The 137,017-nt window shown below is 49.3% G+C and overlaps 7 protein-coding genes, 1 long non-coding RNA gene and 19 other non-coding genes across 28 annotated transcripts in view; 14 read left to right on the top strand and 13 right to left on the bottom strand.

Moving 5' to 3' along the window:
* The window catches only part of COL6A1 (collagen type VI alpha 1 chain), a 23,220-nt gene extending 16,175 nt beyond the window's left edge, over window positions 1-7,045 (top strand). Inside the window, 9 exon segments of the mRNA XM_030952849.1 lie at window positions 1-27; window positions 119-155; window positions 914-922; window positions 1,733-1,866; window positions 2,944-3,053; window positions 3,319-3,502; window positions 3,687-3,861; window positions 4,186-4,215; window positions 4,970-7,045. The exon segment at window positions 1-27 is cut by the window's left edge and continues 9 nt beyond it. Coding sequence (XP_030808709.1) covers window positions 1-27; window positions 119-155; window positions 914-922; window positions 1,733-1,866; window positions 2,944-3,053; window positions 3,319-3,502; window positions 3,687-3,861; window positions 4,186-4,215; window positions 4,970-5,580 — 1,317 coding nt within the window. The 3' untranslated portion in view covers window positions 5,581-7,045.
* Window positions 7,046-30,796: 23,751 nt separating this feature from the next.
* On the top strand, window positions 30,797-56,053 carry COL6A2 (collagen type VI alpha 2 chain). The gene is made up of 28 exons (XM_030952502.1): window positions 30,797-31,063; window positions 35,110-35,247; window positions 35,930-36,528; window positions 37,002-37,022; window positions 37,664-37,729; window positions 38,150-38,203; window positions 38,285-38,329; window positions 38,506-38,532; window positions 38,851-38,877; window positions 38,979-39,023; window positions 40,332-40,385; window positions 40,792-40,854; window positions 41,106-41,168; window positions 41,612-41,701; window positions 42,497-42,559; window positions 42,940-43,002; window positions 43,127-43,189; window positions 43,655-43,717; window positions 44,122-44,172; window positions 45,127-45,162; window positions 45,564-45,626; window positions 45,870-45,932; window positions 46,136-46,171; window positions 46,393-46,438; window positions 46,564-46,716; window positions 46,888-47,340; window positions 47,618-47,656; window positions 54,673-56,053. The coding sequence occupies exons 2-28, from the start codon at window positions 35,139-35,141 to the stop codon at window positions 55,278-55,280; spliced, it is 3,063 nt and encodes a 1,020-aa protein (XP_030808362.1). The 5' UTR covers window positions 30,797-31,063; window positions 35,110-35,138; the 3' UTR covers window positions 55,281-56,053.
* A 4,560-nt stretch (window positions 56,054-60,613) lies between these two features.
* On the bottom strand, window positions 60,614-66,352 carry FTCD (formimidoyltransferase cyclodeaminase). The gene is made up of 14 exons (XM_030952599.1): window positions 66,299-66,352; window positions 65,358-65,541; window positions 64,901-65,029; window positions 64,701-64,789; window positions 64,305-64,484; window positions 64,068-64,205; window positions 63,644-63,775; window positions 62,938-62,999; window positions 62,150-62,279; window positions 61,878-62,039; window positions 61,452-61,495; window positions 61,233-61,371; window positions 60,858-60,953; window positions 60,614-60,700 (listed from the first exon to the last, which is right to left on the bottom strand). Exons 1-14 carry the CDS (start codon window positions 66,350-66,352, stop codon window positions 60,614-60,616), a joined length of 1,626 nt encoding a protein of 541 aa, XP_030808459.1.
* Window positions 66,353-66,787: 435 nt separating this feature from the next.
* On the bottom strand, window positions 66,788-66,869 carry TRNAS-CGA. The gene has a single exon. It is a non-coding gene; the product is annotated as a tRNA-Ser (tRNA).
* Window positions 66,870-66,982: 113 nt separating this feature from the next.
* Window positions 66,983-67,054, top strand: TRNAP-AGG. The gene has a single exon. It is a non-coding gene; the product is annotated as a tRNA-Pro (tRNA).
* Window positions 67,055-67,391: 337 nt separating this feature from the next.
* TRNAA-UGC lies at window positions 67,392-67,463 on the top strand. Its single transcript has one exon. It is a non-coding gene; the product is annotated as a tRNA-Ala (tRNA).
* A 292-nt stretch (window positions 67,464-67,755) lies between these two features.
* TRNAP-AGG lies at window positions 67,756-67,827 on the bottom strand. Its single transcript has one exon. It is a non-coding gene; the product is annotated as a tRNA-Pro (tRNA).
* A 1,534-nt stretch (window positions 67,828-69,361) lies between these two features.
* TRNAP-AGG lies at window positions 69,362-69,433 on the top strand. Its single transcript has one exon. It is a non-coding gene; the product is annotated as a tRNA-Pro (tRNA).
* A 306-nt stretch (window positions 69,434-69,739) lies between these two features.
* TRNAA-CGC lies at window positions 69,740-69,811 on the bottom strand. Its single transcript has one exon. It is a non-coding gene; the product is annotated as a tRNA-Ala (tRNA).
* Window positions 69,812-70,357: 546 nt separating this feature from the next.
* TRNAA-UGC lies at window positions 70,358-70,429 on the bottom strand. Its single transcript has one exon. It is a non-coding gene; the product is annotated as a tRNA-Ala (tRNA).
* Window positions 70,430-74,736: 4,307 nt separating this feature from the next.
* Window positions 74,737-77,887, bottom strand: LOC115906023 (feather beta keratin-like). Its single transcript, XM_030952878.1, has 2 exons — window positions 77,831-77,887; window positions 74,737-75,044 (listed from the first exon to the last, which is right to left on the bottom strand). Exon 2 carries the CDS (start codon window positions 75,022-75,024, stop codon window positions 74,737-74,739), a length of 288 nt encoding a protein of 95 aa, XP_030808738.1. The 5' UTR covers window positions 75,025-75,044; window positions 77,831-77,887.
* A 1,871-nt stretch (window positions 77,888-79,758) lies between these two features.
* Window positions 79,759-79,840, bottom strand: TRNAS-GCU. Its single transcript has one exon. It is a non-coding gene; the product is annotated as a tRNA-Ser (tRNA).
* A 1,270-nt stretch (window positions 79,841-81,110) lies between these two features.
* On the bottom strand, window positions 81,111-81,182 carry TRNAA-UGC. The gene has a single exon. It is a non-coding gene; the product is annotated as a tRNA-Ala (tRNA).
* Window positions 81,183-81,519: 337 nt separating this feature from the next.
* Window positions 81,520-81,591, bottom strand: TRNAP-AGG. The gene has a single exon. It is a non-coding gene; the product is annotated as a tRNA-Pro (tRNA).
* Window positions 81,592-83,012: 1,421 nt separating this feature from the next.
* On the top strand, window positions 83,013-83,084 carry TRNAA-UGC. Its single transcript has one exon. It is a non-coding gene; the product is annotated as a tRNA-Ala (tRNA).
* A 255-nt stretch (window positions 83,085-83,339) lies between these two features.
* Window positions 83,340-83,421, top strand: TRNAS-UGA. The gene has a single exon. It is a non-coding gene; the product is annotated as a tRNA-Ser (tRNA).
* A 526-nt stretch (window positions 83,422-83,947) lies between these two features.
* On the bottom strand, window positions 83,948-84,019 carry TRNAA-CGC. The gene has a single exon. It is a non-coding gene; the product is annotated as a tRNA-Ala (tRNA).
* Window positions 84,020-85,159: 1,140 nt separating this feature from the next.
* On the top strand, window positions 85,160-85,231 carry TRNAP-CGG. Its single transcript has one exon. It is a non-coding gene; the product is annotated as a tRNA-Pro (tRNA).
* A 568-nt stretch (window positions 85,232-85,799) lies between these two features.
* Window positions 85,800-85,871, bottom strand: TRNAP-AGG. Its single transcript has one exon. It is a non-coding gene; the product is annotated as a tRNA-Pro (tRNA).
* A 1,534-nt stretch (window positions 85,872-87,405) lies between these two features.
* TRNAP-AGG lies at window positions 87,406-87,477 on the top strand. Its single transcript has one exon. It is a non-coding gene; the product is annotated as a tRNA-Pro (tRNA).
* Window positions 87,478-88,876: 1,399 nt separating this feature from the next.
* TRNAS-GCU lies at window positions 88,877-88,958 on the bottom strand. The gene has a single exon. It is a non-coding gene; the product is annotated as a tRNA-Ser (tRNA).
* Window positions 88,959-89,092: 134 nt separating this feature from the next.
* Window positions 89,093-89,165, top strand: TRNAM-CAU. Its single transcript has one exon. It is a non-coding gene; the product is annotated as a tRNA-Met (tRNA).
* Window positions 89,166-89,384: 219 nt separating this feature from the next.
* TRNAS-GCU lies at window positions 89,385-89,466 on the top strand. The gene has a single exon. It is a non-coding gene; the product is annotated as a tRNA-Ser (tRNA).
* A 186-nt stretch (window positions 89,467-89,652) lies between these two features.
* On the bottom strand, window positions 89,653-111,365 carry MCM3AP (minichromosome maintenance complex component 3 associated protein). The gene is made up of 28 exons (XM_030952476.1): window positions 110,548-111,365; window positions 110,239-110,462; window positions 109,525-109,603; window positions 108,102-108,249; window positions 106,924-107,120; window positions 105,817-105,956; window positions 105,235-105,432; window positions 104,752-105,020; window positions 104,423-104,585; window positions 103,705-103,865; window positions 102,995-103,239; window positions 102,027-102,217; window positions 101,277-101,377; window positions 100,334-100,465; window positions 99,610-99,723; window positions 99,309-99,461; window positions 98,694-98,891; window positions 98,307-98,375; window positions 97,448-97,582; window positions 96,889-97,042; window positions 95,462-95,720; window positions 95,040-95,137; window positions 93,868-94,258; window positions 93,492-93,749; window positions 92,868-92,997; window positions 92,028-92,222; window positions 91,247-91,397; window positions 89,653-91,128 (listed from the first exon to the last, which is right to left on the bottom strand). The coding sequence occupies exons 1-28, from the start codon at window positions 111,314-111,316 to the stop codon at window positions 90,970-90,972; spliced, it is 5,481 nt and encodes a 1,826-aa protein (XP_030808336.1). The 5' UTR covers window positions 111,317-111,365; the 3' UTR covers window positions 89,653-90,969.
* Window positions 111,366-111,668: 303 nt separating this feature from the next.
* On the top strand, window positions 111,669-112,447 carry YBEY (ybeY metalloendoribonuclease). 2 transcript variants are annotated; one of them, XM_030952634.1, is made up of 3 exons: window positions 111,669-112,041; window positions 112,125-112,193; window positions 112,308-112,447. In XM_030952634.1, the coding sequence occupies exons 1-3, from the start codon at window positions 111,703-111,705 to the stop codon at window positions 112,392-112,394; spliced, it is 495 nt and encodes a 164-aa protein (XP_030808494.1). In that variant the 5' UTR covers window positions 111,669-111,702; the 3' UTR covers window positions 112,395-112,447. The 2 variants fall into 2 exon arrangements, with proteins under 2 accessions (XP_030808494.1, XP_030808495.1); XM_030952635.1 differs by lacking the exon at window positions 112,125-112,193 and having other exon boundaries at window positions 112,308-112,444.
* Window positions 112,448-121,664, top strand: POFUT2 (protein O-fucosyltransferase 2). Its single transcript, XM_030952633.1, has 9 exons — window positions 112,448-112,623; window positions 113,242-113,492; window positions 114,546-114,690; window positions 114,984-115,094; window positions 117,278-117,344; window positions 118,764-118,889; window positions 119,447-119,627; window positions 119,873-119,996; window positions 120,277-121,664. Exons 1-9 carry the CDS (start codon window positions 112,448-112,450, stop codon window positions 120,428-120,430), a joined length of 1,335 nt encoding a protein of 444 aa, XP_030808493.1. The 3' UTR covers window positions 120,431-121,664.
* A 3,371-nt stretch (window positions 121,665-125,035) lies between these two features.
* Window positions 125,036-128,424, top strand: LOC115905915. Its single transcript, XR_004060891.1, has 4 exons — window positions 125,036-125,099; window positions 125,637-126,041; window positions 127,306-127,390; window positions 128,113-128,424. It is a non-coding gene; the product is annotated as an uncharacterized LOC115905915 (long non-coding RNA).
* The last annotated feature ends 8,593 nt before the right edge of the window (window positions 128,425-137,017 follow it).

The following is a 137,017-nucleotide window of genomic DNA, read 5'->3' as shown; positions in this document are numbered from 1 at the left end:
GGACCTGTGGGGCCTCCAGGACCAGATGTGAGTGGGACAGGATTGGGGTGCTGCCTGCTGGCCTGCTCTATGCATTGCTTCTGCTGTTAATCAAACATTTCTTTTCCTCTGTTTTCAGGAATGTGAAATCTTGGACATCATCATGAAGATGTGCTGTGAGTATCCCTGTACCTCTCCTCCCACCCTGCTCAGTGCCTTGCTAAGCAAGAGGCAGCTGCTTTTCCCTGTCCTCAGGCAGTGGAATGCCATCCATGGGCATCTCTCCGCTTTCATGGGCCACAATTAAGTGTCCTTGATCCACAGACCTCCAACTCCATCTCTAGAGTAGCTCATACAAATGTGTCTCACTTGTATGTGGCATAGACTGGTTTGTCTGTGGTTCTGTACAGGGAAAACATGAGCAAAGTTGTATAGAAGTCTTTGAGTGGCCCATTTTGCAATGCTTTTTTTTTTCTAAATATCATGGTCTAATATTCCCCCCTGGGAATGGGGGGGCCTGGTTTGGGGTGTCCTGCCATGGGGAGAAGCAGCACATATTTCCTGCAGAGGACTTCTGGCCCATGGCCAGTAATGAAGTGCTGGAAGGACACAGGGTACATGGAGAACTGACTTTAAGCTCTATATTCTGGTGATTTACTTAGCTTTTAATTTTGTTTAAATAAGAATGCATCAGCATGTGCCAACACAGAGCTCTGTGTGTGTGTGTGTGTGGTGCTCCAGGTCAGGGCATCACAATCTGAAATGGGGAAGAATCTGGGTATTTCAAGTGAGAGAGAAACCTCCATGAGCTTGGATTGTTCAGGCCAGGTGTCTGTGGGTTTGCAGAGACGCAAACCCGCAGTCTGCATTAGGGTCTGAAAAATCCTTTTGTCAAGAATTTTAATGTTGTCTCTTTCTCTCCCTTTTCCTCTAGCTTGCTGCGGTGAGTGTTACTTGGCAAAGCTGCTCTGCAAACACCTGCTAGTCCTTCTCCTTCCTTGCACCCCTCCCCTCCCTGCTCTCACTACATGGAGATGTAGCGAGAGCCTTTGAGGGAGAACCAGGTATGAGGTGGGCAAGGGAGGCCAGGAAGCAATCTCTGAGAGTGCCACACAGATTAGAGGCTGATGTGGCTGGGTTCTGCAACTGGAAAACAGCTGTCAAGGTGCCCTGTGTACCAGCAGGCTGGATTTCCTCTGCCCATTTTACAGTTGGGATGTCTCTTCTGGGCACACTGTGGATCTAGTTCTGTTCTCTTCCTTCCAAATCTTGTGCTGGTCAGCAGAAGAATGTGCTGGGCTTTATTCTGTGATGCTGACCTGATAGGTTGGGTTTGCAGTCCAAAAGCTTGAAGGGAGAGCCAAGGGCACATTATATTCTTAAATAATGAGGAAGAGGGGAGCAAACTGAGTCAGCCTCCTCCAGACCACCAGTGCCACCTCTGTCCTGCTGGGCTGGGTGAATGGAAGACGTGAGAAGGCTTATGAGGGAATGGGTTATGGAATAATTACTGGGTGGTTTGAGGGTACTCACAGCCTGAAAATGCCGCATGTCTTATTAAGGAGCAAATGCACATGGAAAAAATCATAAACTGGCTCTCAAGTCTCCTATGCAGCTAATTTTCCTGCATTGTTTTACACTGTGCTTTGGGGCACAGGCACCCAGCTGGGCAGGCCTGCAGCAGGCATCAGCTACTTCCTTTAGAAATGCTTCCCTGAAAAACATGTCCTTCCGCTCCTGTGCCTTGCTCCAGAGTGCACCTGTGGTCCCGTCGACCTCCTGTTTGTGTTGGACAGCTCAGAGAGCATTGGCCTGCAGAACTTCCAGATTGCCAAGGACTTTATCATCAAAGTCATCGACCGCCTGAGCAAAGACGAGCGGGTCAAGGTGAGATTTCCACTGAGTAGCTGTGAAATCCTTGTGCGTACTCACTTATTTTTCACTGCAAGCAGGAAAATGGGGAGGTGCCCCCACTCCAAAAAGCCTCCACCAGGCTTGGCTTCAATCTGGGGGTGGGTCTTCCCAAATTCATAAAGTGATAGAGATTAGACAGCAGATTGTTGTCCCAAAATAGACATTTCACTCTATTTGGGCAAAGAGACTCTGTTTCCTCCATGTCCCAGAGCAGATGGTGCATTGAGCATTCAATCAGCCTGATCAATCAGTGTCTCAGTCTCTCCCTTGTTCTGATGAGCATTTCAGGTGTCTGGAGTATGTTGGAAGTTTCTGATGTCCAGCTCCCAAGCTTGGATTTAGGTCACCCAGTTAAGCAGTCTACTAAAAATGACCCTTGCAGCCCAAACCCAGCAGTACTGTCCCCATAGTGAGTCTCTCAGTCTGAAGAAGGACACAAGTGCTCTTCTTCCTGCCTCCTCTCTGGTAACCTGCTGTATGCTTTATTTGCCTCTGTGATTTGAAGGGCTGTTGGGAATCCAGACTTTCCTGAAGGTATAACCAGCCACATCTAAAGCACATAATGTGCTGTTGAATACTAGTGTGGTGGGCATACATGGGGCTTTTTGGATGGCAAAGAGACAGTAATAAGCAGAAAAGGTAGAGCTGGGTAGCAAAACCACTGTGTTGGAAGAAAACCAGGAGTCTTGAAAACATATCTTCTCATGGAACCATAGAATCCCCTGAGTTAGAAGGGACCCAAGGATCAAATCTGGCTCCTGACTCATCACACAGGACAATCCCAAGAATTCTACCATGTGCCTGAGAGTCCAGTGGCTGCTGTTGAGACCAGTGAGCTGTGAGATCTAGGTTTGGGTCTCCTTTTCATTTACTCTCACCAAATTGGTCCCAATGTGCATCCACTCCTGGTGGGGCTCTGCCTGTCCAGAATAAGGCAGAAGAGAAACATCAGAGCCTGCCATGAAGGCAGGAGAAACCATCAGCAGGATTCTGAGCCTCTGGGTTCCCCTGAGGTATGTGCCCCTGACTGGTTTCTGTTCTGTCCCACAGTTTGAAGCTGGGGAGTCCCGTGTGGGTGTTGTGCAGTACAGCCATGACAACACACAGGAGCTGGTGGCCATGGGGGATGCCAACATCGACAACATCGGAGCGCTCAAGCAGTGAGTCTGTGGGGTCTGGCCCAGGGGAACCTACTCACCCCATATCCTCCATATCCAAGCCAGCAGCTCCTGCAGCTGCAATGATCTAGATGTCCTTTAGTGGAAAGTGGTGGCTGGTGGCATCATAAAATAAGGAGCTTGCCAGTTTTCCACCCAAATCCTCGTGCAGACACTCCAGGGGTGTCTGCCTGGTCACAAGCCATGTTCTTACTCCTCCAGTTCCCATGGGCAGGGCTGGCAGGCTCACTGGTGTCTGTCCTTGCAGGGCAGTCAAGAACCTGCAGTGGATTGCTGGGGGCACCTACACTGGGGAGGCCCTGCAGTTCACCAAGGACAACCTGCTGCGGAGGTTCACATCCGACAAGCGCGTGGCCATCGTCATCACGGACGGGCGCTCCGACACCCTGCGGGACCCCACCCCGCTCAACTCCCTGTGCGATGTCACCCCGGTAAGGGCACGGGGGACCTGCCATGCGGCAGCTGTGTGGCACAGGGCAGGCTCTCTGGGCGTCTCCATGTCCTTGCTACACAAGGCTAGGGCAGGGGCACAGGTGTCACTAGAAGCACTTTCACAAAGTGGCAGGCATACAGAGTTATGAATGCATCCAGTGATGGACTCAAACTTCCCCACAGGTTGTTTCCCTTGGGATTGGTGACATTTTCCGGAACCCTCCAAATCCAGATCACCTGAATGACATTGCTTGTTTAAGCAGACCAACCAGGCCAGGACTGTCCATTCAAAGGGACAACTATGCTGAGCTCCTGGATGACACCTTCTTGCAGAACATCACCTCATACATCTGCCAAGGTGGATGAAAGGCAGTGGCTGGAGGCAATGGGAAAGGTGGTGAGGGATGCAGGATGCCCTCCCTTGTGTCCCCTCAGTCATGCTCTTAAGCAGGGACAAGGGTATCTTTTGTGTCAGAATACTTTGTGGTCAGGTCCCCACCCTCACCTGCTGCAGGACATGTCTGTCCACACCATTTTTCATGCATGTTTATAGCCTTTGCGCAGGTGGCAAAGGTGAGTGTTCACCTTCTGGAGGGGAACATCTGTCCCTTCTGTGGATCTGTGGGACAAGTGGTTTTTCTGGGCCAGCTGGTGACATTAATCTCTCTTATATTCTTAACAGAGAAAAAATGTCCTGACTACACCTGCCCAAGTGAGTATTGACTCCTCATGCCATGCTTGAGGGTCTGTGGGTGGTGTGATGGGGGAAGTGGGAGCTTTTGTTTGTGGGGATGCACAGCTTGGACACCTCTTGCAATGGGGATGCTCCTGATCTGGAGAGGTAAGCAAGATCTGTCAGACGCTCTCAGGGTCTCTCACACACACACACACCAGCCCAAAGCAGCCGGAGAAGAGCGTAGATGGTTGTTTCTCTGGCATCTCAAACCTAGAGAGGAGGCTGTGAAAGATCGCAACCCTCCCAGGTTTTAGCAACTGACCTCATTACCTGCTCCTACTATCTAGTAGTGGAAGCATGAGCAAAATTAGTTCTGTGGCAGGGATATTGGAGAAAGGTGCTTGAAAAGTGAGAACAGGGAGGGTTTTAATGGAGTATACCTCCAAGTCAGAAGCATAATCAGTCCTCAGAATTTCCATGGAAAGAAGGGAAGTGAGGAGGATGAAGTGGTTCCCCAGACACACAAGGAGAGCCACTGTGTTTAAACAAGAGTCACTAGATTATCTCAGCCAAGTAAACATCTACAGCCTATCCTAAACCAAATAAAAGAAGGAATGAATGGGTGAAAGGACAAGTGTAGGACACCACTGGGGCAGGGGAAAGAAAGCTAGCACGAATGGAGATTTCCCAAGTCTGACAAGACAGGAAGCCTGTGAGACAAGCCAGTGACTTCACTGGCTTTCCATGGAAGAGCCAAAGTGTAACAAGCCCTGTACCTTTCCCCTTGCAGTCACCTTCACCGGGCCAGCCGACATCACGCTGCTGGTGGACAGCTCCACCAGCGTGGGGAGCAAGAACTTTGAGACCACCAAGAAGTTCGTGAAGCGGCTGGCAGGGCGCTTTCTGGAGGCCAGCAAGCCCACTGACGACTCCGTGCGCATCTCGGTGGTGCAGTACAGCGGCCGGAACCAGCAGAAAGTGGAAACTCAGTTCCAGTACAACTACACGGTCATTGCCAAGGCCATTGACAACATGGAGTTCATGAATGACGCCACGGACGTGAACTCTGCTCTGCAGTTCATCACAGAGATGTACCGGCGCTCGGCCCGCACTGCGGCCAAGAAGAGGGTGCTGGTGTTTTCTGACGGACACTCCCAAGGGATCACCGCCAGGGCCATTGAGAGGGCTGTGCAGGACGCACAGAAGGCTGACATTGAGATCTATGTGCTGGCAGTGGGAAGCCAAGCCAATGAGCCCAACATTCGTGTCCTGGTCACAGGGAAGAGCGCAGATTACGATGTGGTTTACGGGGAGCGGCACCTTTTCCGTGTGCCTGACTACACCTCTCTGCTGCGTGGTGTCTTCTACCAAACTGTGTCCAGGAAGATAGCTGTTGACTGAGCATCTGGGTGGGTTTCTGCCAAGGCCATAGCTGCTTCTGTCTCACCTAAAAAGGAAAACCAACAAAGCAAAAAAAAAAATTTAACTTTATTCTTGACCAACCTGAGGAATTTACATCTATGCAGATAACCATAGTGCCATAGCCTGGCTGTACATAGTCCCTTCCCTTCTCTCTCTGCTTCATCATCTGTGTCTCTACTCTGTTAACCTCAAATTCCCTTGCTGCCCATGACTGCCTTCCCTCCCCACAGCAGGAAAAGACAAGCACACCTAGCAATAAGCCTTCAGAACACAAACACCAACCTCATCCCACTGTGTTTTTGCCAAGAATCAGGATGAGGGCTTTTGTACCACTAAGATCTAGCCTCGTCTCTTAAGGCTGATTATTCTCTTTTTAGCTACCTTTTTTTTTTTTTCCATTTCCTTCTCTCTTTCACATATCAGTTGAGCACTTGCCCAGCTCATCATGATCCTAACCTAATGCTGTGCTTTGAGTGAAATATTCACACTTCAGCAAGCTTTGAGAGGGGATCATTGTCACAGCTGGCAAGTTTGGTTCATATTTCCCATGCCTGGGGAGGAGGGAGGGCTGGCCTGCACTACCCAAGCTGTGTGCAAGCATGTCTGGCCTCCAGAGCCAGGGCATGGGACACTCACTTCCCAGGGCTGGGATAGAGGTGGGTGGTGGAGCATCCCTCAGAACTGATGCTCCCATTCAAGGCAGGGAGGCTACACACCAACCAAAGGAAAGATGGGCAGCAGCCTTTCAGGAGGGGGGAAACCCTTAAAAGAAGCAACATAACTGCAATCTTTCACTTACTGATCTCATGGTCCTACAGTGAAACCAGGAACCTCATCAATAACCTGATAACTTGTTTTATGGGTCAAGCTCCATTCTGGAAAATCTCTCTGAGCCCAGTTAGTGGGATTTTTTTTTAATTTTTATTTTTTTTTTTTTAATTTTAAAAGAGTGAAGCTGACTTATTCCCAGGAAGCTCTCTTGGAGTACTGTTTCTATAGGACCACCTAGGAGTTAGGAACCTGGGCCCTAGGGAAACCCACTAACTGCACTATATATTGAATTAAGGCCTCATCCTCAGCCCAGAGAAGTCAAGTGAAAGGCTGCCATCATCTCCCAGGGTCTTTGACTCACACTCTAAGATATATTGACAAAGGTGCTATCACTTATGTGGGTGATGTGGACCCTTGGTGTTTACACAGTTGTTTCTGGGACCACACGGAAAATGTGGTTTGGCTGGGTGAGATTTTGTTTCAGCGCTTCCACTGGTGCTCTTGCTATGAATTCATGCACTTCAGAGAAACCAACAGCGACTGCCAGGTGTCGGGACCCCAAACTCTTTACTTTGTATCCAAAACCCCATTGTACCAGTTAGTTTTATTTTATGCCTGTGTTTTACTAAAATTGTCCACTTTGGAAATTTGTCAAATAAATTGTTTTCCACAATCTCTTTGGGTGTTTGTCTGACTTGACTTCCTCCCTCCCCGATCTTGATTTTACATCCTAAGAGATGTCTAAAAGTTCCTTGGGACCCCACACCTCTGTGTCCCAGGGCTTGTCACAGCTTTTCACTGAGGATTCCTGCAAAGTGAGTTGTTCCCCAGGCAGTGGGGACATTCAACAGGACATTGTCTCATGTCCTCCTCTTAGTCATGCTGCCTCCTGGAGTGCTGGTGACGCCTCACTCGCAGCTGGAAAGTCTGAGGAGCAGCTCTGGGGTGGCTCTGTGGGTGGCAGCTGTTGTTGTCAGATGTCCTGCTCTCCTCTTCATGGAAAGTCAGGAAAAAATGCCTTCACATTTGCCCTAAGAAAGGCAGGTTTTGTTACAGCTCAAAAAGTACCTATTAATGGCTTGCCACAGTCCTTGGCATGAGTCAGGCGTGGAGGAACATGATAGGGACAAGCCCTTAGGCTACACATTTGTGGTTAGGGATGCCCAGCCGGCAGGATGGGCTGCTGCCAGCAGGAAGGGGTGGGAAAATGCAGCTTCTGCCCACCCCCTGCTGTATGTTCCCACTCACATCCCACCTGGGCCATATCCAAAGCAGGGATGAACAAAGCACCTGAGGAAACATCTCCCTGTCTTTGTGCTGGTTTACAGCTTTTTGCTAAAAAAGGTTGGTGGCAGGAGGGACCTTTCCTTTTTCTGTTCATTTTCCCCCCTCCACTCCTAACCCTGCCCTAGCATTTTCTCTCTGCAAAAAGGAAAAGAAGATCCCAAACCAGCGAAGAATGCCAGATTCTGAGCCTCAGTTCTTGAGTGTTTGTCAGATTTACCCACCATTTCACCATGTCATCCAGAGAAAAATCGAAATGTTCCCTTTAAATTCCAATTTGCCCAGAAGAATCACAATTTTAACCAGAACCAGGTGACAAGTTGGCTTTCCCAGGAGACAGGGACCAGCAGGAATTTTTCATAAGTGCCCAGCACCTTGTGTGTAGCAGTGTTGCCTTGTCTCTCCCCACTGTTGTGCACTGCTCAGGTAGGACTGTGGAAGCCCTGTCAGGTGTCTGGGACAAAGCTGGCCCCGATATGCTGGACTAAATTTGTCTTCCATTTCTGGTGATATCCACTCCCCTCTTTTCAGTCTCAATTTCTGTGCCTCCATTACAGGGAAGGTCAAAATGCCTCTGTCTGCAGGCCTGCTTTATTAAGCTTCAGATGTTCTCCAGATGTTCTGCGAGGGGGTTTATGTAACAACAACAGAATTTGGGCCACATTTCTCTGTTTTCCTCTGACTAAATGCTCCTCATTTGAGGCAATGCTGATTCATGGCCCTTCATGGGAAGGTGATGGCTGGGGAAGGACTGGATTGCTGAGACCACTTTACCAGTGTGCTAGGACTCCTAAAACACACATCCAGCTGCTCTGGGATGATTTTGAACTGTATATTTAAGAGCCTTTCCTGTGCCTACGACTTTCCCAAGGAGCAGAGATCTGTTGCCTTGCCTCTCCTAGCTGTGACAGCCAAATAACTGAGTGTTCAAATGCCTCCTGCTCCTCTGTGGTTTGGGGCTTGCTTTAGCTCATATTCCCAAGCATGCTTTAGTTTAAGGTACGCATTATTTAGTCCAATTGCATGGGTTTTCCCCTTAAAATAAGTAACATTTTATAAGAAAGAATCGTGGACAAACAGTAAAGACTGTAACCTATTAAGAAATACGGAAATACGATGTTGACACACAGAATTCATTCTCAGCAAACTCAAGGCCATGGAGGAAGACCATTCCCTCCCTGCCCCCAGCACACACTACCATCATCATCACCCTCCCTCTCCAGGTAAAGGATTTAGGAAGCTGATGGCCTCCCACAATGTTGCACAGGATGAAAGAGTATCACCAAAGCATGGCGTAGCTGTGGGAGACTTGCATGTAACAATTTTAGGTTTTTGCTAATTCCCATCCATAATTAGGTCACTTAGATTTTAGAGACCAATGTAATAATGGGACTAAATAAGTTGTTATGATCTGGCTAGGCTGAGAAGACTTTAATTTGACAAACAATTATTTTTTATAACTACACTTAACAGTGCCTTCCCTGGTTGTCCCTAGCTATGCCCACAGGCAAACATAGATGCTCTACCAGGGTCTTGCCCCTCAAAATTTCTTCTCATTTTTTTTTAGGGAATTCAGGCTGGATCCACAGTGTCCATTTTCTGTGCTTTTACACAGAAAATGTATATTGCATTAGCAGAGATTCTGGAGGATGTATGGCAGGAGGGGGACTGCAGCCAGGTGGGTCTCATGAGAAAGGTGAGATGTACTTCTGAACACAGTAAGGGGCCCTGTTTAATTTCTGTTTCCTGATTTTTCTTGTTTCTTTTAGTTTCTTACAGGTGTGGGCATCCCTGTCACACACGGAAAGTACAGAGGTGCTCCCAGGAGCACGCTGTGGCAGTGACACAGCCCTCCCACCGGGGGTTGGGAATGCATGGAATGACTTTTTCCCCCGAAGTATTGCTCAGCCCTTCCACCTGCTCATGGCCTCAGCAGAGCAGTGCTCCTGGTCCCATCCATCTCTGCAGACACCAGCAGGAAACACTTCTCAGCTTTATCATCCCTGTGAAAATGTTGGCGTTTAACATCCAAGCTGCTGAACTAGACAAGAATGTAGCTGGGGTGCCTCATCTTGGTGGTAATATTTTTAAAAGGGAAAACTGAAAGAAATAGCAGAAGCTAGAGGCAAAGCAGACCCTTCCTACCCTTTACCACATACATCTGGAGAAATTTTTTTCTTTTTTCTTCACTTTTGGTTATGGCACTTTACAGAATCATAGAATCATAGGACAGTTTTGGTTGGAAGGGACTCTGGAAATTATTTTGTTCCAAACCCCTGCTGTGGGCAAGGACACCTCCTACTAGACCAGGTTGCTCCGAGCCCTGTCCAACACTTCCAAGGATGGGGTGTAAATAACTCTTCTTCTTTGCTCTGGATGCCTCTAAAGGTCTTGGGAGATAAACTGCTTCTGGACACGAATTTCCTAGAGGGGAAAAACCATGCAAGAAATTTTGAGGGCCATCTATTGTTACAACATAATCTGACTTGACTGCACAAAGCTATAGCAGTCTTAGTACAGCCACAACTTCATCCTCTAATAACTTTTTTTTTTCCATAATCCAGTGGCCACATAAAAGATGCTGCCTCATCAAACTCAGGTTTCTTTAGTCACCAAGAATAAGGCATAAGGAGGTCATTAAGCCCATTTTCTACCGTTATGGTGTGTTTTACCCCACACAGAGGTCATGTTCCTCCTTCCCTTCTGAAGTTATTTATCACCTGAGGTCCCTTACTTGTGCTTTTTTTTTCTCTCATGACCTGACACTCTGTTCTTGTTTTAGGTGTCGGAAGCCTGCAGGAGCGCACCAAGATTGGGCTATGGCAGAAAGTCCAAAGGCTTGTTCCTTGATATTGAGACCTCTACCCGTCATAAAGTTGGTGCTGGGACATGGCAAAGCCATTCCATGGAGCAGATAAAAAACCCAAACTAGACTTCTGGCAAGAAAAACCTAGAGACAATTTGTTTTGCACAGTTGTCCTGGAGACTGGGAAGGGATTAAGTCACAAATTGTCTGTGCACAGGCACCTTGGAGGAAGGCAACCTCCGTTTTATATGTGGATTGGTAGAACTCAGCTGGAATTATCCTCAAGCTTCTGCCAGCTGGCAGCAAATAATTTTTTAAGCTGAAATTTGATCCATTATCCTAGAAAATATGAGACTCAGAGAGAGCTCCCAGTCACAGAGGTGAGCCTGGGAGAGGCTTGACAAGAGGAAATAAATGGCATCCTTCTGCAGAATCAAGCTGAGGAGGAGAGACAGCCTGCCAGACCTCATGGTGCCCACATCCCTCACATGTGCCCTTCCTGGAAGAGGTTGGATGGGGCTTGAAGAAACCTGGTCTAGTGGAAGGTGTCCCTGCTTAAGTCACAGGGGGTTGGAACAAGATGAGCTTTAAGGTCCCTTCCAATCCAAACCTTGGAGCTGGACCTTTCTCAGGATCATCCCTGCATATGCTTCATTTTTTCCTTTCATTGAGGATGCTCCCTGCTGTCTGCCATGCCAAAAATCACTAGAAATTGGTAGTTTAATTGCTAATCTCTCCTTGCCCTTTGCATGAGGGGTGATGCTCTTTGATGTCCTTCCTGCTTTCCAGAAACAAGCTTTTCTCGGGTTAGGAGTGGGGGGATTAACTCCTACTGGCACATTAAACCTCAGGTGCTGCTGCTCACCAGAAGGGGAATTCTGCCATGTCAGAATTGCCTCTCCTGCAGTCAGACCAAACCAAGCCAGCTCACCTGCATGACTCATGCTGCAATCTAGGCATCTCACAGCCAGCCCTGGCAGCCAAAGTTTTTGCCACAGAGGTAAGCCAAGGTTTCAAGATATGTCCCGCATATTAAAACATATTTGCCTTCTATAGATACTCCCCTCACCTCTGCTGCTGCTGCCCTGGGCCTGGCCTGAGGCAGGGGCAGCACAGGCCACAGACAGTGTGGGCCTGAGGACACCATTTTAGAAGCAGGCTTCTCATGGCACAGGCCTGGTGTAACAAGACCCTAAAGATCCTTAAATGTGATTCTAAGGTTGCCCCCTTCTGCTTTTCTCTTTCTTTTCATCTGTCCTCACTACCAAATCCCATTCCCCTCAACCAGCATTTTTCATGGCTTAGGAGAAAGCAAGCAGGGCAGGAATCAGCAGGAATAACCTAGGCCCCCACAGTTTGCAGTCCCCAAAGCAGGGGGAAGGCATATGTGTCAGAGCCTGGTTGTTGTTTAATTCCTGGCTTGGCTTTAGAAAGCAGTTTGAACCTTCATAAACATGGAAGTGCTTGTCTATAACTTCTGAAATCCCTGCAAATCCCTCTCTTGCTCCCAAAGAATCCAAACCCTCAGGAGCCACAACATGTTTGCTCTTTCACCTGAGTCTTGCTTACTTCTGCATAAATGGGAAGTTCGGCCTGGATTACCTCTCTGTATTTCTGATAGCACCACCAGTAGTAAAGTTATCCCTGCACACAGCCTTATGTTTTGGTTAACATGGGAGCTGAACACAGTTACACAGGGTATTTTCCACGGGGCTTGAAGTCCTTGAGATTTTTCAAGGCTGCTTGTAAACCCAGCATGCTGCTTTACTGAGGCAAGCCTATCCCAGTTAAATCCTGGGCCATGAGCTGCACGCTACAGTTTTTCCTGGCTGCAAGAGCCAGAAGCATTGGGCACGTACTGAACAGGACACAGCCGAGGGCGGCTGGATGAGCCCCATCTGGAGCTCCACAGCTCTTTTGAAAAGTGTGTCAAAAGGGGTCTGGCATGCAGGGGAAATGAGAACATGTGGCAGATTACTGTGCCTGAAACCAGCCGTCCCACAGCAGCCTGGGATGTGCCTTGAGGCGCCGCAGGGTGCTGCTGGAAGTACCATTTACTGCTAGGCAGGAACAGGCTGGCCTTGCACAGGGTTCCCTCTGCAGCAGCCCGGGGCCTCACAGCTGCTGGGGAATGTTCAAAGGGACTCCAACATGCAAAAGGGGAAGCTGACTGAGGAGAACCTGAGGTCACTTGGTTTGTTCAGCTGGAGAAGAGGAGACTGAGGGGTCACCTTGCTGGGATCTGCAGCATCCTCATCAGGGGCAGTGGAGGGGCAGCACCCATCTCTGTGGTTAGTGACAGGACTGAGGGAACAGCTAGACCTGTGTCTGCAAAGGTTTAGCTTGGATATCAGGAAAAGGTTCTTCTCCCAGAGGGTCCTGGGGCACTGACCAGGCTCCCTGGGGAATGATCACAGCCCCAAGACTGAAAGACCCCAAGGAGTGTTTGGACAATTCTCTCAGGCACACGGTAGGATTGTTGGAGTGTCTGTGCAGGGCCAGGGGTTGAACTCAATGATCCTTGTGGGTCCCTTCCATTCAGGATATTCTGTGGTTCTGTGACTCTGTGATTCTATCAAACACAAGTGGTTCCACTCCTCATAGTCACAAGGAGATTTGGGATTTCCTGTGAATTCAGGGTTCCTTGGTTTTACATTGTATGGTTTTTTTGCAGGGCCTGGGAAGGCCCTTATTGATGTGGCAAGACATGGCCAAAAATGACTCTGATGGTAGAGCTCCATGACTGAATGGTGAGTCAGCCATGGCATAATCTAGCCCTTGCCACATCCCAGGACCTGTCTCACATATTTTAAGCAAGGTAGTTGACAAAGATATTTGAGTAATACTTTTTGTGATGTCTGGTAGATTATTAGGTAAAGACAAGAGCTGGAAAAATATTTTGGGAGATATTTTGTTGGTGGGATGCTGCAAACCAAAGAAATTAGCAGCTTGCCCAAGACCAAGACTGTGGGAGACATGGGAACAGAACCCATCTCCTTTGATTCCTGTATGCAACAGATTTTGTAAAAGCAGGGCCAAGAAGTAAACATGTCGAGAGTAAAATTGTCCAGAGCTGTATCAGACAGGTCAGAGGGTGACAAACTGGTCCATGCAAGTCACCAGTTGTAAAGCAGGTCCTGGTGGCTGTTTCTGAAGCGAATGGTTCCTTAGGATCCCAAAAGTTCACACCACCCTTCAACTCTTGCAGAGTGTTATGTATTAGGAAAAAATATTAGGAAGAAGTTCTTTACTCAGGGGGTGGAGAGGCCCTGGCACAGGGTGTCCTGGGAATCTGTGGATGCCTCTGGATCCCTGAAGTGTTCAGGGCCAGGCTGGATGAGTCTTGGAGCAACCTGGGATAGTGGAAGTTGTCTCTCCCTGTGGCAGGAGGTGGGAATGAGATGAGTTTTAAAGTCCCTCCCAACACAAACCATTCTAAGATTCTCTGATTCTATGATTTTTATGCTATTTTTTATAAGCTTGCATAGTTGAATCAAGCCTGTGACCATTTTGTCTCCAGCTTGTTTTCAGTCCCATGACTTTGATAGCCAGATTAGAAACACGTGTTGACTGTGCAGTTGTGAAATTGAAACAGAAGTGCTCAGCTGACCCCCAAACACCCTTTTTGTTGCATTAAAGTTAATGACTGCTTGTTCAACACTAGATAGGACACATGTGCTGCATCAGTAAAAATAGATTTACGGCAGTGCACATTTTTTCCCAGGAAATTTACATCAAAATCCTCCAAAAAGACCCTTGAGTTATATTAAAATGTTTGAAATGTAGTCTTAAATGCTAATCATTCAATGAATCAGTGGCCTTAAGAGAAATTTAATAATAAAGCAATTTTAACAGGACCAGAAGTAACAGGCACAAACTGAAACACAAGAAATTCAACCTGAACACAAGTAAACACTGTTTTTTTTAGAGTAAGGGTGGTCAGACACTGGATCTGATTGCCCAAAGATGCTGCATGCTCTCCATCTGTGGAGATGCTCAAAACCCTGGACACTGTTCTGGACATCCTGCTCTGGCTGACCCTGCTCAAGCCAGGGCTTTGGATTGAATGGTGCCTGCCAACCTCAACCATTTAGCTGTGACTCTGCTGGTCCCCATTGTCACCAGAGGCAACAGAAAGTCCTCCCTGCAGAGTCCTGGCTTAGTCAGGGTTTCAGAGGGTTTCACTCTGCAGTCCCAAAGCATTACACAAGGCAAAGGAAAATTATAGAGGGATCTTCTCCCCTCTTGAGTGCATCACCTTGACTCAGAAAGGACTTGGAAAGTATGGGTTAATCGTTGTAAACTTAGAAATGGTTCCTGACTTCTTATCTCAAGGTAATCCTGCTGGATTTGGGACCACCTCTGCTTCAGAGGACTCAGAGCCAGGCTTCAGGAGCTCGTGGCCCCCTTACTTACTATTTCTCTGTGTCTTTGTGTTTCTGGTCATCAAGCTCTATCTGGGAATAGTGGAGGAGTAGCAGGGAGCATCTGCATGGTTTTTGTCTGTGTGAAAGAGCAGCAGTTACAGAAAGTGCAGGATCTTGCGCTGACTTTGCTGCTTAGTCATCCCGCAGTAACTGGCAGCTGGTCTGACCCTGTCCCTTACAAACGTTTCCATTTATGGCTGGGATTTTTTATTCCCCTTTGCCTCTAATGGCTACACAACTGGAAAGCCTCCAAAGGGAGAAGCTGTGGGTTTACATCAGGAGAAACCAGCTGTGTATATTCATACCTTAAATTTGAAGCCTCTCTTACAGAAATACACCACCTAGGATGCTCCAGGGGTTCCTTAAGGGATCGTTTCGGCCAGAAGCGGGTGCTGTGCCTGTCTGGTGGCAAGAGCAGAGATGTCATTGTGGTTGTCAATATTTTCCTTGCCCAGGGCTCAGATAAGCTGGGAAGGAGAAAGCTGCAACCATGTGACCTGGTTGTCCCTGTGAGCATCTGGGTGCCGTGCCTGGTCCTGCCAGGGGCCCAGGAGAAGGGATGGCCATGAGAGCAGATGCTGGAGACCCTCGGGGCTGTGCCCATCCTGAATAGCTCCTGAGTGCTCCTTGCTGGCTTCTGGGAAGGGAGGATGTGGTCACAGGGACTCAACATGTGGGATCCAGGTTCCCCCCAGGCGTTACAGATGTGCAGGTTTACGCTGCACTCTGCTCCCATGGAAAAAAGCATTCCTGGCTTATGAAGAGCTTTAGGACAGATGAAGCAGAGTCATGACCTGAGCTGGAAAAGGGATGTGCCTGCTGTGAGCTTATTGCCATGTCTAGAGCTGAAGCCTCTGGGGGAACAGCACTGGGATGCTGCACCCCATCTTGTGACTTGTCTTGGTGCCAACTCCCCACATCCTGCCCACATGGAGAACATGGACGTCTTATAACAACTGAGAAAAAAAATCCAAGTAATTTTCCTCACCCAGGGCACCAGATTGGAAAAATAACTTATTTTTCATTTAAGGACAGATTCCACCTAGACACTGAAAATCCTGTACTTTTTGCTCCTGCTCCATGTATTTTTATGGAAATTTAGTGTGTGAAAGAGATGGCTGCAGGTGGGGGGACTCTCCTCCCAGCCCTTCTTGCTTAACAGAAAGAGTGCGAAGATGGGAGAACTGACCTGACAGCCTCCTCAGGTTACAGTTAACATCGCCATGTCTGAATTGTTTCCTTTCAAACCTTTGGCTGGGTTTGGGATATTCTGCAGAAACACGGGAATTCTGGAGAAATCTGCAAACAGAGCATCAATTTTTGCAGCCAAAAAGGCCTAATCTCTGCCAGAGCTGATTCCTCCACAATCAAAGCATTCAGCTCTTCTGAACAGGGAGTTGTGAGAAATAGTAACGGCAAGATGATTTTCAGAAAGCTGGAAATGTAGGCCTTAGAAACAGAAAGAGCAGAAAAAATTAGAACTAGCTGCAGCTGCAAAGTCTGAAGGTAGAAAAAGTAACAATATTATAGTAAGCAAGGACATGAAACAATAGCGAGGGAGGGGAAGGGTAAGCTTTCCAAATGAGAGAAGCTCATTGTTCTTACTCCACAAAAACTTTTCTTCCTTGCAGTTTTAGGGAAAAAAAAATTACAACTTTATGGTTTCATTTTTCAGTGAGACCCTTCTAAAAGAGATCCTTTGTTAATAATGGAATAGGTTTTTCTTTCTTACGAGTCCCCAAAGACAATTTTTACAACTATGGGGATGACAACAAAAATCGTAATTAAACCCACAACAAGACTGCTAACTTTAACAGGTCAAGACTTTACAGTTATCTATTTACCCCTGAAAAAAGACTATACTGGTTGGGCATTACAAAATTCAGATGATTTACTAAATACATTGTTACATTTTTCAGGTGTTTGTTCTATTCATTATCCAGCCCACAAATTGCTACAAGAAAAATTGAGTTTTAAAGAAAAACCCATGCTAAATGAAGAACCTTTGCAAGCTATAACTGTCTTCACTAATGGGTCAGGGAAGACACATAAATCAGTAATAAAATGGTTAAATCAAACAACTAAAACATGGGAATCAGACATTCAAACAATAGAAGGCTCTGCTCAGATTGGCAAGTTAGCTACTGTGGTTAGGGCTTTTCAACTCTTTCCACAACCTTTTAATTTGATTACAGATTCTGCTTATGTTACTAATATAGTTAAAAGAATAAAAGGATCCGTTTTAAAGATGATAGTAATAATACCCTATATCATTGGCTTTCATGTCTTTTTACAATTTTACAACACCAAACTCACCAATATATTGTTTCTCACATTAAGGCTCATTCCTCGCTTCCAGGATTTATAGCAGAAGGAAATGCAAGAACAGATAAACTGACAATAGTTGTTTCAAACACTTTACCATACATTTTTAAACAAACAAAACTGAGTTATATCTTTTTTCACCAAAATGCACAAGCACTTGTACAGATGTTTCACATTTCCAAAAGTCAGACTAAAACTATCATTAGTACTTACCCTAATTGTCAACTTGTACAACCCCCTGTTTCTACAGGAGTGGTCAACCCACAAGGTTTACAAAACCTACAATTATAACAAACAGACATCGCTAAGTACCCTTCCTTAATGTCAGTGGACACATTCTCAGATACAGTCTTTGCTTCTGTCCACACAAGAGAAATGAGTAATCATACCTATCAACATTTTTTACAAACATTTGCTTCACTGAGTATGCCCCAAGAAGTAAAAACAGACAATAGCCCCACATATATATATCCCAAAAAGTGGCCACATTTTTAATAGATTGGAGTGTTCATCACACCTTTGGTATTCCTCTCTCCCCCACAAGTCAAACAATTATTGAAAGACACATCACATGATAAAACACATTCTAAATCAACAGAAGGGGGGAGTAGAGGTGACACCACAGATGAGACTGAGCAAAGCTTTATATGTTTTTTTGAACAGCTCTTTTACAGAAACCCAATCCACCAATTTTGTGGCATTTTTCAAATAACACACAGGTGAAACTGAAAGAAAATCTCCCTGTTTCAATTGGAAACATTGAGACAGGACAAATGGAAGGTCCTTTCCAACTACTAACATGGGGCAAAGGGTATGCCTGTGTCTCTACAGGTGCGGGACCTAAGTGGGTTCCAGTGAAGAACATCAAACCATATCAGACACAAGAACACAGTGATGAGCCCAAAAGCAGAGAAACAGAGATGTGAGCTGAACAGAGGGACTACAGGTCATGCCTGATGTACCTGTGGAACCTGCAAACCTTTATTTTATGTCAATGATAAAAGTGAATTGTTGGTTTCCTAAAGCACTTTCAGCAAAAGTGTGGTTTCCGTTGTGTTATGTTATAGAAACAGAGAAAGTGAATCCCCTCACTGGATTTTTAAAGGTGAAATTACCCCATTTTTAACACAGTCATTTACTCCCTAGGCAACTTTGGGAAGGAACAAAAGTAGAATTTGTGAGTTGAAATATATGGGGAAGTCTTTTGTCAAAAAATAGCTCACGAAATATATGGAGCAAAATTGAGTGGTGGCTAGCTTTACTTGCTTCTTGCAGTGCAGATTTGCTTGTGGAACAGCCAAAAACAAATGTTTGTGTGACCTTAGCCAAGGCAGCAGGCTCAGACGCCATATGTCTGTCCAATTCAAACCCGGAAAAGCCTTTTTCAACCTGTCTCATCAGCGTGCCAGTAAAAGATTGGCCAATACCTATGTATTTTGATCCCTTGACCAAAAAGCAACTTAATAGTAAATCAGGTGAGGTTGCAACAGGAGCAATTCTGTGGCTGACTGGGACATTTGGACCAAAGAACTTCCTAAAGCACCTTCTGAGCCCCAAGAATTGGAGATTCTTGGCTCCTTAACAATGGATTTGTGTCTTACGTTTTCAGATAGCAATTGGTGAGAGAATGATCTTTCAAAATACAATGTCACTCCCAATTACCCTGCTTACAGAAACTCAAGTGTTTGGTGTAATTACTCAGATAGCTGGAGTGGACTTTCCGAGGTCGATCAATATCCACGACAATTACCAAAAGGATATTGGTTCATTTGTGGAGATAGAGCTTGGCAAGGCATTCCATCAAGCCTTGAAGGTGGTCCATGCAGGATTGGACAACTTACTGTGCTAGCACTTAGTGCTAAGACAGTCATTAAGTAAAAACATAGAGGAAAAAGATTAGCCCATCAATATGAAGAAAGTTGTAATGTGATTTTAGGCCCTGGAAAGCTGCGAAAAGAGTTTCAGCAGGTTTACTTCTACCTCAGCTTGCTTCTGCCATGATGACACTGAAACAGTTAGATCGAGTTAGATGTTGGCTAAGTAAACAAACCAATGCCACATCCATTGCTATCAGTGATATGCTGACAGATGTCAGCAGTGTTAGACATGCTACCCTTCAAAATAGAGCAGCAATTGATTTTCTTTTACTGGCACATGGACATAGTTGTGAGAAATTTGAAGGATTGTGTTGCATGAAATTGTCTGACCATTCTGAATCCACCCACAGAAGTATACAAAGGCTGAAAGATTTAACAGCTCAAATCAAAGAAGATGGTGGATCATGGTTAGACAATTTGTTCAAAGGATGGAGCTTTACAACCTTGCTTGAGAGGACTTTGCAAAACAGGTTTATATGTGTTGGTTGTTTTAGTAGTAATACTGGTAGTAGTACCTTGTATACTTCAGTGTGTGTGACAAATGATGGACAAAACTACCAAAGAAATCTTTCTCATACTAGAGAGAGATGTTGGAAATGGAATCACAGAAAGTTCTCAAGATCTTACAGAGATAGCGGATGCAAGTATAGACATAGATGAAGGCTTTGAATCAAGACCTTGGAATGGACAAGACTTATTAGAACAATAAATAGTAACTACTGCCAGATTTGACTTATATCCTTTGAACAGACCAGATATTTTACAGCATTAAAATTCTGTGGTGAAAAAAAAAACAATGCTTAAAGCAAGCAAGAGACGTGATTCAAACAAGCAAAAAGAAATTATAGTAGAGCTATGTAATGCAAGGTAGTTAATAAGCGACAAAGTTAAGAAGGTTTCTTTTTGGTTGTACTGAGAGGGGGAAATGTGGGAAATAGTAAAGGTAGGATGATTTTCAGAAAGCTGGAAATGCAGGCCTCAAAAACAGAAAGAGCAGAGAAAATTAGACCTAGCTGTGGTTGCAAAGACTGAAGGTAGAAAAAGCTACAATAGTATAGCAAGCAAGGACATGAAACAGCAGCCTCAGTTTTAGGCTTGTCCAAGACAGACCTTAAGACTGCAGGAAAATAAGCTTAGCAAAATAGTAGAAGGTTTTAAGCTTAATAATGGTGTATTGTGTATTGTTAATAGAAAGCACACAAGCAAACATTTTGTGAAACAGGTATATGTATACTTTTAGTAGCTGGCTGGAACAACTGTCTGTAAGTTTTAGCAATATGCTATTGACTAGAAAGTTTTTGAAATGTCCTGTTACAAAGAAATCTTTGGCTGCTGCTGGCTGTACGCGAGCTTTATCCATCTATCTATTGTCTCAACCATGTAATGAGGCTGATGCTACAATAAGAGCTCAAGAAATGTACCCCAGCAGTCCTGTCCATGAAGAAACCTCCCCAGCACAGGAGTCACCGTGGGAAGAACAAACGCAGTGTTATTGCTGGAACCTGCTGAGGGAAGTCCTGTCTACAGCTCTAGTTATGACAAGGATTCAATAAAAGAAAATCAGAGCTACTTAAAACCATCCCGTCACAGCATAGAATCCCTCACTCTCATCCCTAGTCACCAAGTTATCCTTTTCCCAAGATCTTGAGTCTGACCCAGTCCTTTCTCCATCCAAACAGGGAGAAGAACAGGAGAGAATCTCAGAAAGGAGTGAGACCCCAGAGCACTCCCTGCAGATCAGAAGCTGCTCTGGCATGGGTCCTGTGCCAAGTGCTTTCCTGATGGCCTGGATCTAGGACCTTCACCTGACAGCGGTGGAAAGTCCAACTGGAGATTTAGGGGGTCCAAGGAGCTGCTGATGCGGTAATAGTGAGGTTGGAAGGCAGCACTGAAAATGCCCCCAGAGAGAGAAGAGTGACCACACCACCATCCAGAGGGGAACCCCAGCACTTAGCACAGGGAAATGGGGAGCTACAATGGAGCTGGGACAAAGGAGTGGGTGGATGCAGCCGATGGCTTGTGAAAACAAGCTGCTAGGACACAGAGTGTCCTGTGCAGGGCAAAAAATCTTTTTTAGGGACAAGTGGAGGGATATGTGGAGCAGTGGGTCAATTCTGCTTTTCTATGGGGCAGCCCCATGGAGTGACAGGGCATGGAGGCTGCAGTAGGTGAATATTCAGGTGGTGGATGTGTTTTGGGATGTCTGTTCTGCACGGGGAAAGGATGGAGGTTATTATAGGACCCCCACAGGTGCACAGAGTGGAGATTGTCTCCTATGTGTATTTAAACTTGTAACGCCTTCTTAATATTTGGTGTTTTGAAGGGTGAGGGTGTTACCATGTAGGTGAGGGAGTTTGAGTCCCATTCAAACTGTCCATGAGGAAAGGTAGCACCTGTAGCCTGTATCTGTTAAGGGTATGATGATGATAAATGACTTTGTCATGTAGGAATGAAACAAACACATACCCGAATGGCAGCTCTTAAATACATATTCTCCGGAAAGGCGGACTTTGAGCTGCACGAAAGCAGCTTCCAGTTCTAGCAAAGGACCCTTAAGTCACACAATGCTGTTGAAACTGTGGCTGGGGCTGCTCATGGGTGTCAGCAGCTCCAAGGCAGCAAACCCAGGTTGTAATCTTTGCTGGAACTTCTGGTGTGCCCCAGCCATGGATTTTCTTGGTGGCCGCAGCATCTAATCCCAAAGCTGCTGAGGGACAAAGATCACTTAGCATGTCCTGTGCTCCCGCACCTCTTCCCAAAGATTTCAAGAGCAAAACCCTGGAGTGAAGGCAAGCTTGCTGTTTGCTCCCAGAGGCAAATCAGGACAGAGGCTTTGCCAAACCCAGCTGCTGTGTCTTGCTGCCAGCCCTCAGTCCTCCTCCAAGGAGGTGTCTGTCCACTGTGGTCTCTCAATGGGATCCATGTGTTCTTGATGAGAGGCCTGGAGAGCTTAATCATCCCTGGTCTGGGGTTTTCTGTCAAGCACTCCTACAGCCTTCAATTATCTGGATTCCCCAGAAGGGATATGAGAGACTGATTTCCCCACAGGGCTTCCAATGGCTCCTGCAAGTCCATCCTTCCCACATCCCTGCTCCAGCATCCTGCCTCACTGTGCTTGTCCTCGCGCCTCCCCGAGGGTGGAGTCTACTGGATAGTACCTCATCACAGACTCGCCTTTTCTCTCTGTGTGTCTGACAGAGATGTGCTGAGCAGACATGTCCCAGGCTCTGCCTTGGAGGCAGTGAGGTGTGCAAAGGCGAATCTGGGCTGCTCCTGGGGATACTCACATTGGCCTGAGCTCACACAAGTTCAGCTGTTAAACCTTGAAGCTTCTCCTGTGAGCAGGTGAACCTGCCACAACCACTACCACAGGTCTAGGAGAGGCACAAATTATTTACTTCATGACTTCATGGCAGAGCACATTGTTAATTCATTGACAGTAGTTTTGCTGCTGTCTGAAGAGGCACTCAGGTGGATAATGCCAACCCTTTTGGGACTCCTTAGAGTGATGCAAGGGAAATCTCAATGTAAAATGAAATGCTGGCTTCTATGCCCAAGAAGGCAATTATTTTAAAAATGAGTAATGCATTATTTCTTCCTCATTTCTGTGTGTCTCTTTGCATTTTCATATTTGTAGATAGAGGCTGCCAGAGCCTGGATGGAGAAGGGACAGAAGGGAGGGTGAAGAAGTGTAGGTAGAAGAACTCTAGGTAAAAAGAAGAGCTGCAGATAAAAGAACAGTAGGTAAAAGAAGGACTGTTTGTAAAAAATTGTGTGCAAAGGAAGCGTATGTAGAAGCCAGTGAGTACAAGCCTGCACTTTCCCCTCCTTGCTCTTCATTCTGTTTATCACACACTGAAGCTGGAAAATCTCAAGCCTCTTTGGACTGCAGATAAGCATTCCAGTTCCACTGGCAGCCTTAAGTAAAACAAGTATAAACATAAGATGTTATTTATGGTGTGTGTGATCAAAATTATTTCATTTGATGTTGGAGATTGAGCTCACATTTATGCTCCAATTAAGTGCACAGAATTTCAGTTATCCCGGTAAAAGGCAATGTTGCATCTCCAGCAAAAATATTTTAACTTCCTTGTGACCCTGATCTCTTGGCTTGATTTAAGGTACCATCAGAAAGGAATCCAAAGAAGGATGGAATATAGCTCTCCTAACTCACTCTGCAGAGTACTTGCTTTGTCTCAGGGGAATACCTATTTCATAATGAACCTTTTTTGTTTTGTTTTGCTTTGGGGTTTTTGCTGGTGGTTTTGTTTGTTTGTTGGTTTTTTGCTGTTACTTTGTAGTAACACCTTTGAAACCAGCTCAGATAGGAATCTTTGTCTTAACACTGATTATGTATCTAATTATATGACATTTCTTACCTGTCTGAAACTCCTGTTCAAACTTTTAAGACATTTGGTGCAAATACTGTTTTCCTTCCCAGTTCACGTGATGGTAGAGGGGAATTTTTTATTGCCATGTTGTATTTGGCCAGAAGGACAATTCATTACAGAATTCTAAATTTCTTTAGCATAAAGAAAGCCACAAATGGGAAGAGAACCTTGTTTTGTGTTAGAGCAAGAATTCCAGCATGTGTGTAAGGGAAGGGGAGGTGTTAAACGTTGTGCCAAAAGCACAAGCAACACCCTGCTGTACGTGACTCGGGAGCTGAGCAGAAGAGCTGCATAGGGTTCCCTGGATCAACATCAAATACGTGAGGAGCAGCCATGGAGCAGTGGAAAAGCTCAGCAAGCCCAGGAACAGCAGCTGGGAGGCTGCCCACCACCCTCCCCAAACAGGGATGTCTGCAGAGTGAGGCAGCTTCCCACAGCCTCCACCTTGGTGGAGAGAAGCAAGTCCTGAAGGGCTCAGCACATAAAGCCAGGCCAAGGAGGGCTGGAGACAAGCTGGGATTTTGCTTCCTGAGTGGATGGTTGAGGTGGACGCAGATTTCAGGGGTCTCACTACAGTTCTGTATGGGTGCACCTCTGTATGTGTGCCTGTGGCACACACTGTTAGCAAGACTTGAATCAGCTGCAAAATTTTGGGATTTCAAGTTATTTTGCAAATTATTATGATTGCAAATTTAACCTTGAAAACTTAGGCCCCATACTGAGGTCATGAAAGGGGTAACAATGGAATCCGTTGTTCCAGGATTGCACTGGTCTTCCAGAGAGTTTGGGGGAATGGAAGCGAGTAGCCGGACAAAGATCCCTACCACTGCAGGAGCTCACTCCTCAGCCTCCCAGAGGATTCTGGGTTTTCAAAACCCTCAGTTTAATGCTTTCTCTTGATGAACATCTTTGGTAGCAAGTTGCAAGCTTGAAGTCACAGATTTTCTTTTAGGATCTAAATAACAGGTCCCTAAAGCCAACAAAACCTCTCTCGTTGGTTTAAGTGATAGATTTTTTTTTTCCACATTTCCTTTCTAATTCCTCTTTACAAGTCCCATTGAAATGGGAACTAGACATAATCTGCCTCAAGGATTCAGCTGGTACAAAGGCTAATGTTGGAAACACTTTTTTGTTTAAGACCCGAGGGCAGAATATCCAGAATATCGTGGTAGCAGAGACAAAGCTGGGATTAAAGACACGATTAGCATTTCAAATAAATCAGCTCAATTACAGACCCCCCCCCAAGAGGCCTTGCCAGGCCACCCGGCCTCCTGAGGGAAATCACTGAAACCAAGGCCAGCCCCCTTCCAGCGCATCAGCCCACACTGATATAACCTCCAGATTCAGAAAAAAAAAAGCCTTTTTACCCCTATCTGCTCCATTTCAGCCCCCTCTTTTCCCAGGATAAGGCAATAATTAATTCCTTTCCTTTCTATTTATACCCATTAGTCATTGCAAAAGTGTCCCCCATAGATTTATGGTTCAATATAATGAGTATGTCTTGAGGGAATATTATTCATGCAGTTAGCTGAAATCTAAAAGAGAAAATCTCTATTTTAGTTGTAACCTTAGCCAGAGTAGTCATTTCATGGTGAAAGTGGTGGGGCGGGGGGGAGCGGAGGTGGGGGGCTGTAGTCTGCACCTCCAGGCTCCAGCAAATGTTTAGATAGGAAGAAAAATGAAATTTCTTTCCTAGGTCTGTACATGGCGTTAAGGACTGTGGGCGGAGTGGGGTGGGATGGGATGTGACTAAGTTTAAAAAATGTACTTTTTTTTGAAACATCACCAGTAAAAGGCTAGGGAGGGGGATGAGGTTTCCTCTATAAACTATGTGGGATTTTTTCCCTTAATTTCATGGAAACACCACTGCAATTTTTCCTTCTCGTTTCTCTGGTGACAAGAAAACAAAACAAATGCAGCTGGATCCTTCTGCTCTTGCTGTATTGCACCATGAAGCCCCAAAGACACATACTGTGTGTTTTAACTCTTTTCCCTCCCCACCCAGGGCTGCAAAACTACAGATGGCCTGAAATCTCCACAGAGATATCTTGGGATTATCCAGCATGTGCTCCAGGCCACGGAGGCATCAGCCATCACTCTAAGGTCCTGCCCTGCCAAGGAGCAGGAATGCAGTTGCTTCACTATGCAAAGGTTGTTCTCAGTGAGTCAACAAGTTTTGGGACTCAACCATCCAGACTGGCTGCCTGGAAAAAATGTGCTGCAAGAGGGGAAAGCATCAAAAAGCACAGATTGGGAAACTGGTAAAAGGGGAAGTATTCTGGGAGAAAGGGTTTAATTTCATCCTTTTCCCCCTCTCTCTGCTCTCTGTCCACCCATTTTTCACAGAGTTGAAGAATGCCCTGAGCAGGAAGGGCCCCCCCCAGTTCAGCTCCTGGCCCTGCCCAGGACACCCCAACAGTCCCATCCTGTGCATCCCTGAGAGCCTTGTCTAAACACTCCTGGAGCTCTGGCAGCCTTGGCACCACTTCCCTGGGGAGCCTGGGCAGTGCCCCAGCACCCTCTGAGGGTAGAACCTTTTCCTGATATCCAGCCTAAACCGAAGTGATTTGCTTGTTGTATTCACATAATGATCTTGTGTTGCTGCTGCCTGGCACTTCTGGGAGAGCCCTGAGCACCCTCTCTTTCCCTGGCATTGAAATGCCTGGAATGGCACTGCCGCCTCCTTCATGATAGTGACTAGACCCAGAAATACTCTGGGACTTCGCCCTTCCAGAAGGGATCAGCTCCAGAAGATGCTGAGCCACCATGAAAAAGCTGGCTCCAGACAATAAGCTTGGAATGAGGAACTGAAGGTACAATATTTTATAAGTTCATAATTATGGCCTTAATTACTCCAAAGAGCAAAATAAATTGTGCACCTTGGCAAAGGAGCATCCCTGCTGCTTCTTCAGGCTGGTGTCCTCCAATGCATTCTGAGAAGGGAAATCTTAAGCAGACAGGAGATAAATATTGGAGCAAGGGCCTCCACACTAATGGCGTGTAAACAACCATTTCAGGAAAATTATTAGAACTCATAGAGAATCAGGCTTTCTCACCACTATATCTACACAGTGCAGAGACCCTGGGATATCTTCATCCCCCTAAGGATCTTGAGCTCTAGCTTAATCTAACCTAGAAAAAACACAAGACTACAGATATCGACCTGTGCCTGGCAGAGCTTCAAAAGTGCTGTAGGTTGGGAAAACCTTGGGGTTGTTTAAAATAAAATTCTAGAAACTCCAAACAGTCCTTCCTTATGTCAAGCAACAATTTGCAAGCACACAAAGCTGTATATAAAAACTGGGTGCAAAGTAAATAAGGGCTGCAAGAGCACAGGAGACTGAAAAGTTAACACTGGGATATTAAAATAGGAAAAATTATGCAAAGCCTCAGATTGTACTGGTGTGTTCATGAGCACTCTCTAAACATCCTGGGGCAGTTGGCTTTAACGGCCTAAATCCCAGGAAATGCTGCTAAAATATGGTATAAAATGAATATTGCCTTTTTTCTTCAGAAATATTCTCCTTTGTGCCTTGTCTTACCACAGTTTGAAAATGTCAGGCTCAGTGGGGGCTGTTGATCAAATGCATGAACTGGGTTAATCCAGAAAAATAAGTTTCTTTTCTTTTCTTTTCTTTTCTTTTCTTTTCTTTTCTTTTCTTTTCTTTTCTTTTCTTTTCTTTTCTTTTCTTTTCTTTTCTTTTCTTTTCTTTTCCTTTTCCTTTCCTTTCCTTTCCTTTCCCTTTCCTTTCCTTTCCTTTCCTTTCCTTTCCTTTCCTTTCCTTTCCTTTCCTTTCCTTTCCTTTCCTTTCCTTTCCTTTCCTTTCCTTTCCTTTCCTTTCCTTTCCTTTCCTTTCCTTTCCTTTCCTTTCCTTTCCTTTCCTTTCTTTTCTTTTCTTTTCTTTTCTTTTCTTTTCTTTTCTTTTCTTTTCTTTTCTTTTCTTTTCTTTTCTTTTCTTTTCTTTTCTTTTCTTTTCTTTTCTTTTCTTTTCTTTTCTTTTCTTTTCTTTTCTTTTCTTTTCTTTTCTTTTCTTTTTTTCTTTTTATATATATATATTCCCCTAATAGATGTCTTCTCCTGGGCAAGATCTGTCAGAGATGCCTTGGAGTCAGCCAAGTCTGTTTTGGAAAGATGGTCCAGCAGGGATGTAGTAGTAGGATTCTGCTGGAGACCGCCTGATGAAGAAGAGCAGGTGGATGAGGTGTACTTCAGGCTTTTGGAGAAATCCTTAGAGCCACAGGATGGGCGCAAGCACCACAATATTTCTGGAATGGTTTGAAGGCAGGTTCCTGATGGAGCTGATGAATGAACCAATCAGGAGAGACATCTTTTGGACCCACTACACAGACACAGGGAAGAACTGGCTAAAATTGACAGGGCTGGAGGTAGCCCTGTCTGAAGGGGGTGAGAGAGGTCAGCAAGGCAAAGAGCAGAATTACAGCCCTGAGACTCAGAGGGGCAGGGGTTTGCTTGTTGGGGTGAAGGAATACTAACACATTGCATGCATTGAGCTCGAAAGTCACAACCCTGGAAGCATCCAAGGCCAGGCTGGACAAGGCTTGCAGTGACTTTGTCTAATGGGAGGTGTCCCTGGCCAAGGCTGGGGTGGAACTGGATGAGCTTTAAGATCCCTTCCAACCCAAAGCATTCTTTGGTTCTGTGAATAGGAAGCAAGAATTTCAGAAAGTGGCAACTGCAAAAGAGCAAAAAATGCATCCTTCTGTTTGTCATCAGTGAAACTGCTGAGAATATCAGCTGCATACTTATGAAGAGTTGGAAACCAGCATGCATTGTTCTCAGTAAGCACTTAACAATTTTGGCCTAGTTTTCTGTTCTCTGCTCCCAGTTAGAAAACAAGACCCTTGGAGACCATTGCATAACATCAGAATGGCGTGAGGAGTGGTTGTAATTGCAGACAGACACAAAGGCACTACAGTAGCTGCTTTCCAGAGAACCATGTGTACACACGTGTTTGAAATGGGGTGTTCACATGTTATTGGAGGCTACAAGTCAGATAAAAAGGAAAAAAAAAAAGGAGCAGATACACAGTTTATAAAGGAACAACTAAACAAACCATAAAACACATTTCAGTCTACAAGGGGTTGTAAATGAAATAGTAGCCATCTGTGCCTCACTTCCAATTCTATAGAGTCAGTTGTAGATGAGAGCAGATAAGCAAGTTTTGTCTTTCTTTCTACCCTTCATCTTCCTCAATTTCCTCTCTCTCCATTTTAAATATAGTGGAATACTCAGTATCTGTTCAGTTCAGTGTGTTCTGTGAGGTGCAATAATAATTTGCAAGTCAGATAGAATCATAGAATCATTAAGACTGGAAAAGAATTCCAAGGTCACCAAGTCCAACACAGAATGTAACTGATCCATATCCATGCACATTCTCTGCAAAATATCTTTCCATGAAATCTGCAGTTCCACTAAAAGAGGAAAAAAGAAGGGAAATTTATTTGAGGATTAGGAAAAGGAGCTAAAGAGACCACACCCATTTCCCTTCAGAGCTTCCTATGTCCTCAGCCCATTCTTAAGGAAAAAACCCTCAATTACAGAAAACTAGCCCAGGCCTTTAACATCAGTTCCAAAAGAACTAATGTTCTCTAAAAAAAACCGCAAAACCAAACAAACAAAAAAATCACCCCACAAACAAAAAACCAAACCAACAAACAAACAAAAAAAAAACCCCACAAAACCCACACACAAACCCCCCCTCCCACACACAAAAAAAGGCAGCAGGATGTTTTGAGGTTATTTTGTCCCATTTTCCACCACTTCAATGTGCCTGTGTGTCAGACTGCCCCAACTTAAGACAAGAACTTGCCAGGTGTGCCCATCTATGACAGAGCTGTGAAAATGACAATATTCCTACAAATGTCATGCAAATGAATATATAGGCAGGTGAAAAATACCAAGATTGCCTTTTTATTGAGGGAAGGTGTACAGCAGGGAACTGTTTTGTAAAATATACAGGAATCCTCTCAGGGACAAGGCATTTTGTCATATCAAGTTGCAAGGAAAGGTATTGATTTGACGTGAGAAAGTTCAAGACGCACACATAGAAAATTAAAGGTAGGTCCTTTGGTCAAGAAATTTCAGTAAAAAGTCAAGACTTGCCAGTCTGGGAGGAGGAAGTGAAGATGTGGAGGTGTGGGTCTGTGGTCTGCTCCTCTCCAAGCACTCACCAGCACTGCAAGGGACAGATGTGCTGTCCAGCTGTTTGTGATAAGGCCTCTTGCTGAAGAAACAGTTTCTGCAGGGGCAGGTTCACTTAGAAACAGCTGCATTGAATGGATTAGAAGCAGCATTGACAGGTACCCATGGACATAACAGAGTTTGGACACAGCAGCAAAGCAGGAAAAACAAATGGCCTGGAATGTGACATATGCACTGGATCACTGGCAGGTGGATGGTTTGCTCAGACATCTCAGGTGCTGTCTGGTAAATCACTGTCAGCAAAAGCTGGACCCCTCCTCTCCACTAAAGAAGCTCCAGAAGAAAAGGGACAAACCCATTCAGAGCTTCAGGAGGGTCCCTGGAAAGCAACAGCCTCGCAAAATCCTTCCTTTGCTCTTCAAAACAACATTATAGGTCAAGGAACAAGAGGCTGTGTTCCTGAAAGTCATTGCTGTTCTCCATATTTTTGTTCAAACATTTGCTCTTATTTTTCATTTAGCAGAGCTAAAAATGTGAATTTAAAAGTAATTAAAAAAATACTACATCAACAAAGTCCTTGAGCTCAAGGAGTGTTTGGACAATGCTTTCAGGCACATGGTGTGATTTTTGGTGCTGTTCTGTGTAGGGCCAGGTTCTGGACTCAATGATCCTCGTGAGTCTCTTCCAACTCAGGATACTCCCTGATTCCATGATTCTATGAACCCAAATCCAGAACTTAATTAATAGAAACTGGTAATACTTGGTCTTGGCTGGCTCTGAGGAAGACTTGCATATTTGCAAGGGCAACGATTCCACGATTCTGGGCAAGCTGCTCTTTTTTGAAATGTTCTTGTTTTCATTTGTTCCACTCAGGACACGTTACAAGGATGGAAAGAGGAGCAGGACAGCAGGGGGGAAGAAAGAGAAAGACTATTTGATGGTATAAATAAAGATGTGGGGCAGCAATGCCAACCCCGAAAAGGGGCCTCTCATCATGGAAAAACGAGACTTCTTCCAGTTCGCGTCAAACAAAGATGCCTTCAGCTCCAGAAGGGACAACCTCGACCCAGCCCACCCCGAGCCGCGTGGGAGCGGAGGGGAGGGGACCCTGCCAGGTCTCGGTAGACCCACAGTGACTCTCCGTGGATGTCCGGAGCTACTGCAAACGAGAGTGCCGATTCTGGAGGAGGAGGAACTCGGAGGGCAGTTCCAGGCGGCCGGGGAATAGCGCGACTGGGCTGGAGACGCCTCCGCTGCTCCTCCCGGTCACTCATCCCGCACATCCCAGCGCCCAGAGCCCGGAGCCACCCTCAGCCGGGGATGCGGGAGCCCTCCTGACACCGGCCACTCCACAGAGCCCTTTTTCCTTACGTTGCAGAGGGATTTGGGGGCGAAGTGTTGATGACCTAATTTTCCAGGTAGGCAGACTTTTTCATTCCGAGTCCAGGGGTTCTGTGGCTCCTTACTGGCGGAGCTCCAGCCGGGAATAACATAAATCCGTCTGAAATTTCAGCCTGTGCCTGCTGCTGCTCACTGGCTTTCCAGCAAGGTGCCTATTTCACATTTAGACAGTAACTGCTATAAGAGAATATAAATTTTTCCTTTACTTTCAGGCCTTGGCTAGTTTGGGTGTTTTCCCAAGGTTTTGGGGTTTTTTTCCAGGTGTGAGTAGTGTGGGCCACAAACTGCCAGGGCTACAGGTCTAGAAAATCCCTCAGTTGAAGGGGGTGGATTAGTTCAGCAGTAACAGTGAAGTGATAGGAGCAGGGCAGAGAACTGCTCTGCTATGTGATTTCCACTTCAGTTTTGGGATTTTGGAAGATGTGATTTAGACTCACCTGTGGTCCCTGTCTCCTATTTTTGCTGAATTACATCAGCACAAGCTCGTCTGTTTTGGGAGGTGGCAGCACATTTAGGAATTCATTGCACTTGGTGGCAGGGGTTTGCTCCCCTCAGCCTTCCTGCAGACCAGGCTTTCCCTGGCTGATATCTCTGGATAATTATATGGAATACCTGGAGAAGATCTGAAGTCTGTAGCTGAAACCTCTCCCCTGGGTGCTCTGCCCAGGGATGAAAATTACAAGGCGAGTTTTTGTAGTGGCTGCAACCAGCACTGAAATTCCCTCCTTGTGCAGCATGTAAACCACAGGCACACAAATGGGAAGGAAGAGGAGGTGCATTTAAAAGAGTTTTGTTCCAAATGGGACATATTTTTCTTTTCTAGTTTCATTTATCAAACATCTGAGTGGAGAAAATGCTGCATGCACAAGCAAGTGACACCACAGGCACTGCATGCTGGGCATGGCCATGGAAAATGCTGGGACTGAGCAGCAGGGAGGCTTCAAACTTTATTCTGAATATTTTAGCACAGCCAGCATAACTCTCCTTTCTTGAGAGGAATGCAGTATGTGTGGCTTTAAATTTATGTGGCTTTAGATAAGTTCCTTGAAGGCAGTGTTAATTTAGACAGCAGAGCATCTCGATTTTTGGGAATTTGGGGAACAGTTTGGTCAGTTACAATGGGTGTTCTGGTGTTGGAGGAGACATACACAGTGCACCAGGGGGACCTTCAGGAATATCAATGTATAGGATAAAGCAGACCATGGCTCTGCCTGGCCAGGTGCATGAGGTGACATTTCCACTGCACTGGGATCTGCTCAAAGTAGTACCTGGGATTTGCACTAAGATATGTGAGCAAAAATAACCAGATATAATTTGCACATTTGAGCCACTGCAAGTGAATTCTTTGCCATAATATCACTTTTGGTTCAGTTGCTCATGTTGGAAGAGAAGCAAGCAGAGAACTTGGGTCCTCCTGTGAGGCCCCTCTTTTGCAGGTCTCTGTCTAGATAAATCCATATATTTTCAGTTATGTGCGTAACAGCCAGGTCAGCTGGAATCTCCGTGTGGGACCAGCAAAGACTATGCATTTCTCTGCACCTGAGGTAGGAGCACAGACCCTCATTCAGGGAGAATGGTGCAAGACAGTGCCCTCAAAAAATTTTCAGAGGATCCACTGCTTGAGATTCCCTATTGTTTTTCCCTTGTGTGCAGGGCGAAGGAGGTGATACACTCAAAAATACAAATACTGAGAGAAGGCCTCATATGAACAAAGGTCCTGCTCTGGCACAGAGATAAGTCAAGGAAGAACAGGATGGGCAGACCCAAGTGTTCAGGCATTATGAGTCAGCTCCCAATTTGCTCTTTGCATTAGTTTTTTGAACTGTGTTCAAAAATTGCATTCAACATACAGAAAACAGTTAGTCTGAAATACCGGTGAAATCTGAGGTTTCCATCTCAGCATCTTTCAGTGGCAGGTGGGACTTTAAGTCAAATATCAAATGTTATGGGGTTTGCAAGAGCGTCACAACAGCTGGTGGTGCTCTGAGGATGACAAAATGGGCAGCATCACCCACCCCAGCCCCTGAGGTGGGCACTGGAGCTCCCAACAGCCTCCCACCGTGTATCCAGGGGGGTTAATATGGGATGGGAAGCTGGGAGAGCAGGAGACTAAGAGAGCTCAAGGTGCAGAGTGGGGTAGAGGAGACGGTGCAAGAGGACCCCAGGGAAGTGAGTTGTGTCTTGTGTTTTCAGGAGTCACTTCCCTGCCTCGTTGTTCTGCCTATGGAGAGTCCAAGGCTGTGGTGCTTCACTGACCCAGTCCCAGGCCCCAGGGGCTCTGGGCAGGAGCTGTCCTGTGCCAGAGCTGGTCCTGGTCGCCTGTGCAGGCCAACTGCTCTGCTCTACAGTGCCTTTCCACCCACACACGCTGAGGGAAAGAAGGAGGGAGAGAGGGAGGTGGTTAAACTCAGCATGCAGTGATGAGTCAGACACTTGGCCAAAACCCTCAGTGCTCCCAGCCTCTCCAAAAGTTGTCTCCATCTTCCTCAGCTAAAGGCTGGCTTCAAAATGGTGCTGTCTGAAGGCTCAAAGCTGTTGTGTCCTACAAAAGATCAGGATCTCCTGCAGCTCTGTTTTATGAAGGGCAAACAAAACAAGGAAAGACTGCAGTAGGCTTAGAGAGGGAGAATCTTGATCTTAACTAAAACGCCCGTTTAGCATGAAAGTGTTTTATCCCTGCCATACCCCTTTTATTCTCTGCAGCACAATGGAAGTTTAGCCACACTGACTCATGCGGGACGTCATAGAATCGTAGAATGGTTTGGGTTGGAAGGGACCTGAAATACCATCCCATCCCATCCCATTCCCTGCCATGGGCAGGGGCACCTTCCACTAAACCAGGTTTCCCCAAGCCCCATCCAATCTGGCCTTTGACACTTTCAGGGATGGGGCAGCCACAGCTTCTCTTGGCAACCTGTGCCAGGGCCTCCCCACCCTCACAGGGAACAATTTCTTCCCAACACACCACATAACCCTGCCCTCTGGCAATGGGAAGCCATTCCCCCTTGTCCTGTCACTCCGGGCTCTTGTCCAAAGTCCCTCTCCAGCTCTCTTGTTGACCCTTTTGGTACCAGCCAGTGCTGTAAGGTCACCCCAGAGCCTTTCCTTTTCTAGACGGAAGAACCCAAATTCTTTCATAAGCACAAGCCCTAGTGTGGAGGAGGGCTGTCACTGCTGCGGGGTCTCAGCAGCACTGACACCTACGTTTCCAGCATAAACCAGTTTGCAGAAGCCTGAGGTGTGCTGCAGCTGGCACTATAAACTGGGAGGGGACATGTCCCACCAGGCAAGAGCTAGGGCACCATGTGGAGAGAGGTCTCAAGGGAAGCCAGGGAGGGCTGAGTTGCCTGTGTTCTTCAGTAATGCTGTTCCTCAGTCAGCTGTGGCAGAACTCAGCTGCATTGCTCACTTGCCCTCCCCCTGAATTGCCATTGCCACCAAATGCATGCTCAGTGTCCCTTCAAGCCTTGGACTCTTCCAAAAGTTACCCAAAAAAACCCCCAAAACATTCAAGAAAGAAACTGTCTTTTTGGACTGGATTCAGGCCTTTTTTTCATAACAGACATCCCACATGCCCCTTACTGGTTAGTGTTGAGTTGGCTACCATGCAGAGAAGCATCTCTGGGCCAGCACAGGGCCATGTTGGTTGGTTCTGGGGTCCTCTAGAAGCAAAGGTGAGCATCTCCCCTTCCTCCATATTCCACGATGATGACAAGTGTTGCTTGAATGTTGCCTGAGAATATCCTTTTCGAATCCCATGCACCTTTCAACACTTCCATACATTCCTAAGAACTTTTCAGACCAGATCTCTAACTCTTCTGATGCTTTAAGTTGTCATAACCCTACATGAAATAAACTCCCACATGCAGCTGGGCCTTGGAGGCATGGTGATGGGTTGAGCACTGAAGATGTGCATTTCTTCAAGAGATTTTTTTATTTGTCCTTTCACTCCGTGGGGAGTGAAAGGGAGCATTTACAGGGAGCATAGGCTGGCTTTGTGTCATGCCAGCAGAGTCAGGAGATTGTGCATCATGTTTGACATGTAACCTGTGTTTTTCCACAGGCATCTGAATATCCTGAGGGGCTCCTGAGATGTTTAGACAAGCCTTGTTTCCCACTCTCCTTTGTGTGGCTCTAGTTCCTCTCCATGCCGCTCAGCTTGATGTGGATGGTGGAGATGTCAGTCCTACCTCCTGTGCAGGTATTAACCAAATAATTTGGGTCACCTTAGTGGGCAGCAATTTTAACAAAAACAATGCTCAGTTGTAGAACCTGCTTGCCAGGAATTGATACTGGGACATTCCACCTCCCCTGGCCCTCTGCACTCCTGTGGTAACAATCCATCTGTGGGGAACACCGTCCTCCACCCAAAATCATGTTTCCATGTTTGCTTTGGTGTGCCGAGGGCTAGAGATGGAAAGAGCTGGGGTCTGCCAGTGGTGGTCTCTCCCAGCAGATGCAGTAACAATCACCGGTCAGTCGCCAGCAGTCAGCTCTCTATCTGATGCCAGAAAATTGTTCGCTTTAAATCTGGTGATTTCCTCATTTTTCAGTTACTGCAGAGGTGATTTACAGGTCCAGCCGGACTCTTACCAAAAAAAGCAGGATTTTCAAGATTGATTTAGTACTGAGCAGTGCTGGATTAATGGTTGGACTTGATAATCTTAGATGTCTTTTCCAACCTTAATTATTCTGTGATTCTATAGCAGGTCTTAGAAGTCCTGGTCACTGGGGAACCATCTGACCCAAACACAAGTGTCACTTCTAGAGCTAGGTGGGACTTGTGCATTTCCGGGCATCACACTTGGTCCAAGTGTCTGGGGGACAGCAAAGGGGGTGCATGAAGTGCTCTGACATGGGTCTGAATAAATGTTCCCATGCAGAAAAGAGGAACTGCCCCATCAATGTCTACTTCATCATTGACACCTCGGAGAGCGTGGCTCTGCAGACTGTGCCCATCCAGAGCCTCGTGGACCAAATAAAGCGCTTCATCCCCATGTTCATCGATAAGCTGGAGAGCGAGCTCTACCAGAATCAAGTCTACATCACCTGGCAGTTTGGTGGGCTCCATTACTCAGACGTGGTAGAAATTTACAGCCCCTTGACAAGCAGCAAAGACATTTACCTGCCCAGGCTGTCTGCCATTAATTACCTGGGCCGGGGCACCTTCACGGACTGTGCAATCTCCAACATGACCCAGCAGATCCAGACCCAGATGGCCAACGGCGTGAACTTCGCGGTGGTCATCACCGATGGCCATGTAACGGGCAGCCCCTGTGGGGGGATGAAGATGCAGGCTGAGAGGGCACGAGACATGGGCATCAAGCTGTTCGCGGTGGCCCCCAGCGAGAAGGTGTACGAGCAGGGTCTGCGGGAGATCGCCAACCTGCCGCACGAACTGTACCGCAACAACTACGCCATCACCCAGAGGGACACCCTGGAGATCGATGTCAACACCATCGACAGGATCATCCAGGCTATGGTAGGTGCAAGGAGGGGAACAGGGGGCACAAGAGGAGCAGTTCACAGATGGGAGATGCTTTCCCTTCTGTTGGCTTTTGGAGATAACCTTTTGTAGGGAAAGTGCAGCTTTTTTCTGGTAGTTAGCCAGGATGCCTTGGTTTGTGTCTCCGTTTCCCAGCATGTCTGGGTAGGCTGCCACCCTAGTCCTGGCTCTTGCTGAAGACCAGGCCATACCCCAGCCTGCTCCCCATCCAGAGGCATGTGGAAGAGTGTGCCACACTGAGACACGTGCTCACCATCAGCATCATCCTTGAGACTTCAGCTGTGAGGCGCTATTAATCAGGGGCTCTCCAGAGGGCATCTTTACAGCCAGGGGACCTTTACCACCTCCTCTCCCTTACCACCACACTCCCCTCCAAGGGTGAGCTGCTGTCTCCCCCTTGGGACTAAGCACCTTAACTGATCTTCTTCCTCCTGTTCTCTCCTTTGCAGAAACACGAAGCCTACGGCGAGGTGAGTGAGCAGCATCTCTGTGTCTTTGCCACATGACAGGTTTAATTTGCCCCAATTGGAGCAGACCAGCTCACACCCCAGAACAGCATGGACCTGCATGGGATGGGTCCCTGCCCACCTGCAGAGTCTAGAGACACATTCCCTTATCCAGGTGTTGTAATGGCACACTGGACTCACTCCCTGCCTCCCCCTCACCTGCAGTGGGTTCTGGTCTATGGAATAAACTCATTTCTCCATTTTGGAGACATATTACATAAATGGTGCCCCTGCTGAAGCTCCTGCCCTGCTGGTACCACAGGGGCAGGGTTTGGCACACAGAGGTTGTGCAGGGGATGCTCCAAAGAACATGCCCGTCCCGTGATGACCGCAGATGAGCAAGCCCCCACAACCTCTAACACTTGGCAGTCTTGTTCCTCCAGTCTGGGCCCAGAGCCAAGCTATAATGAACACGCTCATAGCAACTTTCCACTCTTAATTTACGCGCAGCACTTCTTTGTGTGCTTGTTGCTGCTTCAGCCCTGATCCAATAGATTTTAGCCCTGAGTTGATGGGGAGAGGAATGTGGAGAGCTGTGGGTGCAGAGCTGAGCTGAGTTTGGGATGCACACTATCAGTACCTCAGTTTAATTTCTTGTATTTCAGTGCTACAAGATGAGCTGCCTGGAGATTGCAGGGCCACCTGGTCCCAAGGGATACAGAGGGCAGAAGGTAAGTGGGAAAGGCACTTAGCTGTGGGAAAGGTAATAATACCCCTGCCTGCCGCAACCACTGCAGGATGCCCTAGACCTCACCTCACATCACCTCAGCTGCCTTCTTAGGTAGCACCCAGCTGGGAAATATCCCCCAGCATCTATCTTGGCCCTTGAAGACACAGCCAACACTGGTGTGCCCGTGTCTGTGCCAAGGCTGATGCACTGCCAGCCTTGCAGAGAGACACTGGAGCACCTGAGGACACCAGGACTGAGGCAGCAGTTGTCACTGAGTTCCCCACTCTCAGAGCAGGGCTCTCACATGCACAAGGGTGTCCCACTCTCCTGCTCCAGCTCTATGTGCTCTGACCTCCTAGAAACTGCCATTTTCTCAGTCAGCACCAAGCCTGGACTTATGCTGGGTTTTTCCTTTCCTTAGGGTGCAAAGGGGAACATGGGTGAGCCAGGTTCCCCGGGGCTGAAGGGACGACAGGTGAGTTGTGGAAAATCCTCCCCTCAGTTTGCTACATCTCTGATGACCTCAATCTAACTCTCCGTGCCTTCCTCCCCGAAGGGCGACCCAGGTATTGAAGGTCCGATCGGATACCCCGGTCCCAAGGTAAGAATCACATAGCTGATGGCTGAGCTCTTTGCATTCCCTGGTTTTTGGTAAAGCAAGGGAAACTTTGCTTCTCCCTCACACCTGCCCATTTCCCACCCCACACCGCTGTGCTCAGCTCCTGCTGACTGCCCAGGCACTAACACAGGGTTTTGTATTTTTTTCCCTTTGTCCAGGGTGTCCCAGGGCTGAAAGGAGAGAAGGTGAGAAAGAAGAGTTGGAATGGCTGTCTGGCACTTGACAGGGACCACACTCCTTTCTGATGCACAGAGAGTTTAGCTGTGATGGGGAAGGATAGCAACTCTATTAAGGTGTAATTGTGGGCCTGGGGAGGAATTTCCAAGGGCATCGCAAAGCCTATCTCCTCCTTCAGGCTTTGATCACGGTCTGGTGAAGTGGGAATGGGTTTAGGATGTAAATGGAGGGCGAGAGGCAGGTGGTGGGGATGGCGACTGAAGGGGGAGGTAGGGGTGGTGGGGGATGCAGGCAGTGTCTGACTTCCTGTCCTCTTCTTCTCCCAGGGAGAAATTGGATCTGACGGACGGAGGGTAAGAAAGAGCATTTTCTAACTTGCACTTATTTCCAGCTCCCAAACCCTTGGACTGTGTGTTAACAGATCCCTCTTCTTTTTATTTTGCCATGATCCAAGGGTGCCCCTGGCTTGGCAGGAAGGAATGGCACAGATGGACAGAAGGTAACTGGGAGCACTGGGAGCACCCTGTAATGTTGCTGCCACTGTTCCATTTCTTTACCCTCTCTCATCTCCAAAGGCTGTTTAGTTTCTTCTCTCCCACATGCTGGCTTTCTGTTCCAGCTGAGGTTCCTGTGAACTTATCTGTACATTATTCTGCATGTTCTGTAGAAATATATGAAGTAATTCAGGTCACAGGAATGAATGTCAGAATATGCTGAGTTGGAAGGGACCCACAAAGATCAAGTCCAATTCAACAGGACACGCCAACCATCCCACCCTGTGCCTGAGAGGGTTGTCCAAACTCTCCTTGAGCAGTGGCAGGACTGGGGGTGTGATCACTTCCCTGGGGAGCCTGTCCAGTGCCCCACCACCCTCTGGGGGAAGAACCTTTTCCTAATATCCAGCCTAAATCCCCCCCACAGCTCCATGCCATTAAGTGTCATCCCTTGGTCAGCAAGCTCTCTGCAGGATGTGGATGTGTGACCCAGTCTGTGCTGCTGCTGAGAAGGTGATAAGGCCAGATAATTTGGGTGTAGATACCTTATCCTGATTGTTAGTGAGCCCTACAGGACACGGACACAGAAATTTGGTTTTCAGGGCAGTTTGTCACTTCATCTCTAAACCACAGCTTGGATTTAGTATTAAAGCCCTAAAGACAAATTCAAAGGTCTCACAGCAAAGTCCCTGGCTTTGTCCACTGGCCAGCACACTCTGGCTTTGCACAGTTTCCTATACCCAGCCCCCAGTGTATCTGTGGGTAATAACAGTTCTTCCCACTCCTCAAGCGCTGCTCTAAAGCATCCTTCACTACTCCCCACTCTAAAACACTAAAGCCCTTCAGCTGCCCCCAGCCTCTGTCCCAGAGCTGTCTCAGCACACTCAGCACTGCACTGTCTCAGTGACAGAGCTGTTTTGGGACACAGGGCAAGGCAGTCCCTTCTCTCAGGGTGTCTGTCAGGCAGAGTGGTTGCTGCACTCCTAAGCTGCTCTGACGGGAGAGGCGTGAGAGAGGAGCAGCACAATCCTGGACATGAGTGACCGCCAAATCCAGCCTCAAGGGACATTCCCATCTCTCAGGGTACACTCATGGGATGAGCCTGCCTGATTTCCTTTAGTCTGCTTTCTTCTTCTCCACTTTTCTCCGTGTTCGAGGAATACACTTGCTATTTATTCTCTAGCTGTTGACAGATAAGGTCAGCGGATGATGCTAACATTATTAACGTTATTAATGTCAGCAAGAAACGCTGGGTTTTCCCTTCAGCCACCTATAACTTCTCAGTCTTTTCCTTTTGAACGTAATTTCTCCAGGGCAGGCTGGGGAGAATTGGACCACCAGGATGCAAGGGTGACCCTGGTGACAAGGTAGGAATGCTTGACTCTTTCACCAGCATATCATTTATGTAGCTGCTGAGTGGTACATAGGTAGAAGGGTGGCCAACGAGAGGTTACTAGCCCATTTTCCTACTGGCTGTATAATCTGATCCCAGATCTGGGATCCCTGGAATGGGGACCATGGTTTGATTTTTCTGTGCCTCCTTTCTGTGGACAAGCAAGCTGGGAGCCCCCAGTGTCCCTTCCCTCCACATAGGGAGGAGGAATTGCCCCTTTCATGAACATTAGCAACAAGCAAAAATTACTTTAGCCTCTAGAGCAACTTTCTAAGCACTGGCTAAGAAATGTTATTTGATTAGGAAGTTTTATTTGATTCATTCTGCATGGAAGTGTTCCCAATGTGAAGTGCGTGGTTCTTTGTCATTTCCCTCCCCAGGGCCCTGATGGCTACCCAGGAGATGCAGGAGACCAAGGAGAAAGAGGAGATGCAGGCATAAAGGTACAAGTGCTGTGGACAGACAGCAGGGTGTGGGCAGAGGCAGTGGGGACAGCTAAACACCATTCCTTGTATTTTTATATATATATCCTAAATCCTTTACTGCTTATGGAGCTCATAGGCTTTGGGGTCTGGATTTCATCACCAGGCACAGGCACTGAGGGAAGGGCCTTGCTGGCCTTGCTCCTTGGGCTGCTTGGGGTACAGCGTGCTGGCGAGGCAGGCAATGACCATCGGCTCTCTGGCTCTTTCAGGGGGATCCTGGCCGGCCTGGTCGCAGTGGACCCCTGGGGCCCCCAGGAGAAAAAGGAAGCCCGGTAGGTTCATGCTGCATTCAAATGTCTCCAGGGTTTTACTGTGGTCCGTTCATAAAATCACAGAATGGTTTGGGCTGCAAGGGACATTAAAGCTCATCCAGTCCCACCCCCTGCCATGGGCAGGGACACCTTCCACTAGCCCAGGTTGCTCCAAGCCCTGTCCAGCCTGGCCTGGAACACTTCCAGGGATGGGGCAGCCGCAGCCCCTCTGGCTTTGGGCAGGGCTGGACAGATGCTGTAAGGAACAGCTGACAAGCCTGACTCTGCTCCAAGGCTGGACCCCCTGCTCACGCCATGTGGGCATGCTGGGTGTGTGGAAGCAGAACCGGGTGCTCATACACATTTCTGCTCGAGGAGGACTGCTTGACACGGGATAAAAATGGAAGGTGTGTGCACACCTTGACCTCTCTTCCAACAAACTGTATTTCTTTTTCTTCTGCAAGGGACTTCCAGGCAACCCTGGAGCTCAAGGGCCTGCTGGAACCAAGGGAAGGAAAGGTGAAGTGGGACCTCCTGGACCCAAAGGAGAGGCTGTAAGTGGCTGAATAGATCCCTGGACATTGGGCACACTGCAGGAACCTGAGAGAGTTTAATGGATGAGTGCTGAGAAACTCCTCTGTCCTGCTTTGTGCATCCCAAAAGATGTGCCGATGCTGATCTCCTTGTCTCTCCCATCCTCACAGAGCAGAATTCCCATAATCCTAAGCTTGATGTTAACCATTCACCTTAGAGAAGCCTCCTGTGTTCCCACATAGCCACACAGCCCTGGCCTCTGTGGATGCTCAGGGACACTTTGGCTGTACTTTGGCAAGTTCCCCAACGCTCTGGCTCCTTAAAGGATCTCAAAGAGTCAGGATCTGGTGGTCATTATGGCAGAGCTCTGTGAAAAGGGCAGTGTCACATATCAGTGGTGTCACACAGACCCAAGTTAATATGATGGGGCACTGCAAATTTTGGGGAGTGGGTTGGAGAGGATGATCCCTGGCACAGCTCCACCAGCACCAAGGGGCCAGAACCCAGCCAGACTGTCCCCTTGTGCAAGATCCAGTCGGGGAAAGCAACACTGGATGAGCTGGAAATAAATAGTCTTTAACCCTGAGGGAATGAACCAGGTATGTTTGTGGTCACTGTGGTGAAACACACCTGCCTGTTGCTTTCCAAAAGGAAGCATGGGCATCCCTGCTCCCCTGCTGCTGGGAGCCCACTTGCTTAGCAGGCAGGTGTACATCTCAGAGGGAGGAGGGAGGGCAGCCAGGGGTCACTGCCCAGGTGACATCCATCCTTTCACCCCATTTCACCCCATTCATGTGACTTCTGTGTCTGCCAAGGGGCGACGTGGAGATCCAGGGACGAAAGGCAGCAAAGGCACTCCTGGAGGCATAGGAGAAAGGGTGAGTGAAGCAACTGCCCAGGTTATTGCAAATAAGCCCCAAATGTATAGCACTGGGGAATGTGTGATGTGCTAGGGACCATCCATGCAGTGTCCATTCAGCGTCCGTGCAGCACCAGAGCTGGGAATGCAGATCCCACTGTGCTGTGCTCCCACTGTGCTACTGGCACCAGGTACAGCCTCCTCCTCCAGGGTTTGGTCCAGAGCGGGGATGAAGGGCAGCAAACCTCAAGGCTGAGAGACACAGTCAGGGGTCATACTGCCCTGACAATGTTTCAAACCAAGAAACACCGGGTTTGAGAAGGGCATCATGAAGCACTGCCATGCACACAGATAGCATTGGAGACATCCCTGACCAGGAATATCTTTCCCTTCTCACAGGGAGATCCTGGTCCAGAGGGTAATCGTGGTCTGCCCGGTGAGGTTGGAAACAAAGGAGCCAGGGTAAGCATGGAGCAAGGTTTGGTGACAGCCAGGAGCAAGGGGGAGCAGTGGTGCCATCCAGGGCAGCTTGCCTGGCTTTCCTCCTCATGCGCTGTGTGTTCTTCTGTCTGTCTTTGCTGTTCAGGGAGAACAAGGACTACCAGGACCTCGAGGCCCTTCAGGTGCTGTGGGAGAGCCAGGCAGGATAGTAAGTCACACTTGGGCATGTGTGTGACCATGCCCTCCTTCTGTGGTGAGAACTTGCCCTGCTGACACAAGCTGCCTGCACTGTCCCTCCCAAGGAGAACCTGCACGACCTCCTCTCAGGGAGGCTCCAAAATCGAGTGTTCCCATGACAATGTGGAAGGGATCTCTGGAACGGGTGGGTCACTGGGGAAAGAGGATGGGACTCCACAAGCACCTATTTGTCCCGGGTCTGTGCTTAGTCCATCATGCCACTGTGGCAGTAGTGCTGTGACATCCAGGTGGCTCTATAGGACATGGGACCCCCACTGCTGAGACAATCACTGCCACAGTAAACTCACCAGCAAGAGAGATGGTCCTGCAGCATCATCTTGAGAGCTGGTTTCCCCAGGAGGGTCCCTTGTGTGCTGGGGGGCAGCAGGGAACATCCTCACTCACTTCCTGCCTTCTCCCTAAATCTGTCCTGCAGGGATCACGTGGGGACCCTGGTGACTTGGGCCCAAGAGGTGATGCTGGACCACCAGGACCAAAGGTAAAGCTCATGAATAAACCCCTACATTTGGAAAGGCTTATTTACTTATTTATTATTAAAAAGAAAAAAAAGTAGGCAGTTTTCACAGCAGAAACTTGTGTGCCTCATAATCAGACCCGAGCCTCCCTATGGGGCAGAGATGTAGGTCTTTTTCTGACCAAGGAGCTCTGATTACACTCCTCACTCAGAGCAAACTCAGGGGCATCCCTGGCATGTGACATCCCCAAGACCCTCCAAATCCTTGCTCTGCAAAGCTATTCCAAAGCTATTCCCAGGTGCAGAAGCCTTGGCTGCTGGTGGTGTCTCACACCCAGGGAAGATGAAGATGGCTGTAACTGTCACAGACAGAAGCAGGTCAGAAGGGCCAGGTTTGGTACCTCACAAGTCTTTTTTTTTTACCAAAGGGTGACAGAGGCAGGCCTGGCTTTAGCTACCCCGGACCCAGAGGACCTCAGGTACGTATTCTTCATCCAGCATGTGAGGAGATCTGTTTGAGTGGACGTTGCTGTTGGATCTGAACTGACTGAGAAAACAGGGAAGGAGGAAGAAAAATGCTCAGGATCACAGATGTGTGGAGCCTGCGAAGGAGAAAGGGGGTTCAATACCAGGACTGAACCTGGTCACAGTCCATCAGGTGCTGGGGACCCCAGTTCCAATCATGGTGATGATCTCTCAAGCATCAGCCTGAAGCTACAACTGCTCTTCAGCTTTTTGCCCCTCACTGCAATCTTTGGGTGTACTGGTGCATTGGAATTAAATACCAGTATTGCTGGATGGAATGTGCCTGGGCCTGTCTGGCCTTGCTGCTGGACCAAGGGTGGCAGCTGAGGTGGTTTCACCTCAGAGACACCTTTGGCTGGCTGGATGCTGCAGCTGGGCGCTTGGGAAAAGTCCAGGCATGCAGGAGCTCAGGTTTACCTCTGGCAGAGAGGCTTCAAGGCGAGGGGAAGGAAAAGGAGTCGGGTTCTGATGGAGGGTTTGGGTCCAGAGCTTTATTCCTGGCACGCAGGCCTCTGAATGCAGCAACAGCTCCAGCAGAACATCCCTGAACCCCCGTTCTTGCTGTGTCTTTTAACCCCGGGGAGAGGGGGAGGGAAGGGGTAGGGATCCCACCAACCAGGTAAGGGGGGGAAGTCTCAGGGGACAAATGACAGCTGGATGGCCCAATGTCCCCAGGGCTGAGAGGCATCTTTTGAACTCTGCCAATCACACAACGCCCTTGCTGGAATGCCAAGATTGACGGACAGCACTCAGCAGGCGGCAAGGGAGGCGAAGGGAGAGGTTGTTGGCACACCTGGGGAAAGAACCGGAATGACTGAGACAGGCTATTACATCACACCGCAACACTGGTGCACAGTGTGGGGCCAGTCCTGGACAGCGGCTGACCTCTTCCTCCTCTCCTTTTGCAGGGTGACAAGGGTGAGAAGGGGCAGCCAGGACCCAAGGTGAGTCTGCTTGTCTCCATCATGTGTTTTTTTGTACTGACTGGAATGCCACGGAGTTGTCTCCCAGCCCCCTGGGTTAATGGCTAAGGAGCCAGACCCGCCAGCAGCTGCCCTGGATGTTCCCTGCAGCTGGAGCCTGATTATATCTCCCAAGTCCATCTCCTTTTGAAATCATATGAAAAATGTGTTGCAGAGCTTCTATTTTTGGAAGGTTTCTTGGTGTTTGTTTTTTTTTTTTTTGGTTAATGCCTGTATGAACACTGTTTGCTGTGCTGTGAGCTGCTGTTTTAGAGGATGCTCTCCCAGACCAGGCAGGCATGTGTTTGTGATACAGCAGAACCTCTGCCTGAGCACATCCAGATGTGCTCCATGCCGGATCTGTTTCTCCTTCCATCGAGCAGGGAGGACGAGGCGAGCTTGGACCAAAAGGAGTACAAGGGACCAAAGGAGAGAAGGGGGAGCCGGTAAGCAGATTCCCTGTGCTGCCGCAGGGTTGGTGTCTCCCTCCCGCATCGCTGCCCTGTATGCTGGGGATGACACTGCCGCTGTCTGCCTGGTCCCTGTCCCCAAGCTCAGGTGTAGCAGGCTGGTGACTGTGCTCAGCACAGCTGGGGCTGACCAGAGGGTCAGGAGGGGCCCTGAACACCAGGGGCTGCATTACTAGCATTGCCCAGGAAATATTTGACTCTTCTTTACTTCTTCCCCAGGGTGATCCTGGCCCAGGAGGAGAGCCTGGACAGCGTGGTCCACCTGGTGAAGCAGGCCCTGAGGTACAGTCCCATGGCATTGTGTCTGCGCAGATGCTGTTGGAGGGGACACAGTTGCCAGATGTGTCCGCTGGCTGACAGTGGGCCTTCTCCCCTTCTCCTTCCCCTTCTGCAAAAAGCCACATTTTTCATGGCTCTGACATCTAGTTCCCAGAAAAAGAACTCTTGGGAAAACTGTGCCTGAAATCCCTGTGCTCTTCTTACAGGGGACACCTGGCCCACCAGGAGATCCTGGTCTGACTGTAAGTAACCCCTGCTACTCTTCCTCCTGGGGCAATAATGGCTTTTCCATGCACAGCCCAAGAACAAAATAGGACATCAGGTCCTTCTGCTGCCTGGCAGAGGTGGCCTGTGGCTTCCCATGGGAGCCAGGGAAAGAGGGAGGAGGGCTAGCTGGGTGGGAAGGGAAAGGGGAGCCTTTGCTTTAGAGGGAAGCATTCACCCTGCACCCCTTTCCTGGCAGGACTGTGATGTGATGACCTATGTGCGAGAGACGTGCGGATGCTGTGGTGAGCTGACATCACCGCTCCCCAGGGAAGGGGAACAACCACATGAGGGATTGGGACAGGGGGTCACCAGAAGGTTTCCAGCATCACTGACCCCTGTGTTTCCCTCCCCCTGCCCCTCTCCCCAGACTGTGAGAAGCGCTGCGGTGCCCTGGACATCATGTTCGTTATAGACAGCTCCGAGAGTATCGGCTACACCAACTTCACCCTGGAGAAGAATTTTGTCATCAACGTGGTCAGCAGGCTGGGCTCTATTGCCAAGGACCCCAAGTCACAGACAGGTCTGGACTCTGTGGGGACACAGTGGGGCATGGGGAAAAGAAAAGGGTCTTGGATCCCTTCAACCTCAGTGGTTATTTTCCATGTCTTTTCAGACCAGTTGGGCAGCTCTTTGACTCTCTCCACTTTTTCCCAAGGATGCAAAGCCAAGTAATGTGACACTTTTTTGGCAGGTGCCCGTGTTGGGGTGGTGCAGTACAGTCACGAGGGGACTTTTGAAGCCATCAAGCTTGATGATGAACGCATTGATTCTCTGTCGAGCTTCAAGGAAGCAGTGAAGCGCCTGGAGTGGATCGCTGGAGGCACCTGGACACCATCTGCCCTTCAGTTTGCCTACAACAAGCTCATCAAGGAAAGCAGGAGAAAGAAAGCCCAAGTGTTCGCTGTGGTGATCACAGACGGGCGCTACGACCCCCGGGATGATGACAAGAACCTCGGGGCTCTTTGTGGCAGAGATGTGGTGGTCAACACCATCGGCATAGGCGACATGTTCGACCAGCCGGAGCAGAGTGAGACCCTGGTCTCTATTGCCTGCAACGAACCCCAGCGAGTCCAGAAGATGAGGCTCTTCTCAGACCTAGTGGCAGAGGAGTTCATTGACAAGATGGAGGATGTGCTCTGCCCAGGTCTGTCCTTGTCTTTGCATGGAGCTGGAGTTTTGAGCCCCAGGGTTTGGGGAAGGGGGCAGAGATGTGTGCCAGTAAGTTGGCCAGCAGCTGGGTCATCCATAGTGGGATCTGACCTTAGCCCTGAACTCAGAGTCCTTCCTCAGATACAGACCAACCTTTTGGGGCAGTCCTTTGGTGTTCCTGTAAGAGACACTGTCCTGCCACTCCTACTGTGCAAACTGTGAAAGGGGATGGCAACACATGGCTCATTTTTCCTTGTTTCTTTTGCTTCCAGATCCACAGGTTGTCTGCCCCGAGCTGCCCTGTCAGACAGGTAAACATTACAAGTAGCTTCATGCCATTTGCACAGACTCTGGGGGGAGACTGCACAACTCTCAGGAGTAGGAGGTGGGGTGGGCAACCCTGTTCAATCCCTTTGGAAGGCAGGAGTTTGGGAAATAGTGTTACTTTACGTGAGGAGAGGCCCCAGGGTTTCATCTCCTGCTCTTTTCCTGTCTCTCAGCTCTCTGCACAGGTAGGTATGAGTGCACTGTGTGAGTGCACCAGCATGGCTCATCCCTGATATTTCTCCCCATCCAAATTCCTGAGAGCCTGACTTGAGTTTGGTTTTGACCTCCAAACTCAAGTCAAAATCTCCTTGCTTAACACTCACTCACATGACCTTTTTAGCAGAATGGTCCTTGGGAGTGACAGGCAGAGCAGATATTAGGGATCAGTTGGAAAATGGCAATGTAGTGGACCTAAAGCTTTGGCTTCTCTAATGCTGGCTGTATTTAATTAACAATTAACTCAGGGTGTTGTATTAAAGGAAAAGACAGTAAGGATCCTCTGGTGCTCTGTGTGCTTGAAGGTAGCTTTACTGGCTCACATTTTGCTTGTTAAGGGGCAGATGTGCATCCCATATTCCTAGAGATCCTGTCTGTCTGAATCTCAGTGTCTGTTTAAATACTATAGATGAACTCTGTGCCTGATGCACAAAGTTTATAGAGGACCACGGTTTTGCCTGTTCTGCAACTTTTGTCTCTTCTCTTGCCATGAATGTTTTTGTGGCAGCCCCCAGCTTCAACTGAGCCTTATACAGAATATCAAATTTCATTTTTAAGTAAGTCCCTTTGTTTCCATGCAAAGGAAAGGAAAACTGCTCCCAGGATGCGCAGAAATCCAGAGAAAATCTATAATTATTCCTGTCTAAAATCTCTTTCTGGTATTTTGAGTATTTGCACCTGGTCATGATGGGGACATAGTGTGCAACTGTGATGCTGAGCTGCTCTGCTGTGTCCTTTGAGGAGCTTTGCCTGCAAATCTGTGCATGAGGAGGTGAAATCCCCAGGCCACACTGGTGATTGCTCAGGTGTCTTCAAAGGTTTTGGTCTTTGCAGCCTTCCCATTTCCGAGGAACACAAGCAGTGGCACGCTTGTTTCTCCCGGGCTTGGGCCATCGAAGCCCTGCAAAGCAGGGCAAAGTTGTCAGTCCTTTCCTTGTAGTGCAGTTGGGTGTTCCTGTTCCTGATGCAAGGTGAGAACATCAGACAGAGGCAGTGGAATGGCTTGGTTGCTGGTGCCTGGCAGCCCTGGGGACCAGAACAGGAATGGCTTGAGGAGGCATCTGAGGGTGTTCCCTCTTCAGTGAATCCCTTAAGCCGTGCCGTACACAAACTGGGCGAAGTGTGGGCAGGACCTACGCCCCAGAGAACTTGGCAGGTAGAGTGATGAGGCTGGGTAAGGTTGGCCTCCTGTCAAAGTGCCCTTTCAGCATGGGCAAAAGTTATTCTAGGTCTGGTAGATGAAATTTTAAGTAATGGGTTCAGGAGTCTCTGGGCAAGGAGCCTCCCACCCACCACACTGGCCAGTCCATGCTGCGCTGCTGTCATCGTTTAGAAGGATGTGCAGTGGTCACACTTCCCTAGTGGCAAGGGAACATGTTGGGTGGGGTGGGACATAAGGCACATGTCAAGGCCTGGGGCTTCTCTGGTTCTCTCTTGTGCCAATTCCCATGCAGTTCCTCTGGGTGGAGACGGTGCCCCTCAGAGGGAATGTGGGTGGGCCAGTGCACACCCATCCCCAGTGCGTGTGTTGCAGGCTGGCCATACGGACAGGTCAGGGAGGCAGCTCAACCAGCCCAGTTCTTGGCCCCATGGCTCAGCGTGATGGTTCTGACACTTGGAGGGGCAAATCAACTGCCCCAGCTTCAGCCTGGGTAATGCCAGCAGGGCACAGGCAGGGACAGGTACCACATAGAGCCTGTCTTCCCCCCATGCTGCCTCAGGGCTTTACCTGAGATCTTCCCATTTTCAGCACAGCCCCTTGTGTCTCATCGGTTACTGCTGTGCTAACAGGATGCTGGAGGGTCGAATGCTGAGCAAATCTGAACTAATCACTTGCTTCACAGAGACCGCATGACATCCTGAGAGGCTCTTGCTAACCGATGAAAAGGCTTTGCTTTGAGCTTTGGGGTTTTATTCAAAGTTAAATTCAGCACAGCCAGGTGCAGACAGAGGCTCTCAGGGTTCTGACAAGCCCAGACACCACGCGGCTGTGACTGCAGTCACTTCCCTGAGGCTGAGGGCCAGGCAAAGAGGTCACATAATGCTGTCCCTTAGATGTCTGCCTTACAGCATCACTTGGGCAGTTTGCACATAGCACAGTCCTAAGCTACATGATGGGTGAATCCCATCTGCAGAAGGAAGTGGCCTTTCTCCTGAGCACTGTTCCTTCTCCATTGTGCCTATGCCAGATCAGTAGGAACTGGGGAGTTCAGGTTCTGTGTAATTTGCTGGAGTCAGTTGATGTGTGAAAGATTTCAGGGCAAATCTCATGGTTCCTTAGACACAAATGGCAGAAAGATTTAAAATCTGGCTTTGGTCTTTACTTTCCTGTCCTTGTTAGCTCTGTTCTTCTCTGGTGCAGTGCAAGTAGGAAAGCCAGGTAGCTTTCAGAGATGCAGCCATTGCTAGCAAGCCCTGAAAATATTCTTTTGACGCTCACTTGCAGATGACAGGAACCCTGGGAGTGTAAACCCACTTATTTTCCACCCCATGGAAGAGGGAGTCAACATAGATTTCCCCAGCACCATACACTCGATCGCCCAGTTCCTAAACTCCACGCGGGAATCCCGGGACCCCAGCATGTACACCCAGCTGGTGGCCACTTTGGCCTTTACTGCCGAAAAAGCCAAGTTTGCCACTGGAAATGAGCGGCAAGAGTGGATGGACTTGTTCATTGACACCTTCAAAATGGTGCACAGTGAGATTGTGGGGGACCCAGAGACTGTGCTAGGGCTGTGCTGAGGCCTCTCTCGGGGGTCACGTGGAGGTGGAGGCTGAGTGGAGGTGGAACTCATCGCTCCTGTGTGGCAGAGGGGACAGCACAGGGGAAGATGCTTTTAGTTCAGGAGAGACAGAGGCAGTGGAATGGCTTGGTTGCACTCAGATGGGGGCAGGACACAAGGAGCAGTTCCCTCCAGCTTGGCCACCATGGTGGCTTTCCCTAGCAGTGTCAAGGAATGCTCTTGCTCTGCCTGCTGCTTTTTTGCCAAGAGCCTAATGATGCATTTTCCCCATGCCTTCCTGCATATGTCCTTGTGGACCCCCTCCAAAGCATCTTCTGCATGCTCTCTCCCGGTTACCACAGGCTCTCTCTTGGGTCCTGCAAGGCTGACTAAGCAAGGTGCATCCCTGCTCACCACAATGTCTCTGTGGACCCCCTTGTGGGCAGCTGGGGGTGTGGAGGGAAGGAGCAAGCAGGATGGGAGAGGGAGCAACCCTCCCTTTCTATAGGGAGCACTGTGACCTGGGCAGTGCTTCTCTCAGAAGCTTTGTGGTCTCCCCTGGCCTTTTTCTCTGCTTGTACATTTGTGTTTCCTCTGTCACAATCCACAGCATGTACCTGTCCATATACAAAAGGCAGATATTCTGTCACGTGGGGCTGGGTGGTCCAAAGCAAAACTCCTTGACTGATGTGAGTTGTTTGAAAGCAAGCTTGATGTAGTAGAGCCTACTCAATCCACACCCAGTGGTGCTTTGGTTCAGAGACTGCAGAGCCACCACCTGCACTGCAGGTATGCGTGTTTAGACAAGGCCTGGTATCTCCATCCGCTCAGCTGCCCCTGCTTGCAGAGTCAGGCAGGCCAGTGCCCTTCCCACCTCCAGTTTTACTGCTCTCAAGCTCTGTTTAGAGGTAGTGGAATTTTGTGTGCAGACACAGGAGTAGAAGCGCTTACTCTGACTGACATGGTATTATTACAATAAAGTATACTGAGCAAATGTCATATTTAATGGGGAGGAGGGAGATGTGCCATCTTCAGGAATGTGGCTGTAATATTTCCAGGTGTAAAAAGTGGAGCCAGTTGCCGAGCTCAGCCATTGGAATTGCCTGCTTTGCACTTACTGCAGTGCTCCCCCAAGGTTTCAGCACTTTTTCCTCCCAGGGACAAGTTGCTGAGAGAACTCTACTGCTATCAGTGCAGAATAGAGGGAAGAGAGTTCTGAGGGCTTTCCATGACATGCTGTGTGTTTTAGGTGAAAGCAAAAAGATCAGCCTCTGCCTGACTCTGGTCATAATTTGCATTTTCCAGATAGCCTGTGCAAAGCCAAATTCCCTATTATCTCTTGATTTTTTACTGCAAAATTAGTGTGACTTAGCCTGCTGGGATGCAGGACTGAACTCAGAGTAGTTAAGCTGCCCCAGCCATGATACCAGAGGAAAAGCTCCCAAATCCCACTGATTGGAAAAGGTCTCAGTGCTGGAGTATTTTGCTGAACAAAGAGAGAATTGGGGAAGATTTCAGCTAAGGAAGTGTTGATTTTATTTAATTTCATCACACAGTGGCCATTTATTCCTAGCAAAACACTAGAAAGTTTTTTACCTCTCAAAAACCTTCAGTTCTTTAGAGGTGGGGAGAGGGAGAAAATGTCTCTTTGCATGAGGAGTATTTGTGCTTGTTCTTGTTAGAGGCAAATCGGTGAAGAAGTGGTTTTTTAAGCATAACCCTAGCTAATCCCTCTGATAAAACCAGATGGATTTCATCACAATAGCAGTTCCTTCAGGGAAGCTCTTGGGCAAAATAAGGACGTGATAAAGATAAGGAGCTGTGTAAAGGATGGTCCACGCCTCCCCAAAGACAGGAGGAGCTAGGAAAGGAGGAAACCCCAAAAAGGTCTGGGATGTCAGTCCCCACTTCACTTTCATCTCCACTGTCAACACTGGGAAAGAATAGAGGAAATACAAGTTCCTCAGGTTTTAGAAGAAGCAGGAAGGTGATGTGAATGGGTCGGGCTGCTCTGCACACACTAATGGCAGAAAAATCAATGAAAAAGAAAAATCACTTTCTGATTATTTGTGTTGCCTTCCTTAGACATCCTCAGCTGTGAGCCACAGGCATTCATGATCCACATGAAAAGGACCAATGCACCAGTTAAAAGCACGACAGCACTGGTTGGCCTAATTCATGGTGTCTTTGAGAGCTTCTCTTCCACTTAGGATGAGAATCTTGCTGTAGAAAAGGGTGCTCAGGTCCTCAGCCTCTCAGAAATGGGAACAAGCTGCAACCAGAGCCTGACACTGAACAGGACAAACCCAAGGCTTTGCTGCCTCACATTCCCTCGGGATAGCTCATATGTAAAGGCACCTTATCAAACACTGGAAAGCAGCTTTCTCCAGCTGTGAGGGCTGAGCAGCGAGCCTGGGGAATGCTCCTATCAGATGTGCACTGCGCTCTTGTTGAAGCTCCATGGAGTGATGCTGCGCTCTGCTTAGCCAGGAGTTCTTCAGGCTTTCTTGTCGTCTTAAAAAACATGTGGGCAGCCTTGGGGGAGGCTGTTAACACTGCCCCAACACGACGCACAGCCCCTGCTCCCACCTGCTTTCACAGACCCTCACATAGGTGTTGCGCTGTGTGGTTGCAAGGGGGATTCCTTCCTGCCTTTCCGCCTCCACAGCTGCTCAGAGCAGGTGAGGACCAGGAGTGCAGGTGCTGCCAAGGTGAGGTATCCTTGTGGCAGCAGTGCCTGCGTACCAGGAACTGCAGCATCAACGTGCCTTTACACAGCATTTCTCACAGAAGTTTGGGCAGAGGTGAGTATGTGCCTTCGTTGCTTCAAAGGAGAGGAGGTAACAAGTGAGAGGACAAAAGGAAATGGCCTCAGGTTGTACCAGGGGAGATTTAGATTGGATATTAGGGGAAATTTCTTCACTGAAAGGGTGGTCAGGCACTGAAACAGGCTGCCCAGGGAAACATCATACATCAAAGTGTTCGAAAAACATGATGTGGTGCTTAGGGACATGGTTTAGAGGTTAACACAATAGTGCTGAGTTAATGGTCAGACTTGAGGATCTCAGAGGGCTTTTCTAACCATTCAGATTCTGTGATTCCCTGGTTCTGGGCTGAACCCAGGCACAAGCACTGTTCAGCACTAGGGAAGCTCTGTCAGGCTGGGTTTGCTCATAGTGTGGAAATTCAATCTAACGTTACACTCCTACCCGCAAGGGTAGCCCTTGTTGCCACAAATGGATGCTCAACATGGGGCTGCTCCAGAAGCTCCTATTCTTTGCCAGGGATGCAACACAACATAGCAGCATCTTTGGGACTTCACCCTTTCAAGATTCAGTCTCAGACCCACTCCCACTGCTTGAGAGTGCTATGGGCATTGCCCTGCTGCCAGCTCAGGAGGAACTGAGAGGAACACTGAATGCAATGCACATAACTACAGAAAAGGGAGGAAATCATGGTCCCTACCAGCTGACTCAAAAGACAGCTACTTTCTTCTACTTTTTTTTTTTCCTGAGTTTATTCACTGCATATATTCATATGTTCTATATGATTAGACTGGGCTTGGAGCAATCTGGTCTACTGGAAGGTGTCCCTGCCCATAGCAGGCGGTTGGAACAAGATGAACCTTAAGGTTCCCTCCAACCCAAACCATTCTGAGATTCTCTGATTCTATGATTTTATGATAAGAGTAACTCTGATAGTAAACCACTCTCCTGAAGTAACTGAGAGGTTTGCAGGTGCTGCTTGCCATTAATCTCTGGATATTCCTCTCACAAATAAGAGCTGGAAATTGATGTAGGGCAGTGGGCGTAATTCTGGGACTTAAATGCACAGACATGTCTAACTTCACGAGGGTCAGTCCCAGAATTAACATTCATTAAATGCCCAGTAGCTGAGGACATCAAAAGCAAAGCTCCTACATTTCAAGCTGTAAAGACAGGCTTTGGTAGTGGGGTTGGGCTGGTCCTTCTTTGGACAAGGATGCACAGAAGCACCTCCAAGCCAAATTATCCTCTAGTCTTCTCATTCTCCCAGCTCCTGTCTTCTTCTTCCCCCTGCAGAGCTTGCTGTAGCCCAGTGCACCCAGCGCCCTGTTGATGTCGTCTTCTTGCTGGACGGCTCAGAAAGGATCGGGGAGCAGAACTTCCAGAGTGCCCACCGCTTCGTGGAGGATGTGGCCCGGCAGCTGACGCTGGCCCGGAGCAACAGCGACCACATGAACGCCCGGATCGCGCTGCTGCAATACGGCAGTGAGCGGGACCAGAACGTGGTCTTCCCGCTGACCCACAACCTCACCGAGATCTCCGATGCGCTGGCACAGATCAAGTACTTGGACTCGTCCTCCAACATCGGGTCAGCCATCATCCACGCCATCAACAACATCGTGCTCAGCCCAGGCAACGGGCAGCGACTTGCCCGGCGCAATGCCGAGCTCTCCTTCGTCTTCATCACCGACGGCATCACGGGAAGCAAGAACCTGGAGGAGGCCATCAACTCCATGAAGAAGCAAGATGTCATGCCCACGGTGGTGGCTCTGGGGAGTGATGTGGACATGGATGTCCTGCTGAAGCTTGGCCTTGGAGACCGGGCAGCCATCTTCCGGGAGAAAGACTATGACAGCCTCTCCCAGCCCAGCTTCTTCGACAGGTTCATTCGGTGGATTTGTTAAAAGAAGGGCACATACACAATCCTTCTCTCACTGATATACACACCCCTGATATTACCTGTTGTATTTTCTTCCCCCTGTATGGTTGCTAGCCCTGAAGACTTGCCCTCTGGGTCCTCCTTTCTAACCAAAATCCAGAGCTCTTTATTGATTTTCATGATTTTCATGATGAAGAGTCATCATGATGAATCTTACATTTATGGTGCTAATTAAAACCCAGATCAAAGCAGGATACAGAGCCATATGAAGTATTTCTGTAAAGCTTTGCACACACCAAGCCATGACTTGTGTATGTACTGTAATCCTAGGAGGGCTTATCAGAGATGCAAGAAACCTTTCCAGTGTAGCAGGACCAATGAATAACTCAATCTCTCAATATCTCTCAGTGCCTCTTGCCCAACCTTTCTGGGAACAGCAGGATGGTGTGAGAGGTACTGCTGCCTTCCACAGATGCTTCTTTGGGGGGATTTATCTATGTTAAATTTCACCAATCATCTCTAAGATCTTTATTTTCCTGTGGGCCACACCTGCCTTGATTCCTTCTGTTATTCTGCCCTTCATCAGAACCTGCTCATCTATTACTGCACTCAGAATTTCAGCTGAGAGGGGCAGCATGACTCCCAGCATCAAAATACTGGGCAGCCACCAGAGCTGCCTCCCAGTCATCCCAGTATGCTCAAAGCATCCATGGTACCTTCCTCCCACCAGTATCTGCTGAGCAATGCCCAGATTTGAATTCAAATTGTGCTGTCTGCAAAAATAAACGAACCTTTTCCAACCTATCCTGAAAAAGCCTCTTTTTTCTGTAGTTGTGGGGTGTGGAGACCCTGGGGGGCATCCCCTGGGTCGGGGAAACACAAGAAGCTTCCCTCAAAAAGCTGATAAAACCCCATTGGCTCCTTCCCCCGTTCCTATGTCTGTTCCTGCATCCCTGAGGCACTCCCTCCCTATTCCCTGATTGGCCCTTATCTTTGAACTGCCCCGAGACCAGAGTGACCCCGGGCCCCTGGGGAGAGAGAAACCTGGACCCTCCATATGTGTGTGTGCCTGGGACCTGAACATGTTACCGCAGACGGCTGAATTAAACGTCTGTGGATACCGTGCGCAGGCCCTTTTTGCTTCTTTACCCTGGATTTTATTAGCAGCAATTTGGGCTGCAACAGTGCGGATTTTTTAAATTATTTTTAATGAGCAGCTGGTTCTCCTGGTTTCAAGCTGGTAAATCCAGATAATCATGGAATCACAGAATGGTTTGGGTTGGGAGGGAACTGAAAGGTTATCTCAAGGGGAGGAACACAGATTGCTCCAAGCACTGGTATTGAACACTTCCAGCTGTTCATGCTCCTCATCTGTTCGTGGGAGAATCCCTCTGCCGTGGTGAGCTTTTTCCTATAAATTATTACCCTGGCATGGAGGATGGCAGCCCACATAATTACAGCATCCCCCAGCCACTCTCTCTGCTACACCTAGGAAAGCTCACACGAAATGTAAGGAGGTTTACGGCATCAATGTTAGCAGCCAGCATAATTGCCCAGGAAAAAACACACAGACACCAGCAGATTGGAAAATAGCATGTGATGACTTTCAGCAGGCTCTCCCGGAAGACAAAGGGTGGAAATGTTGTCCATTAACTCGGAGATTCCAGGTCAAAGGATTTACAAGCTCTTGCACACAAGAAAAATCACTCAGCAGGCAAAACACTGCTCCAGGGGAAAGGGGGAGGGAGAGGAGTGACATGCAGGGGGTTCCCACGAGGAGTTTGGCTTCATCTTTTGCTGATCATCACGGAGCAGGTGGAACATGCCAGACCTTTAGTCAGAGTCAGAGCTGCTGCTTGAGCTGCTTGAGCTGCATGAGCCACCAGAGGGCTGGGGAAGAGAGAACAACTTTAGGACAGCAGGGAAAGGAACCTCTGTCACAGCATTCCTGAGATGGGTTAGTGACCCTGTGCTGGCTGCCCCATATTGTGGGAAGGCTGGAGAGTTTTTACTATTTTTTTACAAGACTTTTAAGGTCAATAAAGGAAATTCCAGAAAGGTTTTGCTTGCAAAGACCAACATCACAGCAGATCACTTCAGAGCTGTTTCCCTGTGAGAGGAGCTGCTGGTAGGATTTGTTTGAGAAATGCTCCCACCCCCAATGTTGGAAATGGGGCCTTGTTTAGCAGTTCCTCATTCAGACCTGCTCAGGATGGTGCCCATCCCTGGAATGCTATTTTCTGCAGAATTTAAGCACAAGGAATTGCTTCTCCTTTTCTGTTTGTTTTTTTTTTTTTTTTTGTTGGTTTTTCTTGTGAGGTTTTTTTTTTTTTTAAGGGGGAGTCAAAGAGTTCCTCTGCTGCAAGACACTGAGTCCATTATGGAGGCACAGCTTGCACTCAAGTGAGCAGGACAAAGTCCTGGGATTTAATACACTGCACGGTGTGCCCCGAGCCATGCTATCACTTTAAATGGCTTCAAGGAATTTAATGGATTGCTTTTCAAATTACTCACTTAATATGACTCATTCTTGCCTATTTATTATTCTAATGAGTTTCCACATCTAAAAAAAGCCACTGATGTCCGGGCAGTTTGTTCCAGTCACTACAGGGTAGGAGAGGAGAGTCCCAGCTGCTTAGGCCAGCTGCTGTGGTATGCTGGAGGAGGTCTGCAGCAGCATTAGGGAAGGGTTCACTGCTGTTCCACTCTTACCTTGCCTTCATGGTGCTTGCAGTGCTTCTTCTTATGGTGCTTCTTCTTGTGGTGCTCCTGGTGTCCGTGAGGATGATGCCCCGACGGGGGGTGCCCGTGGGGGTGCTGGCCAGGCGGAGCAGGGCGTGGGGGGCAGACAGCCACGCCACCAGGGCAGGGACATGTGCCAGGACCAGGGTGTCCTGGAGGGGCAGCAGGGCAAACTGCAATGCCACCAGGGTAGGGACCTGTGCCAGGACCAGGGTATCCTGGAGGGGCGGGAGGGCACACTGCAAGGTGTGGTTGCGGTGGGCCTAGGAAGAAGAGGAACCTGTAAGTGGGCAGAGACAGGCTTTCCCCAGACAGACAGTGCAGGAAGCTGGTGCACCCTCCCACCCAACGGGCCCACTCTGGTCTTCCTCACAAAGGACATCCCACACCCCTTTGGGATGCACATACATCCCCCAGGCGTCTGAGGCCAAAGCATAGAGCTCCCCTCTAAGCCCTGATGGCTGTGTGGTACCTGCAGCCCTGCCTGGCCCCACAGCCCCTCACCTTTGTTGGGGTCACACATCCTCAGTGGTGTCCAAGCTGAAAGGGAAGGACAGGCATCATTAGCCACCTCCTGCCATGAGACATCGCCCAGCCAGCAGCTGGGACCTGTCTCCTCTGTCCCACATCTGCCCCCAGCACAGGGACCATGCTCGCTTCCCCCAGAGTGCCATTCCCCCACAGACCCTGACCACCATCCTGTCCCTTTGGTGACAGCACCAACTCCCAGAGCAACTGTCCCCTGCTCCATGCACCCCCAAAGCCCAGGCACGTGGTTTCCATTTTTAATAGAAATAAATCCACACTGGCCCAGCCTGGGTGCCGAGCTCATGTCCTCGTGGGCCACAAGAGGCTGGGGACACGTGCCTGGGTACAGTGCCCACCCTGGGGACAGTGCACCCTGACCCACGGGTGCCCATGCTCCCACTGCCCCCATGCTGCCCTGCATTCACCAAAGCTGTGGAAGAGCTCCCAGAAGAAGCACCGTTGGCAGCACTCGGGATCCCCGTCCTTGGCACGGCTCTCCCGGCTGTAGGGCATCCTTAAATAGCGGGGCCCTGCCCCTTTGAGCAGGGGCGCGGCGGGCAGGGGTGACACCGGAGAGGTGACACCGCGCCCTCACCATGGGCATGAGAGAAACGTCAACACGCCGCTCCCAGCCGGCACAAAGGTCCCACGGGATAACAAACACAGGCTGTGGAGGGTGGTGATTCCAGCTCCCGGCGTCAAGGGAGGGATGGAGTGAGTCAGCTGACCCCACCATGAACCCTGACTGTGCTCCCTGCTCAGGCACAGCGTCTAGGAACCGGGTGACCTTCCCACAGACGGGGCTGTGGGACGGCGGGTGTGGGGGCCTGACACTGCTCAGGGTGCTGCCGGGGTGTGCAGGGGGAGGACACAGTATCTGCTGACACACCCGGTCAACAGAGACAGGAGGCAGGACTGGATGCCCCGATTTTCAGGTTTTCCTCTTGGCGGATCTATGAGGAGGGTGTAGGATTTCTCCCATCTCAACCCACCCCATCTCCCTGCTAATACCTCTGATGGTGCCTCATGTTTGGCAGTGCTCCCTTCCTAGGCAATGCAACGGGTTGGAATTGTCACACACAGCCTGAAAGACACCTGGCAGACAGGGACTGTGCCAGGTCTCGCTCCAGATCTCGGGTAGGAGGGTGTTTCATGGGGGTTTCTGAACAAAAGAACTGTACAGGGTCAGGAGGTGCTCATGCACAGGGATCTCCTTACAGGCAGTGCTACAGGGATCCCACCAGCCCTTCTGTTAGGATCACCCTGGTCCCAGACACTGCCAGCCCAATCTACTTCTGCCCCAGGGATCGGAGGATGGAGCCTGGGGTCTAAGTACCAGACAGCAAAAATTCCCCTTGTCCGGGGAAAGGCCAGGGAATATGATGCTGGATGTGCCTGAGCAGAGCAGCTGTTACAGATACATATTATAATATTGGCTTTTCACAAATATTTAAATGGATTTGATATGTGTGATGTTAAAGTAACTTTGTTATATAATTTCTATTTCTACTGTCAATTAAGCTTAGACATAGTGAAATAGCTATGCTTGTGTTAAAATGCCTGCTTGGATGGGATAACATCCAATAAACACAGGGTGAGGAAACCTTCTAGATATGCCAACTATCAGCACTCACCATCTGAAGAAAGCATGGACCAAGGTCCTAATCATGGAAGTGATTAGGAGAAGGAGTCAAAACCACAGCCAAGAAACACACATGCTCTAAAAAGGTGGACCAAAGGAGGGGCCATGTAAAATAGTTCCTGGGAAATGTAAACTAGTTTATGGATATGCATAAGGCTCTATGGATATGCAACAGGCTGATGTAAGGGAAAAGGTATTTAAGGGGGATCCCCAAAGGTGACAGTGTGGTCTTGGCTGAGTGCCAAGATGCATCCGTAAAAACCTTTGCTATACGGTCCTTGTCTCCTATTGTCCTTTATTAAACTTTTGAAGTTTTCACAGGACAGTGAACGTGTTTTTCACACAGCTGTCCAGAGGCGAATACCTTTCCAAGCCTAGGCAAGGCCAAGAGTATTTCCCAGCTGTATTTGCCACTGCAGAACCCCCAGAGTGCTCCCAAGCCTTTCTCAGGCCACCCGCTTTTCCAGCAGTGCCAGCACGACCGCCGAGCCTTGCTTCGCCTCTTCCAGCAGCCCAGACACCTTCTGTGACATCTGTGTGGGGACAAGATGAGTCATTTGCCACTCGACAGGCCAGAAGAGCCATCCCCGACCACACACCTGTCCCGCCGGCGGCAGGCGGGCACAAGGGGCTCCAGGCCGCCACCGCCCCCTCCGCCGCCGCTCAGCTGCACCGCCAGGCCCGGCTCACCACGAGCTTGAACTTGTCATCCGTGATGTCCTTGAGGTTGATAATGACATTGAAGTAAGCTCCGAACACTGCCGCTTCCAGCATTTTGGCCCCCACCTGGAAAAGTCAGGCTTGCGAGAAGCTCTCCTGGCGAACCAGCTCCACCATACGGCGCTGAAGGAGGTCAGACCCTTATGCTGCACGACTCCCACCCTGCACCACCCAGCAGCATGCAGCGCTTTCCAATCTGTTGGTATTCTCAGGAAATGGCTGCCAAAGAATTACTGGGTGGAAACCACCGGCCAGTTTGGGAAGCACAGCTGGAGAGATGTATCCTGGAGGTCAGGACATGAGGGAACACCTTGCAGGGCAAGTGTGTGTGAGCTGGGGCCATACCTGGATGTCAGATTTGCAGGCCAGGTTGCAGTGTTGTGCCAGCTCCTTCAGAGCAGGCCAGAGCCCATTCACCTTCTCTGCCAGGCCATAGGGCACCCCTATGGCCGTCTTCAGCCCCTGCTGCATGGCAGCTGTGCGTCTGAGAGGAGGGACAGCCCTGGGCTGAGCGCTGGGTGGCTGTGCCCACACAGTCAGCCAGTCCCCACCAGCCCAGCTCACCTCTCCCGCTCCTCAGGGGTGTTCTTGGGCAGCTTCATGGCTTCCTGCAGGCAAAGAAAAGCAGGTTTGCTGCCATCACCCATATCGTGCCTTGCATCAGGCGTCGGGGCAGATCCCATAGCTCCCGTGCTCTCGCAAACCTCCCCTATGTGACAATGTCCCTTCCCCAGGCCCTGCTTTAGCATCCCTGGAAGTGTTCAAAAAGCAAGCAGAAGTGGCACTTTGCCATATAGTTTAATGGGCATGGGTGTACTCAGTGGAAGGTTGGACTAGATAATCTTGGAGGTCTTTTCCAACCTTTAATGACTCTGTGATTCTAGGGTCAGAGCCCTGCTCCTAAGGAATCCAGAGCACAGCGATCCCAGCCCTCCTCCCAGCTGGAAAGCCCTCCTGTTTCCCTGCAGGATGCCTCTGCTGGAACCTCACCATGTAGCTGCTGAAGGCACAGGAGTCGGCATCCACCATTGCCACCAGTTCCTCCATGGCCTGGTGGAAAGGGGGGACCAGCTTCCTCATGATGGGGTCCAGGTCCTCAAACTGCCGCTTCCCGTAGCTCATCAGCCCCACCATGCTGCCCAGCGCTGCTCCCTGCCAGGGTAAATCCTCCAGTAGGACACAGTGGGCACTGCTACCACCGTGCCAGCTCGGCTTGGCACACCAAGGCCCCTCGGGTCTCTGTCTTGCTGTGGGGCACATACCAGGGCTCCCACAGCTGCAGACACGGAGCCTCCTCCTGGCGCTGCTGACCTTGCTCCGACTGCTCGCACAAAGGCACTCAGTGGCTTGGCCACCAGCCCCCTGTCCACCTCTCCTGCCTCCACCAAGTACCTGCAGCACAGGTGTTTTAGAGCCCTCCAGGTGCAGGGACACCACCACCACCCAGACCCAGCGCTGCCCTCTCCAGCATCGACCCCGTGAATTAGTAGGGGACTAAAACCCAGCCTGAGGGTCAGGGTAAGGCCTGGGAACCCCATGGGGACAGCTGGGGAACACAGGTGGTGTGGGGCTTGCCCTGCATTAGCCAGGCTGGGCTGATGCAAGCAGCATTGGTGGGACAGAAACGCCTCTGCAGCCACGGCCCAGGAAGGGTGACAAGGACTTCACCTCGTGGATGGATTTCCCTTCCTTTCCCCCCACAGACTCATGTTTCACACCAGGTGCTGCAGCATGTGAACCAGAGGCAGTGAAATTTTGCATGGGGATAGGGTAAGGAATTTAGCATTCAAATCTGGCCACAAAACCTGCTCCCACTGCCTGCTGAAGCAACCTGGAGTTCCCCCACTCCACGTTCACAACCATCAGCATCTGGGAGCAGGGACCACCCTGATCTTGCCCAACCACCCAGCAGAGACATCCCCAGGCTGTGAAGAGGAGCTGGGAGCAGCCACCACTCCCAAAACAAGCTGAGTGCAGGATGCAGGCATCAGGATCCCCCCATCCAGGGAGGAATGGGCACCATGACAAGAAGTAGGATGTGGGTCCCTACTCGATGATGCGCTCCCGAGGGTGAAATGGAGACAGGGAGTCCAGGCCCAGACGACTGACCACCTGCAAGGAGCAGCGCCACTGCGTCAACCCTGTCACCTAAGTCCTGTTGCATCCTCATTCCCCACTGCTAATTAACCATGGGTGAGTCAGCACTGGGACTGGGCCACCACCCAGGGAGAGGACAGCTGGCACCGCCAGCCCATCCCATCACAGACTCGGGGGTGGTGTGGGGTCACCTCCGAATGACCGGGAGCTGTACTGATAAATCATTAGCTTGCTCTTATCTAGCACGTTCCCCACAGGCTGGAAAAGTCCCTCCCTCCTGCAGTGGAACAGCAGAGCCTGTCTCCTCCTTTCCAGCTAACTCCCCAGTCCTGGGACAGCCTCCCATAATGCCACACACTGTCCTTGAGCCCTGGGTACACTTCCTTCCCCTCCTGGCCTCCAAGCAGGCAAGACAAGCAGCTGCCACCCACACTCAATCCTCACATGTTGTGGTTCCTGCTCCCTATGCATCTCAGCATCCTCAGCACAATAAAGCAGCTTGTCCTACCCCACAAAATCCACACTGGAGACAAATGTCATGCTTGAGGCCTAAGCAGTCACAAATTTCTGCTCAGTGCCACTTTGGGAGGCTGGTGGGGGTGGGATGTCTCTCTCCCATGATCCCACCCTTGTGCTGGTATCAGGAGAAGCCACATTACCAGCCTGATCTTCTGTTCCTCCTCCAGGATGAAGAGTTTTTCCTTCTTCATGTAAAAGTCAGCTGCATCCAGAATGGCCTTCTTGGGAACGAGCCCTACCAGCTGAGACCCCACCACAGGGAGATTCAATTCCTGCAAAGGACATCAGAAATGTGATTTTCCCCAGAGCCCTGCTGCCACTACAACCTCAGCCTGGTGGTCCTCATCCCTTCCCAGGACATGGGAAGCTCACAGAAAATCTTTCAACAGAGGAGCTGGGGGCTCGCAGCAAGTTGCTGAGTTTCTGGGAGTTTTGTGCCATTCAGGACTTTGGCTGAGCTAAGCATGAGAGAAACCAGAGCCTGACCTGACAGTGAGGAAGAAAACTTGTTGGGAGACGTCCTCTGGGAAGCCCCCTTGGGAACAAGCACGCCAAGCCACCCACCTGTGCATCTCGGCAGATCTCCTCGTAGACGGTGTGGAGTGGCGTGGTCTCAAAGTCCAGCAGGTTCGTCGAAACCTGGGCCATGTTCTCCTCCTCCAAATACCAGCCAATGCCTTGCACCTTCTTCAAGCGCCCGGGCTGCCAACAACCGCCACATTCAGGGCACAGCCCAGGAGGTGTGGGGACAGGCAGGTGTGCTCCTGGTGTGCTCCTGGTGTGCCCATGCTCCTGATGTACCTGGCTGGGGCCGCGGCCCTGCTCGCGGATGTTGAGGGCGATGCGGTGGGCCTGCTCCTTGGTGCACAGCAGGTTGATGTTGTACGCAATAAGGAAGGTCCGGGCACCTGTCACTGTGGCTCCCCACCGGGGGACAAAAGTTGGGGGCCCAAAATCAGGAGCCCACTCTGGTTTTGCAAGCTGGGGTGGAGGGAAGAGAGTGTGTGGGCTGGCACTGCCGGGAGCACATGCCACCCTCCCAAGGAGGGCATCTCCCTCCCCAGCTGCAATCTGCCATGACCACCTGTGTCACCCGCTCCTCTTGGTGCAAAGGGACTACACCAGCCCCCAGCATGCTCCCTGAAGCCAGGGAAGCACAGGTCAGGTCTGCCCAGCCGGTGCCACCACCAGGCTCACCTTCTCAGGGAGCGCCTCATACTCCCCGGCACGGATGGAGGGCAGGGCTTTCCTGCTCTCGTGCCGGGCTGCCGCTCCATACAGGTAAACTGCAAGACACAGCTGGGGGTGAGCACCGCCAGGCAAGGCTGGCACTTTCTCCAGCAGTTGGAATCATGCAGGATGGAATGGAATGTGGAGAGGTTCCTGAACCCACTCACCAGGTACACCCAGCTCTGCTGCCAAGCGCTGCCCGAAGATGTGGGCACAGGTGACACACTCCTCCATGCTGACATTCCTCACTGGCACAAAGGGACAGACGTCCAAGGCCCCCATCCGAGGGTGCTCACCTGGTGGTGGGAAGAACAAGCAGACAAGGAGGGAGAACACACTTTTGCACACTCTTACAGACTGGACACCATTGCTGTGAGAAAATCATAGAATCACAGACTAACCCAAGTTGGAAGAGACCCACCGGGATCATTGAGTCCAACCCCTGGGCCTGCACAGGGCAGCCATAACAATCCCACCACGTGCCTGGGAGCATTGCAAATGCTTCTTAAACTCTTTCAGGCCTGGGCCTGCGACCACAGTCCCTGTTCCAGTGCCATGCTTGGTCCCAGCAGTATGGCAGTCCCCTCTGTGCCAGCCCAGCCCCTGGGCCTCTCCCAGGCTCACCCGAGTGTTGGCTCATGTCAATGAGCTGTCCAGCCACACGGGCTGCGCTCAGTGCCCCTTCCACCACGGCCTCAGGGGACCCCACAAAGGTGTAGACGGTGCGGTTGGTGGAGGCGCCGGCATCCACGTCCAGCAGCACACATCCCAGCGTCCGGGAGATGGCCTGTGCCACTGCATCGATCACCTGCCGGGCAGCGGATGGGAGCACGGGGGCTGACATGGCTGGGACTATACAACAGCCATGGCTTTGCAAGAGAGGGGGCATCTCAGATCTTCCCCTTCCCACTGGTGATGGGGTTGAGAATGACACCGTGATCAGTGGGGATGCAGCCTGGCACAAGCTATTCCATTCCCATCCAGGGGGTTTGGGGCACCCTGGCTCCTCAAACTCCCTCTGGTGGGGGAGAGACACCTGGCTGCTGCTGCATGTCACAGAGCACCACCATAAATTGCTGTTCCTGAGGATACATCCACCTGCCAGCTTCCCAACGCATTTGGCTCTGCTAAGCCTCTTCCCTGGAGGAGGCTGTGTTTTTACAGCCATGCTGGGTTTGCTAAATTCTCCTGCCACTGGCAGAGACAAAGTTCACTTGGAGGCTGATGCCCAGGACAGACTCCATTAACCTTGGCAGTGTGCTTTGGCACAACTGCAAGCAATATTTCTCTGCAGAGAAACATTCCAGACCAAGCCCAGAGCTGGTGCTACAGCAACCCGCTGGCAATGGTGGAAGAGGTCTCAGTCCCTGCTTCCCACTGAGGTGCCATAAGGGACTCAAAGCTACCTTTAGGCATTTTTTGGCACTAGCCAAGTGGTGAAAGGTGCATGGCACTGCAAAGGAGGCATGGCAGAGCATAGCAGCGCGTACCGCTCTGCAGGGGGAAACCTGGCTGTCAGCAGCCCGGTATCACCCACCCCTCAGCCCTTCCACATACTCCCTCACCTCTTTGTTATTCCCCTCTGAGAAGTTGGGGACGCATTCCACCAGCTTGGCCATGGTCCCACGGTCTGCTTGCAGCCCTCAGTCCCTGGCTCGGCTCTGCTCACCCTGGGGGTTTCCTGCCCTTTCCCGTCCCACTGCAGAGTGAAAGCCTCTCGGCAGCCGGCACGTTGCCTCTTTCCCAAGCCGGAGTTTCTCATTAACTGAATCGATCTGTGGCCAGGGGACAGAAAGGGGCTTGGACAAACACCATCATACTGGCCCTACCGTGCTTGGAACAGCTCCGGGCACAGGGGCTCTGCAGGGCCAGATGGCAGCACTCACCAGCACCAATAAAGATATAAAGAAAAAATAATCTGCTGCAATCAGCAAGATTGCTGCGGTTACCACGTACTACAGACAAGTCACTGCAACATGACCACTATTCACCATGGTGGGGGGGCCGCTCCATGCAGGAGCTCCACCACGGATAAGATACCGGCTAAAATCCATCGCTGTGAGCAGGATTCGAACCTGCGCAGGGAATCCCTATTGGATTTCGAGTCCAACGCCTTCACCTCTCGGCCATCACAGCGGCGGTGCCTCGGGGGGCGGGGGCCGCGCTGCCCGCGCTCCGTTCTACGGGAAGTGCGGAAATGTCCGGGTGTCCCGGGCCACAGGGGCGCAGTAGGGCCATTAGTGCACTGCGGCTCGTTGGTCTAGGGGTATGATTCTCGCTTAGGGTGCGAGAGGTCCCGGGTTCAAATCCCGGACGAGCCCTCCTTTTTACACACCCGCTGCTCACCCTCACCACACCTCAACCCGCTGCAAGCACGCTGGCCTGGCATTCGCACTCCCCCTCGCCACCTCCGCCCCGGCCGACACTGCCGCCGCCCGACACAGTCCTGCCACGCCTCCACTCTGCCCCTGGCCTGCCTGCTGTGCCGCACACTTCTTCGCCCTGCTCCAAGGCCCTGACCAGCCCACTGGCACCTAAGGCACCCGCACTGCCTGCAAACACCTGAAGCCCCTTTCCCCAGCATGGGCGGCAGGACAAGGCAGCAGGCCCAGGCATTTGCTCGGATGCAGGAGAACGCCAGGCCAGGCGCAGTGGCAGGGGGATGTAGCTCAGCGGGAGAGCGCTTGCTTTGCATGCAAGAGGCCCTGTGATCAAGCCCCAGCATCTCCACGTCCTTTTGCCGCTCCTGAGCCCCCCGCATACAGGGCCCCCAGAGGCGCCCAGATGGCCTACAAGAAATCCCTGCGGCTGCCCGTGGCCACGGGGGAGCTGGCATTGCCTGCTGGCAGCCCAAGGCAGGCAGCAAGGAAATGCCGGGCGAGATGTCCCCCCTTCCCCAGGCACCGTAGAGAGCGGAGGCCGGCAGAGGGCCTTCCCCACGGGGCTCACGGTGTCTCTTGGGGTGAGCACGGGGACCGGGGGTGAGCCCGGTGTCAGGGGGGCGCTGGGTGTGTAAAAAGCAGGGCTCGTCCGGGATTTGAACCCGGGACCTCTCGCACCCTAAGCGAGAATCATACCCCTAGACCAACGAGCCGCGGTGCCCCAGGAGTCCCCGCGCAGCCCCGCTCTGGCCCAGCACAGCCCGCACACTTCCCCACTGCCACACGCTGCCGCACTCCGCCGCCTGCCGCACACACGGACACCACGCACTCGCACCCGCACAACCCCTCACGGCCCTTCCACACCTCACCCACGCCACCGCCTCACACGGCCCACACTGCTCGCTGCACGCCCCCCTCACCCCCTGACCCCGCCACCGCACCGCCCCCCACGCACCCACAGCCCTGCCACACACACACGCCCATTCCTCACACTCAGCGCAAACACCGCTCACACCGCATCCCCTTTGCATCGTGCCCCACAGCAAAACGTGCCGCAAAAACCACCGCCCATTCCAACTGCTGCAAGGGCCGGGGAGCGCCATTGACGGAGCAAAGAGCGGCTGCGACTCACACGTGCTGCAGCTGGCATCTCGTGGCTACAGCAAGAGGCACCTCCCTGCTCCCACAGTGGGTGAGGCCGCACAGAGCCCTGGCTGCTTCCTTGGGCAGCTCCGGGTGATCCAATGAGGGCCCCACGTCTCCCTGCACACTCCACTCCCGTCCAGCCACCACATGGTTTCCTCCCTGGCACAACTGCAGGTTTCCCCTGGCAAAGTCTCTGACGTCTGGATCTCTAAAGCAGCTCAAGATGATGAGTCCAGGAAGGGACCCCAAACCAAGTTTTCCCCACTCCAGCATGGGCATCCCGGCGCCCCCTCTCTGCTCTTGCCCAGAGGGTGTAGCTCAGCGGGAGAGCACTTGCTGTGCCTGCAAGAGGCCCTGAAATCCACCCCCAGCATCTCCATGTCCTTTTGCCTCCCCAGACCCCTCTCTGCTGGATGCAGGGCTGCCAGAGTTCCCTAGGAAAGGCCTGGCACTGCCTCCTGGCACCTCCAGCCTGTGTAGAAATGCCCAAGGCTCTTTCCCTACCCTGCCCAGAGGCCGCAGGGCACTGGAGCACTTTGTTTTCCTTCCCCAGGAGTCTCGGGTTGCCTCTAGAGGTGTACATCGGTGCTGGGAAGGAGGGCTAGTGGCGCCAAAAACCTCTTCTGGGAGCTGGACCAACGAGGTGGGGTGCACTGCTCTCCCAGAGATGTGGGACGGGGTGGTGAGGGGACATCCACTCAGCAAGATGGGAAACTGTTCCACCTCCCCACACCACTCCCCTCAGTATTTATTTACTTACCTCTCTCGGGTCTGCAAAACCTGGAGAATCCCGGGTGTGTCACTGCCCCGGGACATCACAACCCCCGCCTGGGGCATTTGGCTGCTCCCGAGAGAGGAGCGGGGCTGCGCTGGATGCCAATGACCTTCTCATATCAGCTTCTACCGGGAGCCCCAGCGAGGGCACCCCAGCACTCTCAGCGTGGGTATCCGGGCGTTGGGTAAAACCCATGGCAGTGAGCAGGCTTGGAGCCTGGGCAGGGAATCCCTGCGGGATTTCGAGCGCAGCGCGTTCTGCCGGGAGCGGGAAAACGTCCGGGGTGTCCCGGCCGCGGCGGGGCCGCGAGACGCGCTGAGCGCTCCGGCTCGTTGGTCTAGGGGTATGATTCTCGCTTAGGGTGCGAGAGGTCCCGGGTTCAAATCCCGGACGAGCCCTGCTTTTTGTTTTTTGGGGTGGGGCTTCGTCGCTGGATTCTGGGCACGCGTGGGGCGACTCTGCCTTGCACGGGGAACACGGGGGGCCTGATACAGCCCAGCCGTCGTCAGGATTGGTGGTCTCCTGAGTGGGGAAGGGGCTATCGGGGGACGGCAGAGCGTGGGGTCCGTGTTGCCATTTCGGCCTCGGGTGGGCGGCACAGCCATAGTGCAGGGAGTCGCCTTTGGGGAAACCTGATGTAAAAAAGGTTTGTCATCGCCGCCTCGTGGAGGAAGTGAGGAGGCAGAAAAAAACCACGGGGCAACTGGAGATGCTGGGGATTGAACCCAGGGCCTCTTACATGCGAAGCAAGCGCTCTCCCACTGAGCTACATCCCCTCCGTCGGGATGTTCGGGAGGGCACATTCTCCCGGCACTGCAGGGATTGGGTTCTAGGTGCCAAAAGCACTGTTAGCTGAACGGGAGGCGCTGCAGCCACCCCGCGGGATGTTGTCTGCCGGGAGCTGGGGAATGCAAGGACTGATCATCCTACACCTGCTCTGCAAAGGGCAGCAGGCATGCAGTCCCACTGGAAGACCTGTCCTAACAAAGGGTTGTCTCCAAAGCCAGGGCCTTATCCAAAGGAGGAGTTTCCCCCAAAAAGGAGGAGTTGTATCCAAAGGAGGGTTTATCCAGGAGTTGAACTCAGGATCTCTTGCAAAAGTGCAAGACACCTATCCCTACACCAACAATCCGGAGTGCTGCACCCCTTTTGCCCCCCCAGCCCTACGGTTTGTATTTCAGGGTACAGGTGAGGCTGTGCTTTTTCCGGCCTTGAGGAGGAATTTCCAGCACAGCCATGCCAGGAGGAAACCCCAGGACCTTTTGAGGGGACTCTGGCAGCCCTGCATCCAGCAGGGAGGAGTCCGGGGAGGCAAAAGGACATGGAGATGCTGGGGGTTGATCCCAGGGCCTCTTGCACGCAAAGCAAGCGCTCTCCCGCTGAGCTACATCCCCTGCTCTGGGCATGCCTACCTGCCAGCCCTTGAAGCTCCATACTGCCTGCGGGAATTTGCCAAGCCAGGATGTGGGACCAGCCCTGTTCCAATCTATATCACAGCCCCAGAGACCTAGAGTGGCTTTGGTGTGCTCCTGAGGGACAAGAGCTGTGACTGTTGGGTAACTGTCTGCTCTTTCTTCCCAGCTCCCATGGGGGTCAGCAGGGTGCTGGTGCTCCTGTGGGTGCCATGGGGGCACAGCTCCAGGGCAGGACATGGGGAATTTTCCAGGACACAGTTCCTGAGGGCTGAGTTGCCTGTAGCTGAGCTGGGGTGGGAAGATGAGCTGCTGCAGGAGCCCCAGCTGCTGGGGACCCGCCTTCGCACGGGAAGAACAGTGCAAAGAGATGATTTGCAGACTGCAGCGAGCCTCCAACGCCGATTGTAACACATGGCTGTGCTAGAGCAGAGATTCTCCCCATCCAAACCTCCTGAGCCGACTGAGGGGAGCCGGGAAGTTGGTTCAGCCACAGCCTTTCATATCACAGAGGGGTGGAGGAGAGCAGGAAAGGGAAACACTGCACCCCACAATTTCCAGGTCTCGTAACCCCCCCACAGACACAGCTCCTTCAACCCCACATAACCAGTGGTGACAGGAGCTACCCCACACAGCAATAACTACACGCTTCTCCTCTTTGGGAGGTATGCAGACACCTCTCAGCAAACGTGAATAACAGCCCTGCAATGTTTTATCAAACAATTCTTGAGTTTAAAGCTTAGATTCCCTCCCAGGACCCTGCAAACCGTTGGGATCTGGGCTCCACTTTCATTGCGCTCATCCCAGTCTTTCCCTAGGGCTGCTCTCCGCAGCAAAATCTCAGAGTAGAGGAGGCGGTAGGATAGCCAGGAGCGATGTCTGCTGGTGATGTGGGCTCAGGGTGACACAGTGCTGGTGGAGCCAACGGGGCTGCAGGACTCAAGTCTTGTGAGCCCCATTACTACAGGGAGCACCAGGAGGACCAGACCTGCATGCCTGTGCCTTTTAATTTGTCTGCTTCTTCCCCCTTGACTCACATGTGTGGGCAGGCTGTTATTTTCCTATTTTATGGGATCTCCAGCCCTGGGGAAGAACTGGAGCCCTTGGCAGAGCCACTGCCTGTCTGGCTCCCCAGGTGTGGCAGGGAGGGCACCCTGAGTCCCTGCCTTGTGCTTGATCCATGGGGGTCTGGGGTGGGATATCCTCAGTGGTGCCCTCTCCTCCCTCTCATCCTGGCCATGCAGCCACTTTCTTTCCCCTTCCTCAATCTGGAAGGTTGCTCCAAACTCCATCCAGCCTGGCCTTGGACTCATCCAGGGACTGGATGGGACAAGTCCCATGTCTGCTTGCCATGCCTGCATGTTCCCAGCTCCAGGGGTTCTCTCTCACCTGGCTGGCTCCAGGTGTATCCCGAAGTGCTCTGGCCAGCAGTCCTTGCCCCAGTGAGGAGGATGAAGGATGCTGCCTGTTGATGCAGCTCGGCCTCCAGCATTGCCCTCAGCCCAGTGCCCCAGTGCCTGTCTGGAATACACCTTTGGCAACCCAGGAAAGGCACAGGTGGTGGATCTGTCTTTTCATCCTCTCCCGCTGCTGTGACGCCCCACAATTTTTGTCTTCTCACCTGGAGGTGCAAAGAAGCTGCAGATTGATGTGCTGTGTTGACCCACCAAAAATCCAGCCACCACCAATCCCAGCCCTGCCACCAGCAGCATGCTGCCTGGGACTTCCATAGTATCATGGAATATCCTGAATTGGAAGGAATCCGTAAAGATCATCAAAGTCCAATGCCTGGCTCTGCACAGACACCCCTGTGCCTGAAAGGGTTGTCCAAATGCTCCTGGAGCTCTGGCACCCTTGGGGCTGTGCCCATTCCCTGGGGAGCCTGTTCAGTGCCCTACCGCCCTCTGAGGGAAGAACCTTTTCCTAATCCAGCCTAACCCTCCACAGGCAAAGTCTCCATTACGAATGGTCCCACTCACTTGCTGTTCACAGCAATCTCCCCTTTTCCACAACAGCTCTCTGTGCTTGCTCCTCCTCAAACCATGACTTGTCCTCTAAACCATGACTTACCCTCTCCTTCCTACCTCATCCACCCCCAGGGTGGGAAGGCTCCTGTTCTTCAGGAACCTGAGGATACTGAAAGACCACAGGGAGAAGGTTTCCTCCAAGATCATGAAGCAGTTGAAAGAAGATGGGAAGTGGGCAAAGAGATGATTTGCAGACAGCAGCGAGAGAAGATGGGAAGTGGGAGACATAAACCTCAACAGGCATGGCCAGAGGGTGGCACCTGGGCCATACTCCAGGCTCTTCTCAAAAATGCTTCTGCTGCTTTTGAATGCTTTAAGTAGGCAATGCTGGGACCAAATCCCAGGACCTAGCTATTTCCCTCCATGTGCCTCCACCTGCTGAGCAATATTTTTCATCCCCATCTTGTTATGTTGCCCTGTGTTTCTCACCAGAGCCTTTGGCTGCACTGCCTCTAGAGAAACCTGTATTTAGGGCCTGATCAGCAGGTCTGGGGGGCCTGCCTGGGGCAAGGGCTGGCCTGGGGGGCGGGGGGGAATATGGTGAATTCAGGACTGCTCTTGAGCTGGAAGCCAAGGAGGCACAGCTCCCATGGGAGACAGAGTCCCCTGACCCTCAGGACAGGCAGCGCTGAAGGGCACTGACGTCCTCATTTCCCCACCTGTCTGCACTAAGACACCACAATTTTCCAGTCAAATCAAGGAGCTGTTTAGATTTTTGTAGACATTGAATTTTCAGGAAAAAAAAACCCAAACCCAAATTAAAATCTGTATAACTTCACCAGTGGAGTCATTCAGTGAAAAGCTACATAAAAAATGTCATTATTCTGTCCACCTGCTCCCTCCTGGACTGTTCAGTCTAGCAGGCTTGAGGAAGGCAGCTGCACAAGGCCCAGAGACCCACAGCTTCCCAACAAAACTTCTGCTGGAATTTCAAAGCTTTTTGTGATTTTTTTAATTCAAAAATTTGCATCCTATCTCTGCAGACAATTGCCAGGCTGGGATAAAAATATCAGAGCAGTCCTTGGAAGAAGGACACCTCCCTTCTCCTGGTGCACTGGCTGCTGAGAAATTGCCATGCAAATTTTCTCCAAATTAGGAGCACCTCTGCAAAGGTCTCCTGGGCAATAAAACCGGTTGAGCTTGGTCAAAGGTTTTTGATGACCAATAGGCTTTCAAGCTCAGCATAATCCCTCATTATAAATGCTCACAAACTTTATGCAAATAGTCCTATTCCTCCTTCCATCAGCTGAAAAGGTTCTGCCTCATGATCCATGGCACCTAAAAAGAGGCTTCACTCAATTCCTGACATCTTCCAGGGATTCAGTGTCCCCTCTCCATCAAGTAATTATTGTCTCTTCTTTTTCACTCTTCACTGTCACCCATTAAACACTATGTGAGCTTGGCATAGAATGCCCATCCAAAGAAGCCCATCTTCCAAAAATCCCACTTCTACCTTTTTTTCCCTGACTCCATACCCGCCTCCTTAGCTCAGCCCCACAAAATATCAGTGCAAAATGCAGGGTAAATGCCATTTTGAAATGTCAAACCTTCACATTCGCAGCTCCTTGAGGGAGCAGGCAATAAAGTGTGCTCCTGCAGGAATTCCTCCCTGAGCAGGCGCTTGCCGTGGGGCGGGAGGAGAGGTTTCCAGGATAAGAAAGCCGCCTAGTGACTGGTTCCAGCAAAGCACGCACGTCTGTCAGCACAGGGAAGGAAGAGCCGGGTAGCAGAAACCCTCATGCCGTGTAAAAACCAAACCTCCCCAGCAGCAACAGGCTGCCTCCAGAGGAGGTCACCCCTCCGGGCTCCCGAACAAGGAACAACAGCAGACTCAGGCTATGATGTAGCAAGTCTTTAATGAGAGGGAGAGTGAACCAGTTCAGAGTACAAAGTGCGTTTCCAGTGCCCAGTAAAGGAATGGATAAACCCCACTTTGGGACAAGATGATCTCTACAAGGGGTGTCCCCTCGCCCCACCACCCCATGATTATCATCTGCCATCTACAACCTGCTAGAAGCATTTATGGCCCAGCCAGCAGCAAATGCCGTGTAGAACATGGAAATAAGAAGACTTAGTGAGATAAAGGTGCACAGAGGTATGGTCTGGAGTGACGAGCTCGCGTGGCTACCGTCCTCCTGGGGCAGCTGCTGGGAATCCCAGAGGCATCTCCTTAGTCCTCTCCCCCAGTCTTGCTCGTGCGCTTCGCTTTCCTTTCCTGACCTCGCCGGGCACGGGCAGCAGGAGGAGCCTGCTGGGGACGCGCTACAGCCCGGAGCGCAGGCACAGCAGTCCCGCCTTGCCCAGCCCCCGGGAGCCCACAGGGATGCCGCAGCAGCGCAGGTAGCTCCCGACCGCCGCCGACGCCGTGGAGCCCACCGTGGTGTTCTGCGGGAAGGAGCTGAGGATGGGCCCGGGCAGCGTGACCACGACCGTGGGCGGCTGGATGAAGGCGGCGGAGTCCCTGCAGCGGCGGAAGCAGCGCTGGGTGCAGCTGGTGGCCAGGGGCCGGGGACCGCAGGAGGAGGGCAGGCACAGGTCGTAGCAGGACATGGCTCGGCAAGGATGGGCACCTGAAAGCCAGAGCTGGGATGTAAAAACAAGGCAGAGACCGGTCTGTCCTTGCTGAGCCCTCGCTCAATGCCTCCCATAATAAGAGGCATGGGAGAGCAAGCTAGACGGTGAGTTTGGATGGTTTAGAAACATCAAAAGAAAGCTTCCCCCCACCTTGCCCCATAAACCACTCAGGAGAATGAGGGGAATTTTGTTTGAGCTGCAGGTTGGTTTGGGAAAGTTGGAGGCACCAGGTTCTGGGACCACAGAGCAGAACTACTCCTGCTCCGAGCTGACGGGGAGACTTTGGCAAGCAAGGCGGTCACAAGATGCACGTGGTTGAAGCAAAACCCACTTAAATCAACACAACATGAACTGAACCATTCCATCCCAAAATATAAGGGACATTTGATGCCCGTCCATAAACAGAGACAATTGATCCCTGCAACTCAGGCATGTCCTGTTCTAATTTGTTTCTCTGCTTCAGCAAGGAAAATCATGCAGGATGCAACTGATTATGTGGATGCAGACCCTGTAAGTTCTGCATCCTGCAACCCCTTGCACTCTTCACCTTAGAGCAGAAATACACCTTTTCCCGATGTCCGGTGCAGCTGGAAGGGAAGAGGGAGGGGTGGGGAAGGGCATGGAGCCCGTCTCGACTTACCCAGATGGAGGTGGCAGTGGTGGCAGCTGGAGCAGGTGGTGGGGCCAAGCACTGTCCCCAGAGTTTTATAGGGTGGCCCAGCCCCCCAGGGGAGTTGGGTGTGTGCCTTCAGCCTGAAACTCCCCAACAACCAGCAGTTTTCTCCTGGAAAGCTCCCCTGGCTGATTAAACAGTTCCCTCTTTCATCTCTCATGTTTTGCTTCCATGTAATACTGACTAAGATTGAAATGATTCGGGCTACAGGCATTAATTACCTTCCTTCCTAAGGCCAAGGGACATTTTAGGTCTTTATGCCACCAGGCAAGAGAGTGTTTCAGCAGAATTTAGAGCAGACATATCCCCACCTTCCTCTCAGCACAACCAATTCAGCTCCCTGATGCATCTGAGGTGAGATCAAGGATGTAAACTGAATGCAAGGAACATCCATTTGGAGTGAAATCCTGTGCCAGGAGTCTCGTGGAGGCCAGGAAAGCTGAGGGGCTGCAGGGCTGAAGGAGTGAGGATATGAGTGATGTGGACATGGGGACCCGACCTAGCCCAGCGTGAGCAATTTGTTATGGGTTTGGATGCACTTAGAGGATTTTTCTGATTTTTCTGCCTTTTTTTTTTGTGTGGGTTTTTTTTTTGTTGTTGTTTTGGTTTGGTTTGGGTTTTTTTTGTTGTTTTTTTTTTTTATTATTCCTCACACCTGGGGTATAAGTCGTGCTTGGAAGGCACATCAGATTTTAAAAGCAAAGTGGGGCTCTGAAGTCCGGCCCCACAGATGACACATACCTAAACTGGCTGATTTTGTGCGGGGAACTGACTTCCAAGAGTCCTTCCATCTCACTCTTTGGATAGGGTGGTAGCAGTGAGCCAGAAGGTCACAGGTGTCCTTCCTTGTGATGGGGTGACATAGTCAAGACAGGGTTAATTATAGTAATTCCAGGCTCTGGTGTCACACCGGGGATCTGGGATCTGCTGGAAGCCTGTTAGCTACTAAACATCCCAAATATCTCAACCTGCACTTAAAGGTGAATCAGCCTCACAGTGGCGAGAGGGAATTGCTGATGTGGACCCAAGCAGGACCATGATGAGCCATCATGAGCTCTAGAGGCAAGGAAAGTCTGAAACAGGCTTTTTATTTCACACCAGCAGAGCCCGACAGCACAAACATCTCCTGCCCTGGAATAAACCCTGGCAGAACTGGGAGACGTGTACTATGTGTGTGTGGGGCTGTGAGCATCTTGTTAAAGATGTGCCTTGTGGGGTTTGGGGGGTCATTTGAGTTCTTGAGATGACTTGGCCACAATGGATCTCACTGGATGGTCCCTAGTGACTCTGCCTGCCTGTCAGGGCAACAAAGCCTTTGCAAGGTTCTGAGGACGAACTCAGCTATTTTTTAGCATCATTCTGGGAGGGGAAAAAGGGAATCAGGTCTTCTGAGGTTCAGCAGAGGATATGGGCTTCAGGGAGAAGCAACTTGGCGGCTCCTGGAGTAAGGCAGGACGCTGTGGGTTCATCATTCATAATGTCCTAAATGGCGACTTGGGAAGCAGGAAAAGATGGGGTTACAGTTTAAGCTTTACTGTGCTGCTTTTTGTTCCACTCTTGAATAATGAATTGATGCCACAAGTGCATCTTGGACCCACAGCTTAAGAATTAAACCCTTCTTCTACCAATCTGGTTTGGTTTTTTTTTTTTTTTTTCCTGTTCTGTGTCTCTGTGGACTCCCATTTTTTCAGGAAAACAGCCCTTCCTGGGTGACTCCCTTCCAGGCTTCCAGGTGGGATATTCAGAACTGCAGCCTCACTGTGTGTTTCAGTTTTGAAATACAGTTTAAGCACTTGAAATTCTGCTCACACTGGGCCATCATGCCCGAGAATAATATCCATAGATGCAGTGATGCTTGGGATAAATGCAATGTGGCACTCAGAGGGGAAACGTTGTCAAACGTGAGCAGATCTGTGGACTGAAACAAGTCCTTTTTCCAGAAAAGACAGCAGGGGAAACAAAAGACACGTGTTAGGAAGTTAAAATAATCTGATCTGTGTAGTGACTGAATTTTTAAAAAGGAAAACAGATGGGGAAAGGGCAGAGATTTGGGAGAAAAACAAAGACTGTATTTCCAATCTGTATTAATTTCAGGGAATGAGCACTTACTGCTTGAGACATGGCTTTCTCTGGATGAACCTCAAACCTGAAAAAATTTCACCAAACAAAACGTCGGATCCATTTTCTTAACTTCTGCATGGATCCAGGATGTGCGGCCACCTCAGCCCTGCCCCTTCCTGCAAGTAAGGACACAAAAAACATGGCCCAGGATCAATAATCCATGTGTTTCCCTTCCTATCACCAGTCCCAGTTGCACTTTGCATTTTGATTTCCAGTGACCCAAGGGCTGGATGTGTCCGAGACTGGCTGGAGGGCAGGAGCTTGCCCCTGTCCTAAAATTTCTCCTGAAAGCCAAAGGCAGGGGCACATCTTGGAGCAGCAACAGACCTACAGCATCCCATCTCCAAGGAATGTCTGCATGCAGGGTGCTCACCCAGGGCTTGCCTCCTGGCAGCAGGACAGTCAGGGACCGCTCCCAGACGGCTGATGGATGAGTGGGACACCCCAGTGCCAGAAGGCAGAATCTTGATGCAGCCAGACTCAGTCACAGAGCATCCTGGCTGCCTGTGTCCTTGCCAAAGCAGACTCGGGGTGCTCCAGGGCCACTTTGTGCAGCCCAGGGAGCCCAGCGGGTGCCACTGGGGAGAGCCGGGCTCCGGCTGCCAGGCGCTGTCCCGAGGCTGCAGATGATCCAGTTCCATGCTGCCAAAGGATCCCTGTAATTTCCAGGTCCCTGGGTGGGCTGATGCCCCACAGCACCACTGACAGTGGCACATTCCCTTCAGGAGGACTCGTCACCCCTCACCAGGACAGGGACATGTGTGTGCCAGGGCAGGATTGGAGGGAGTCCCAAGGGAATCAGTGGGGATCCTCTCCTGGCTGCCAGTGCCCTGCAAGTCCCAGGTCCTATCCTGTGACAGCAATCTCCCTGCCATGCACTGCTGTACCTCTGCACCCACCACCCCAGCCCATTTCATCATCTCCAACCGCAGGTTGGTCTCTCTGCAGGGCTGGACACAAATGCATGCATTTGTCCCAGGAAATCTCACACAGATCCCTTGCAGGGCACCTGGCTGTCCAGGCAGCAACATTCCCCCTTCCTAGGGTGGCAGACCTGGCCAAGCACCACAGCATCTCATGGCAGTGGAATGGGATGGGGCCAGTGTTTCCCCCCAGCCTGGTCATGTTTCTGGCTCAGGAGACACTGATGGAGGGAAGCAGCTTCTCACTGGTCCCCAGAGACATCTCCCCAAGGCATGGGAAGGAAATGTAGCCACAGTGACGGTCAAAAAGGTGTGGGCAGCTGAGCCTGAGCATCCTCACCTTGTCTTGAAGACATGGAATTGGTCGGCCACATCCTCATCGGTGGAGAGGGGTAGAGGGGAGAAGGGGAAGGCACTAGAAAGACTGGCACGATACCTTTCCCCAGGTGCCTCGAAGCACAGACTCCCAGATGCAGGGCTTTCCTCTCTGCAAGACCACGGAGATTCCAGAAGCAGTTTTACCTCTTTCCTCTTCATCTTGCCATTGGTCACTCTCTCCTGTCTCCAGGAGTCTCCACTGTGAGCGCGGCTCCAGGCACAGGAGGGAGCTGCCAGTGCGCAGTAGCTCTGCCTTCTCCAGAACAGGCACCTCTGGGACACGCCAGAGGCAGCTTTTGACTCCCACTGGCATCCTGGAGGATGCCCAGGGGTGGCGGGTCCTGACCTTCCCTGCCTACAGTTCAGTACTCCTGGGGAGGAGGCAGTGGGACGGCAGGAGAGAGGCCGGCAGGCGGGCTCGGGCACCCCGCTGCCATTGCACAGAGCGGCCACACCAGATCCCGAGGCACGAGGAGCAGGCTCAGCCCCTGGGAGCAGCAGTCCAGGGGCAGATGTAATGTGCATTTGACAGAGCAGAGCAAAACACGGAGCGCAGGAGGATACGGGGCAAGCTGCACCAAAAAGCTGACTTTAGGAAAGAACTCACAGGCGGCCCGACGAGGGTGGGATTCGAACCCACGCGTGCAGAGTACAATGGATTAGCAGTCCATCGCCTTAACCACTCGGCCACCTCGTCCTCTGTCAGTGTGCTCCTTTTAGCAAAATTTGTTTTTGCAGATTTTTTTTGGTCTTTTTGTTTGTCCATGGACAGCAATACTGGAGCTGGTTCTTCAGGGTGTCCTTTGGTGGGCAAGGCTGCGCAGGCAGAGCCCTGGCAGCTCCTGTCACAGCAGGGCAGGGAGACAAGCAAGTGTTTGTGATTCATTTGCCCCTCTCCCTCTTCCCTCTGTGTCCATGGGGTGGCAAAGAGTAACATGGCATTTATTGTTGCCACAAAAAAGCGTGCACCAGGCATCTCCATTACACACCCACACCCACCCTGTGTCCAGAAGGTTTTCCCACATGATTCCACACCAGCTGTGCAAAGTAATAGGGAAGATGGGAGGGGTCCAGACAGCATCTAATGTATCTCTTATTTCCCAAATTGCCTGGTTTCTGGAAATAGTTTAGCCCAACTCTCCAATGTGAGGTGAGAAGGGAGAGGAAGCAGAAAGAAACATTTTATTCCCAGAGTAGAGTCAGGTGGGACAGAGAGCCGGGGGCTGACGGTGCTCTGAGCAGGACAAGGACCCCCAGCAGTGCCCCCAGTTCAGGACAGAGAGGAAAAATAGTCCCGCAGGCTGAGGCACCACTGGGAGCTGAACCCAAGATCTCCTGTTTACAAGACAGGCACATTGACCAGGTGAGCCATGGCACCCACTGGCACTCCTGACACTGGTTGCTCCTTAAAACACCTGATACTCTGCCCACTTCTCTGCCCACATGCTGCCCCAGGTTTGGGGTTTCCCAGCTGCAAACCCCATCTCTTTTTGCTGCTGGGAACACTCCCGGTGCTGACCCAAGGCCCTGGCACAGGGAGACCAACACATCCCATAAGCACCACCAGTTGGATTTGGCAGTCCCCAGATCCTACAGGGACATGCTGCCCCCTCCCCTTGCCCTGGCAGAGCTGTTCCAGCTGCCCCCCTACACTGCCCTGAGGTGACAGCCTGTCTCATCTCCCTTTCTGGCTGCTCCCCCCCAGCACCAATAGTCCCACAAAGACAATGGTCACCCCAAGAGACACCGTGAGCCCCGTGGGGAAGGCCCTCTGCCGGCCTCCGCTCTCTACGGCGCCTGGGGAAGGGGGGACATCTCGCCCGGCATTTCCTTGCTGCCTGCCTTGGGCTGCCAGCAGGCAATGCCAGCTCCCCCGTGGCCACAGGCAGCCGCAGGGATTTCTTGTGGGCCATCTGGGCGCCTCTGGGGGCCCTGTATGCGGGGGGCTCAGGAGCGGCAAAAGGACGTGGAGATGCTGGGGCTTGATCCCAGGGCCTCTTGCATGCAAAGCAAGCGCTCTCCCGCTGAGCTACATCCCCCTGCCACTGGGCCTGGCCTGGCGTTCTCCTGCATCCGAGCAAATGCCTGGGCCTGCTGCCTTGTCCTGCCGCCCATGCTGGGGAAAGGGGCTTCAGGTGTTTGCAGGCAGTGCGGGTGCCTTAGGTGCCAGTGGGCTGGTCAGGGCCTTGGAGCAGGGCGAAGAAGTGTGCGGCACAGCAGGCAGGCCAGGGGCAGAGTGGAGGCGTGGCAGGACTGTGTCGGGCGGCGGCAGTGTCGGCCGGGGCGGAGGTGGCGAGGGGGAGTGCGAATGCCAGGCCAGCGTGCTTGCAGCGGGTTGAGGTGTGGTGAGGGTGAGCAGCGGGTGTGTAAAAAGCAGGGCTCGTCCGGGATTTGAACCCGGGACCTCTCGCACCCTAAGCGAGAATCATACCCCTAGACCAACGAGCCGCGGCGCGAACCCCCTCCCACAAGGCTCCGCTCTCCCCCGCCCCGCCCCGCCCTGCCCCGCCTCCCGCAAGGCCCCGACACCGCAGCCCCGACACCGCAGCCCCGACACCGCAGCCCCGAACCTCCGCGCCCCGAACCGCGCCCCGAACCGCGCCCCGAACCGCTGCCCGCCACAGCGCTCCGCCGCCCCCGCCGCCCCCGCCGCTCCTCCCCCGCACGCCGCCGGCGCTGCGATGGCCGAGGGGTGAACGCCTTGCACTCGAAATCCAGCAGGGGCTCCCTGCGCAGGTTCCAATCCTGCTCACTCACATGGTTTTACCGGCGTAGATGGGAGTCGACCCTCTCGGCATACACGGCGTCTTAACTTTCTTCTCTTGCTATCAAGGAATATGTAGCATCGTAGGGCAGGGAGTCATGGACCACTCACTCTGGGATCGGGGGAAGTCCTCCCGGTGATGGGGTTACCTCTTTTTACCGATGGGCCAGCTGGGACCGACGCAAGCCCAGGGCAGTGCTGCCAAGGTGCCCAACAATGCAGGTTTGGGGTGTGTTTCCACCTTAAGGTATGAGGAGATGTGGGTCTCACTCCCAGAGGAATTGTCGTTTTGGTCAGAGCCTGTCCTGTTTTTCTCTGGAGGTGCAGAGCCCTCTGGGGTCTTCCCCTTGTTGCCCCCCAGTCACTGCAGCTTGGGGCTGGGCAGGATGAGTGGGGCAGCTCGAGGGGCTGGCATGGCGTGTGGCACCCGCTGTGTACCGCTGCTGTCCCCCGCACTCCTGGGCCTGCCATGCCCCCAGGCAGCGCCAGTGTTTTTGGTTAGGGTCTGTAGAGGGCTCTGCCAGCCCCACAACCAACAGGGACGGGTCTGGAGAGGCAAAAGGACATGGAGATGCTGGGGGTTGATCCCAAGGCCTCCTGCATGCAAAGCAAGCGCTGTCCCGCTGAGGTACATGCCCCTGTGCAAGGGGAGGGTGGTGTCCAAGGGTCCCCGCTGTCTTCGTCCTCCACCGACCCCTGTGGCCACTGGATTCAGAGAAGTTTTGCACTATGGACGCCTCCAAATGCCAGCCCCACCTCCTGGGCACCGTTAGATGATTTCCTTGTTCCAGGCTGTGCCAAGGGGCAAAAGACAACATTAGGCACCCTCTTCAACTCCCAGAATTGGGGGGCACAGATCAGGGGCATGATTCTCACTTAAGGTGTGAGAGGTCCTGGGTTCACCTCCTCGATGACCCCACCTTTTGGGCACCTAACTTCTTTGGCTGGCACATGGGACAGCGGCATAAGCAGGGCTCTGGCACAGAGGGCTGGGTGCTCCTTCCTGGCTGGGCGGGCAGGATCCATGTCCCAAGGCTGGCAGTGTGTGCCCCAGGGATGAAGGGACTCAGCCAGCCCATCTCCCTGCCCTGCCAGCCTGGCACAGGGGGATGTAGCTCAGCGGGAGAGCGCTTGCTTTGCATGCAAGAGGCCCTGGGATCAAGCCCCAGTATCTCCATGTTTTTCTTCCCTACAAGACCTGCTGTATCCCTGGGCATCCTTGGAGGATGCTTCCCTGTGCTGCCCGTCTTGTGGCCAAGACACCTGGATATTTTCCAGCCATCAGTTAATATTCCTGCATGTTCCCTTTTCCCAGCCCTCCAGGTGCGGCTACTGGGGCTGAGCAGAGCCCCACACCAGGCTGGGGGATGGCATAGCCTGGGGCAAAGTGGGGTGTCCCCAGCTGTCCTCAGCACGATGAGCAGCACCAGGGGCTGTGATGGCCGAGGGGTGAAGGCGTTGGACTTGAAATCCAATAGGGATTCCCTGCGCAGGTTCGAATCCTGCTCACAGCGATAGGTTTTACCCGCGGCTGGATGGGGTGGGGCACTAAGGCAACTGACCCCTTCCCTCAGGATTTTGATCCCTGGAGAGCAGTGGATAGGGAAGGGGCAGTGCTCTTGCATTGGGTGGGCTTGGGGACTCTAGGCTCCGCTCCTGCATGACCCCTCCTTTTGGGCACCTGCGGCTAGGCATGGCCTCTGCAGTGTCAGGGCAGGGGTGGGGAGGCACTGCCCAGCACAGAGGGCACAGGCAGCCTCCCTCGCTGGGTGACCCCTGGGATGGAATGGCGCCATCGCTGCCAGGAGCACAGGGCTGCCCAGTGCCCATGGGCACAGGCACAGCTCAGCCATGCCCAGGGCTGGTTCCCTCCTGGGTTGGGAAGGAGCTGCAGGGCAGTGGGGGTCATGCTGCCACCGCAGCCTCGGGGCAAGCTCTGCCATGGTGCATCACTCACCTTTGGGGAGCCCTTCCCGAGGCAGATGCGAGTTTATCATCACTGGCCCGTGGAGGAGGTGGGTTTGAGGAGGGAAAAAAGGCTGGAGATGCTGGGGGTTGAACCCAGGGCCTCTTACATGCGAAGCAAGCGCTCTTCCACTGAGCTACATCCCCTGCCTGGGCACCCCCCCCCCTCCGGCGTTCTGCCGACCCCCCTGCTCCTTGTGGCCCCCATTTTGAAACCAGGCAGGTACAGCCCATAGCCGTGCTGTGCTGGGCAGGGTGGGAGCTTCAGACGAAGTTTAGAAACTCCCATTGAATCTTGAAATGCGGAGAGGAACCCCTGGCTTTCTAAACTTCTCAGAGAGGAGCCTGGGTGTGGCTGGACCCAACCTTAGCCCCAGATTTTGCAGTGATTTATCTCTAAAATATTGTATAGGTGTAGTAGAAATTTTATACAGCTTTATCCTGCAGGATTAAAAATAAATATTAAAATTAATACTTACACAAATACATATTATTTATTACCATGATTAGACAAAAAAATCTTAATCAGAAGTATTTACTACACAATATAAGTGCTAAAACAACTATTACAATATAGTGCACTGTGAAGGAACTTTGAAACAATTATATTAAAGCAAATATATTAAAGCTGCCAAAACCAATTATTAAGTAAAGTTTGATGTTTCTCACCCAGACCAGCCAGTGACTGGGGGCAAATCTCTTGGGCTCAGCCTTAAGGAGTGGCCTTGAGGACTGCCTCGCAGGGAGGAATCTCCACACATACCCTTCAAGAAAGGATCAGTCAGAAAATCCTGCCATTCAAATCTGGGACTTTTATACTATAAAAGCGTGGACTGTGAGCCAGATATGTCCAGGCCAGCTGTGCCAGCTCAACAGCTTTAGTAAAGTTATCAGTAATATTTCTTGTTTGTTCCTTTATCCAGATATTTTACCAGAGCTACTGTATCTTCATCTCACTATCAGGATGTTTAAATTCGAGGTTGATGAGTCAGGCTGGTTTCAGCTTTATTCAACACCAAAAGCAGCGTGACCTATTTTCTTTGTTTAACACCGATTGTTTGGGAAATAGAGCATTGTTTGTTTCCTCCATTCCAGTCTCTGGCATTCCAGAGCAACCTGCTACATATGCCCAGGTGACATCTCCACAGCCAGGGAAGAACAAGGGTGACCTTTTCATGGTGACCATCCACAGGGACAAACAGAGCTGCCACAGGTCCCATCTCACACCAGGCAGTTCTGTGAGTACTCGAAGTAAAAAAAGGGTTTTTCTCCTATGCACTTCTATCTGGCTCGTTGGTCTAGGGGTATGATTCTCGCTTCGGGTGCGAGAGGTCCCGGGTTCAAATCCCGGACGAGCCCTGCTTTTGGGCACCTACGCGCCGTGGGATGCGGTGGGGCCAGGGTGGGGGTGGAGGGAGGGAAGCGATGCCTGCGGAGCAGCGATGGGCGCAGTGTTTTGTGTGGGCACATCCTTAAACCAGGAGGAGCGCAGGGCTGGGAAAGGTGGAGTACAGCCTGTGGCAGTCGGGTTTGGAGCCACGGGGGCAGAGTGGGGTGAGGGGACTTGGCCAACTCCCCTTCCTGTTGCACAGGGGGATGTAGCTCAGCGGGAGAGCGCTTGTCCCAGCATCTCCATGTCCTTTTGCCACTCCTGAGCCCTCCGCATACAGGGCCCCCAGAGGCGCCCAGATGGCCCACAAGAAATCCCTGCGGCTGCCCGTGGCCACGGGGGAGCTGGCATTGCCTGCTGGCAGCCCAAGGCAGGCAGCAAGGAAATGCCGGGCGAGATGTCCCCCCTTCCCCAGGCGCCGTAGAGAGCGGAGGCCGGCAGAGGGCCTTCCCCACGGGGCTCACGGTGTCTCTTGGGGTGAGCGCGGGGGCCGGGGGTGAGCCCGGTGTCAGGGGGGCGCTGGGTGTGTAAAAAGCAGGGCTCGTCCGGGATTTGAACCCGGGACCTCTCGCACCCTAAGCGAGAATCATACCCCTAGACCAACGAGCCGCGGTGCCCCAGGGGTCCCCGCGCAGCCCCGCTCTGGCCCAGCACAGCCCGCACACTTCCCCACTGCCACACGCTGCCGCACCTCGCCGCCCTGCCCGCACACGGACACCACGCACTCGCACCCGCACAACCCCTCACGGCCCTTCCACACCTCACCCACGCCACCGCCTCACACGGCCCACACTGCTCGCTGCACGCCCCCCTCACCCCCTGACCCCGCCACCGCACCGCCCCCCACGCACCCACAGCCCTGCCACACACACACGCCCATTCCTCACACTCAGCGCAAACACCGCTCACACCGCATCCCCTTTGCACCGTGCCCCACAGCAAAACGTGCCGCAAAAACCACCGCCCATTCCAACTGCTGCAAGGGCCGGGGAGCGCCATTGACGGAGCAAAGAGCGGCTGCGACTCACACGTGCTGCAGCTGGCATCTCGTGGCTACAGCAAGAGGCACCTCCCTGCTCCCGAGTGGGTGAGGCCGCACAGAGCCCTGGCTACCCCTGAACCCCCAACAGGGTCTGGGAGATGTAGAGTGGGGGACAAAAGAGGTGCATCTTGGCTCATTGGTCAAGAGGTGTGATTTTTGCTGTGGGTGTAGGAGGTCCTGGGTTCAACTCCCAGATATCTTTTGCTTTTGGCCACCCACCATGTCCAGCACTGAGGGTGACCCTTTTTAGCTGGGCACATCCCTGTAGGAAAGATGGACTCCAAAGGACTGGCGGCAAAATGCTGCTGGGGGAGAGAGATGTAGTTCAGATCAACCCCTAAGCATTCTCCATGTCCTTGTGTCTTCTCAACCACCCCTCTGCTGCTTGTGAGGCTGCCAGAGCTCTCCATGAAAGGCCTGGTGCTGTGTCCTGGCATCCCAAGGTTGTATAAAAATCTTGTGGCTGTTTCCCTACCGTGCCTGGAGGCTGCAGAGCATAGAAGGTGTTTTTTAACTTCCCCACAGGGCTCAGGATGTCTCTTGGGGTGAAAATCGATGCTGAGGGGAGCAGCTCAGAAGGAGGAGGGTAGTGTGTGCCAAGTAGGCAGATTCATGCAACAGCTGAATTCAGGACTACTTCCACTCTAAAACACATACCCTGAGAAATGAGGCAGGGGACACTGTTCTTCCAATGTGAAAAACGCCAATCACTTGTTTTCAAAATTTTAAAAGTTTAATAGTAATAAAAATGGTTATAAAAATAGTAATACAATCAGAGTAATAATAATTTGGACAATCAGGATTTAAGACAATATGAGACAATAAAGACCAAGAGTTACGGACGCCCGGGTACCTTTTTCCAGGCAGCATGGGCCTGGGAAAAAGGACACCCCTCTAACAAAAGGAGTAATCCTTAAGAGCAACAGCCTGTTGCATATTCATACACTTCATACATGATGCATAAATTCTTACTCAAACACAGGATTTTTGTCTGGTCAGCGTCAACTTCTCCTTTCCAACACCCATGGGCCTTGCGGGCGGCGGGGCGGGGCGGGGCGGGGCGCGGGAGAGTGGGGCCTTGTGGGAAGGAGCTGGCGCCGCGGCTCGTTGGTCTAGGGGTATGATTCTCGCTTAGGGTGCGAGAGGTCCCGGGTTCAAATCCCGGACGAGCCCTTGGTTTTGGGCATCATCACCCTCCTCCCGTCTAGCCGGTGCAAAGCCCGACGGGACCCGGCCATCGCCTTTTATCCCTCAGGGACACGCGTAGGGCTTTCAGCTTAGCGTGGCACACAGAGCGTCACATGGGGCTGTGCCCTGTCCCTGGAGTCCCAGCCCCCTGGCCCTGCAGAGTGACCCTATTTTTGAGTTGGCAGCGGGATGGCGATGGCATGGGAAGGGCTGTGTCTGTGGCCATGGGGCACTCCGGCAGTGAGGCAGGTGGGGGCTCTGGCTCAGCTGGTTAACATATCTGTCATGTAAACAGGAGATCCTGGATTCGACTTCCAATGGCGCCTGGGAGTCTGGTTTTCCTCTCTGGCACAAGCTGGGGGCACTGCCCGTTTGCCCCTCACTACGATGATACTGACTCAGAGCAGTTTGGGTGCACGTTTTTACTGAAAGCTTATTTCAGGGTCCCTCACTGGACATAAAAATTCACCAAGGTGTCCCTCCCACCCAGGACCTGCCCCTGCCCTGTGGTGCCTGCAAGCCCCACAAGCAGCAAGCAGGATCTGTCTCCCTCGGCATGGCTGCCTAGCCCACAGCCCACCCTCCAGGTTCCTACACTTGGCTGGAGGGACCTGGCAGCATCTCAGGTACCTTCCCAGGGTGCCCAGACATGTCCAATGGCCAGGATGAGCCATAGGAGAGGGCTAATCCCCGCTGGCTGGGGAGAAGGGAGCTGTTTGGATCCCTCTCCAGGTAAGTCACCTACAGCCACACCCAGCATCTCGGTGCCAGTGGGGGCTAGGCGTGGTGTGGGGCCAGGGCACCTTCCTCTGCCCCTCTGGGCTCCCACCACGTGCAGGATCAGATTTGCACTTTGTCTTTTGCCCTCTTTGCTGCTTTTTTCCAAGTTACAATGAACGGGCATAATTAACAACAACTGTGATGGGAAAATCCCTCCTATACCTTCTTTGCCTGCTCTCCCCGCAGTATCCAGGGTATCCATCCACGGTTTCACACTTCCTTTGTCCCAGTTTACTTCCCTATTACACTCTAGGTTTCAGAAGGCTATCGCCTGACTGGTCACCAGCCACTTTCGGCAGTAATCGCTCTTGTAACGATTTCTAAGTGCTTTCTTCTCCATGCGTCTTGGATAGGAGACTATCTGCCCCTCTACATGAGGACCTTGGCTGGCCCTTTAGACATTACGTCAATGTCTTCTGCCATCCCCTTCCCAAAATCTCCAGGGCACGGGTGACTTTTGATCCTGGAGAGGATGCAGATGCCAGTGTAGCCCAGGCACTAGCTGGTACCATTTCCCCTCCCGCCCCCGCCGAGTCCCCATGTGCCGCAATAATCCGAGCCCACCCCGATGGTCTCCAGCTCCCCCCGCGCGGCAGCAAAATCTCGACGAGGGTGGGATTCGAACCCACGCGTGCAGAGCACAATGGATTAGCAGTCCATCGCCTTAACCACTCGGCCACCTCGTCCCACTGCGGAAGCCTGTCGCCCCCTGCCGGCCTGACGCGGCCGCCGCAGCCGCTTCCCGCCCTGCCCCAAGGCCCGTCCTGGTCTCGTCGCCTGCTCGCCCGCCGGAGGCCCAATGCCAGCGGCTTGTGCCAACGCCCTCTTAGCGCAGTAGGCAGCGCGTCAGTCTCATAATCTGAAGGTCCTGAGTTCGAGCCTCAGAGAGGGCAGTATTTTTGCGGTTTACTGGGGTCTTTTTTTGTTCCCCCGTGACCAGCCGAGGTGGCTCCGCAGTGCGCCCGGCCAGACACTACCGACGCCTTCGTCCGGCCCCCGCGGCGGGCGGCTCCCACGGGGTGGGACCCTCAAAGGCGCGGGGAGGAAGAAGGCGTGGGACGAGTGGTTCCCACGCGTGGGGGGGGCGGGCAGAGTGGGGAAACACGCGCTGGGACGAGGTGGCCGAGTGGTTAAGGCGATGGACTGCTAATCCATTGTGCTCTGCACGCGTGGGTTCGAATCCCACCCTCGTCGAGATTTTACTGCTGCCCCGGGTTCTCCATCAACTGATAAACGATAGGGGGGAGGCCAGAACAAGATGAGGCCCCCACACCTGTACCCCAGACAGCCCCCACGTAACAGACAGCAGCCACCCTCCCCACTCCCTTCCCCCTCAAAAGCATCCCTCAGCCGGAGCTTTTACAGAGGAATGAGGCCACCTTTCAAGCCACTAAAAATTTTATTACATACAAAACACAATTTACAGCAAACAGTATAAGCCACGCTCCCAAAGCTCAGTGGGGTTTTGACAGCTGAATTTCACGTAAACTGAGAACATCAAAAGCAGGTCACAGGTTCCCGTTCACACGGAACCACTTAAACAACAAAACTAAGCCCAACAAAAGCGCATGGAGCAGGAACAGCCTTAAAGCACACCCTTTCCAATTTAAATTTATTTCAACTTAGCATTAAGGTACTATTGCTATTTTGGGTTTAAGATAAATACTACAAATGAAATGCTATTTTTAAAAAACTGTAAAATTACTTTTTTGGAAGGCAAAGAGAGTTTCACACTACTGAGGATTTCAACTTGGGTTGGGCAGGCAAGATAATCAGTTTAGTGCAGTAATTTATATTCAACCTGGCAGAAGGCTCTGTTTGAGAAAAACTGGCTGATTTTGTAAGAAAAAGAAAAAGATGAACTGTACTGGAGTACTGCAGACATGAAGTACATCTTCAAATTATTTACTGGCAATTAAACCAAAACCAAGGGCCTTCAATTTCCTAAGGTTTTTAAATGCTGGAGAATGCAGGCTATTTGCTCTTCCAAAAAAATAACAAGAGGAAAATTGTTTCTCCATAGCTGTTTACTGAAGACTGAAGAAGCATCCTGTTTTCCAGCATGACATGGAATCTGTGGAATAAGCACCTCACATATTTTTAATGCTGAAAACCTTGAATAAAATAGAACTTGGGCCCAGAACAACAAAAGTCCTTCTGAATTTGCACTGAGCAACAAGAAGTACAAAAATCGTGGCCAAGTGCTGCTCCAACTTGAGAATGACCGTTTTGACATTCCTGGAAAGAGAATAGGAATTCCAAACCACAGTGCTGCTGCAAGGCAGTTCCTGCATGAAGGAAGCACAGACTGACATAACATTTCAGAGACTGTGGCTATGGACAGCAATTGCCCCAATGTTCCCAGGAGCCCGTGCTACCCTACAGCTGAACCTGATGAAGCTGTGTTTACCCATAGTGAGAGCTGGGAGAAAGAAAAACCACCACTGTCATTTAAGGCATTCTAAGAAAAAGCATTTGACTTGTCTCTGTGCCTGTGGAGCAGAAAAGGAGGGAGTCCCAGACCATCCATGACATGCTCACCCTGTGCCCCGCATGTGAGAAGGGCCCAGGCCCCATAGCTGCTCCGTGTTCTCATCCCAGGAGAACATCTGCTTGTTCCAGAACATGCCCAGGAGTCTATCTGTTCAATTGCCTGGACCTGGACTTCTTTCCTGAGTCTCCATGTCTCAGCTAGGCTCAAATGTCCACCATGTCCACCAGAGCAGAGAGGTGGAGCTCAGAGGCAGCCTCGGCCTCCTTGGTGGCTCTGAGGAGCTGCTGCAGGTGCTTGAGTCTATCTGACAGTGCAGAGCTTTGCTCCAGCTCCGGAACCTTGTGTCCCTCCTGACTCCCAGCCTGGACAGAAGGAAATGAGATAAGACTGAGACTTTCTCCCAAAGTAATTCCCACTACAGGTTTTGCAGCTACTGCACTCCTCAGAGCTTTAGTTTAGCTCAGAACTGCCTTCTCTTACCTCTTGCGCAGCTGACATGGGACTCTTCACCAAGGGGCAGGTGGCAGCTGGGGTGGAGAGCAGAGACTGAGGGAGATAGAGAGGAAGACCCAGGAGATCCCCAAGGGGCTCTATATCCTCAGCTAGATATTGGTGCAGCTGCTCTTCAAACCTGGACAGGAAGGGCAAGAGCACTAGTCAGACGGCAGCCTGGCTTTGGCCATGTAACCAGTGCGTTACACTAAGAGGTTTTTTGGATTCAGAAGTATCTGATCTCCACAGCCACATTCAAAACAGTCTGGTGCACCCCACTGCAGCTATCAAAATCCATCACAGAAGACTGTGGTACAGAGAGAAGCCACACAGACTGAAGAGACTCAACTTATGGGAAGGCAGAAGAGACAAAAACCTCTTGGACCAACCTCAAAAGCTTTAGTTCATCTTTGTGATCTGCAATGCTACAAACTGACACCCCAGAGAGGACTTTATAGACATTTGTGACACTGGGGGACACACAGACCACTGTACACAATGTACTGCTTCAGTTCTGCTGGTGTGACTAACCACAGAGTTTCCAACCATTCCTGAGAACTCCAAGAATTTCTACCACCCTGGAATGTTCCCCTGTTGCACAAAGGAAATAGTAGGGAACTGCCCTGATGTGCTTGATGAAATCAGATTGAGCTCAAGACAGTCAGGGCTCTTTTCTAGCACAGTTTAACTTCCTATTCCATCCAAGGTACAAATTGTTTACAACCCTGGGCTGAAGCTGCAAGGAAAAGATGCTGCTCTGGGAACTTACCTCTTGTTTTCTAGTTTTTCCAGTTGCAACTGTGCTAACAAATGCTCCTGGGCCAAGGATGTGTCTCTGAATTCATCTGTGCTTGGAATGCTCACTTCCTGAACCGGCAGCATGCTCATGCCAGAGCCATACTGACCTGGCACCATGGAGATACTGTGCGGTTTCTTAGAAAACTTGGGAGATTTTATCTTTGATCTGAAGAGAGGAGGAAAAAAACAATAAACAAAACCACATTAATTGGTATGAGTGTGTTGATTTTTCCCTCTTAGCTTGAAGCTTGGAAATAGCAGGGAGTGAGAAGTGATCATTTTGAGAAATAATGCCCTTGTGCCAGGGTCCAACACAGCACCACCTGTGCATGGGATTAGAGAGGAACTAATCTGACAGGAGCATAGGATTCACCCCAAACATCACCCACTATACAGCAGAGCTGCAGCTCAGCTGCCAAGAGGGAAGAAAGTGGCTTCCATCTGAACATGGCTAGGGAAGTGAGCTAGACTTGACATCTCAAACACTTTAATGCCACACAGCTCTAAGGCATCCTTCCCCTTCAACCTATCCCTTCCCCCTCAACCTATCATTTTCTCAGACTCACATTGTTTTCCCGCCATGCTTTGCACAACTCCAAAGCCTTGGCAGCAGGGTGGTTTTTTTTGGCAGAAGTTAATTTCTACACTTTCAGCACTCCCCAAGCAATCCACTTCTCTGAGAGCTGTGTAACTGCACAAATAAAATCTACTTCCTACTCTGTTTCAGCACAGCCTTTACATCATTTTAGGGAGATGTACACAAGCAGATGTACACAAGGAGGATGCCAAATGCTACTTTTCAGCACCCCACCTCTCGTGGCCTTGCCGGATCTCCTCCTGTGTCCGCAGCCTGGCTTGGTCCCATGAGAAAGGCACAGTGTAGTTCTTTAAATGCTCCTTGAAGAAGTACACGCGAATCTGACCATCTTTGCTTACAGCTTCTGTGAATAAACCCAAACCCAACGTTTATCATTTGCACAGGTTTTCTCCTTCAGCAGAACAGCAAATTATTAAAAAGGCAATTTGAGGCAAGAGCAATTGTTTGCTTTCGAATAGATTTCAAACAGAGTCTGGGACAAGCTTCATTAATCAACAGAAGTGACAATTAACTGTGGCAGCCTGCCCTCCCTGCTGACACAGCTTCTGAAGGGTAACTCTTAGGCCTTTGCTTGATTCAAACCCTCTCCCACTGGGAGGGCGGGGCTGAAAGACTCTAACCAGAGCCACATTTGTAGTCAGAGGATCGAGTTAAGCCATAACCAATACTAAATACATGCTCCAAAGGGAAGACACATGCAGAATACAGCAGGACCACAGCTGCCTCCCTGCTACACATCACTTGCTGCCATATGGAAAGGCACCACTGGCAATGTATTAAATACCATCACAAAAGAAGCCACATCACCATCACCCACGCCACAGGAGGATACAATACCTGGAGCAACAGGCAGTTTGGGAGGTTTCCAGTCTCTGAGTTTATGATCAATACAGACTGCCAAGATACAATCCCAAGGGATCTCATCAACAGAAGGTCCATCTTCACCAGAGTTCCCAGTTGCTCTGGTTTTCCAGTTTTGGTAAGTTTTGCTCAGCATATTCTCCACCTGAGACTGGATCAGTGGTTGAGTGTGGGAAGAACTTGCAATCTGAGAGACATACTGAAAAATCATGTGGCAAACAGGATGCCAAGGAGCTGTGGAACAAAAAAAACCGAAGCAAATTTGAAGAATTTGTAACAGAACCAACACTGCACAGGCATACCTTGGAGAACAACGTGCTGCCAAGAAGATACTGGAGTGTGAAGTACTTACCGCCTAAAGGAGGCAGATCTAAGTATGGGATCTGGAAGGACAGCACAGCCTTCTTCAGCCAAGCCAGATGATCTGGCATGTTCCACTGCAGGTGAGGCAACACCTTGTTACCCCCTGCTTCTGAAAACTCTGTGACAGGCCAAGACAAGTCACAAAAGTGCTCTGAGGATGCCACATCTGACAGGAACTGCAGCACGCTGTTGTAGAGCTCTATGATGGCCCCAGGCTCCTGAGATGGCAGCCCAGCTAAACGCCTTTCCTTCCAGTCGTGGTAGAAACGCTTGCCAAATTCTCCATCAATCCCATCCTCAATGTACTCCTGAAGGGTCTGGCTGCAGAGCTCGAGGGAGGCAGGACACTGGGACACCAGCCAGCCCACAGCCGCAGAGACCTACAACACACAAAAGAGGGAGGGTTGGAAACTGCTCTGCTGTGATTGGGACACAAAGGATTCAACCCCAAGTTTGAATAACATTCTCCAAGAGAATATGCAGCCAAAGGCAAATAAATCAGGCATCATCATACTTATATTTACAACAATAATTCTCCAGCTAGGTGGCCACAAACTGAATTTCCACACAGCAAGCTCAGGAACAGACAAAGAAGAAGCTGTTCACATGAGGTAGAGGTATGCAGTGGAATTCCCTGCTGCTGGATGCTGGGGTTGTTGAAAACTTATCCAGGAAAAATTGGACAGATTCACAGAAATTAGCCCAGGGTGACTATATCACGTCGGATCGTGGCAGTCCTTGAACTGCAGACCTAAGTTGTGAGGGTTTATGGGGGAGCATCACTCCAGGCTTGTCAGGGAGAGATCTGTATGATTGTATTCCTGTACAGAACATGAGTGGTAGAGGCATCTCAGTCCCATCCACCAAGATGGGATAACTCTGGATGATCTCATAGCAGCCAGAACAGCTACAAACAGTCTTCAGCATTTTAGGACTAAGAGCTTAAGGATAAAATGTTTATCCACCACGAGCACTCCTCTGTTGGGCAGCGACACAGGCAGGGCAGACAAGAGTGGGTTTGGGTAATCCATGAATTTTGGTCTCAGTGCAGTTTTCAGTATTTTACTCTTTTCCTTGTAAGAAATGCCACTGATCTCTGGTCAGTGAAAATAGAACAGTCACAAATAAGGGAAAATAATTCCTGCATCTTGCTGTTCTTACCCTTCTGGTGCCTTCTAAGTCATTGACAGAGCCTGGGAGCTCTACAACAGTGTAGTCTGAAATAAGATGGGCTGAAATCAAGTCCTGGAGCATCAAACCTTAAAAAATAAGAAAACTCATCACGTACACAGAGTAAGAACACATGTCCTTGGGCCACATGCTCTGCATTACATTCACTGCATTGCTGCTCCCCTCCATCTCTGCCCACAGACTCTCAGGATCAAATACTGTGTGTGAAAGAAAACTGGAAGCCAAAACTGGCGAGCTCTTAAGGCTTCAAGATTTTTAGGAAAGCTCTGGGATGTGCTGTACATCACACCCTCTTGCTTTAACTGTAACTAAGAGGCTGCACTAGTCGCAAGACTTCTACTTTGGGCAGCCCTAAACATTCATTGTTTCAAGACACAAAAACAATTACATACCATCTTCTACTTCTTTCTCCGCAGCCTCCTCTTTCTGACTGGGTACTAGAACCACCAAGGGAACTATGGGGTGGAAAGGTTTTGCCTGAAGCAGCTGTTTCAGCTGCAGCAAAGCTGAAAGCCAGTAAACATCATCTTCTGCAACATCTTCACTGCTAACTCGGGGAGGTAGGAGAAGAATGAGGCCACTGGTCCCAAGCAAGTCCTTTTGTGTCTCAGCCAAATCAAGTTCTGAGTCAGAGAGAGCACCATGTGCCACCTAGATAGGCAACAAAGATGACAACAATAAAGTAACTAAACAAAGCTATTTCCACAGTAAAATCTGCAGTTTATTGTCACTGCCACTCAGCTTTGACATCCTTTTCCTGGAGCTCCACACAATCTAAGACAACAAGCTGTTGTCAGGCCAACATGGATGCGTCTGATAGGTGAGCTGAGCACAGAAGTGCCCTTCAGCACCTGCTCTGGGACGAGGAATTGATGATTCAGGTTCTACTACTACAGGTATTTCTCAGCTGATTGAAAACAAAGAAAAAACTCCATCTTTTTCACACCTTTTCAATAACCCTATCCCTCTGTCTCAGGTTGGAAATGCAAGATGTGGCTGCGCGTGTTTATTCTATGCCATCTGTTAGATGTGGGGTGTTATCTTCTGTTAATTGGGCCACTTGTTAAAACTAGGCAGAGCAGTTTTCTTCATCTCTTCCACAAACCAATCCTCCCTCAGGGAAATATCTTGTGTTCACAGGCCATTGAGTGTCACTGCATGACTGATAAAATTACATCATCCCTTTGTGAGATGCTCTGCCCAGGGGGAGGAGCCAAGCATTCCTTCCTGGATATAATCTGAGATTTGGAACACAACAGTCAGGCTTTTCCCACTGGATTCCCAGAGGAACAGCCTTCTTCTCCACTGGATTCCCAGAGGAAGAACAGGCCATCTACACTACTACTGAACCTTCAGAGGGAAACTCCACCCTTCTACAGGATCACTGCTTCAGCAGAACCACACCTGTCTCTGCAGCAGGACTGCAGCCACCCTTTAATGGGACTGCTACCAACACCCTGACACACAGGGAGTCAGGCCATACTCTCACTCTGTCAGTGCTGTTTTGTATTACTGCATTTTTATTTTTATATTTATAGTTTCTTTTATTTTTTTTTTCCTAATGAAGAACTGTTATTCCTACTCCTATATCTTTGCCTGAGAGCCTCTTAATTTGAAAATTATATTAATTCGGAGAGAGGGGGTTTGCATTTTCTGTTTCAAGGGAGGCTCCTGCCTTTCTTAGTGGATACCTGCATTTTGAAACCAAGACACCCTCCCAGTATCATCTCCCTCCATCTGACAGGACACAATATCCACTAGAAAAGAGCCCACCCTGCTTTTATGGCCTCTTAGATATCATTAAATTGTTCTCACCTACCTTTATACACACACTGACTTTAATGCTTCTGGTTCCCTGCATGCCAGGAGAACTAAATAACGTCAGTGTTTGAATTTTGCCTTCTGTATGTGAAGCATTTTTCTCATGGTTTCTGTGTCCCATAAACTTGGCTTTCAGCCAATCCATCAGTATCCTAGCAAACAAAAAATAGGGCTCTGAGGGGTTTTGTTGTTGAAACTGGCATTTTAGGGTTTTAGTATCAGCACCTCTAAGATACCACAATCTATCATAACCCTACAAATTTAGGTTATGATAAATAGACCTAATAAATAGCTATAAATTTTAATGAAACGATCTATCATGGTTTTGTTTTCAGTATGAGCAAAAGGAATTAAACAATGTTAAAGAATTCAGATCATTGTAATAAATCACAGCTATATTGTTTAGAGTACTCTAGAGGGAAAAAAAAAAGCTGGAAATCTGAAATGGTACAGGCAAAATTACATCAAGGACTGTGTACTACTAATCTTCTTCTGCCTAAATAAAAGAAGTCTGCCCTATTTGAGAAAGGGACCCAGCAACCAACTCTTCAACATACCTATTGGGATCATCCTTGGAATATTCATCATCACTGGGCAAAACCAAGAGCGCCTTCCAAAAAACTTGTTCTTGTTGAACTGGAATATGTTCCACGATTAATGAGACAAGATCTAGGGGAGTCCAAGCTAAATCACTTAGAGAGAGACAAAAGAACTGGTGAAAAGATCCACCCCAGGGCTATTTCACAGCTGAGTAATGTCTCTCTTGCACTGAGCAAGTTACAATACTATAGTGTATTGACCAGTTAATTCTTTGGATCTGTTCCTCATCCTTTAAGAACTGCAGCTGCTAAACCTGACACATGAGCCTTACTCTGGGGATTTCAGGAGCACACACATACTGCTTCACTTCCACACTGATCCAACACACACCCAGGCCACTGGAGAGCATGAGGAGCCATGGGAAGCCAGACCTTCTGCTGCAGTCCAAATATCTCTATCAATATTTTCCAACCACAATCCAGGTCACTGATAGCTCATTTACTCCTCTACCCCCATAGCCCATCCCAGGCCCCATCCCATCCAGGTACAAAGTCACGCCCCATAATACCCATCAGATCCTTAAAATTACACCCAGGAGGATCATCTGACCCAACACCTTCATTAATTTAATGGAAGGTGCCCCTGCCCATGGCAGGGGGATGGAATGGACAAAATCATCTTTAAGGTGCTTTCCAACCCAAACCATCCTATGATTCTATGACCTTCCTGTTCTCCTTATTCCAAAATACCCCCAGAAGCAAGGCTGCAAGCAGACATTCGGACATGGTTAGCCATACCTTCTGGCCACTTCTGGTATCTCTGGCACATCTGCTACAGCATGCTTCTAAAGAAAACAAGAACCAAACCCCAGCCTACCTTACCAACTGCTGGTAGAAGTGCTGAACTTTGATTTCATGCACTGTCTTGTTTCTCAGCAAGTTCAATCTGGAAATGAAATATTCTTAGCTGTATATTTTATGTGTATGTATATAAATATGTGTATAAACACATACTTTGAACAAATCTAAGAACACTGAGGCCTGGGAAATATTAGAGAGGCCTCAGAATGTTGCTGTTAACAGAAAAATTTATTTGGATTGTCAGTGTTGGTGAGGACATTTATGGAGAAAGTATTTTGGAAGTTATTTAAGAATAAACAGTTCTGCAAACCCACCATAACATTCACAATGAAAGAATTTTTGGTAACTTATCTTCCAAAAACCAACCAGATTTCCTACTGATGCCACTGGAAGTATCCCTTACCTCGTGCAAGAGATTCCTAGCTTTCCTCCATTCCCCAGGTTTACGAATCTCTTGCACAAGTTCTCCATGGCTATAGGCCACTCTGCACTGGGGGACAGTGCTTTCAATTGATGTTTGGAATCCAAGCCACAGGGAGCAGCTGGAAATGCCCTCATCTGACGTTTCAACTTTGTCCGAGCTACCACTGCTTCCCTCCACCTTTGGAAAAGAACAGATAAATAGGTCACATTAATGAACTCTTCTGCAGACCTCTGTCACCAGATATTTGTAAAATGAACACCACAACAACCACAACACACTGAGCATATGGGCAGGAAAACCAGTGATCAGCAGAAACAATACAAGGATAAACTACTACAAGTTTCTAGACAGAATGAATCTGAAATCTCCTACCAAGCTCATTACCTGACTACAACAAGATGTGATCCCCTCCCCATATACAGTAATTTAGCAGAGGCTGGTACTAAGACTGTAAGGTCTACCCTTATCAAGGAGATAAGACAGAAGAAACTGTCTCAGAAAGAACACAACCAGAGAGTGGTAGTTCCATCTCTGTTAACTGCTCCATGCCAATGCTCCCAAGTGAAGCAGCCGTGTCCCAGGGTGGTAACTCACCGTTTTAAGTATTTGCAGAAACACTGGAGCTCCTGAAGAGTTTCCTTGGCAATCTGGAAAATCTCATCCTCCAGAAAGAGCTCCATGAAGTGGCCACACACTTCTTCTGAACACCGGGCAATCCGGGCTTGCCTGTCTCTTTCTAAGGCGCATCTGGTTCCAAATAAAACAAACCAAGACTGCTAAGGTGAAGACCTCCAGCAGATGCCAATTCAGTGGGCTGAGATGCAAACAGGGAAGTCCATGACATTTAGGAAACTCTTGGGAAAGCAAACTACTGCATGCAGCACATTGTACATACCTTAACTCACTGACTGAAGCTTCTTTAACACTCTCCTTTATTACTTCTTCCATTAATTCCATACCCAGCAACTGGCTCAACTGCTTTATTAACTCTTCTCTTTCCCGCTTTTGCCTGGAAGGACAAAGAAAAACTTTACATTGGCAAACTTGCTGCTTAGTTACACAAGCACTACATGCAGTTTGCCTAAAATTATTTCCCACTATCTGGTTTCTAAATAAACAGCTTTGCATGCAGCCAGGTTTCCCTTGAAAACACCTTAAGCAACCTGATCTAGTGAGTGACATCCCTGCCCATGGCTGGGGCTTGGAACTAGATGATCTTTATGGTCCTTTCCAAACCAAACCATTCTAGGATTCTATTTATTCTTACCCCAATAAGCTACAAACAAGTAGCTCACTCAGAAGGAAAACTTCCTGCACACAGAGGATGCATGTCCCTCTCTGGAAGCTCTGGATAAATAAAAGCTCCTAAATTTCCCACTCACCATTTTCACCATGGCTCTGAGGCAACCAAAATGCTAACCAGCAGATCACCCAAGAATGAAGAGGGGAGCCCTGCCTGTACAATCCCAGGGAAGTTCAAGGTGAGACTGTTCTGCCACCATGGCAGAAAGACAAAGGCCTTGAGCAGAGGCATAAGGACTCAGGCTGGCACCAGCTGTCCTTACATTGTCTGGGGTCTACCCAGCCCACTGTGCCCCACAGCCTAAGCAGTGCCTCACCTCTCCTCCTCCACTCTGCGCCGTTCCTCCTGAACACGCTGCCTTTCCACACTGAGCATGTTTCCAGCCACTTCTCTGAGGATCTCCTCCATCACTTCAGTCACAAGTTCCTCAATGGTGGCCTCTGAGGCACTGTGCAGAAACAGCAAATCTCTTCGCAAAGCCAGAATTGTTTCACTCAAAGCCCCAGGTCTGTATTTTCTCAGCCACACCTTGCTCTCTGTGGTGGGCTGACTCCAGCCATTAGTCAAGCACACACACACTGATACTGGCTCACTCCCCTCCCCACACTGGGACAGGGAAGAAAGTAGGAAGAAAAAAGGAAAACTTGTGGACGGAAATAAATACACACTGTAATACAGAAAGGCAAAACCCCCACTCCCCCATCAAGCAAAGTAAACACAGCCAGTCATCACTTCCCATGGAAAGAGCAATACCCAGACAGTACCCAATCTATGCCCACCGTGAAAGCCACAAATCTCCAACTTCTTCCTCTAACCCAGTTTTATTGCTGACCACGACATCACAGGGTATGGACTTTAGTCAGCCTGGGTCAGCTATCCCATTCAAACAGCGCTGGAACAGCAACTGTTTGGGTCACATCCCACATCTATGACTCTACCAACTGCCCTGGAGAGAAAATTTATCAGAAGCAGAGAAGCAGCCACATCTGGACGCGCTCCTCTTGTCCCTCTTTGGGCACCTTCCCTTCCACAACCAGGCAAAGCTTCCAGAGGTTTGGGTCAGCCTTCCCTTAAGGCTAGAGCTGGGATGTGACAGACATCTGAAGAAAGGTCTGCTTTCCCTTCCACTGCATCAGTAACATAGTCTCCATCACAGACCTGGCAGTGCTTAGTTTTACCATCTTCACACATGGTGCTGCTATGGCTAGGGGCAACTGTGGTGACAGACTCCAGGAGAACCTGCAAGAAATGCTCTTTACCAGATAGCAGCAGCCACGTAAGCCGCTCCTGCTCTGCCCACTTCTCTGCACTCTCCTTTGAGGACATCATGCACAAGCCCATCCACCACTTCAGCAATGTCCTGCAACACAGCAGAAGAAGCAGCTGAAACAAGGTGTAGTCCTTCTCAGGAGTAAACTGGGAGTAAGGTTCTTCTGCCTTCCTTAACTGACTGTAATTCACAGCAGCATCTGTATTTCTGCTTACAAACTGAGCCAACTTAACCAAACGCAACAGCCTGCAAACTTCAGACTACTTAGACTATCTAAAAGGTTAGTAACAGCACAGAAACAAAAGCAGATTTTTGTACTAAATATGGGAAAATCAATTCAGGAAACCATACCTGAGGAGAGACTCTTATTTTCTTACCTTAGACTTCCATTCTAGCTGATTTAATTCCAAATTATCAGGTCTACCCTTCACTGAAATTTGCCATTATCTAGGCAGAATATGACAACTGTACTGTACAAAGCAATGAGACTCTCTGAGACTGGTTCAGCATCAGCATACAAAAACTTGTGTGGGAGGGAGAAAAACAGCACAGGTAGATGGGGTACACATTCAAGACCCAGCATCAATGGTCATGTACCCACAGCAAGAAACTTTTGTCATGTCTCATCTGACACACATGCATGTTACAAAAAAATTAAATACCCTAAGAACTTGGTTACCTTTCGTTGTATTTCACAGATCTTTCCCAAATATTTCCTGATGAGTTTAGATTTCCCTACCTCATCTGAGTAACCAGGCTGAGGCTTTGAAGGGGGAGGCTCAGGCTGTGCAGCAGGCTGGGAGATGGGCTGTGCAGAGGGCAAGACTGGCACCAGCTGACGAGGCAACAGCGAGGGCAGAAGATGAGATGGGGACTGGACTCTCACTGCTGTGGCCTCTAAATCCACACCTCTGCTTTCCACTCTTCCTTCTTGGGAGGGAAAAGGAGAAAAATTAAGGAAACCACATCAGTCACAAACAGAAGCAAATTTTTTCTTCAAAAAACTGGCTTGTCTGATAAAACTCAGCAGGTCATAAAATAAACCCATAAGAGCAGTTTGTTGCCTTAAAGTTATATCATAGAAATTAATTTACATTTATGAATATTTTATACAAAACATTTAAACATTTAATTGCACATTACCCTCATTACCAAGCACATGTATTTCCAACAAAGCAACTGTTTTAAGTCAGGCACACTTGGCACCTACACACACTATCTGTACTTCCAGCAAGGACAGAAAAACACACATTCAGCTAACCTGAAAACTGACATGTTTATACATACAGAGGCAACAAACACCTGCAAATAAAAAATATGCAAACTGCAAAGGGAAGTTGGTTTTCCGAAGTAGTCAAACATTTGTTATTTCACTTATGTTGGCAAAATTTGGCTCAATAGAGAATTTTCTGAATTGGGAAATACATTTTATTAATCAGGTTGTTCTTGGCTTTTACAGATACATAAACACACCTCAGCAACCTGGTCTAGTTGAAGGTGGTGGAACTTGATGCCATGTCAGGTGTTGGAACTTGACGAGCTTCAAGGTCCCTTCCAACTCAAACCATTCTGTAATTCTCATGCAATTTAAATTCTAGTCCTTTCACTACATCTAAATTATCATGCAGTTTCAATCTCTGAGCCACAAACAGCTTCTGCCTTGACAATGTAATCTGAGCAGTAACTAAAATGCAGGTTTGCTCTCACCTGTTGCTTCCACACTGGCTTTTTGGCTACTGCCGGCCTGATCCACAGAGGTGCTTCCACCAATGTATTTATTCTGCCCGTTGAAGCTGGACACAGGCACATGGTGGGGCACTGGGGGCAAGGGCCCCCCGTTCACAACCTCGCCAACAGAGACAGTGAGCTTCTGGCTGACAAACAGGGATTTCCGTGGCTTGGGTAATCCATCTGGCTCCAGGAAAGCCGAGCGATTCAGCTCCACGTAACCACTGGGGAAAAACAAAAAAGTAACAACCAGGCATATGTCCACAAAGCTCTGGTAACCTACAGGCTTTTAATTCTGAAACTTATTGGTTTGAAACAGAATGTTGACAGGAATAGATGACTAACTGGCATCCTCAAGGGTTTTTTTTCCTTTCCCAGTCTCTCAAAATTCCGAGTTTGGATGAACACACCTTACAATGCATGGATTTTCATGGCAGTCACTTATCTGTGAACTGCTGTCCTCCAATATCCTCTAACAGTTGGTTTGCACAGTTCAACTTCAACCTACTCTACAGGCATCACGATAATGCCAGTTTCCCATGAAACAGAACTGTGTCCTTATCTCCTATGGAGACCTATCCCCTGTTCTTGGCCCATACTTTCCAACCTTCAGGAGCAGCTCCCCCCCATTATCCCCTTTGCTTGACATCAGGCTCACCCCCCCCAGGCATCACTTTCCCCACACTCACCCATCTGATACACTCAGGCCATAATAACTTATAAAATCAGTTGCCTCCTCGCAGTCTTTGAACAGCAGCATGCGGACGAGGTGGTCCAAGGGGAACGCTGTACTTCTCTGGGTGCTCACAGTGTAGGCAATATTGAGGGATTTGAGACCATCCTTACGAATCTGGGGGGAAAGAAAAAGCCACATAACTACTAGGAAAGAACCCCAAATAAACCATAAAGTGTACCATAAATGTGAAAATCATGTTTAAATGCACCAATACTTTGTCATCAAGTATCCACACAAACAATTATTAGGAACTGCAACCTTCTTTTTAAATTCTACACACTTGCTTTCTAGTTTCTGTTCCTCTTTCATGATACTTGTTTTGAGCATATCCCTTTGTGATTCTTCTGCAGAAAAGACCTTGCAAGGTCTTCTGAAAGTGCAGACTCATATTTCTTTGCAGGACTCTCAGGCCTGCTTCTCTGCTTCCCAGTTGCGTTTCAGGGAAATATTTCTTTGTACACAATTACAAGAAAAAATAAGAGCATTTCAGTATTTGCCTTTCATATCAAAGCAGAAAGGTCCTGATAAATTTTTTAACACTTCTAAAGAAGTAGTAACAATATTATCTTTATGGCTCAATATCTACTAAATTTTCTGCTGATTTCCCCTCAAATCCCAGACTGTCTTACTCATTAAATAATTTAAAAAACATCCATCTGTTTTTCCCTCACCTGGTTGAAATAACAGTGTAAGAGGCAGGCATTCAGATAGGAAGCTGCTTGCACAAGCTTGAAAAACCTCACAAAATTGTTGCTGTTTAATGCAGCAAAAGCTTGAACTGCAAATCTAACTTCCGGTGAGTTTCTAACCTCTGGATGAAATTGTTGAACTTCTCTGTGGAGACAAAAGACAGGGACAAAACTTTTGCTTTAATACTGAACAATCAACAGCAACTTGCAACAGCAAACAATTAAAACCAAGAGCATTACAATTTTTCCGAATTTAATTCTAAATTCTTCCCAGAGGTAAAGAGAGAAAACAAATGATGTCTTGTTCTCACCTGAGAATATCACCCTTGTTGAGATTCAGCAAGACATTATAACCTCGGAACTCTGCTTCACTCTTGCAGAAAATCCCCTTGTTAGCTAAGTCCTGATACATCTCCTTCAAGCTCTGCAGGCATTTAGTCATGTTCTCATTGTTAATTTTAGCATCAAAGGAGGACATGGGCTCTTCACACAAGTGGTGAGCACAGTGGATGTGAAAGCGAGTGCACTTCTCAATCAGAGACACCATCAGCGGGTTGCAGAGGTGTTGCTGGGTTATATCCTAACAGAATGAAAAAGAATACATTACATGTATTTTTAAACTAGTTGAACAGCGCAGTCATCTGGCATTACCACTGGAAAACCCATTTCACTGTGCTTTGAGTCACTCTGCAATTCAAAACATTACAACAACTATTGCTTTTTGCTTCCTTTTTTTACAGCATGATGGGATCTTTTGCTTTTTATCACCAAACACCTCCATCCACAGTGCTTACCTTTCTTATTCCACGAGTTCTGTTCCAGACAAAATCATACCATTCTCCGTAGTTTCCTTCTCCTTGATCCATAATATTTGTCACTAAATAGTCCATGGTCATGCTTAGTACCTCAGAGGGTCTCAGTTCATGGGGCAAAGGTTCCTCCTGATCTGCTGAAGACCTGCTATATTCCTTGATTGCTGCTGCATGATCCACCTGCAAGAGGTGAGGAAAAGAATAAAAACCTAAGTATGTACAACTTCCCAGCAGTAAAGAGGATTTCATCCCACCTATGCCTTTAACTTCAGTAAGGAGTTGACTATTGAAGTGTTGACTTAGTCTCAAACTCATAACCTTTAAGATAATATATAGCTATAGATAATTACATATAATATGTAATTACAGCTTTAGAAGTACAGTTCTAAATAACTGAATAAAATACATGACATAGTGAAAAAGCAAATCTTGTTTTCCAGAATTCAAAGGCAATAATTAAACAGCCTACAGAATTTCTGTACCAGAATTACCCCTGTAATCAGCTAAACAATACTGACAGCTCTAATGAGCATGAGGCATACTGATATCCTGGGAATCTCATACCTTATCAGTGCCTAGAAGCAATTCAAAGATGCTGAGCTGGTTTCTTGTCTCCCTCATGTAACGCTCCTTTTCAGGACACATATCTGGGCAAGTACCAACAACAGTTTTTGCTTTGCCAAGATCAGTCCTTTTTATCCGAGCTAAAAAAAACCACAGAAAAAATTGAACAAACACTAAGCATCCCTTGGGTCTTGGGTTTTTTTCTTCACAATAAGCTATTACCCTGATGCGCCAAAACAGCCCTGAGCATGCAAGACTGTACCCAAACTTTGGCATAGTCGCAAATGGACAAGGATGGGGGTTCTCCCCACTCTGAGGCCTGTCCAAGTATTGCACATATTGCGAGTTTTGCTGAAAAGACTGAAGCTTTTAAAAGATACCCATTGTTTTTTGTCCTAAGGAACAGTAAATTCAAAATTCTGCATTGAGTGGACAAGAAGTCCGTCAACATTAAAAATAAGATCTTAAATTAGAAATAGCATCAGTTTTGAAACTGCAAGAAAAGCATGGAAGGTGTTACAATCATCACTGTGAAACAGAAGGACATTTCTTGAAATAATTCTCAGTTGTGTAATAGTTTGAATTTGGAGAAATACTAGAGGTACTGGTACAAGTTGCTCAGAGAAGCTGTAATAGCCCCACGCCTGGAAGTGTTCAGGGCCAGACTGGATGGGGCTTGGAGCAACCTGGGATAGTGGAAGGTGTCCCTGCCTATGCCAAAGGGGTGGGACTGGATGAGCTTTAGGGCCCCTCCCAACTCAAATAATTCTGTTATCTGTGGTTCTACGAAATGCAGTTAAGGTTTTGGGTAACCTTCTTTGAAGAGTCTCTAGAGAAGCAGATCTCTCTATGTGCCCTCCTTCACAGAAGATGGACATTCCACCCGTCCCCTTACACAAGACATTGCATGTGCAATAAGTAGAACAGATTTGTGTGTTTTACAAGAAAAAAAATACAGAATACTCTAGGAGAGTATTTTATAGACTGTTCCACATTAAACTCTCTTTTAAGCCATTTCCATAATATCCCAACAGCTTTGCCACAAAATCCAAACACTTCTTTCCAGCAGAGAAGCAGATGACACACTCATTAACCAATGTTAATTACCTTGTCGCATGATTTTGTCCCTCTGGTCCAAGAGCCTATATCTCTCTTCAGATGTCTCAGCCACCAATCCCACCAGGTTACTGAGAGATGACAGTGAAGCTCCCAAACCCTCCGAGCTCTGCCCTTCAGAACTGGAATCAAACAGCTCTGCTTCAAACTGCAGCGCCTTTCGAAGGCCAGGCTTCTTTGCTGGAGAACTAAAGCAGAAGACTTTTCTATTAATAATAATATGTTAGCACATGCCCTGGTCTTAATCAGTTCACTGCTATTTAGGATGCCAGCATCTCTTCAGAAGAGTATTTTGTTCACAGGGAAACATGAACAATGCATGGATGTGCTGCGCTAACATCAGCCCCGGGAGTTAATCTGGTTAAATCCTCAGCACTGCCCTGACAATGCTGCCAAGAGTTCTGGCATTGTGGAGAAAGTCCATAGAGGAGACAGAAAGGGATGGGTTTTGTAGCATTTTGCAACACTATGGCACAGCAGTTTGTATTTTAAGTTAGGCACTGGCTTGCTGGAGACAAACCCAATTTTCTTTCTACAGCAACAGAGATTATTAAAAGATTTTACACGGCCAAGTACAAACATGCTTTTTAAATCAAGGAATACCGATTCCTTCATAACATATTACTAATTTTATAGTTATATGATTACACATATCAAATTACTTTTGTCAGACTAGACAAACCATTGAGGTGTGACAAAGATACCAATCTTATCACTTCTGTGACTGCCATGAACCAGGAAGACTGTTCACTTGAAGTGAAACAATGATCCAAACTACTCCAAAAATGAGACTCTCATTCCACAGAGCTCTAATTGCCTCCAAAGGAAACTGCTTGCTTGAGAAGCTCATTGAATCACAACCACAGTGTCCTTACTGCTCAGTCCTAGTTGGGCTCAGCACTGTTTGTTCACTTTCCTCGTGCCTCATACTACAGATGCTTTTATGAACAAAATTTTTTACTTTCACCAAAATAAAAGACCCTAATAAGCCATTAGGAATATCCTTCTGACAAAGTGTGAGAGCTGAGTGCTTCTAATCCAGACAAATCAGAAAAGAAGAGAAGCAGCCTCCCTGAAGAGAACATGACTATGTCTGGCACACAGTGATCACTATTTTTCTCCAAGCTCCCCATTTCCTACCAGGTGAATTCCCAGAGGAGAGGACATACCTTCTCCCAGGCATGACACTGCTAGCAGAAGATCTTATTAAAGGTTTTCTAAGAGGGGAATGCTGATAGCTTTGCTCTTCACTGCTTTGTCTTCCTTCATCTTCGCCTGCTTTCTTCTCCCTGGATGAAAATTCCCTTTTTGCTGGACCTGAAATCACACATAAATATGAAACCATGTACCTGCCAAGTAGTTTAAGCAACAGCTTTTTCCTGACCCCCTGAAGGTGGTGATGAAAACTAAGACTCCCAGTTTTGTACATGCATACAAAACTTCCACAACAATTTCTACTAGGAGCTATATCAAGTTTCCACCAATTGCTGTCAAGGTCATTGTTCTATAAAGAATAAGTATTTTTCAAGACAGTATCACTTAGCAATAATGGTAATCAGCAATAAATGAAGTCTAATCCTGAACTGAATCACAGTTCTCTCAGATTTGCAATATAATCCACAAGCCATAACTCCCTATGCAAAATCCAAATTTATCCAAATGGATGCAATATCCATTTCACCTGCACAACTCCAAGCGCTCCTACTGAAAGTATTTATTTCACATATCCAATCTTAGACTCAGGTTGGCATGAATTAACACTTGCAGGAAGGGAGAATTTCTTCTTCCAGAGACAATTTTTCCACCTGGATTTTTCCAGCTGGATTTCTTGAACCCTCCAAGAATAGTTATTTCAGAATGCTGCCACAGACGTAACACCATGATGAAATTACACTGGCAAAGAGGCAACCCTGGAGCTGCTGCTTCAAGATGTCAATTTCGGGGAGACAACTCAGCAGCTGTTTGTTCTCTGGAAGGCAAGGCTGTGGCTGGTCAAAGCTGAGGTGAACCATCCATTTGCTGGCAGCTGAAGTGCACCCACAGGCTAGGATCTCACAGGCACACACACAGCATTCATGGAGCTAAAGAAAGGGAAGCACCTGACATTGTAAGTATTCCCTTGGGGACTGAACAATCTCCTCTTGCCCTAATACCAAGCAGGGTCTGGAATCCAGGTTTCCCACTTCTAAACTCTGTAGGTTGTTATCTTTTTTTGGTTCAAACGGTGTCTAACTATTGATGCACAGAACAGCAACCTCAGCAGACGCTGCAGAGATTCTCAGGACACTTTCCTTAGGTTGGTTCTCAGAACCTTTTCCTGAAAGCTAGATGTTCACATCCCAGTCCATGATGTGAGGCAGGCTGCAAGGCATTTCAGACTGGGTTTTCTTATACCCCTAAAGAATATCCTACTTCTGGACAGAAGCACAAAGATGAACATCACTATATTTCTATTGGATACTGCATTAAGGATTCAACCATGATATCACCTACTAAGAGATAATTTAGGTATCATCCTCAGCACATCAAGGAAAAGAAGTGCAGCTGCCACGCTATTTATACATCATTCATAGTCTGGAAACAGAGACTTACTTGTTTTCTTCTTTTGCCAAAATGTTACTATGTCTTTGTGCAACTCTTTAGCTTTTTTTCTGGCCAGAACTGCAGAGGCCTGAAAGGAAACAAAAGAAAAGCAAGGAAACCTATTGGCATCACAACACCGAAACACACGGTGCAGTTTTTGCCAGAGAAAAATTTACTAATCCCCCAAAAATTCTGGTTGCTGCATTTTAACTTCACTTAAGACCTACATGCAATCAGCTGAATTGGGCTCCACAAGAAACTGTTGCTTTTCTACAAACAAGAGTGCAGTTTTCATTACTGCTGGACCCACCCCAAGCACTCAGATTTAAGTCTTTCTTCATAGAATCAGAAACTGGATTGGGTTAGAAGGGACCATTCAGCTACACCCCCCTGCCCCGAGCAGAGTCACCTTCCACTAGACCAGGCTGCTCCAAGCCTCATCCAACCTGACCTCGGACATTTCCAAGGATGAGGCAGCCACACCTCTGAGCAACCTGTGCCCGGTTTGCTCAGAAAGAGCAAAGAAAATAAATTCTTCCTAACATCTAACTCCTATTTTAGTTTACACTGTTTCCCCTTGTCCTCTTCCAGTCTGTCCCTGTAAAAAGTTGCTTTCCCTCTTTATTGTAAGCCCCCTTTAGACACTGGAAGGGGCTCTAAGGTATCCCTGGAGACCTCTCCAGGCTGAAAACTTCCAAGAGTTACGCCACTTCTGATACTCACATGATCAAAAAAGTGGAGAACAGCCATTTTTTTATTGCGCCTGGTCATGATCCGGCGAACTTTTGCGAACTGGCCGAAGTGCTTTTCCAGCACAGTCCTGTCGTTCAGGTAGTCAGGGATGTTCTTGCACTGGACAGTCGTCAGCTCGGCGGCTGGCAGGCCCCCCAGCCCCTCCGTGCTCTCGCTGCCGCGGCTCCGGCGAGCAGGGGCAGTGGGGGCCGCATCTGTGACGAAAAGGAACACGGCAGCAGTCAGCAAACGGGGAGACACCCGGGCGGCAGGGCTGCCCCCCACCAGACTCCCGCCCACCTTCTCGGGCGGGCTCCCGGGCCTCGGCTGGCGGCGGCTCCTCGGCGGGCCCCCGCTCGGCCTCGGGGCCGTCCCCACGCTCCCGCTGCTCGCGGGCCTGGCTGCGCAGCAGATCCTCCAGCGTGCGGCCGAACAGGATCCCGCCGCGGGGCCGGCTCAGCATCACCGCCCGCTTCTCCGGCGGCGCCGCCGCCCGCCCGCCCGCCGCCGCCCGCCGCGGCGAGCGCTCCCGCTCCTCCTTCCGCTTCAGCCCCTTGGACGGCGGCTCCCCCGGATCCTCCGGCAGCACCCTCAGACCTCTCTCTTCCGGCCGCCCCAAAGCGGCGGCCGGACGTGAGAACGAGAAAGGCTCCCGCGCCACCGCCGCCTCGGGGCCCGTCTCAGACGCGAAGGCGAAGGACGACGAGAAAGTAAAGGCGGCGGGGGCAGCCGGGCCCTTCTCCGTCTCGCCGCCTGACAGAGGCTTGAAGGCGGCGGCGCTCTCGGGCGCCTTGAAGCGGAACTCAGGAGCGGCGAAGACACCGCCGCCGCCACCTGACGCTTCGCTGGAGGTCGGGAAGCCGCCCAGGCTGGTGGGCGGCCTGAAGCTGAATCCCGCGTTCCCCGCCGGGGCCGGAGCCTGGCCCAGCGCGTAGGGCGGCGCGAAGGTGGCGGCGGGCGCAAAGGGGAGGCCGGCAGGGCCGCCGCCCTGGCCGAACACGGCGGGCTGCCCGAAGCGCAGCGGCGGCGGGAAGGAGGGCGGGCTGCGGAACGGGCCCCGCGCCGACATCGCTGCCGAGGCGGCCTCGGACCGCCGAACGAAATGCGACCCGCATGCGCAGTGGGGAGAGGCCCTAGCCATGGGGCAGAGGACGGCGTGCAGGGGAAAAGTGGGCGGGACTACGCGGCAGCAGACCGCTAGGGGCGGGGAGATGGGTGGGAGCAGCGTTGTGCCTTGCCTGTGGGCGTGGTCTAAGTGAGCGGGGATTCAGGTGGGCGGGCATATTAAGGGCTGGACAGAAGGGTGGGCGGGGTTCTTGTGCAGGGCGTGGTCTTGGTTGTGGGCGGGGCTCTTGTACGGGGTGTGGTCTCGATTGTGGGCGGGGCCTCAGGACGGAGGCGCACTGTGGTGGGCGGGGGCCCTGTGGGCTGTCGGCTGGCGGCAGCGGCGCTGCCATGAGCGTGGCGCTGCGAAATGCGCAGCGCGCCGTGCCCGTGCGCCGGGCCCCGCTCCGCCGCGCCGTGTGTGCCTTGCGCGCCGCCCTGGGCGCCTCCCGCTTCGACGTAGGGCTAGTCTGCGCCAGCAACGCGTTGATGCAGCGACTGAACGGCGTCTACCGACACTGCCCGGAGCCCACCGACGTCCTCTCTTTCCCGTTCCACCAAGTGGAGGCGGGGGAGCTGCCGCGGCCGTGTTGCCGCGGCGAGTACAACCTGGGGGACATCTTCCTGGGGGTGGAATACATCCACCAGCAGTGCCGCGAAACCGGGGAGGATTTTGACGATGTCCTGACGGTGAGCCCCACTGGGGCCTGGCGGGCGGTGGGGCGGGCATGGGGCTCGGTCAGTAACACGTTGTGCTCCCGCCCCCCGCGCAGGTGACGGCGGCCCACGGATTGTGCCACCTGCTCGGCTACCGGCACGACACGAAACCCGAGTGGGAGCAGGTGCGGGATGCGCTGGGGCCGGGGAGGGTGTGTGGGGTCCGGCATGGGTAGGACCGGAGGCCCCGGTGACGGGAACCGGGCTTCGCCCCCTGCTGACCGCCGCTGCTCCCGCAGATGTACCAGAAGGAAGCGCAAATCCTGGAGGAGCTGAACCGCCTCACAGGCTCCCGCTTGCGGCCCCTCACCGCCGGCCTCTTCTGAGAGACTGAGAGGGGCAGAGGCTCCGTCGGCGCCGCCCCGGACGTGGCGTGGGCATGGCGGCGCAGGGGCCTGGCGGCCGCTGTGCCCCGGCGCTGCCGCTGCTGCTTGGCCTGGCCGCGCTCGCCCTCCCGCCGTCGCTCGCCGCCGCCTCCGAGCCGCCGCCCGCCGCCCTCCGCGCTGGCCACGCCGCCTCCTCGCTGCCCGCCGCCGCTGCCGCCTCGCGCACCAGGTGAGCAGCGGCGGCCCCGCCGCGTCCGACCGCGGGCCGGTCCTGCCCCCCGAGATCTCCCCCGCCGTGCGGTGTCCCCGCCGTGTCTCGGCCATCAGATGGTAAAGGGCCTCCTTCGCCTACTGGTGCTTTTTTGGGTCGGTTTTGGAAGGTGTCATCTCAGCTGTCCGAGAGCTTTGGTCTGTAGAATGTCCTGTGTTGTAACGAACCCCACAGGGATTATCTAGCTCCCAGATGCATTGTTTTCTTCTCCTCCGGAGCGCGCCCTCCTGCCTTTGTGTCCAGCTTACAAGAGTTAGCCTGGGTTATATGCCCGCGGTTTCACCATTTTCACCATGCACTCCACATTACCCTCAGGATGAGCAAGGTTCTTCACTCCTTGACCCGCTGCAAGAAAGGCTCCTTTCATGTGCCCTCTTGCCAGGAGACCCTAGTGGCCCCTGCAGCACATACTGCTCTGCCTTCCCATACTTCTTCCCCTTCCGAGTACCACAAATTCAAAAAGAGGAACAACTTTCTTCCCCACAGTTTCATCACAGGATTGTAGGGTAAAAAAGGAAAATGTGTAATAGCCTCAATGTGCTCCCAGAAAAAATGGTATTCCTTTGTTCTCCCCAGATACCTTTTATATGATGTAAACCCCCCTGAAGGGTTCAACCTTCGCAGAGATGTCTACATTCGCATTGCTTCCCTCCTAAAGACCCTGCGGAAAAGTGAAAACTGGGTGTTGGTTCTGCCTCCCTGGGGACGTCTTTATCACTGGCAGAGCCCTGATATCCTCCAGGTCCGGATCGCTTGGTCCGAGTTCTTTGATATCCCAAGCCTCAACAAGAACATCCCTGTCATCGAATATGAGCAGTTCCTTGCAGGTGGAGTATAGGATCATGCAATCTACAATTAATTAAATATTTGACATGGTTTCTTAAGAGGTTTGTCCTTATAGGGGCTTTTATCCTTTTTTGTAAAAAAAAAAATCATAGAGGTGGCAAGAGGAGGGATGGGAAGGACTTTTGCTGAGCTACACAGTCACTAGGATGGAATAACCCAATTACTTGGCAGCTTGTTTGATGTAGCACTGCTGCCCCCTTGACTTCTGGGACTCTCGAAGATGGACAATTAATACCTGTGGTTAAATTCACCTGTAGTGTTTCTGTGTGGTTTTGACCATAATGACAAGACCATAAGGAGAGAGGCAGCTTGTTGAAATACAGACAAGCCACCTTTTTCCTGGATATGGTAGTTGGGCAGTAAAAGCTGTAAAGCAGGTTCTTCCCTTAACTTACTTTTTCATTGTTGATACTGCACATACTTGAAATATCCCTTGCTCTTTGTGTCAAAGAGAAAGGCTTTCCATAAGAAAGTGAAGTTGGTTCCTTTAGGATTTAATGCCATGTTGAGCTAATCACCAAATGTTCGATTGGTGAACACTGCACACTGACACGTTCAGCAAAGGAAATAAAGGCCACCAAATGTCACACTGCTGCGAAGAGCTCTGAAGGCCGAGCTGTTCCCTGCCTGCCAAGAAAATGCTTGTTGAGAGCCTGAACTTTAGGAGAAGAAGGGCTTGTGCTTGGCATTTTTCTTGGAGGCACTCCTCCTGTGGCAGCTGCTTACAGCACTGAAAACCTGTGTGCTTTACCCAGCACAGTGGTATGTTTTACCCAGGTGACAGTGATTCTGTTGCATTTGGCATATTAAATCACACAGACCTGGGTGGGATAGCAGGTGATCACATTGCCTGACCCTTTTAGCTTTTCTGGCTCTCACAGAACTTCCTTTCCTTCTTTATAGGGGAAATGGAGAAGAGAGAGTAGTGCAATATTAGCATTTCTAGCAGATTTTTAACTGTAGCTAATGCTTGTTCATACCTTTATGGTGTGGGTTTTAATGCTTACAAATCCTTTGCTTTGCCTTCTGTTCAGAGTCAGGTGGGCCCTTTATTGAACAGGTTTATGTGCTACAAGGCTATGCAGAAGGGTGGAAAGAAGGAACATGGGAAGAAAAAATAGATGAAAAACCATGCATTGATCAGCTGATGTACTCCAAAGACAAACATGGTTACTACAGGTAACATCAAGCATTCCTTCTGGTCTTTTCAGTTGTATTCAGAGAGATATTTGCCTACTGTAGATGTCTGGGTGCTTGGAGTTCACTTTGTTTTTAAAAAGCCCATGAATAGTAAAACGTTGTATTGATATGAGAAGATCTAATTCTATAAAGTTGTTGCTACACTGAAAAGCAGCATAAAGGAGGTGGCTGGTTTATTTGTATCATATGTAGTTTTTTAGGATGTTTTGTTCTATATATGGCATTAATTTAAAATACAAGCCTGTGAACCAATCCTTTGTGTTCCCATTTAGGGGCTGGTTCTGGGGTTATGAGGAAACACGAGGCCTAAATGCCTCTTGCTTGTCTGTCCAAGGATCTGCCTCTATTGTGGCTCCCATGCTTCTGAAGAACACTTCAGCACAGTGAGTTGCCTTGTATAACTGCATATTGTTCTATAATTGTTGTACAACCCCATTGCTAGGTGGGAAGAGCAAGGGGAATTTAAAGGGTTGTCCACTGTTGAGATACTTCACCACTGAATTATTGTACTCTGTTAAAATAATAAAAAAGAAATTTACAGTGCAAGAAACACTTAACTGTAAGTTTAGTTAAAGATTGCAGTGCTCAAACCTAAGAGTAAATAGCCTTGAGCTCCTTTATATTCCTTCTCAGGCAGCTTTTGTGACTCATACCTCCAAGGTATCATCAAATAATCCCCTAGATCATGCAGTGTAAGAGATGCTAAACCATCAGCTGTTCCATATTCTACTCCACGGCACATGTAATTTTACATCTCTGGCACATTCACCCTCAGCAGTCTCCTCTGCAGTCCTGGAAGAGTTCTGACTCCATTAGTTGCTCTCCATGTGAAAGCCATTCCATGCCTTTGGCTGTCACCACTGCCAGTCTCCAAACCTTATGGAACCAGTTCAGCAGGATCCTGCACACTGTGTGTGGGTAAACCTATTACATTGCAGTACAAATGGCATGTCCTGTCAAGCACTCTCTTCTTTTTCTGCTAATTCTTGAGACACAGGTTCCTTATTTTGACCTCTGAGTGTTGCCTTGATGTTGGCATCAAACTGTCCTCATTCCTGACCATCAAGACCTTTAGTTATTAGATGAAGCCAGGTTTTGTTGGGTTTTTTTTACTACGCTCACTCCTGTGTTAGAGTGTGGTTTTTTACTATGCTCACTCCTATGTTAGAATTCATCTGCCACTTCACTGGCCAGTGATCAGATTTCTCTGATTCTTCATAGTTGGCCTTAGCTGCTCTGAGGAATTTAAAATAATTAAGCCGTGTCACCTACTTTCCTGCCCTTCTGTAGATTGTTTAGGAATATGGTGAAGAGACCTTCCACTTGTGACCTCCATCTGCAATGAGAACTATGCGTTTATCCCTGTCTCTAAACTTTTTTTTTTTAATCCATGCAAGAACCTTTCTGTGCCAAGTTTTAAGAAAACTTTTAATGAAGGCTGTCAGGAAATCTTGTTAGGCAATGTTCAGTGAGATGTCCCTTATCTTCATGTGTGCCAGTGTCTTCAAGCTACTATGATTGTTCAGAGCTCTGATCTCCCATATTGCCCTTCTGGCTGGGCAACCAGTTGTGTTGCCCTAGGACTGGATTTTTACCCCTCAAGTGTGGTCACTTCAAGGAAACTTTTCAATGCATTTCAATTAGTAACCTCAATCACCTACAATCATCCTGTTAGATGTAGTGCTGCTTCTTCACCAGCACAGTCTAGTCTGTTTCCAGGTGATTTAGGGCCTTCCGTGCAGGTGTCCAGCTGATGATCAGCAGTGGTAATCCAAAGTTGATTGGTTATTTGCTTCCTCTCTTTTTAGTAGAAGGAGATGCAGATAATGATCCCTTTTAGCAGAAGCATTTCTCTGTGTGTTTTCTTATCAGTGTGCTCACAAACTAAATCTACATCTCTTATGCTCTGGAATACTTGAAGCTCTCAAAATCTCTTCTCTTAGAACTTCGATAGTGCAGTTATGTTTCCAGTACACAATCCTGAACTGTGTTTATTTGTGAGAAGGGCAAGCTGCTGTCTACTACCACACATTTTGGTAATGTCTCTGTGTTCTTTGATCTGTTGTTTTACTGTAGGACGTTTTATTCTACATGTGGAAAACACCTTCTCTGGGTTTGCTTTCATGATCTTCTGCTTGCTCCCAGAGTCTGTCGTGTGCTCTGAGGCTGAGCATTATCACACAGGTCACTTGTCCCCTTTGGATCACTCTCCCTGTTGGAAATCTAATTTCTCCTATAGCAACTATTACAAAGACTGTGAGGGGTGGTTAATGCTTGTTAGTGTTTAACTTCCAGAGTCAGGATACCATTTATCAGGAAGAGAGCAGGCACAGGGAGTGACATGGTTCCCTTCTCTCCCTAGCAGACTGTGGGTCACAATTTGCCTTGTAGAGAGCTAGCATTTGTCTCCTAGGAGCCTCATTCCCAGGAGCCTGTCCGTCATTCCCTGTGTTCCTTTAGCAAACAGACTATAGTCTGTGCTTTATCTTAGCAAATGTGTAAAGAAACGTCATAATGTAAATTCTATTCCTAAGGGAACTGCACTCAGTTTTACAATTTTCAATAGGTCAGTGATGTTAGACAGAGCTGAAAACCTTCTTCATGACCACTACGGAGGGAAAGATTATTGGAATGTGAGTATTTTACAGATAGCTTCTCTAGACTTTTTCCCTGGCTCTGCTAAAAATTCAGTAACCAATGTGTGCTTCAGTTTTGCCTTGGGTTTCTTGTCTTGTGCCTTCTGTTTCAGCAATGTGTGCTAACATGGTTTTCAGGCTGCTGTGGATTAATGTGACAGGAATTTGCCCTGCTGTCTTGTGCCTAAAGGCCTAGGGCTGCAGGTCATGGTGATTAAAAGGACCTCCCCTGTATAACAGATCTACAATCAGAAGGGAGCAGTTTCTTATTTAGTCAACCTCAAGATTAGTCTTTTCTAAAGAATTCCGTAAAGTGCTCGTTATTGTCCCAAATCCCTCCCCACTGGCTTCAAAGGCAAAATTCCCATGGGTTTCAAGGCAAAGGTCTATGGTAAATAATTCCTTTCATAAAAGTTTTAAGAAAATGTTGAAGTTCAGACACAGGAAAATGGAACATGCTATGGAGTGCTTGATATAGTTGAAATTCCTAAGAAAAACTGACTGACTGTCGTGATACTACAAAACAAATTACACGGACCTCAGTCTTGTAAATATCGGGCTATTCACTTGAGATATGGCATGTTTCCAGAAGTGGACCAAACACTAGTTTGCTAGCCAAGAATTATTCATTGAGAGTGACCTCTCAAAGAAAGAAATGCAAGCATATTTGAGTGTGACTTGTCCTGTAAAAGGAGACATGAAATCCACATGGCTCTATAGCACACATTTCTTAGCAGTGGCACTTTAAACATTGCCCCAGTGGTTTTGCCTGATGTCCAAACAAAAATTTTCTCACTGCGAAATGGGCCCAGGGCCTCTTCTCTTTTTTTCCATGTTCCTCTGAGAAGCATCTCTCCGTTCTGTTTCTTTGCAGACAAAAAGGGAAAGCCTGGGATTTCTGTAATTCTTTTGCCTGTTAATAAAAAGGCTGCTTGTGGCTGTGTGCAGCGGTAACTGCATCACAGAATCTTAGAGATTATTACTCACAGGTTAAGGAAATAATTCCTTTTTCGTCATTTTTCCACTGAATTGCCTCGGCATGTCTGTGGCTAGATACATAGTATTTTTAAACCAGGTTTTATTCTTAAAGGTGTTTAGCACACTAAAGTGTTTGCCCAGCTTTTGTTTCCAGAAGTGAGGTATATTGCTAGGGTGTTTAATTTGGTGTATCATGTGTTCTGTAGTGTAAATAACTGCAGTGTCCTCCCCATACCTGTGTATTGCAGGGGCAGGTGAGTATGCTGGTTATAAATATGGTGATAATTAGAAATAAACTATTAAAGCTTGGATAAAATCGTTGCTTAGAGTACTGCAGAAGTAACTGTATCCTGGAAGTGCTGTGTGTGTAAAACTGTCTCTACCTACTCATTTTTAGCTCTCCTTTTTCTGACTCAGTGTCTGCTCTTACTCCAACAGACCCGTCGGAGCATGGTGTTTGCTAAACACCTCCGTGTAGTGGGAGACAAGTTTAGGAAGAAATACCTTCAATCCACTGATGAGGCAGACAGGACTCAGTACAAGGAGGACTGGACACAGATGAAGGTAAAATCCTTAACAGTCTGTTTCCCATAACAAATATTTTATTTGTGTATTCCTGGCTGTGTGCTGCAGGACATATTGGAAGGTACACGTGAGCAACACCCTTCTGTTCACATCAAGGTGGACACACATGTTCCTCGTGCACCTTCTTCTCCCCATGTGACACAAGCTAACAGAGTCTGTTGAGGTATGCCTGACTGGTTCTGAAGGCCAGGTCTTTGTTGCCCTCATTTCAGTAAAGGAAACTTGAATTTCTTCCTGTTTTCAGCACTACGTGTGGGTGTAAAGTTCAGCTGTGACCTGCCAGTTGAGGATTTATTTGGTCAAGGAGAGGAATTTTTGCTTGCAAAGATTTGGCACTCCAGTTTCTCTTGCATGATGGTGGCCACCCAAGATCTAAATGTTGCAACAAGCATCCCAAACTACTTCCAGTCCATACTTGACAATTTCTGTCTGCAACTAGAGAGATTCTGTGCCTAATACAGAGATGATTGCATTCAGGTTTTTCAGTGTGAACATTGATGCTCTCAAGTTTTAAAGTTTCAATCTTTCTCTCGTAGGTTAAGACAGGCACAGCTCTAGGTGGCCCATACCTTGGGGTTCATCTCAGAAGGAGAGACTTCATTTGGGGTCACAGAGAAGACGTGCCTTCCCTGCAAGGAGCAGTAAAGAAAATCCATAGCCTCTTGGAGACGCTTAAACTTGAAAAAGTTTTTGTCGCCACTGATGCTGTTGAGGAAGGTAGGCAGATCACAGTCACTTCAGGATTGGTAACTTCTGAGGAGTGCAGCAATTACCACTGGCTCCCCTCCCTCCCTGCAACGCTGTGAATTTTGGCAACTGAATTTGTAAAACTTGTTGGTAGATTCTGGTGTCACTTGCTCTGTAACTGTTCACCTGGGATTTCCTTAAACAAACACATTGTGTGATAGCAGTGAGTTGCTGTTCATAATGTAGAGATAAATTCATATCCTTCCTTTTTTAAGAGATTGAACTGCTCAAGAAACTGCTGCCTGAGATGGTGAGGTTTGAACCCTCTCTGGAGGAGCTGAAACTCTATAAGGATGGGGGCTTAGCTGTGATTGACCAGTGGATTTGTGCACATGCAAGGTAGCAAACCTGACTTTTATTCACCCAAAGCTTATTATTCAGCACTGTCACAAAACTGAATATGATTTTTGTCCCAAGGTTGTTTACAAATAGTGTAAGACATTATATAATTGAGATGTGTATAGTAGATGTATAATGGTTATATTATGTGTGTATATACAATAATTTTCTTACCATATCATTTCACTGAACAGTGAAGTTCATTGAACTGAAATCTAATTACTTGCATTTTAAAAACTTGCCCTCCCCTCACAAACCCTTTTTTGATTTTTTTCCACAGATATTTTATAGGCACCTCAGTTTCAACATTTTCTTTCCGAATCCATGAGGAAAGGGAGATCTTGGGATTTGATCCAAAAACAACTTACAACCGATTTTGTGGTGAAACAGAAAAAAACTGTGAGCAGCCAGCTCACTGGAAAATTGTATATTAAACACAGAGAAACACAAAGGTTTTGATCCTGTTAGAGTTCAAAATTTTTGAGGAAAAATCATGGGGAATTACATGCTTTGGATCGATGTATGACCCAGTCCTGTATTCTCAGTTCCCGCTCCCCTTCCAGCGTGGGTGTGCCATGGGGTAGCTGTACTGCTCAGTGTCTCTGGACCTCACAGCATGTCTGTGTGGCTGCTGCACCTGGGTCCCCAGTATGTCCTGTGCTTGCTGCCACGTGGTCCCACATGCACCAAATGGGTTGCTACCGACCACAGGGGCCTCTTGGCTGCAGAGCTCTGATGGGAAGCAGCAAAACGATGCCCAGGATGCGGCAGTTCAACGCAGCCTCGCCTGCTGGAGCATTTCTTACCTGTGTCTATGGTTCTCTCTGTGGGTCTGTGGTCATTTTTTAACTGCAGGGCTGGGGGTCCTGGCCATGTCACCAGGAGTGCTCACCCTGGGAGCACTAGTCTCAACCCAGGGAGGAACCAAGCTGCCACTGGAATAAAAGTGGGGGGAGCTGCTCCCACTCTAAGGGCCTGCAAGGCCCATCTCTTGGGGATTCATCTTTCATGTGAAGACACATTGCCTCACATGGTGAGGCATTTCTTCACATGGTGAAGAAAGAGGCTGGTACCTGGTGGAGCAGGGCCAAGATTCCATTTTCCAGAGGCAGCTCTCTCCTCTGCCTGCTGCAGCACTGGCCAGGGGAGGGGTGGGCGTGTTCAGCACTGGTGCTGGAAGGGGAGCAGTGCTCGTGGCCCTCTCAGGAGGGTCCTGGTTGCTTCAGGGCCTTGCTTTTCCACTGGTTTGTGTCCACAAAGGAAAGACATGCAGAAGGCAGAACCATCACCGCAGCCCTGTACTCAGGAGTCCATCAGCCTTCCCCACAGTGAAGGTGGTTAAACCCTTCAACTACTCTGCAGAACTCAGCACTACTGCAAAGGAGAGCAGCAGTTTATCCGCAGGGGGCTTCTGACACATGTTGCCCATTATGTGTCTGGAGGAATCCAAGTGCTTATTTTGTGTCTCTCCAAGTGTGGCCAAAGCCACACACACAGAGCCATAACAAATTTTTGCACTGTACCAATAAAAACTAATAACATTATTTCTTAGACAACTGTTGGGGATAAAACTCAATGCAAAGAAAAAATCTAAATATAAAAAATCAAGATGCTGGTGCACACTGATACAGTGTTTCTGCTTTTGAGCTCAGTTAATGGTTTTTTTCTTTCCTCCTTCCCTTCTTGTGTGAGCTCCCTTTAATTTTGTTATGTTTGCATTTTTGTCATCTATTTTTAGCTAAATAATACTGATAGTGTCAGTCATACAGTGCCCGGATTCATCTCGTAAGTCAGCCCTGCTGCTCAGGTCTCAGCACATCAGGGTGCAGCCCCTGGTGCTGGTGTTCCCAATCGCTGCAAAGTTTCAGGCAAGTGTTTAAAGTGTCCCCTTGCCGTTGGCTGGTGTCCAGCAGTGCCCCTTCATCACTATTGAGTCCCTTTCTGGTGGCCCAGGTTAGCCTAAGCCTCTAACACTCTCTGGATTCATGAGACTGGGGATTCCAGCATGCACCACAGAGGATTTTTCAGGGAAGTCCCTTGAGCCCCAAATCCATGCGAGTCCAAAGCAAAAATCCCTGGGAGCTGAAGGCAACAGGATGCTTCTTGAGAATTTTGAAGTATTCGATGTGTCCTAAATGTTAGGTTTGAATGAATGCCAGTTGTCCAGGATTGTGTGTTTGGAGTTGCTGGTTTAGGGATGGCCGGGTCTGGATTTGGATTTGTAGGCACCGAGAGTTCCTTGTGTCAGGTTTAGGTTTGGATCTGTGGGACTTGTTGGAGAAAAGAAGGAAATGGAAATGCACAGCTCTGTTCTTGGAGAAATTATCAGGATGGGAGAAAAGAGGGTGTGGAACTGCTGGGAGCTCCTGGAGTGAGGGAGAGGATCCAAGGATGGGAAGCAAAAGCTGTGAAACAAAGCCCAAAAAGGGGCGGGGCAGTGAGGGCACCATGGGGGAAAGAGGGAAAGAATCCCTGCTCCAAGAATCCAGCAGGGGCCAGGGGAGGATCATTTTCCATCCACTGGCTCTTGGTGGAATCCTAATAGTGAAGGTCAAGGAAAATGGTTCATTTGTTATTAGGTTTGGAATGAAAGGTGCCCTTCCAGAGGGGAATATTCACCTGTTAAAATTCTGTTGGATAAAGGAAGAGAGGGAGGAAGTAGCTGGGGGATGAACAGGTGGCTTTCTGGTGGATAGAGGGAAAGATATAGGAATGGGCTTTTATGTAAAATGTTCCTCACGGGTACCATCAGGAAAAGCCAAAACTGCCCTTTTTTCCAAGCTCTGATATTCTAGAGGAGTAAACAGTGGTTAGCGCATCTATTGCTATGTTCCTTGTATGCCCAGTGCTTTGTTGGGAAGAGATAATATTAGGAAATGAACAAATCCAGGGATGTAATTCCTGATAGTAAAGCCCTGCAAGCCCAGGTTTTCATATTCTTCCAGCACCCAAAGGCAACAGGGGAATCCTGGAGGAAGTGGAAAATGTTGTCACTCCATTGACGGAACTCCTGGGACATTGAAAGCAGCAGAAGCCGTAAGAACAAAGTTGGAACCAGACTCCAGCTGGGTAAGGCAGACACCAAATCCTTTGGGATTAGAACTGGGCAGGGGTGAGAAGAAGTAATAGCTAAATTTGTACCTCCATGGATTCCTGAACAGGATCCCAGCAGGGAAGACTAGAGGGATACTCCACAAGAAAGTCCAAACTGGGGACTGTTCCCAGATGGGGGCAGCGAGCCTTGGAATTGCCTGAAAGGAAGAAAGAGGGATCCCTTCAGCACAAGGATCAGCTGTCGAACGTGGTGATGTTATCAGACGATTCCTCAGGAGTGTTTAGTTCCCAAGCCAAGTCAATCTCCTGCCTTGTGAAGCTCAGAAATCTTGGAAGAACCCAGCTAATGTAGGGAATGGACTGGCAGATAAAACTGCTGGGGAATGGTAGGGAAAATCATCCTAACAGAGGGCCTCCTTTTGTACAGGAATGGTGCAAAAATTATCCAAGAGAACAGGAGTCAAATGGGATTTACAGATTCCTTGGAGACCACAATCCAGTGGGAAGGCTGAGAGAACGGAACAAAGCCTGCAAATGAGCCAAATCTGCCAAACATCTCAAATGGCCACATCCTGGCGTTGCTGAGGAATTCAGCTAAACTCCAAGCAAAAGATGAGCCCCTATGGAATCCTTAATGGGAGACTATATCCAGCTGTGACTCTTCTGGAGAAAGCCCTGGGATAAGTTATCCCAGTTTCAGAGAATATGTCATTTCCTGGGGAAAACCGCTTTGATCATTGCCTAACTTTATTGTTTGAGCCTCAGCAGTCACCTGGGATATCCAAGTCCATTCTCCCCAGCAGGGAGACTGGGAGTTTGTCCGGACATGGAGAATTTCTGAGAGAGCCCCGGAGAAGAAAGAGGGCTCCAGCTTTGTTGGTTTGTGTCATAACCCATCCTGTCTGCCACTCCTGTTTGATCCCAGTGGATTTGTCCTCAGGGCTTCAACCTCACCAGCACCAACTGCTTGGAGTTAAGCACCCTTTGGGACTTCTTTTCCATCTGTCTTGGTTTGGAAAGACAGGTGTCTGCTAAGGAAGGCAGGAGACTCCCCTGAAATGGAGAATGTAAATCCCCTCCCTCCAAATTGTTATAAATTTAAAATTAAGGGGCTCTCAGGCAAAGATAGGGGAGTAGGAATAATAGTTCTTTATTAGGGAAGAAAATAAAAATGAAATAAAAAATGCAGTAATACAAAACAGCACTGACAGCGTGAGAGTATGGCCTGACTCCCTGTGTGTCAGGGTGTTGGTAGCAGTCCCATTAAAGGGTGGCTGCAGTCCTCCTGCAGAGACAGGTGTGGTTCTGCTGAAGCAGTGATCCTGTAGAAGGGTGGAGTTTCCCTCTGAAGATCCAGTGGTGGTGTAGATGGGCCTGGTCTTCCTCTGAGAATCCAGTGGGAAAAGCCCAACTGTGGTGTTCCAAATTTCAGATTATATCCAGGAAGGAATGTTTGGCTCCTCCCTCTGGGCGGAGCTTCTCACAATGTAATTTTATCAGCTATGCAGTGACACTCACTGGCCCATTAACAGAAGATACCTCCTGGAGGTTGTGGAAGAGATAAAGAAAACTGCCCAATTAACCGAAGATAACTGCCCCACCTCTAAGAGATGGTGATAGATTACACACCCACAGCTGCACCTTCCAAACTAAAACACCATGGAACCTCTCCATCCTGCCCTTCAATTCTGTTGCACACAGAGGGAAAACCCAAGACTCCATTATGTCCCCTCTGCCATTCACTTTGCCTCCCCTTTTCCTGTGAGCTTTCAGCTATCCAGGCTTGGATGTGAATTAGGCAGAGCCCCCTGGAAGCTCAGTTCCAGGTGGGATTAGAGCAGTACTGGAACCACCATGGATTCTCCCAAGGTTTAGTGTGAGGAGCTGCATCTTGGGATGGGTTGAGATTTTGTGCTGTTAAGGGTTTTTTTCTGTTTGCTTTTTGGGCCACCTCAGAGAAAGAGCTGAAAATCAAACCAACTGAAGGGGATCCACAAATTCCTTTCCAGACCTTCAGAGGAGGCACAAATCCATGTGGAGCTGAGGAAGGTGGGAATAACTGAGACTCAGGACTCTGCACTCGATTCTTTTAAGGCGTTTGGAGGTGCAGGAAATGCCAGATCCCAAAGGAATTCTGTGTCTGTAACATCAAGTGCAACCCCTTTAAAGCAAAGTCCTCTGAATGGGGTTTTCCCAAGGATAGATGCAGATGGGACATGGAAAAGCCTCAGTGAGGATTTCCAGCCTTGACTCCACAGCTTTTGGAAAAGCTTAGTAGCCAAACAATATCAAATTTCTATCAGATTTGTATCAAATACGTACGGTGTTTAAATCTTGGACTCCTCAATTCCCTGGGTGGGAAAGTCCTTGAACTAGCCAAGCTGAGGCATTCTTGAGAGTACCAAGAGTTGTGTCCTTATGATTCTTAATGCAATATTTAAATAGTTACTATTGAGTTGAGACAGTATCAAGGGTATTTGTTAGAGTGGCAGAAATGTTTTTTCACCTGGACGTGTGTTGGGATAACCAACACTCCTTATGTCAGAATGAACTAGTCTTCCTTCTTTTCCCTTTTTTTCTTTCTAGATTGTGGATCATTGGGGAGAATATTTGGGATAAAGAATTGAAAGACACAAGGGAAGCTTCATGTTCCCAAGGGAATGCTTTAGGTACCACATGCAGCTTCTGAACTACATGGATAATCCCGGCTCCCACAGAAACCTTCCAAAGCTGGAAGGGACAAGGAAGAAAATTTCAGGAGCAGTGGGAAGTGCTTTCTCCCGGGTCTGGATGGCACTGAGGTCAGAAAGAGTTCTAAATATTCTTTGTGCCTCTCCTACTGCCAGCCCAGGACTAAGTCAGTGTTCCCGGAGTGGCTGCAGTTCCCTGTGTGTGGAGGGAGGAGGTCTATGCTGGAGAGTGGGAGAAAGGTCCCTGCTGGTTGCTGTGTCCTCGGTGGGCAGAGAGCTCTGGCCTTGGCCAGATGGGCTGGTGAGTATTGGATCTATCCTGCGTCCTTTTGAACGAGTTGTTGTAATGAGTCATTTCAGCCGGCTTTAGTTCAGTTTCTTTTTCACAAGTTTCTGATTGTTTTGACCCTGACATTGCCAAACCCTTAAGTTTGCTAAATTAACCCCGAAAAGGTTCAACAAATCAGTGCTGAGGGAATTGGTGATTTGATAGCTGGGAGCTTATGGCCCTTCAAGGCCACATTGGGTTCACCCCCTGATTTTGCTGCTGAGGGAAAATCCAAGTTAAGACTGATCAAAATAGGAAGCAGTTCTTTCATCAAAGTCAGCTTTACAAACCTTTGTTCAGGATCTAAAAAAGATGGGAATACCCTTGGCAGAAAAGTGCCTGTGAGGCAAAGCAGGCTTAAAATGCCTGTGAGAAGAAAACCCAAGAGAAATGGCTGCTGGCTCCTTGAGATCCTGGCTTGCCAGGCAGGTTTTGTACTGGACTGCAAGGCAGTTCTCCTGCCTCTGCCAGGGGTGGCATCCCACTGGAAAGGGGAGAGGAAAAAATTCCCCTTCTTCTTCAGCACAGCCCTGGACCAGGAGTGGCTTGCCCTTATCCCAGAGTTATCCTGCTTCTGACCAGGATCCTTCTTGTACCTTGTGTTTTCTAAGCTCCCTGCACTGATGGATCTAAACAAGGAGAACAATCCCTGCTCATTCTCTTCTCCATCCTTAATGTTCCCAGGCCCTGCATAACCCTGGCTACTCCCTGTCTGACTCCTCATCTCCATCCCACTTTCTCCTGGTTACATCTTGGCCTGAGATGTGTTTAGCAGCAAATCCATTCCTTTAAAGGAAGCCAAATGCAAAGAGCATCCAGCTGCACAGAAGTCTTTAGAAAAGGAATGCAAACATGCAAAGAATGGCTCTGTCTTCCTGCATTTCCTGTTGTTTTTCTCTGTCCAGTTTTGGAGGGCTTTCTCTCCATGCTTTCCTGTGATCCGGGTGTGTCCCTTCCTTTTTCCAGATCCAGTCAAAGGATTGAACTGACTTGTGGGACCTAGGATAAGAATGGCTTTGCTAAAATTGGGGAAACAATGCTAGAAGAAAAATGAGCTTCCTGTGAATGCCTGGAATAAAACCACTGGGAAAGAGCACTTTTCTATTTGATTTGGTGTCACCTCTCCTTTTCTAAGGCTAAAACTCCATGGCGAGCAATCTGAGCCAAAAGATGAAATGCAGGAGTCTTTGATGCCACAGTGGGCTTGACTTCCCTTTTCTCCTCTCTTTGAGGACAGGAAGAACCACTGAACTTGTACTATCCTTGCCAAGAGCTTTGGTGTTTGAGCAGCCAAACCCAACCTGGTCCTGCCCATGGTGTGGGTAAGTCACAGGTTCCTCTTCTCCTCTCTGCTGTGATGAACTGTGTAAAAATGCCATTTCCAACAGCCTGGTCTGCTGGAAAAGGGGAGAAGGGAAGAGAAAGTGTGGTGCCACTGCTGTGTCCCACCAGGTTGTGTTTCCTTCCCTCTGAGGACAGAGTCACTGGGCCGAGATGGGATTGCTGTGAGTGCTTAGGTGAGCAATCCAGGGAACAGAAAGCTTGGAACTGCAGCTGCTGCTGGAACCAGTGCCTTAGGTCTGCTTCAGGTTGCAAAGATCAGGTCCTACAGTCCCAGAGTGATTGAGGGAGAAAAAGGAAACTCGTGTAATTCATGTCAAAGCTTCTGTTCTTCCTCATACAGTCTTTAAATTCTGCACTCTGAGTGACTGTCCAATATCTTTCTGACAAGACTTGTCAGAGATTTAGATGGAGGAGTTGAATTTGGGTCCATTCACTACCAAATCTTGCCAAGCCTGAAGGCCTGAGGTGATGACTGCTCTCAACAAAGGCTCTTTATTAATCCTCTGTCAGATTTCCCTCAGCACTGGGTAGGAAAGGTGAGGGTTTGGATCAGGAATTCTGCAAGCAGGGCTTGTGTGACCCTTGGCTTCCTGTGTGTGTGTCAGTGAGCCAAAATCAGGAGCAAAGGTTGGTTTGGTTTTAAGAACTTCAAGTAACTTTAAAACAAAATAAATCAAAATTTTCTTTTTTTTAATTTTAGATGCTGGAACTGCCTTTCTGGATGTGTGCTGAGCTCTCGCTGCTGTGAACTGTGCGGCCTTTATTGCTGCAGGGTTCTATTCTTCTCACAGAGAAATTGGAAATATTTATTAATTAGAGTGCAGAGATGTTTTCTGAAACCTTTCCCTTTTTTCTGCCTTTTAATGGTAGATCTTCTCTTTTTGCCTCTGAATTTATGGTGATTCTCAGATGTCATTTACTGGCCCAAATTCCTTGCAGCTCCTGGGGCAGAGAGAAGCTTTTCCTGTTGCCGAGGTTCAGCGGGAAAATGATACTGTGTGTCGCACCTCCTTCATACATTGAACTGCTCTTTTTATCTTAGAGCATAGATTGAGTTGATCCTTTTTTCAACAGAATGTGGCAGCCTGAACTCACCTGAATTACTAAACCATGCTTTAGATAGTTGAGGTTTTTAAAGGAAAAAAAAAGCTAACAACAACATCGCCATACCTTTAAGGAATGACATGAAACAGTGTTTCTAGTCACACTATTGTTGTAGATGGATAATAAGATAATTGGCTCTCGCGATTAAAAGATAACTATTGTGTGAATATTAAGAAAAGCTTTAAGTGATGTATGTATAGTTATGTTATTGTAGTTTAGCTGTCCTCTCTTCTCCCCACAGTTCCCTTTCCCCCTGTATTGCAGCCATCACGCAGCCTGGGCTGTCCAGGACAGGCACAAAGAAGCTGCACAGGTGTCCCTTGCATGGGGCAGCTGGGAATGGAAAAGCTTGGGGGTGCTCAGGGGGGGCAGCATGGCAACACCTGACCTCCAATCCAGTTACAAAGGAGTCTCCACTGATAAATGGCAAAGAAGAGCTGAGTGACAGACTTTGGGAGGGGCCGGGGCTGGCTGATGGAACCCCCAGGGGTATAAAAGACTGAGCACCCATCTTTGAAGACAAACCAGCCATGTGGTATCCATGAGGGCAGTTCCCAGCGCTGTGAATTTTTCCTTATGTAGTCCTTTGTTGTATTTTTGTTAAGGTTTAACAAACCTTTTTAAATTTTCAAGTTGAGCAGTTGTTTCTCACACTATTAAACAATGCGTGACTGTGTAGACCAAGATAAGAAGTAAATATAAACAATGTTTAGAAGCACAATAAACAGCTTTTGCCAGATTCACATGGAATCATGCAGAGTCCTCTGTCTTCCCTCCTCAGTGTAACACACCCTACAGCTGTTGTGTTTAGTGAGGTAACAATCTCTTTTAAAGTACTATTTTCTAAATCAATTTAAGATTATTAAAGGAAACATTTCATGTCTTGGTTAGGTTTCACAGCTTACATTTAGAAAATGACACATCTCTGTGTTTGTAATATCTTTTCTTGAGGTATTTGAGTAAAGTCATAAGTGAATTTCCACTCTAAGGCTCTCATAGATGGTTTACTGTGTACATCTGGAGCTTTTGGATCTCTTTTGTGAAGGTTTCTCCCCTTGGTCATGATGGATATATACAATATTAACACTATTCAGCTGCATTTGTAGAATCCTTTTGTAAAGTTAAAATATTGAAAATATAGTGTAAAATCAGTGTAAGAGATGACGCACTGTAGGTTTCATAGAAGTGAAAGGAATTTATGTTACTGTTAACATAATTCTTATCATTTGCAGAGATGGTGAGAACAATACTGGCTTAATTAAACATGGACAACAATATCTGGTAGAAAGGGTCTCAGATCTCAGTTTCAGTCTGCCTCACTTGATGGTACCTTATTAGACAAGCGAATATAAAGTGTCCATTTTGGTTTGGGTGTCTGTTTTCCTCTTGAATGCTGTGGTACTTAAGTTTGGCAAATTAGCACTTCCAGAAGCATTCATTTTGCAAAAGTCAGTTTTGGATAATAGTTGTGGACTAAAACAATAACATTCCTTTGTATAAATTGAATAATACTTTAAAGAAATGAATAGGCTAGGAGTTACGTACAAAAGAAACCAACAAGCATTGTTGAAAGAAAATGTGAAATGTTACTGAAATGCAAAACACTTTTGCTAATAGCTGAAACTGGAAGGTTTTTGGAAGAGGAAAACAACACTTTACTGAAAATAAATGCATATTTGAGAAGAGAGGGATGTAGCATTGCTAATTATAACTAAAACTGTGAAGGCATACACAGAAATTAATATTGCGATGGTACTTGCTTTTATGATAACTCTCTGTCAAGTCTGACGTTTGATGACTTTATCAAAGGAGTTTTTTTAATTAGTCACTAGAAATGGGTCCTGCGGACAGAAACTGCAGCCGCGGTTGCTAGGCACTGCAGTTGGAAAGCGGCAGTGGCGGGTTTGAGGTGCGGTAGGGAGCGGCGCTCCCCTCTGTTCGAAGGGGTTTGGCCGCCGGAGAGCCCCCCAGCCCCGGGGAGCCGCGGCCCCGGCCGGGACGGAGACCGTGGCTGTGGATCTCGCTTGCCGGCAGAGCCTGGCTGGAGGATACCTCGGTCCCGGGGGCTGCAGCTGTGGCAGCGGCTCATCAGCAGCGGCGGGCACTGAACCGGAGCCGCGGCTGCACTGGGAGGTTCCCTGACCTCGGCGCCCTCCCCTGGGCGGCGGCGGCGGCGCGGCAGCCCCGGCACCGCCAAGCTGTGTTGCGGGCGGGTTTTGTCGGTCCCCGTGCGGCAGCTGCTGCCTGGGGGCTTTCTAAGGTGATGGCTCAGCACGGGTGGACCTGCCGGGGTCGAACGCAAAGCTACAGCGCCGTGCTGTCTCAGCAGTGGCAGCGGCGACGGCGTCATCTCCAGCGTCCTTTGAGTCTGTAACCGGTGTGGCAGGGCTTGGCAGAGCGACAGCAAACTCCGCTCCGCGGCCGGGCGCTGTCCCGCAGGGGGCAAGGCATCTCGTAGCGGAGCCGGCCGGGCGCCTCGCAGCAGCTGCAGCAGCAAAGCGCGTCCACGCCGCTACCAAGCGCCGCCTCTGGGGTCCCAGCCGGGGCAGCAGGGCACGGCGGAACGGCGGCGGCCGCTCAGTGAGGCTCTGCAGCACGGCGTCTCTGCGCCCTCGGCATCGGTGGCGGCGCGCTCCCTTGACAACGCGCGCTGGCAGCGGCCATCTCCGCAGTTCCACAGAGCAGCAGGGCGCCCCGCCGGCACACCGGCCCCGCCCGGGGCAGCGGCACGGCTCAGGACGACCAGGGGACATTCTGCTGAGGAGACGTCCCCGCAGGGGGCGGCGCCATGCTTCCCCGACGGCACCCGCAGCAGGCTCCGTGGGCAGGTCGCCCCTGCTCTGGGGGAGACTCCGCAGCTCCGCGCGGTGGTTCCGTAGCGTGCTGTGGCTGCTCCGCCCGTCTTCCTTCGCCGTGCGCCTGGCGCGCTGTCCCCACGCTTACCGTCGCCCCGGTGGGCCGTACCTGCTGTGTCCCCTCCGCCGTCCTCGCGTCCCACTCTAATTGATTTAACAAGTCGATAACAAGCTTCCAGGGCTTTATAACATTAAGGATGGTCTCGTCGCCCATGGAGGCAGCTTCAAATATAAATTGGCTAGCCTGTTCCCAAGTTATTAAGTTTAGGGAGGCTTCTTCAGGCTTATCTAAGCAGTGGCTCTTACACCGCGCCAGCAGGGCTAGTAGAGCCAGCTCATCATATTTTGTCCCTCTTTTGTTAAAAATAAAAGTCCATGTCTTTAGGACGGGGTCTTCCTATACTGACCCCACGCACCTATGTTCCCTGCGGCGTCTCTAATCCACAAAAGGGGGAAGGGTCTGGGCCTATCACGGCTCTCTATGCCTTTCTTCGCAGCTCAAAGGCTGCAAGCAATTCTGTCTGCTTGCCCCGTGACACTGGACACCGCTCTTCTCAGCTCAAAGGCTGCGGGCAGCTCCTCCTGGTTGCCCCGCGGCTCTGTGGACGCCACTCCTCAACAGCTCAAAGGCTGTGGGCAGCTCCTTTCGGCTACCCCGCCTGTTTCCCTGCTCTGTTGGCAGCAGCTATTGTGATTACGTTGGGGTCACCAATTGTCATAGTTTTGGAGACAGACAAGCAACACGACACCCCGTGTTCATGCAGCAACAGCCAGCGTTTATTGAAGGGCAGCCCCTTTTATGGGAGCTTCAAATTTCCCAGTTATACAGAGTTGATTGGACAAAGGTTTCAACTCTGCCCAGCTCCACGGCCAATGATATAGGTGCATTCCTGGTTCATAGGGATTGACTGGGGTTCCCTTATTTGAGCTTGAACTCAGCCTATCAGTAACACAGCCGGGGACTTGTTTACTCCCTATTCTCTTCTGAACTAGGCTGGTCAAGTTGGTGTCTGTTATGCCAAATTATTTGTGCAGCTACAGACCAGCTGTAGCTGTCACATATTTAGAGTACATTCAAGCTTTCGTCACTGAAGCAATTCAGCAATGCCTCTTTTCTTATAAAATGTGATGTGCGTCACAAAGATGGATCCCCACTAAAGGTTATACACATATAAAGGTTAATTACAAGAATATATAAAGGTTAATTACAAGAATGGTGTCTCGCCCCTGCAGTTACATTTGTAAATGAGTTGATTTTCCAAAGTTAAATAATCCAGGACATTGAAGACAAAAGAAAATCTTTGTTTTCGCAAGAGTTACTCCTAGCAAGACTTGTGTTGAGACCATCTTAGTTCCCCAAGATTCCATGGTGTCACTTTGCTCTCCTGTTGTTCATGAGCCTGTGCTATGCCACAATGGACACTGAGTTCCATTTGCCAGGGCAAAATCCAAACAGCACCTGCTTCAAGGAGGCCCTGTTGTGTTAGCAGTTGGCATTTGGCTCCTGGAGATCACATTGCATCACAGAGGTCTCCTGGGCTCCCACGAGGCCCTGCTATGTCACAATGGACACTTGCTTCCATCAGATTCCATTGAGACAATGGACACTGAGTTCCAATTGCCCAGGCAATATCCAAGTGGCACCCGTGTCCCATGAGGCCCCGTTTTGTTTGCAGTTAAGACTTGGTTCCCTAAGATTGCATAGCATCATGGTGGTCTCCCGGGTGCCATGAGGCCCTGCTGGGTCACCACGGCCCCTTGCTTCCACAAGCCACGGCTCGGTCCCAGCTGCCCCTGGGTTCCATGAGGCCACGTGTTCACAATTGACACTTGGTTCCATGAGATTCCATAGGATAACAATGGTCCCCAGATGTCCATGAGGCTGCGCTGTGTCACAATGGACACTGGATTCGCAATGGACACTGAGTTGCACCTCTCCCTGCAACATGCCAGTATCACCTGATTTCAAGGAGGCCCCGTTGTGTTTGCAGTTGACTCTTGATTCCCAGAGCTTGCATTGTGTCACAGCGGCCTCCTGTGTCACAATGGACACTCGCTTCCATCCGATTCCATTGCGGCACAGTGGCCCTCCAGGTGCCATTAGGCCTTGCTGCGCAATAATGGAGCCTGGTTTGTACCAGTCCTGGCAATGCTCCAGCGGTGCCTGTGTGCCGTGAGGCCCCGCTTTGTCAAAGTAGAGCCTGGGATCCATGAGATTCCAGGCTGCTGCAATGGTCTGCTGAGTTCCATCAGGCTGTGTTGTGTCACTGATGCCAAGACGATTTTTTGCCTTTTCTAAACCTTTTCTATAACTTTGATGTATCTTCAGTATTCTAAGCAGGCATACTTGTTCCTTTTTACTCCGTTTTATTTGTATGCATGCGTGCTAAGAATCCCGAGAATACATAAAAGTTGTAATAACGGTACAGAAAAGAATAAGCAAAAAATCATCTTGGCATCAATGACAGTTTATCCTCATGGAACTCAGCAGAACACTGTCATGCAATGCAAGATCTGGGAATAAAAAAAAATGGAATTTGAGTGTTTTGGGGGGAAAAATAGGGAATAATGAGGTTTAACTGTGAATAAAAAATAGGATTAAAGGGGGTTTTCTGAAATAATACATGAAAAAGAGTTGTTTTTTTAAAAAAGGGGGATTTTGAAGAAACATCGAGAGGGAAATGAGCAACTGGAATTTTAATAATTAGAACAGAGTGAAAGAGTTTTTTTTCTTTAAAAGTACCTAAAACTTAAAACAGAGTTCAAGAAGGCTTTTTTTTCCTTAATAAATAAATTTTTTAAAATAAAATTAAACAAACAAACAAAAAAGAATAAACAAGAAAATATTAAGGGAATAAAAAAGGTATTTCTCTTTAAAACACTACTTTAAAATTGGGTTGATAAAAGATTTTAATGAAAATTAGAAAAAAGCCAGGAATATAAGGAATAAAAGGGTTTTTTTTCCTTAAGAAACAACTTCTTTTATTCAAAAAGAGCAAATAAAAGGACTTTTTTCATTTTAAAAACCTTTTAAAAATAGATCTTTCTTCCCTGGAAGAAAATACAGTTCCAGCATACAGTTCCAGATGTTTTTTGTCCAGTTCCAGGACAAAATGAGATTTTGTCCTGGAAAAACACTAACACTGATCATTAGAATTTTAGCTAAAAAAAACCCAAACCACAGCAAATCAAACCAAACAAACAAAAAAACCAAACCAAACCAAACCAAACCAAAAAAAAAAAAAAACAGGACAAAGTGCACTTTTTTTTTCCCGTAGAAAGTGAGGAAAAAGGGGATTTTTTTTCCATGAAAATTATTGAGGCATTAATGAAAAAAGAAGATCCTAAAGGCTTTTGGATTAAAAAAAATATTCCAAAAGGGGGTTTTTGTTTAAAAATAACAAATCTGCACATGAGAGGTTGTTGGAGAAAATGTAAAATGAGGGAAGAAAGGAATTTTCGGGCAAACACAAGCCCAGGGACTCAGGATTTCATTTTCTGTGCTAAAAAGACTAGAAATAAGTACAAAGTCTGGGAAATTTGGGGATTTTGCGTGAAAAACAGGGGTTTTACTTACCACAGAAGGGAAGGAGGAACCATCAGATCCCATCTTGTGCCATTCCTGTGAAAAACACCAAAAATCACTAAAAACTGGTTTTCATGGGAAAAATCCATGTGAGCCCTGAGATGTCTCCAGACACCTCAAATAACCCCCAAATTACAAAAAAATGTCTTTTAATACCCCAAAATTACTTTTTTTCACCCTACGGAAACCTCTTGGGGCTTATTTTGGCCCCCACTGCCCCCAAATCCACCCAAAATATTCAAAACTCTAAAAATATTGTCCAAAATTCCCCAAGTTTGGATCAAAATGGTTCTTCTTCCCAAATTCTCCCATTTTGGGTCAAAAATATATTTTCCCCCCAATCCTCCCCCTTTTGGTCAAAATGGAATTAAACAGAGATTAAACATCCCTCCCCACACATCCTGCCCCCCACCTTGAGGCCACATCAGAGTCTCCATCTATATCAGATTCACTCCAAAACTAGATGAATTTTAACTAAAATCACCTAGATTCAGGTCAAAATGGGGTTAAAATGCTGACACAGTGTTACTGTTAGGTTGGATGTGATATACACATGTGATTAGGGTTTAAGAAGAAAAAGAAGAAAGAAATTTTTTATTCTGCGTGTTCTCTAGCTTATATACTCTTAACAAAGCGTGATTTTAGGTCATTAACTACATCACAATAACTTCTTATATTCATTGGTGCAAAGCAATTAGTGTCAATATAATTGGCAAAAGTTTTACAGAAATTTAGTAAGGCATGTATACACATCTACTTATGCACATAGTCTAGCTTACAAAACTTTTCATGTATCTTTTCTAATCTGTTTCCATGCTGACGGCCTTGTCTTCTTCTTTTCGCTATGGATACACTCAAAAATCATCAATTGTTATTTCTTCTATTAACTCAGCTTTGCTTGCAGGCCAGCTGTCAAGCCTTTCCATAACACAGCCCTCCCACCAACCCCTGCCCTTGATGTCACCTCAATATCCCATTTCCACCGAATCCACATTAAAACTTCATGGAAAGGATGAAATTTTCCCCAAATTCCCCCAGTTTCAGTCAAAATGGGTATTTTTTTGCCCAACAACACCCAATTTTGGATCCAAATGGGGCTCAGCATCCAGGAAAACCCTTCACTCACCCTATCCCACACAAACCCTCCCAAATGCTCAACTTGGCCTCAAAAAGGGGAAGAAAACACCCACCAAATTTTGAGCATGATGAGGACAAAAAAATCTGAAATTTGAGACAAAAGTGCACAAAAAGAGCAAACCCCTGAGATTCGTGGGGAAAGGGGCAAAAAATAAAAAAATTGGGAAAAGAAGTTTAAAACCCAAACTTTTGAAAGAAAAAGGGTTAAAATTATGAAACTTGTGGAGAAAAGGGAGCAGAAGTCATAAAAGTGGGGAAGGGAAAGGGTAAAAAAATCTGAAATCTGAGCAGAAAAAATCCTCAATTTCTGCCCATCACCAAACAATAAGGAAAACCAGGAATAAACTGGGAATGAAGCCTCCCCACTCTTCCCCACTCACTGGCCCCTTGGCTCTTGAATTCCCAGGCCCCTTCAGACATGGAGTGTTTGTCCAAAAGTCACTCTTTTTATACCCAAATAAAAAATACTCAAGCCAAAGCCAAAAGATGAAGATTTGGGCAGATTCAGCAGAATTTTAGGATGGGGGCAGGGGGAGGGGGGCAGGCGGCCATGACCCACAGCTCCAGAGAATTTGGAAACTGGCAGCTGGATCCTGTCAGTTTGGCATGGGAAATGATGAGAGTGGAACCCACAGGACCTCTTGATAGATATAAGTGACAGGGATGTCATGACCGGTGTGGGACCCACGGCAATCATCCCAAATTCCCTGAACTCCCAGAATCACTGTCCCCATGGTACCGTCTGGCCCCATGACACCGGGGAAAGGACAAACCAAGTCCAGATGTTTTTTATCCAAAATTAATGACCCAAGTCCCAGCGAGGAATTCCAGGGAATGGGAAATTCTGGGCTTTTTTCATAAAAAACTTCTAAAAATAGACTTCTTTTTTTTTTCCCCCCCAAAAATACAGTCAGTGTATCAAC

The sequence above is a fragment of the Camarhynchus parvulus genome, chromosome 7 (assembly GCF_901933205.1).
Source record: "Camarhynchus parvulus chromosome 7, STF_HiC, whole genome shotgun sequence".
Classification (NCBI taxonomy): domain Eukaryota; kingdom Metazoa; phylum Chordata; class Aves; order Passeriformes; family Thraupidae; genus Camarhynchus; species Camarhynchus parvulus.
Note: the sequence above shows the minus strand (reverse complement) of the source record. Positions and strands in the feature narration are given on the sequence as shown.

Bases quoted from the DNA above. Each gene is read 5' to 3' on its own strand.
- COL6A2 (XM_030952502.1), top strand. From the start codon at position 35,139: ATGTTTAGACAAGCCTTGTTTCCCACTCTCCTTTGTGTGGCTCTAGTT. The intron at 40,855-41,105 runs GTACAAGTGCTG...TGGCTCTTTCAG, and splicing joins GAGGAGATGCAGGCATAAAG to GGGGATCCTGGCCGGCCTGG. The intron at 47,657-54,672 runs GTAAACATTACA...TTCCCCCTGCAG, and splicing joins CGAGCTGCCCTGTCAGACAG to AGCTTGCTGTAGCCCAGTGC.
- FTCD (XM_030952599.1), bottom strand. From the start codon at position 66,352: ATGGCCAAGCTGGTGGAATGCGTCCCCAACTTCTCAGAGGGGAATAAC. The intron at 61,372-61,451 runs GTGAGCTGGGCT...CCCTCCTCTCAG, and splicing joins ACCCCTGAGGAGCGGGAGAG to ACGCACAGCTGCCATGCAGC. The intron at 60,701-60,857 runs GTGAGCCGGGCC...GTCCCCACACAG, and splicing joins ATGACAAGTTCAAGCTCGTG to ATGTCACAGAAGGTGTCTGG.
- LOC115906023 (XM_030952878.1), bottom strand. From the start codon at position 75,024: ATGTCCTGCTACGACCTGTGCCTGCCCTCCTCCTGCGGTCCCCGGCCC.
- MCM3AP (XM_030952476.1), bottom strand. From the start codon at position 111,316: ATGTCGGCGCGGGGCCCGTTCCGCAGCCCGCCCTCCTTCCCGCCGCCG. The intron at 107,121-108,101 runs GTATGTCCTCTC...CTTCTGCTTTAG, and splicing joins AGTGTCATGCCTGGGAGAAG to TTCTCCAGCAAAGAAGCCTG. The intron at 95,721-96,888 runs GTAGGTGAGAAC...TTGCCTATCTAG, and splicing joins AAGTCAGTGTGTGTATAAAG to GTGGCACATGGTGCTCTCTC.
- YBEY (XM_030952634.1), top strand. From the start codon at position 111,703: ATGAGCGTGGCGCTGCGAAATGCGCAGCGCGCCGTGCCCGTGCGCCGG. The intron at 112,042-112,124 runs GTGAGCCCCACT...CCCCCCGCGCAG, and splicing joins ATTTTGACGATGTCCTGACG to GTGACGGCGGCCCACGGATT. The intron at 112,194-112,307 runs GTGCGGGATGCG...CTGCTCCCGCAG, and splicing joins CGAAACCCGAGTGGGAGCAG to ATGTACCAGAAGGAAGCGCA.
- POFUT2 (XM_030952633.1), top strand. From the start codon at position 112,448: ATGGCGGCGCAGGGGCCTGGCGGCCGCTGTGCCCCGGCGCTGCCGCTG. The intron at 112,624-113,241 runs GTGAGCAGCGGC...TGTTCTCCCCAG, and splicing joins GCTGCCGCCTCGCGCACCAG to ATACCTTTTATATGATGTAA. The intron at 117,345-118,763 runs GTGAGTATTTTA...TTACTCCAACAG, and splicing joins GAGGGAAAGATTATTGGAAT to ACCCGTCGGAGCATGGTGTT.